The following is a 144,179-nucleotide window of genomic DNA, read 5'->3' as shown; positions in this document are numbered from 1 at the left end:
TCAAAAAGTCTTTAATTATGCAGATAAATAATAATATTGAATATTAAATTGTGATAAAAAATAATTATACTCTGTTTTTTTTCTCAGGTAAGATTTCGACAGACGATGACAGAAGAAAAGCAGATGACGTCCCATACCAATCTATTTATTTTGCTAAAAAAAGGTTCTAATAATTTTTAAGTTAACTATGGATGGGTTTAAACATAAATTCGTCATGCGTCGTCACTTGTTGTTTTTAACCAGTTTTATTGGTTTATTTCAAAAATGACAGATCGTATTTCAATTTTATTGGTTTGACGGAACGATAAACGACAAACGGACGTCGATGCGTATGAACTCGCCTTTAGATTTTTGACGTATGTCAAAGTCTTGCCAAATTATAGGTTATAATTTTGTGACAACTTTTGTCAAATACCCTGCGTTTTGGAAGATGATGCATTTTGATTTGTGTTATTACGAGTGTTTTGTGTCTTTTGAAATCAAGTGGAGGAAAAATCGAGTAAAAATTAACTCTAGAACCCAGAGCACAGGTTTTGGTTAATAGTCGCTGCCCAGGCAGAAAGTCTTATACAGATACACCAATAAAATTACTATCAATAAAGTTCGTATACCATCTCGTCGTAGATAAGTGCATCTCGAATATGGTAGAAGGACCATACTAAACACATACTAAAAACTGGAGTAGCTGTAAAATATCGACATCACACGATAGGTCAATAATGGATTTTAGTACTGCAGAAAAATAATGTCAAAAGGTACTGATTTAAAAAAATTAAGATTAAAGTTAATTAATCAACGTGAGGTATAATATTTGGTAAGTGTTATTATTAATAAAATAGTTTGTTTTATTTATGTTGTTTTATTTATTCCTCCGGAATATTACAAATTTGTATTTGTACATAAGATATATTGATAAATATAATCATAAATGCGGGAAGTTTCATAAAGCTTGAAAGTAAGAAATAGTTCTTTTTTATATTTTTTGGTATGTGGTGTCTTGTTTTTGTTTGTTTTGTATTAACACATACCGTTTTTTATTAAATAAAATAACTCGATTACATTTTTTCTGTTTTATACAGGTTTTCTCACAATATTTTGAAGTTACTTGTCAGTCAAATTTTAAATACATATATTAATTTCCTGCTATGAGTTCCAGTTGTACCAACTTATTTCTTTGTAAAATAAAATAAACTACTTTGAAATTAAAATGACAGACACATCTATCACTGTCAAGGATCTTCTCGTTGGACAGACTATAGGCACATAGGTCAACACAAAATCAAGGCCCGCTTCGACATAAAGATAAAAAACCTAATATTTCTCTCATTCTTAGAAATAGATACCCCTAACTTTATACCGTTGAAAAGGGTTAAACGTCAGCATTTTTTTAAGTTCATAGCCAACTGTGATTTCCATTTAAAAATTATATTTTTTATTATTTCTGACAAAAAGAGCAAGCATAAAAAAACTGACTACGCCACAGGATTGTACTTAAAAAAGTGCCATAAGAACGTTTTTACAGAATTTTATTATTCCACGAAATAAAAAAATTGATTAAAATATTCAAAAAGACCCCGTATCTGTGTTGGCAGTGAAAATATCAACAGGCGGTTTGTATCAATATCTAGTCGGGAAATAGGTTTTCTCTGTTAAAGCATATCAATTTCGACCACCCTGTACATTGTGTATTACGATTATCGCTTAAAATTGAAGGAAGAATTGAAATATGCAATAATATACAGGGGGTTTTATTTAAAAAATGAAACTTTGATGTGCCACGACTTTATGACCGACCCTGTATACATAAATTTATTACTCGCCAATAGATATTTAAAAACCCTATAATTTTTGTATTTAACTTTGTGCGGTACCTTGTATATTTTACCTAATAATCGGCCGTTTCCATACATAACAGCGACCCTGTATAAAAAGTATAAAGTAACAGACTATTCTGGTGTATCTGTATTTTATATGTGAAATTATATGGGGGGTCTGTCATCCACCGTCATTTTCAAGGCAACTGGACGCCCTTTTTTTTGCGATCATACGGTATTTTTGGAATGGTAATTTAATGAAAAATAAAATGAAGTAACTAAATATTTATTTTTAATTATACGGCTAAATTTTAGGGGGTTATTAAAAAATTTGGAAAAAAGTTTTTATAAAAAAATTAAAATTTGAAATGAAATAAATTAAAAATATCAAACTTAAACAACTCGGTTTATTTTGGACTTATTTGAAAAACGATAAAGAAAAATTTTTTGTTTCTTTTATCGAAATTTACAGCCCTGAAAATATTTGCACTTATTTAAGACTCTGTATAATTTGAGTTTGAGAATATATTTGAACCACCCTGTATGCTGACAGAAATACTTTTAAAATGTTCATTGTCCCCATACTTAAAACAAAAAAAAGAGAGTAAATAATATCTCAAACCAGAAAGCTGATATAGTGCTTTTTAAGAACGCTCGTTTTTTTACCTTGTATAAGTACCCGATTTTTTTTGAAGATACCGTATAATATGTACTAGAAGTTGAGAAAATCATTTTTTCGACGAAAAAAAAAATAAAAAAGTAATCTCCACCGTGACAGTGTGCGACACTGCCGTGACCAGGATTCGAACCTGGGTTACTACGGCCACAACGTAGGGTCCTAACCACTAGACGATCACGGCTATCGGAGACATGTGAGTGAAACCTTCGAGTTTCGTTGATATTGCAACGTAAGTTATGCCAGACAGGACCGTACCCAGTCATAATTTAGTTACGCTTATATAAAATAAGGTGTTAAAAAATGCAAAAAATATTTTTTCTTCATAAACATAAACAAATGGCTTCACAACATAGCGGATTTGCCATTTTATTGCAATAAAAATCGCAGTTTTAACTAAAGAAAACGCAAATTTAATTTCAAATTCGTCAAAGAAAACTCACAATTAAAATTATGAACAGGGTGGCGCACAGTGGAACGAGCTTATGGCAGCGGTTGGACATGAGGTTTTCTTCTCAACACTTTTAATCCAAAGGACAGAAAAAATGATTTTTATATACCGTAATAATGTATAAACAGAACAATTTTAAATTTTAATGAAAGAAGTGGTTGACTCATTACAAACCATCTACAGGGTGACCTAAAAATATAGTATGTTTTGGAAAAATCTTAGAATTTTTAAATGCTAATAAACTTTGCCAAACTGTCGTGAAATGTTTTAGTTTGGATTCTTTTAAAAAGAAATATCTTTAGATTTTACCACTGAAATCTAGGATTACTGATACCGTATTATAAAAATATGACGCATATATTTATGTGTATATGGTACACTGCTTATATTTTCCTATTTAATATAATTTTGCTAATATCTTCGGTTTGAAAGATATCAAGATGCGGTTTTCACTGACTTTTTAAGCTTTCATTACTCTTTACTGTCAGCTAAAATTACATATACCATCGCATTTAATTTTTTTGAAAAAACGCGCAATGTTTGTTAAATTGTAAGATAGCGCCCCCTAGCGTCTACGTTCAAAAGCTTACTATTTGTTTATATGGTATAATATAGAGTAAGAAACGCTCTTTTAAACGAGCCCCCATTAGTTGGATTCTGTCCATTCAGTCCGGAGTTATTAATATTTAAATAAAAACAGATCTAACCTTCCCCCACCACTTTTATTTTGGCAGGTAGGGGAAAATGGTTCTAACAAATAATATTCAGAATTTACTGAAGATTATGAAGCTATTCTTTATAGTACCACTTATCTAGGCAAAATTGTGTAAAAACTCCATTTTCTTATTTTTCTATAGCAGTTGCACCCTCTAGCGGCCATTCTACAAACTTGAAAATAATTTCCAGCAATTTCTCATAGCCTCTTTAGTTATGAATATTTTTTTCCGCAGGCCTCACGGCTAATACTTTCCGAGATATAGCCGAGAGCTATTCTTAGTGGGACACCCTGTACACTAACTTTATTATAAGCAAAGAATATAACAGTAAATCTACGCACTAGAATATTTTTAACACAAACAAAAAAGCTCAACGCTGCACTTTAACCCTTTTTCTTTTTCCAATAGTTTATAAGTTTTCCATATATTTGTAGCACCCTGTATCTGTTTTTGATTTAAGCGTCATTTTGTATTTATCCAATTAATAATTAAATATTAATAAATTTATAAGAAAATAAAGATAATTTGACTCTTGATAAAGATAATTTGATTTATTGGAATTGAAAAGGTTTTTGATTTTAGTATAGCATGTATTAGTAATATATTAAATGGAAATTTTTAGAGGGGGGCAAGCTGGGGCAAGATATTAAATTAGTTTCGTTATTAGAAAGGCTTAATCTACCTTGTGACATATATAAAGTATTGGCCAACTTTGGCAATTTTTTATTTTCTACATACATATTTTTTGGTACTAAATCTAGTATTTAGTAGCAAAAAAATGTTTATGTGTTACTTATATACAATAATGGTTCTCCCAAACTTTTGTGACTATATATATTTTTATTTTAAAGTGAAAACAATCGTTTGCACTAATATATGTATGGTTAAAAAATTATTAATGTCTTTGCCACTTTTTATAAAACTAGGTTGTTTCACAAGAAATGAATACCATAATTAAGTCAGTGTAATATCTTCATTTGAAACTTTTCAAACAGACATATAATTAAAAATATTTTTTTGAGTTGGATAAAATATAACGGTCTGGACTTTAAGTAATTAAAATCTTCTACCAAAATTATTTAATTTAAAATTTTATTTTTAAGTCAATGTCCAACATCTTATATTGTGTCTTTCCACCGTGTGGCGCCTCTCATACGCCTCGGAGGTGCCAAGGAGAACGACAGTAGATATGTAGGTTAATTCAGAGCACTTTTTAAAAATATAGAGATTTCTACAGGGTGTCCCCAAAAAAAGTTACATATCAAAGTTGTGTTTTTTGTAATGGAACACCCTACATATTCATTTATTTTCGGATTCTGGGAGAAAAATAAAGGTGAGTTTTATAAGAGAAGTATATGACTAAAATGTAAGGTTTTTGACATATTTAACATTTTCTAGAAATAAAGGACAATTTTTAAATTACAATAAAAGCTACCTAAATTGGAATTAACCCGGTATAACCTAATATGTAGTTAAACTAACTATTGTACATTAAATCAAATTAAAACTTGATCCAAAAAGTTATATAGGGTGAGACAAAATTAATATTGAATATTGGTCACTTTTAAAACCATGTTACTCTTTTATTTTAAATGAAACACCCAGTATATTATTCCGATATTCAATGGAGAATTCATGTCTCTTCAAAATAATATTAAGGTTGCCTACCCCTCAAACAAAGATTTTCCTAGATATTTTCATTTACATGATTTGAGCTGAGTAGATCTTTATTATTTGATAAAATCTAGATGGCTGTGATATGTCTAACGTTACTTCAATATAGCTGTATAATTAGTCCAACTTTAACAACTAATTATCATTTTGTGTCAGTTAAAACAAAAAAAAATTCTCAGAAATTTGCCGAAAATGCAAACTTATCCTACATCAGAGAGAATTGATATGATTCTATTAGTTGGTGAATGGAGACTGCTGATTAATCTAGTCTGTTTTTTTATGGGGATATGTTAAAGACAGTGTTTAAAAAATGATTGTCGACAACATGAGAAAAATTATTGTAGCTGCTTTTCGAGGTAGATCTCCAAATATGCCTTTTAAAATGAAAAGATCCTTTTGATTCTTTTGAAAGACAATCATTTTATGCAGTTAACGGGAAAGGAAGCATTTGATTTCATCTAGCTAATTTTTGTCACATAAATTATAGGTTTATATCTAGTTTTAATTGTGTAATAATTAAAATATGTTTTAAACGTGTATCTTTTTATTACCGTTGAGTATTTTACTCTACAATCTTTAATTTTTGTTAAATTAACAAAAGGTATATCACAGCCACCCCCCTAGATTTTTTCAAATAATAAAGATCTACTGACGCAAAATCATAAAAATTAAAATATCTAGGAAAATCTTTGTCTGAGGGGTAGGCAACCTTAATAATGTTTTGAAGATATATAAATTCCCCATTGAACACCGGAAAAATATACTGGGTGTTCCGTTTAAAATAAAGGAGTAACATGCTTTTAAAAGTGACTAATGTTCCATATTAATTTTGTCTCACCCTGTATAACTTTTCGAGTCAAATTTCAATTTGGTTTAACATACAATGGTTACTGTAATTAAATATCAGGCTATACAAGGTCCACTAAAATTTAGGTAGCTGTTATCGAAATTTAAAATTAACTCTTCATTTTCACAAAATGTGAAATATGTCAACATCCTTAGATTTTAGGTATATGCTTCTTTAATAAAACTCACCTTTATTTTTTTCCTAGAATTCGAAAATTAATTAATATATAGGGTGTTCCATTACAAAAAAACACAACTTTGAAGTGTAACTTTTTTTGGGGACACCCTGTATATTTTTATAAAATGCTTTCAGTTAACCTACATAAGCTGCCAAAATTTAATTTCGATATAAACTACCGTTCTCCTTGGAGCTTCCGCAGGCGCCACTTTGTACTTTGAAATTAAATTATGTACTTTGCATAAAGCCAATAATAAAATGAACAAAAAATATAAAATAAACACAGAGAAAATCATAGCAAACCAACAAAAATTCAAATATACCACAACATCACAACGTTCTTGTAAACTTACCAAATATATATCACAAAATTCATAGTAAAAGAAATCCTTGATACGCGCTGTGGCAACGTAGAAATCGTGCGATTCCAAAGCTCGATTAGTTGTCTCGATCAAATAACTTAATCGGCTAAGAATCCACTTGTCCATCAGTGGCAATCTGTCAAAATCGTCATCTTTTTCCAGAAATTTCTCGCCTTGACAGTCCGACACTTTATCGCACCATAATATAGCGAATTTTGTGGCCTGCCAGATTTTATTGCAAAACAGTTTATTCGTGTGGCATTCGCTGATTTCAAAATTGATAAAATGATCTAAAAATATGTACGGACATATGTATTAAATAGTACGTTCAAGAAAACATACCATATATAAAGAAGGAAGTTTATTTTAAGTTTTTTGAAATTTTGATTTTCGATATAAGTATGCATCACAAATATCTAGTTTTGAATCTCCCTGTATATAGCATATTTTAGTATAATTAGATTTGGAAAAGTACTCTTACTTCCATATACCGGGTGCGTCTCAAAAGTGGCTCACCCCCTATAACTTTTTTATTTTTTCAGATAAAAAAACGAGATTTGGTACGTTAGTATATAACATAAATTAGGATTGATTGACATATTCATTTGTTTTCTGTCACTTCCTGTTTCGCCGGAAATGACTACAACTTTTGATTTTTAAATGGCATTCCCGGTATTTTTTTACTTCATTCGATAGAAAATGACATTCTGAATAGAATGACATATCATATGCCAACTTTGACACTTTCACATATGGTTTATTTGAAATTATAACATGCGGTTCATAACGATAGTTTGACTCGAAATACCAAGTGTGTGGTATCAAATTATTCGTAAAAAAATGCTTTTTCCAAATATGCTAATGAGCCACCCTCGTTCCGTTTGAAAAAATTGAGATGTGATTAAAAATACAATTTGGGTATCTTTTAACCAGCCAGGACAAGACACGAATAACATTATACGATCAAATCTATTTTTCCAAGGCTCCTTGATTAAAAAATAGTGTTTTTTACACAGCCATGGCACTCTAGATTGAAATTTAAAATTCAATTTTGTTTTAAACAAAAATGTAAAAAGTTGACATATGATATGTCATTCTATTCAGAATGTCATTTTCTATCGAATGAAGTAAAAAAATACCGGGAATGCCATTTAAAAATTAAAAGTTGTAATCATTTCCGGCGAAACAGGACTGAAGTGACTGTGAAATGAATATGTCAATCAATCCTAATTTATGTCATATACTAACATACCAAATCTCGTTTTTTTATCTAAAAAAATAAAAAAGTTATAGGGGTAAGCCACTTTTGAGACGCACCCGGTATGGCGTAATTTCTTGGCCAAAGTGTATAAATAAATGTTCTAGAAAAAAAAATTGTAATTTTTACTTTTGATGTTGTGCGACAGTAGGGTAAATCTTAAAGCGTCTGCGCCGCATTTTGGTATGCCATTAGGAAACATTTTTCTTTGGCCTTGAAGAGCTATGTCAAATTCTGCCTGTGTCAATATTCCACTGGAGTAACTTTGTCCTAAATTACTTTTCAGTTCCTAGAATTCGTGAAAAACTTATTTGTTATTTTTTTCTTACGAAAAATGTAATGATCATTTTAATTCTAGAGCACAAAGTCTATATATACAGGGTGTTTCAAAACAAATGCGAAAAACTTTAGGGGGTGATTCCTTGTTCAAAATAAAGGGTAGTTTGCTTTATAAACGTTGGGTCAAAAGTCAACCATTATGGAGATACCGCGGTACAAAGATGGCGGAAAAATAATGTTTTTATTTTTTATCTTGAAAACGAAAAGAGATAGACTAATGAAATTTTATGGAAGCATTACTGTTATGAAAACACACTTTCAGGTATTTTTTTTTACTTTTTTAAAATGAGTGGAAGGGGTTGAAATAAACTACCCCTATCATTCTTGTTAACGAAATTTAAAGAAAAATCTTATCAAACACATGCAAATGCTTTAATTTGGATAGTTTAGTTTGTTTAGAAACTTTTTTACCTCTTGTGTTTTTTGATAAAACTCACCGATTGGAAATTAAAAAATAAAATGTAAAGCATTACCTGTCAGGACAAAACACATTTTTAGATTAAGAATCTAGTGATAATAACGATATACTCTGTTTTTTTTCTCAGGTAAGATTTCGACAGACGATGACAGAAGAAAAGCAGATGACGTTCCATACCAATCTATTTATTTTACTAAAAAAAGTTTCTAATAATTTTTAAGTTATCTATGGATGGGTTTAAATATAAATCCGTCATGCGTCGTGTCTTGTTGTTTTTAACCAGTTTTATTGGTTTATTTAAAAAATGACAGATCGTATTTCAATTTTATTGGTTTGACGGAACGATGAACGACAAACGGACGCCGATGCGTATGAACTCGCCTTTAGATTTTTGTCATTTTTGACGCTTGTGAAAGTCTTACCAAATTATAGGTTATAATTTTGTGTCAACTTTTGTTAAATACCCTGCGTTTTGGAAGATGATGCATTTTGATTCGTATTATTACGTGTGTTTTGTGTCTTTTGAAGTCAAGTGGAGGAAAAATCGACTGAAAATTAACTGTAGACCCAGAGCACAGTTTATGGTTAATATTCGCTGCCCAGGCAGAAAGTCTTATACACCAATGAAGTTGCCATCGATAAAGTTTGTATACCATTTTGTCGTGGATAAGTGCATCTCGTATATGGTAGAAGGATCAAACAAAACACATACTAAAAACTGGAGTAGCTGTAAAATATCGACATCACATGATAGGTAAATAATGGATTTTAGTACTGCAGAAAAATAATGTCAAAAGGTACTGGTTTAAAAAAATTAAGATTAAAGTTAATTAATCAACCTTTAAGGTATAAAATTTGGTAGGTGTTATTATTAATAAAATAATTTGTTTTATTTACCTATGTTGTTTTATTTATTCCTGTGGAATATTACAAATTTGTATTTGTACATAAGTTATATTGATAAATATAATCATAAATGCGGGTAGTTTCATAAAGCTTGAAAGTAAATAATATTCTTTTTTTATATTTTTGGTATGTAGTGTCTTGTTCTTGTTTATTTTGTATTAACACATACCGTTTTTATTAAATAAAATAACTCGATTACATTTTTTCAGTTTTATACACTTTTTTTCACAATATTTTGAAGTAATCACTTGTCATCTTGTCAATCAAATTTTAAATGATGTCCTGCTATGCGTTCCAGTTGTACCAACTTATTTCTTTGTAAAATAAAATAAACTACTTTGAAATTAAAACGACAGACACATCTATCACTGTCAAGGATCTTCTCGTTGGACAGACTATAATAATAATCATCTAGATAATAACGTATTGCAGTAGAGTAATGTCAAATAAAATAATATTAGGAACATCCTAAAAAGTAACAGCGGCCGACTAGATTTTTTCCTAAAAAAATTACAGCAGCCTACTAGATTCTTTATCAGAAAATGTTTTTTGTCCTGACATGTAATGCTTTACATTTTATTTTTTAATTTTAAATCGGTGAGTTTTATCAAAAAAATACAAGAGATAAAAAAGTTTCTAAACAAACTAAACTATCCAAATTAATTTTTTTGCATGTGTTTGATAAGATTTTTCTTTAAATTTCGTTAACAAGAATGATAGGGGTAGTTTATTTCAACTCCTTCCACTCATTTCAAAAAAGTGAAAAAATGACCAGAAAGTGTGTTTTCATAACAGTAATGCACATAACATATTAGTCTATCTCTTTTCGTTTTCAAGATAAAAAATAAAAAATTTATTTTTCCGCCGTCTTTGTACCGCAATATCTCCCTAATGGTTGAATTTTGACCCAACGTTTATGAAGCAAACTACCCTTTATTTTGAACAAGGAATCACCCCCTGAAGTTTTTCGCATTTGTTTTGAAACACCCTGTATAATATTTGTGTTCAATTGAGGGGTAATCGAAAACTGAACACCATATTTTTATGCTCTATTGAAGGTTAGTTAAAATCTGAACACAAACAGGATATCTCTCCAAGACTGAACTGAATAAAATATTTGTGTATAATTGATGGTTGACAAAAATTTGATTGGTGAAATGATGTCCAAAAATTGAACAAAATAACACGTTTGAAAAGAACTTTAGAACTTTTTTACCATATGGATACAGATTTTTTAGTTTCTTTCTCACCTGTAAGCTGGCTCCATTTATGACATCTTCGGGTGCAATGACGTTTCCTAAAGTTTTTGACATCTTTCGACCGTGGGCGTCACAAATAATGCCGTGAAGTAATATTTTATTAAATGGCAAGGTTCCTAGAAATTATTTTGTTGGTTATAATAAAACGATAAAATGACAAATTTAGAATAAATATACCAGTCAATTGAGTTCCTAACATAACCATTCTGGCCACCCAGAAAAATAATATATCGTGTCCCGTCTCCATCAAAGATATCGGGTAATGTTTTTTGAAGAATTCTTTCTGAAAATATGTAAACATTTTCAACTACATTTTTTATTCATTAAAGACATACATTTTCAAGCCAACCCAGCACAGCCAATGGCTGCAGACCTGATGAAAACCACGTATCCAAGACATCATCATCTTGTTCACAATCAATCTCCGTTTCAGGACAACTTAAAATTTTAGAAGTTTTTATTTTAGCTTCCTGTTCGTTTTTAGCTGCTACCCATATTTTTTCCCTAGATTCTGAACCCATTTTTGCACAGTGATAGGCTGGGATTCTATGTCCCCACCACAGCTGTCTTGATATACACCAGTCCCTATATGAAAGTTATTGTTGTAAAAAGTTTTGAAGAAATCGTGCATTTTTCGAAACTACCTAATATTTTCTAGCCAGTGAAACCACATTTTTTCGAAATTCTCGGGTTCTATTACCAAATTTCCTGATTTTACATCATTTAGCGCATTCTCTGCCATTGTTGAACATTTTACAAACCATTGGGGCTTGAGTAGAAACTCTATAACGTCTTTTGATCGACTAAAATTTCAAATTTAGTTGACTCGCCACAAGGTATGCAACCAACATTACTCTCAGTCCTAATTATTTTTCCCCTCTAACTCTTCGCTTAATTTAACCCTTAAACACTCATCAATAACATTCATAGGCCAATAAATTACTTAGCTTCTTATGTTCTACTTGTTCTTTCATGTTTTACGCTATCTGTACCAATAAATAAAACAGTCGATCGATGTCTAAACGAGGTTAAGTCACGTAAACGCAGTTTGTCTAAACATATTTGGTTAGCGTATGTTATGTCCACGGGTCCACAGTGACGAAAATTGATTTTGACAGTTTTGTTATTATAAGGTAGTCTTAATTTAAACTTAATAAAAATTTAGTACTTTCGTTCCAAATTGCAACATACAGGGACAACAAATAGTGACATCACATAGTTTGCTTCTGGGGTACAGACATTAGGACTCAACTTATTGTTGGTTGCATATTCAAAGACCTCACTTTAATAGGCGCTGCTGTCACAAAGTCATCATATTTCATCATCATATTCACCTATTTCAAACTTACCTACAAATGGGTATTTTCATATTGTGATCTTTTCGTCCTCTATACAATTGTCTGTTAGTAAGTTCGTCAATAATGACATCTCGTGCTTTAAAACGTTGCAAACCTTCAAATTCCTTACAGAGATCGTTTAAAGATCCCCTACTATCAATAATTTCCAAGGATTTTAACTTGTGACGTTTGCCCACTTCGAAATCTGTGTGATCGTGCGATGGAGTTATTTTGACAGCTCCTATCACAGAGAAAAATGTCAAATTAAAGCACTAAGGCTGTATTCCGTTGCAAAACCAGGCGAACCAGACCGGTAAACTGCGGTAATGAGCGGTTCCTGAAAAACATCGGTTTGATACGGAATGGTTCGGTAAAATACTGGAAACGTCAAATGTTGACGTTTTCTAAATTTCAATACCTTACCCTTATAAAATTTATCTTTTCTGCATTTTTAATGTACCTATTCTCTGCTTTTACGTTTACTTCTTCTTTACAATGGAGTTTAATATTGAAAAGTACTTTATTAATAAACTGTTAAACTCGTTAGACAGCTCAAGTGAAGATTTGCTGGTCCAATATTAAAACAGATCAATAACAAATAAACAAATCTAATCAATATTTATATTTTTATAGCTTACAAAACATTCACGATTACTTGTTGTCTTGTTTTTCATGTTTTCTTTAAATGTTCCTGACTTTAAGAAACAATGGCTGCATGATAAGTTCTATGGTCCTAAAAAGTCATTCTATTTAGTTAATGAAATTTATTTACCTTTACTTCCTACCTCCAATGCTTTTGGATCTAAATACAAAATATTATTACAAATTTTAGAAATTAAAAGAGAATTTCACTTGAACTTCCAATATTTGCTTGATTTCTGTCACATAAATGACATTGATTGACAAACAATACCAGAAAAACCAGCCTTCCCGCGCTGGTTAGTTTTGTGATAGTTATAACCGAATTTTTCAGGAACCGTGTTCCGTAATAAAAAAAACTTTCAGGAAACCGATAGAAACGGAACATAAAACCATAACTAAGGTAAGCAACGGAATACACCCTAAGTTATATAATGCATTAAATGAAAGGAGTAGAAACAATGAAAGGCAATATTGTATGGGCATTACATAAAAGAATATCGATATTTCAAAGTATCGATATTTTTGTACGTCCCTACCTGTTCCAAATTCTGGATCTACAAAATCATCGGCTATAACGGGTATAAACGTGTTTCTGAACGGGTGGTAAAGTTGTTTTCCGATAAATTTAGTATATCTGGAATCTGTTGGGTTTACGGCAACTGCAACATCGCCTACTATCGTTTCAGGTCTGGTAGTAGCCACAACAATTTCGTCTAAAACAATTAAAATACAAAATTGTATTATTAGAAACCATAAAGGGCTTATGGATATGTTTTAGGACTCTGTGTAATGTTAGTTGCATACTTTTTGGCGTTAGTACCAACAAAAAATAAATTTGATGCACTACAGACCTTCTGAATCTTTAATTTTATAAGCAAAGTAAGTGAGTTCTCCGAATTTTATCGGCTTATCATATCCAGGTACGTCAATATGAGTGGGTCCAGTGATCGACATGTAGTCTATCTCAATGTCAGATATGGCAGACTGAAGAATGCACGACCAGTTGACCAGGTGCCCCGCCCTGTATATCAGACCTTGTTCAAAAAGCCTTATAAACGTTTCCACTACCACTTCTGAACTGGTCTGGTCCATGGTGAACGATTTCTTTTCCCAGTTTAAGGTTACATTTAACATTTTCAATTGATCAACTAGAAAAAAGTACGGTTTAATCATATAAATGCATAGGGTGGTCCAGTTTTTATTAGCAGGACTTTACATTTCACAAAATGTTGTTTAGTTTCGAGTTATTAGGAATGTTTCAAATATATTGACTAGTCCCTGTATTTTAAGATACAGGGGCTGATCAAAATATTCCAGTTATTGACTAAAACAGAAATTATCGTAGAACGACGAGATTTGGAAGCAACGCTGCCAGATGAAATTTTACAAATTCCCTAAATCACTGCTTCAAATTTACCTAGATTTCCCTATTATATTATGATAAACAATCTCAAAGTAGTAAATAACGCATTATATTGTCAATAATATCAATAGTTAGAACAATAGTTCAACAGAAACAATTTTAAATATTATTATAACTAAAAAAAATAGTCTTAATTTTTTTTTCTGAAGATATTGTAGATAAAAAAAAGATATGCCAAATTTGGTAAAATTTTAAATGCAGTTATCGTTAAATTTTGTGTAAAAATATGTTTTCTAAAGTTTATTTACCATCAATATCCTTTTTCTACATTTTTCTTCTCTTCACAACCTTAATTTTCCCTAAATCTACCAAAAATTCCATAGAGCTGGCAACTAGGTCTTACCTTACCAGATTCCCCGGAAAGTCTATAGCGTTGCCAACTTAATTTTAGAGCTAAATTTGAATATTTCACATTACAGTATATTTATAATAAATGTTCTATTTTTAGCCATTAAATAATAGTATTATGATTATCGCAGCGTTTTTCTTTCCTTCACAACCTACATTTTCCCTAGATCTGGGAAAAAATCCCTAGACCTGACAATTATGTTTGGAACTTAGGTTTGGAACTTTGAATAAGAAGACTTAAGGAAGAAGCATATCAAAAATCTTAGGTACACCGCGATGGGCCTCAAATATGGCCGATTTAAATTCCGGTTTATCAGTGTCGTTCTAATTTTATTTAAAAAATGTAAAACTATGATGTAGGGTAGACGTGGGGTAGACTCAATAATTTGTTGTTTTATTTTACGTTGTGAATAAATGTTGGTAGTTATTAAAATTGTTATAAAAATATATAATTCTAATAAAAATAGATAAGTTATAATAAGTATTTATTACCACAAATATCCGATACGCTACTGAAGCAGGTAAGTCAAATTAACGTATCTAAATTCTTTGACATCTAATCTTTGACAAGTAATAAATAAAAGCTAAAATGCAAGAAAAATATATAATTTAGTTAATTTAAGTGAATTTCATAAATGATCGGTTTACTAAACGTATGTATATTATATAGTCACTTACTAGCGAAAAGTTGTTCCATTATTTCACTCAATTTTTGCCGAGATCTACCGCACGCTACACAACCAACTATTTTAGAGTCTTTTTCGATAAATCGCGATAGTGTCACTGTTAATTTAAGTGCTGCCACAATTTCCATCTAGATTTACTACCTTTATACAACTATCAGTAATAGAATAAATAATAAATAACATAAAATAAGCTCCGTAAAGACTGACAAATCCACAAAATTTCAAATCAAATTCAAATGTGTCAAATGAATCTTCAAACAGAACTGTCAAGGATCCCCACCCTAGAGTGCTTTTATGGCGCTTTTTCCGACCACCATGCATGAATACATGGATAGCATTATGCTCCTTCCTTAGTCTTCTTATTCAAAGGTTTGGAAGGACGATAAAAAATGTGTGACAGGACTAAAGCTTGATTTTCATGCATCCGTTATACGTTGGTACGTTGGTCCGACGGTGCTCTGATTGGTCATAACTGTATATTATGTATATTTCATTTAAACTATATCATTTTTAAAATACAAACCAAAAATCTGAGGAATAATTATGTTTTCCATGTATTCTACAACATATTTATTAATCCGTTATATCTAACTAGCGTGACGTCATAAATCTCGCCCGTAGGCTGATCTTTTAATAGAAGGCACTGATCCGATAAACGGAGGCATGAAAATGTAATAAATTTAAAAACTGCGTTATTTTCTAACCAATCAAAATCTTTAAATTCTACCAATAAAATTAATATCGTATCAACGTATCGTCGGACAACGGATGCACGAAAATCAAGCTTAAGTCGCGCAACTAATGTAAGTATAGACAAATAAAAAACAATTTACTTATTGTTGAAGATTTTTCTGACATCCATTTCCAAATCTCTTTTTGGAAATTCTCCCGGCCCAAATCGTGTCTGGACAGTTTTTTCTCTTTCCATATTTTCTTTTCAACCACAACTTGCGTTGCTATACCCGCGTGATCCAGACCAGGCACCCACAATGTCTCAATCCCCTTCATTTTATGCCTAATAACATAATATTTTAATAATAATTGTATATTATATTACTTCTATTAATAAATGTATTGTACCATCTTATTAAAACATCCTGTATAGAAGACGTGAGGGCATGCCCTAAATGTAAGGTTCCTGTAATATTCGGTGGAGGTAATATTAAAGTAAACGGTTTCTGATTTGATCGACATGGAGGGAAAAAATAATCCTCATTTATTTCATGGTTTACTTCTTCAGGTTTGTATCCTTCAGCTAGTTCTGAAAAAAATTAAAAAACTTGAATACGTCTCTGTCTTAGCCGAGTTCTCAACCACATCGATTAGGGCGCCATCTGTATTAGAAATGAAAAACTACAGGGTTTTGATTGTTTTTATTTTTCTACCTGAGTTTCCAGAGATTTGCTGTTGACTTAATTGCCTTTTAATCACTCGTAAGGACCTTACCAAATTGTTCTTTTTACCGCACAAGTTACAATATTTTGAGATGCCGTACATTTCATAAATCGAGCGAAATTTTTCACTCCGGATCCGTATTTCAGGTTATGTTACTGAGTATTATAGTTGTTTAATAGATGTCGCGAGATGCACTTAAGTCATGCTGTTGCCAAATGTAATGAAAATATTCTTTAAATTGTGTTGTTCCCTTAAAAACAATTTAAAAATTTAAAGTCAGTATTGCAGGAAAATGTTTTTAGAAGGTTTACTTTCCCTAGTAAATAAAATAACACTCAATCAAGTGTTAGATAATCCTAATATTTGATCTAAATTTTGTTTGGTATTTTGAAATGAAGAAGCAAAAAATAAAATTTGGCAACAATGCAATATTTTTAGTTAAAGAGATTTTTTGGTTATATGGTCATGGTGTAATTTTTTCGGAAATTTATCGAAATATGAGTGTTTACCGACGAATACTTTTCAAATTTTATGGAAACAGTTCCTTAATTAGTCAAAATACATTTAAAAATATAAATCATCATTTATGTTTGCTGCCCGTACGATCCATCAGCACAAGTTCAAAACCAAGGAGTTTGAAGGGCTTTTTCAAACTAGGATTAACCGGTGTCACGGTAGGTGCTTTAGTAGGAACTGGCTACACCATTCACCATCAAAATAAGCCTAGAGGCCATATAATTAACGAACAAACCTTTATTGAACCTGTCAAAGAGGTACCAAAAGTGGAACCAAGTCGAAAGGTAGTTTACTGTTTTGTTTATAGTTTAGGCGATCTAATTGTGTATTTTTAGGTGATATATCCAAACGATGATAGTGGGTTAAAGTTAACTTTGTATCAATATCAAACATGTCCTTTCTGTTGCAAAGTTAGGGCATTTTTGGATTATTATGGGATATCATATAACGTTGTAGAAGTTGATCCTGTTTTAAGACAGTCAATTAAATGGTCCGAGTATAAAAAGGTGCCTATTTTAATTGCTCAGACTGAGTCAGGATATCAGGTAACAAAGATACTAAATTTAAAAATAATATATTTAGTAAAGGTTTAATTTTTAGCCATTAAATGATAGCACTATGATTATCTCAGCACTGGCATCTTACTTAAAAGATTCTGACAAATCTCTGACAGAAATTGCAAAGTGCTTTCCATTCATATCGTTTTATGATGAGGATGGCTCAAAGAAGAATGAAATTATGAATAAATACTTTTTGATGTTGAGTAATGAACAAATATATCCCGATGAACAAATTTCAAAGTAAGTCTTCAAGCAAATAAAAAAATATAATTATAGTTAGTGTATTTATATTATAGGGATGAAAGAAAATGGAGAAAATGGGTAGATAATGTTTTGGTACATGTGCTGTCTCCAAACGTATACCGGACAATGGACGAATCATTACAGGCGTTTAACTGGTTTTCTGAAGTTGGAGAATGGGATAAAAATTTCCCGGCTTGGGAAAGGAACTTGATTGTTTATGTGGGAAGCTCGGCTATGTATTTAATAGGGAAGAAACTAAAGAAGAAATATAGATTAAAAGACGATGTTAGAGAAAGTTTGTATGATGAATGCTCGAAATGGGTAAGTACTTAAGTACAGAGAAAATTATATATTTTTTTCTATTGCTAATCTATTTTAGACTAAAGAATTACGGAAGAAAGGAACAACATTTCATGGCGGCGATCATCCAAATTTAGCAGATTTGGCGGTATATGGTGTTTTAAATAGTATCGAAGGATGTAGCGCTTTTAGAGATCTATTAAATAGATCTAATATCGGAACTTGGTATTCAGCTATGAAAGATGCGGTGTCCTCACACCGAGGTGCCAAGTATCTTTAAAATAAATCTTTTTGTACAGGTTTTCAAGAAAATGTGATATGTTTTATTCGACTGAATGCTCTGTATTGATGTATTTATTTATAGTGTAAGAAATATTCTTACATTTATCAGAACAAATAAATTTTGCCTTTTTATTGTTTTATGTCAAAGAAATTGTTATTAAAAAAGTTTGTAAATAAAATTTTAGTTATATATTAAACCAGTGTTTATTTTACTTCAGATATAATAATTTATTTTTATCACAACAGTATTTATTAACAAATTATTAATATTATTTACAACCTACAAAATAAATTAGCTTAAATATACTTATATAACATTTTAAATCTATACAGGGTGTTCGAAAAATGCACGGCCAAATTTCAGGAGCCGGTTTCTCATTAAAAAATTTGATAAAAAGATTCTATAAACATGGGTTCTCCTGAAATGCAAAGTTTTAAAGATACAGATTGTTAAAAATTTTAAAAAACATATTTTTTTGTTATTTCAAGAAAATTGACCGCAGAGTACCTATTTAAGATAATTACAAAAAAAAATACTTTTTCTAAAAAGTTTAACATCTTTTATTTTTAAAACCATAGATCATATAAACTTACGTGGATAAATCAACGCCATAAGTTCAGCATTAAAAAATATGTCTCAACATGAAGACATGCCATTTTCAAACCGTCTTTATTGCATTTATGAAACGTTCAATAGGTTTGTCTTTTCCGAGGACCTTACTTTACGCATGCTCATTAAAACAATGACTAGAAACTGTTTGGTGTGTGGAAGTTCTAATATAAAGGTCCCCGAATTATCTTTTCATAGACAAGTAAAGTATTCGGTTGTTCTTTTATTTATATTAAACTACTTACATGCATGCTTTCTGGTTAGATTTCCTAAGAATATTGATATTCGTACGGAGTGGCTAAATGTATTTTTATTTAATTTAATTTTTGTGACAGTAAACATTGAATTTATTCAAATATATACATTTTACAAATTAAATTTTTAAAATTAATGTTCAAATTTGGCGCGTGAACGATAGGTTCTCGAAAAGGATAGATAGAGTAGAAGCACCGCCTGTGCAACAAAAAAAGAAGAAAAATGTAGGTCGTTGATATGTTTGCGACAGTATTTACTTATCCGCGTAAGTATAATATATGATCTAGGTTTAAAACAACGCATTTTTTTTTTGTTGCGTATCTTTTTAATGGGAAATCACCCCCAGAAATTGACTCACCCTGTAAATAAATTAAGAGTATATGCAAGAGTCCCAGTTGTAATAAAATCAGAACAATTTAAATTCTGGCATAATAAATAATTCTTAAAATCTCAAAAAACCGTTGTAGATTTGCAGTTTCTGGACCCTTCTATGAGTACGTCGTTCAGTATCTCTGCGTAACTTGTCTGATCCAGTCCAAATAGTGCGCCACTCTGACGTACACTCCTGGTACTCCGGGCTGACCACACCCAATGCCCCAGCTGACCACGCCTACAATTTGCCAGGTACCTCCCCTCTCGCAGACCATGGGGCCACCTCCGTCACCTTTGCAGGCGTCTTTACCTTCTTCACCGCCTGCGCAGATGAATCCCGGGTGAAGTTTGAACTCGTAGCCTAGCCTGGTGCTTTGGAGCTGTCGCTGGCACTGGCCGAAGTTCACGATCGGTACGTCCACTTCCTTGAGGATGTTCTGATACTTGCCAAAGTCGCCGAAGGCGTCTTTGCCCCAACCGGTGGTCCAGCATCTGGATCCGGTGTAGTCGTCCTGGAATAGATGCATAAATAAGTACTAAATACAACTACAAAGTAACTTTTATAGATACCACACCTTATGGGAATATTTGTATTTCAAGAAAAGGTGCGTTCTTAAGAGTCTATTACGCATTACGCTGTACTGTTCGGGTCGCGCCCAGGGGTCGGGTAAAGCGGGTGTGTGGCCGAAGGAAATATATATTATATTTCAGAAATCTGCCTAAGGCTTACCTAGCCCGATCCTGGTCGTGTGAACTCACATCCAAAATTCACAATTTCCAAACACACGTGCTTTGATTAAGGCTTGATTATGTATGTATGTATGTAATTGTCTTTATTTCCCACAAAAATAAATACAAGAGAAGTAATGATATAATTATGGTTTGCAGAGCTCCAGCATTTGTCATGTTACAAAACCGTATAAATTATACAGGGTGTCCCAGAAATAAGTGCAAGTCTTTAAACTGGTAGTATAGTTCAACCCCAGAAAGACGCATATGAGTTTTTTTTCGCTAAAAAAAGTTTTGAAAATTCGGAATTTTTTAAAAAAAATTAAGTTAAAAAACATAATTTCCTGATAATATGGCAACATAGGTAGTAGACTAAATTTACAAGAAAGAAAATCCAGAAAATATCCAGTGGTTCTCAAAATTTTAGCAAAAAATATTTTTTTTTGGAAATTTTCAAACTAAAATAACTCCGTTATTTTGTACTTATTTGAAAAACGATAAAGAGAAAATATGTTTCTTTTATCAAGATCTCCCACCCCTTAAAATACTTGCACTTATTTCTGGGACACCCTGTATATTACTGCAATCACAAAACTTCAATCTATTTCCGTATTGTAATGGAATTTTAAATTATGTCTTTATTTTCGAGAAAATTTAGTCCAAACATAAGGAATATTTTGTTCATGTTTGACCATCAAAATCTTAAAAATAAAGAAGTTCTCTAAAAATGTGTTACAATAGTAGTAGTAGAGATATAATCTATGAATTTTACGGAATTTTAAATTATGTGTTTATTTTCGAGAAAATTTAGTCCAAACATAAGGAATATTTTGTTCATGTTTGACCATCAAAATCTTAAAAATAAAGAAGTTGTCTAAAAATGTGTTACAATAGCAGAAGTAGATAGTATAATCCTTTATCTTTAATTTTCTTCTTCATTTGTTAAAAATACCTAGCCAGGTTTACATAAAACGTTAAATGCCTAAAGCTTATTTTGCTACTTTTTCGGACTAGTGAAATATTAAGGGCAAAAATAGATGGCGATACCTTCGCATTAAGGGCATTTTATGAAATGCCAGAGATATAGAGATGTAGAGGACAACAGATATAGAGGTAGAGAGAATGAGCATGAACGGAAATTCTAAGACGGCCAAGAGAAAACGCTAGAAATTATTTTCAAGTTCGAAAAATGCCCGCACCTGCGATGGCCAATAAGAAAACGAGATCTTTCTCAAAAATATACAAGTGAATAGGTATATTTAATATTGCTAGTGTAATCAATAGCCTTGCGTAAACATCCTCTGATGCGTGTCAAATACTCGTCAGCGAGTAATGGCAGTATGTATGTAATATGTATGTTTGGACAGATCTTTAAACTCTGTGGCCACTGTTGTAATGTTGGTTGCATAACTAATAATCTTTACACACTTACTTGTGGATGTGGCAGGCATGCCGGTGAAATATGAGGATGTTTGGTCCAGTCTACTGGCGTGTTCATCCTGAGAATAGCGATATCGTTGTAGAGAGTTCCAGCGTAGAATTCTGGATGAACTGTCAACGCCGCAATGTCACGTTCAATGTAGGGGTAGAACTCTACGTCATGGTTGACATCCCATTCGCCAAGACGTACTCTCAAGTCAAAGTTTGTGTATCTAAAATAAAAAAGACACTATAGAAAAGTTTTTTTATTATAGGAGCTACAGATGCCCGATGCAGTATTGCCGGACCGTGTATACCTATTTTGCAATTCAAAAAATAATACAATTTTGGTTCACAGAAACAAGAATAGAGTCCATATTGTTTAAATTGGTATCACTTAAATGTTTGACACACTTACTGTTTGACACAATGTGCTGCAGTAATAATGTGCAACGGGTCGATCAGGGTACCACCGCATACGTAAACACTTTCTTTGGGGTCTTTTTTCAAGATGGCCACCTGCCATGGGTACTCGCCGAATTCAGAGTCTCCGTCCACGTACACTGGGTTCTTGATACGACCATTAATGCCCTGGGAATGCCTGGTACCGCACTGGTTCCTGTTGGCTGTTGGTGCGGACGGTCTGTAAGCCTGTCTACGACAGCACACGTGCCTTGGTCCGCAGGTTTGTGGCCTACCGTAGTAGGCTTGACGCTGAAAGAACAAATTTTTATAGAAGTGTCTAGCTTTACGGTCACTAACAAAATATCATGTATTTAATCAACATTAGATAAAGTGATTTCGGACAAAACGGTTGTTAAAAAACTTTATACTTCTATGCGGACCGTTACGTTTAAAATTACCCTAGAAATGATCAGCTGATTAATTCTACCCACCTCGTTAGGAGGGTTAGTAGGATCACAACATTTGGCAAAAATCGAGTTATTCGGATCACTTTCCGAACGCATTGACTCGTTTTGAGATCACTTTTCGAACGTCTGGATTAGTAATCCTCTTAATCCGATCAATCGGATCACAGTTTCCGAAAACCCCTAAAATAAAAAGCGGCATACAGTGTTGCCGGTTTTTACGTGTGTAGGGAAATGTGTGTTGAAAAAAATAAACTATTTTAAAGACTTTCATGTATACTACTGAAACGAAGATAATATATTCTAAGTTAAAGATAATTTATTACAGCTGTAGTAAAATGACTAATTGTGAAAAATAAAGTTCCAACCCTAGATGCAACATTATTATAAATGCCTACTTGTGCTGTTTGAAATTTTGAAGCAAAATCCGGCAATACTGCAAAGAAGAAATGTATCAACCCAACTTTTTTCTCTTTTTAATTCATTTGATTTTTCATTAAGTTGTCTCCATCACTGTCTTACACGTTAAAATCCAGACCATGCACTTTGGATATCCAGAATTGTATATATTACAGTAATAGACAGAAATAAAATAAAAAAACAATTAGGAACCGGTAAAATCCTACATTCACTGATTTGATGACACTACACCAGTGGAAATTCATGAAAGTTCAATTCGGAACCAATTTTTGCTGGTGAATGTTAGCATTCACTGGAGATTACTAGTGAATACTAGCTTTCATTTTACTTTGCTTTGCTTTTTAACTATTTTCGATATTTTAAAACCAAGATATCCTAAGCAATAATTATATTCGTAATTAAATAAAATAACATAGAAAATCACGAATTAAAAGGTTGAGACAAACACAATTATTACAACTCAACGTGCATTTTTGCATTCTGTAGCGGCTAGATCCTTTTTGAAGTAAAGTATAAAAACCAATCTTTTAATTTTGGTGTTTCTATTTTGTTATTGTTTTCTTATAACTTTAAGACGAGTGAATCTGCATAAATATGGATGAGATAAAATGTTAATTTCCCAGCCGTCTTTGACGCCGTTTTTTTCGAACGTTTGGTATTTAGGATTACCTTTTCATTTGTACTTCTACCTTCAGTAGTTTCATTTGTATCGTTTTTGTCCGTAACGTCTCGTCTTCTTCTGCTCGTTGGGAATTTTATTTGGTTCGCCTCTCCCCCAAAATTCAGGCTTTTACCCCCACGGTACTCATGCCTCCTTTGTTCATCCACCCCGTTATAATCTATGGCATTCGTATCCGAAGAATCAAAAGCGATTTTGTTCCCATACGAATCCTCCCCACTATTGTATTTTTGCCGGTACTGGTCAAACAAACTCGTTCCAAGAGAGTACGATACGTTATTTATAGCTCTCCCCGAAAAAGAGTCGTGAAAACCTCCCCCGTAATTCAAGGGATTATCGTAGAACCCCCCGAATTTCTCCGGGAAGAAATCTGGAGATGGAGGTGCAACAGGACTTTCAGGAAAATGTTCTGGAGGTCCATAAAACGTTGGATGCTCGGGGTGATGCTCGAAATGAGGCTTATCGTAGATTTCAGGCTCGTGAGGAAAGTAGTGAGGTGCGTGATGAAAATCTGGAGGACCTCCGTGATGGAACTCATCAGGGTGCTCTCTGTAAGGTCCCTCGTAACCTATGCTCGGATGAGGAGGCACGTGATGGTATGAAAAATGAGGAGGATACCCTTTATGCACGTGGAAGTGTTTGTGCTTATTCAAAACAACTCCTTTTTTATAAGAAATGAGATCTTCGAATTTGTGCACCAAATAACTGTTTGGAGTGACGTGTAAATTGACAAATGGTTTTATTTCTTTGTTACCGTAGTCATCTTTGGAAAACTGGACTGAAATAAGGGGATTGACTGAAACCAAACCCAAGTTAATGCCGGTATGGTCGACGGTGCCGTGGTGGGGGTAAATGCCTTGGGGGGAAAAGGGGTACCCACCGCCGCCTTGATTTGGCAGGCCGAAGGATAGACCGAAGGTCGGTTTAAGCTTCTTCATAAACTGGTCGTATTGGCCTTGAAATTGGCGCTGCAACAAGACAGCCCGTTTTAGTCCCGTGTCCTGTTGTTAATAATCGTTTTGTTCGAGGTTATAGTTCCGAACCAATTAAAAAAGTCATACGAAATTGAAATTGGGTATATATCTGTATAGTTCAATTTAATTAAGCAGTTGTATCATGTGATCGAAAATAAAACGACGTCAAAGACGGCTGGCGAATGAAGATGGTAGTTTCGGCGAGGTCAATCTCTAGGCGTCATTTAGTAAAAATTGACATGTTGACTTTTCGAAAATTAACAGTAATTATGGAGAGGTTAAAAAAGAATAGGGCGTGTTTCCAGAAAATCCACAAAAATCGATTTCTAAAAAAAATCCCGAATTTTAAACTATACCATTAAAAATATTTTTTAATGGTGTGAAAATAAAATACAACCTTCTTAATGCCAACTGGTAGCTGGTAGTAAGCGCCATTAAAAAAAATAAAGAGGAGTACGGACCAAGTAAATGACATCTAGGGCTTGACCGCGCCAAAATTACCATTAATTGTCATTCCCCAGCCGTATTTGACGCTTTTTTTTCGATCGTATTAATTTTTAAAGTAACAAATATTCGCAAATATTTTAGTATAGAAGTAGGTATCATCTATCATCAAAACAACCAGGTATTTGGATAGTTTGAAAGTGATAAACTAACCAAATGAAATCTTACAATGAGAGCATACCTGAGAGTGACAGTTACTATGTCATTTTAATTCATAGGCAAATTGTATTTTCTGTCATTTTTGAATGTTGTCTGTCGAAATTTTCCCTGATTCTTTGGACAGACTTTAAATATTTTAACAATAACACGTACGGGTTGTTTCTTAAAAAGGGTTCACCCCTATAACTTTTTTATTTTTTTAGATAAAAAAAAACGAGATTTGGTGTGATAGTATATGACCTAAATTAGGATTGATTGTGTAAAACTTGGAAAATAAGTTCGTCATAATAATGCTTTTAATAATTCACTATTCTAATAAACAATATGCATTCCTTCGGAAACTCTCTATTTATTTATTGGTAATGCTAAAACACTCTATTTGAAAGTCGATTAGAGAAAACAGTATGATTCATTGGCAAGCGATGTAAATATTTGTGATCAGGTAAAATTGTGATGTAAGAGGAGGCATAGCTCGGCAGGCGGCAGGTTAGTCAGTTGTTGATAGGCCGGCCGGCTGTGTAGTGTTGTGTTTTGTCACAGAGCTGACATTTGGAAGTAGCGAGTCTTTTGACTATGGGAGTTAAAAACCTCTTGTGACGTCGTTCCTTCGAGGATGGTCTTGAGAGTTTGAGGTCTCTTGCTTCTCGATTGACACCGCTAAGGTATATTGTGTGAGGACCCCAATTAGCCCCATCGATTGGGATGCGAATCTGTTTAGCGGCAGATTTGCGTCCGGGGAAGCCCCTATACTATTTCAGGTGACACTAGCTAGTTGTTGAAGATTATTAACCAATAGATCCGAGTAATATTTGAATTAGATGGAAGATATGGAATGTGATATATTGAATAGAATATCAGTGATGTCAGTGGCTAGGGGGCGGAGAGTCTTACTATTTAACTATCAATTTTATCCAGATCAGTAAATGTTTGTTTTGTTATTTTCATGTACAATGAGAGAGTGCTTGCCAATGACCAACTAAATGGATATTTGAGGTGAATTTGCATTGTGAGACCCGGTTGAGTAAGCCCCAAAAATAACGATTTTACAATTGACGTATTCAACTGTTTTCGGACACTTCCTGTTCTACCGGAAATGACTACAAACTACAACTTTTCATTTTTAAATGATACCCTCTGTTTTTTTTACTTTATTCGATAGAAAATGACACTCTGAATAGAATGACATATTATTGTGTCAACTTTTGACATTCTCGCTTAAAAATAAATCGTATTTGAAAATTTCAATCTAGAGTGCCATGGTTGTGTTAAAACACTAATTTTTAACCAAGGAGCCTTGGAAAAATAGATTTGATCATCTAATGTTTTTGCTGTCTTATCCTGGCCAGTTAAAAGATGCCCAAATCGTATTTTTTACGAATAATTTTTTACCACGTCAAATTGTCGTTATGAACCGCATGTTACAATTTCAAATAAACCATATGCCAAAATGTCAAAAGTTGACATATTATGATAGTGAAACAGGAAGTGACCGAAAACAATTGAATACGACAATCAACCCTGATTTATGTCATATACTAAAAATCTCGTTTTTTATCTGAAAAAAAAGGTGAAGGGGTGAACCACTTTTGAGAAACACCCGGTATTTTTTTCATCTGTTTTCTTCAGTATGGTTTGTCATTTCTATTGTCTGTCTTTTGGCTATCCTCTTTTTTCGAAATCTTTCCTGACTCGTTGGACAGATTATACATTAAAAAAGACTGTATTTTGATGACTTGATATACCACCTACTACCGTATACTCGAAAAAAAAAAGCGGTGTCCAATTGGCTGGAAAATGTCGATCGATGACAGATCCCATATAAATCTATACTTATGTATAAAATCCTTAAGTGACTGACATACTGATTAATCACGATCCTGCTCAAACCACTCAACGTAAGAAGCTCAATTTTGGCATACAGGTTGATTTTATGGTGTAGAAGTTCGATAAGAAGGAATTTTTCGAAATTCCAGTTCCAAGAGGGTGAAACCACCCCTCAAGTATTACAATATTTTTTATTTAAAAAACGGTTAAGTTTCCGAAAAAACGCTTAAACACGTATATTTTATTTTGTTTTTTACATATTCTAAGATTTTTTAAAAATGTATATAGGGTGTTTCGAAAAATCTGGTCATTGATTAATCACGATCCTGCTTAAAGCGCTTGACGTAGAAAGCTGATTTTTGGAAAACAGATTGACTTAAGGGTGTAGAGATTCGATAAGAAGGGATTTTTCGAAACTCGAATTCTAAGGGGGTGAAACTATCCCTCAAATAATAAAATATTTTTTATTTAAAAACCGGAGAGTTTTTCGGAAAAACTCTTAAACACGTATATTTTATTTTGTTGTTTTACATATTTTAAGATTCTTTATAAATTTATACAGGGTGTTTCATAAAATATGACCATTGAGTAATCACGATTCTGCTTAAACTGCTTGACGTTTAAAGCTGATTTTTGGCAAACGGATTGACTGTGGGGTGTAGAGGTTCGATAAGGAGGGGTTTCTAGAATCTCAAATTCCAAGAGGGTGAAAACGCCCCTCAAATATTACAATATTTGTTATTTAAAAAACGGTTAGTCTTTCGGGAAAACGCTTGGACAACCATAATTTATTTGTTTTTTTTACATATTTTGAAATTTTTTAAAAAATCATACAGGGTGTTTTAAAAAGTTGGGTAATTTCTAAACCACGATTCTGCTTAAACTGCTTGACGTAAAAAGCTTATTTTTGGCAAACGGATTTTTCGAAAGTCAAATTCCAACGAGATGAAACTACCCCTCAAATATTACCAAGTTATATAATAATATCGCCATATTGTTTTTTCTCATGCTGACATAAATGTGAGAAAATTTTATCCAGTTTGTATGTTAATGGAAATCCTTGCTTTGCTTTATCATCACCATTACAAATGATTAATTCGACGCGAACGAAGTCGCTGGTACACGCTAGTTTATATATAAAATGGCAGCGAACATCATTTCGTAGCTATCGTTGACGTCGTTTTTTTTTCGATTATACGGTGGTATTTCATTTAAAAGCATTAAATTTAAAACACCTACAGACAATTTGATTTTGCTGAATTATCAAATGGTTCATTATCAAAGATTTCTGATTTAAATTAATTCTGAACTGGTTCGGAACGAGTTCTTAAACAAAACTAGTTACTTTCTGATACCAAACTTTTTTGTTAAAACTCATCTTAGTTAATAGAAATTTGGAAGACTAGTTTTTTGTTAAGGGACTAGGGACTGTATCCTTTAATTCCTGGAAGTTTTTGGGTTAATTGTCAATTATATAGGAGGCGGTGGGTAATTATAAACTTTCCCATTAGTTATTGCAGTGTTTACAAGTCAATAACGAATTTCTGTACATAATGAAGCTACTGAAGTTTGTTCGTAAGCATTTTACTGTCGCACAAAATGAATATTTTGAATAGGTACGTACAATCTTTTGAAGTAAAGAGCTTGATTGGATCAAAATAACGTAATTTTTAATATAAGTAGAAGTATCATTTCAGTTCTAGCCACTGAATAAAAAAACTAAGGAGGGAGTCTAATATTATTGTTTATAAATATACAGGGTGGTACCTCTCATACGACGTAAAAGCTCCAAGGAGAACATGTTTAACATTTTTAAAAAATGAACAACAGTTTTTGAATTTTAATAAAAGCTACCTAAATTGGAATTTACCCGGTATAGTCTAATATGTAGTTAAAATAACTATTGTACTTTAAATTAAGTTAAAACTTGACCTAAAAAGTTATACGGGGTGAGGCAAAATTAATATTGAACATTGGTCACCTTTAAAGGTAACCTACTCTTTTATTTTAAACGAACCACCCAGTATATTATTAAGATATTCAATGGGGAATTCATGTCTCTCTGAAATAATATTACGGTTGCCAACATAGTTGTCAAATTAGTTCAACTTTAACAACTAGTAACGTTAAAACTATAAAAGTAGAGTTTAAAAAAATTCAAACAACATTAATTTATCAGACTAGACATATTAACTGTTTGTCCGAGTTACTTTTATCCATATTTGATGTTATATTATCTCTGTAGTTACTTATTAGTCCAATTAGTTTTAGTTAATTGTTTTAGTGTATTATTTTTGATTTGTGAAGTGAGGTGTAATATAGTTATGGTACTTACCCCTTCGATATTGTGATCTTTTTCTTCTTTTTCTTCTGTATTTTTTTCTAATGGTGCTTCTCTTTTGGATATCTTCTTTTCTTCTTCACTAGTATCTTCAGTGGCATTGCTAGTAGCTTCTTTGGGTACTCTTATCTAGAACACAGAAGTTTTATGGTATAGAAAGAATATATTTTATAGCTATTATGTTATCATTTTAATTTACAACTAAATTGAATTTTCTGTCATTTTTTGGATGTCCACTGTCGAAATCTTTCCCGACTCGTTGGACACAACTTATTTTATCTTTATGAAACACTTACAACAGTCATGTTGCCATTTCCATCAGTGATAACTCTGGTTTCTTCGTTATCCGCCACAGCTTCGATGTCAGTCTTGAGGTTTCTAGGATCCAGAGCCAGGAACAAGTCGTCTTTTCTACCGATGACGTCATGGGTGGGACACTGGTCGTACGGTACGCAGACGCAATCGTAGTTTTCAGCTCTGCAAATGAAATTTCAATTAACTAAAAAACTAATGCTAAAAATACTTTGTAATTGTGATATAAGAATAACCGTTGACGGTAAATTATAAAATTACACCGTGTGATTTAAAACTGGTTAAATTTATGAATAAAACAATAATATTTTGCTACTGTACCTGGCTGATTCGACACCCAAATATTTATCTGCATAATTCGACTGTAGATAGTTGCTGTTTCCCGAGTTCACGTTCAGTTCTTTCTTGTAAAGTCCGTTATCGTAGTAGTTCGACCCTGTTCCAAAGGAGGAAGAAGATCCAAATGAACCCAGACCTCCGGAAGATCCAAAAGAGGGTCCAGAACCGTAATTTTCGGTAATGGGCTTGACAGCACTGCTGAAACCTGACGAGGATCCGTAATTTGCCAAAGTTTGTCCTCCGTACGATGCTGAGCTAAGTCCACCGATAGTTGGACCGAAACTGGATCCACTGGATCCCAGTGGAAGACTGCCTGTTCCAGTTGGAATGAACCCGTTGGTGTTCAAGGCGGATGAGCTTGACGAGAAGGCGCTTGCTTGGTTGAGAGAGTTCAGTGATGTTGAAACGGCGGCTGCTGCTACAGGAATCGGGTTAACTACAACTGCAAGTCAAGAAGAATATTTGCTGATCATCAATAGTGAAAAAAAGTGATAGATTCTTCCAGAGCTGCAAGCTCACAGAAAACTTAAGTCTGTTTTTGATTTAAGGGTGTATTAAGCTTAAATCATTTGAACTTTATGTTGAATTTGACTTATGACTTAAAAAGCAACACAGAAAGTTGCAAAGCACTTAAATAATTCCACTCATATGTAGAGTGGACCCTAGACTATAAATTATTGTGATATTTTGTCTAATTACCAGTAGGAGCTTTGTTGAGTCCGTCGGCGTTGTGATGATAGTGATGATGCACGTGCTCAACCTGACCCTTGTTGCCAGAGTTGGCCAGACCTCCTTGAGCATTAACGGTAATTTCAACTCTTTTATCTTTGTGCGAGCTAGCACTGGCATGTGCTATTGAGTCAAACTGGTACGGTGCACCTGATAGAGAACCGGTACTTCCTGGTTTGTTGAAGTAGTCCAAACTGGGAGGCTTGTCCAAAAATTCACCTTCTGCAAGAATTTCTCCATCTGAAATAATAATAATACTATCTATACCAAATAAACTTTTAGTTACACGCCTATGAGGTTTTTTCGCGAACAATTTTTTTTGAAAATTCCACACCTGTAATTTTTAACCAATCAAAACGTGTTTTTTTGACAAATCACCATGGCAACGGATAAATTTTAGTAAATTTTTTTTTCTTGTGGGCACCCAACAGCGGATTATACTGGAAATTTTTTGACGTTTATAATGACAGAATATCTTTTTGAGAGTTTGGTTTTTATTTCTTTACATGATAATGTTGATACATTTCAATTACAAAGCTGAGATGAAAGTTTGTAAGCTACTTCCATACGCTTGACTTCGATTTCCTAGTATTCGCGGGTGTCAACTGCTTAATCTCCCGGCGAATATTTTCTTTGCTTTCATGACCGAAGCGAAACATTTTTTTTAAGCCGTGCCGCTTGACAGCTTCAAAATTGAAAATAGTTTTTAGGTTTGGGTGTCACTTAGTTGTCATAGTAACTAAATAATCAATTCGACCAAAAATCAAAAAATACTTTTTAATTATTTGATTTTCAAACACAATTTGGTGTGGAATTTTCTTACCACACGAGGTCAAATTAAATCCCGACATTTTTTCTCGCTCATGAATATTTTTAGAAAATTATAATATAATTTTCAAAATATTCATGAGCTCGAAAACATTTCCGGAAATAATTTGACCTCTAGTGGTATTACTAGTACAAATTCGATATTTTTTGAAAATTTTTTTGGAATTTTTTTTTAGTTTTTAGTTAAAAATCATAATTTCTTGATAATATGGCAACATAGGTATTAGATTAAATTTACAAGAAAGAAAATCCAGAAAAGATCCAGTGGTTCTCAAAATTTTAGCAAAAAATCGTTTTTTTTTGTAAATTTTCAAAGTAAAATAATTTCGTTGTTTTGGACCTATTTGAAAAACGATAAAGAGAAAATATGTTTCTTTTATCGAGATCCTCCACCCTTTCAAATAATTGCACTTATTTCTAGGACACCCTGTAGGTCCGAACTCTATTCCGGAAACTTTGGCAGCATATTTTGCAGATAAAAATAAAAAAAAAAAATCTTATAAATGTATGTCCTAAAATGCTTAGTTTCGGAAATACAGGGTGTATAAGTTTCATTTTTATTTCGATTTTTTTCAAATTATTTCTGAAGTAACGTTAATATTTGGATGAAAATGGAGGTCTGGGAGTTTGGATTGGTTTGGTTCAATTTCCTCGACATGAGAAATTTGATTCATCGCATGTTCTTCGCATGTCAATATGACTCCTACTTGTAGAGGGCGCCACATACTTAACTTTTTCACTGGTTTGAAGAGTAATAACTTCTCGTCCGTACCTGTATAAAACTACTTAGTGAAAAAATATACATTTCCGTGATTTTTTACGTAAAAAATGTTTAAATAGAAAAGCAAAATAAAGTAAAAATAAAACTTTTTCATAAAAATGAAACTTCTACACCCTGTATCTCCGAAACTAAGCATTTTAGGGCATATATTTATACAAACTTTTTTACTTATTTTGATCTGCAGAATATGTTGGAGAAGTTTCCGAAATACAGTTCGGACCACCCTGTATAATGTAAATTTCCCGCTGGCGATTTAGGCAGTAGCTCTGTTGTAAAAAATGCCTAGTTGCCATATTTATTTACTGATATTTTGATTAGCTTTGGCAGTTAAGTTTTGTATTACGAGTTTTTGGTTGAAGTGAATTGTGTTGTGATATTTTAGCTTAAAATGTTGTATTGGCAGACCTTGCAGTCGAAAATTGTTCTTTTTAGAACATCTTGTAATGCGAAGTGTACAAGATACCGAAGCAGCTTAACAGCCGTTGCAAAAAACGAGATTAACTGAATAACTTATTAGATTTAATAAAATTCATTTTTTTATTACTTCTAATCAATTATTTGATGTTTCCTTACCCGCTAAAAATGGAGGTTTATTCACAGGACCTCCAATGCCACCATAGTATGGAGGTTTGCTGCCTCCCAAATTGTTAACACCAGGTACAGGTCCATAACCTCTTCTAGGAGGTTTATTCACCGAAAATCCAGGAGGGGGGTACTTGCCTCCAGGGTACTGTCCCAAACCTTGTGGCGGAGGACCAAATTTCGTACCATGAGGAATACCAACTGGTTTAGGTGGACCATACCCTCCTTTGACACCCTTGACTGGAATGGTGGGGATAGGACGACCTACAGGGTTGATGGCGACTGGCTGGGCGTAGATGAGTTCTTCCGGCGTGATGTAGGGTCTTTTACCTTCGATTTCCTCGTCGCATTGCACGAGGCCCAGGTAACATAACCTGTCTTTGATGATGTTCCTGGCTTCGCCTTCATCACCTTTTTGGAGCACTTCCTGGACGTTTGGGTCGCTGTAGACCTCGTCGTAGCCTTGGAGGGCTCGACCTTGTCTAGTGGACACTAGAATGTCCTCGATAACCTATAATAATATACAGAGTGATTAATAAGCTTCGAAAAAAATGTTCTGCTGTGCAAGCTTACACATGCTTGCTAAGTTTCAAACTTTAAGCCCACGGTCACACAGAAAGCGTTTTTAGCGTTTTGCGTTTTTTGCGTTTTTAGCGCTTGCTTTTTGCGATTTTACCGTTTTAAGCGCTTTTTTCAATTTGTGTCTATTAAAAACACGCAAAAGACGCGGCAGGTCTGCAGTTTCTATCAAGATGTCAATTAGTAACGTCTCAAGCTCGTGGATTCCGGGCCCGTCCAACAATCAATCCTGTGAGAAAGGGATACGCGAGATCGGCGCCGTTAGCGTTGAAGAGACGAAGATAAAAGATGCTGGGATTGAATTGTGGACGGGCCGGGTCATATATTCGGAGACAAACACAATCTACTGCTAGTGCCAGTGGTGTGTGTAAAAATAATAATTATTATTTGCCATTTATTTTACGAATTTTAATTTATATGTGTATAGTTTTTTTATGTTGTAGTGTTGTGGTTAGTAGTACTTGTTATAATAATTATAATATAATAAATAATTATAATTATAATTATAATTATATAATAGAATAGTAAATATTTATAGTTGCTAATGCAATTTTAGGACATGATTTATGAAACATTTTGGGGTGAAACTTCTTTACGCGCGCTGGGAGTAAAAATTCAAGGCTGTGACATACGAGCTAGTGAGACGGCTCTGACACCCGTGCTCGTTATAACGAAACGTGTTAACGGCTTAGAAATACGTAGTGACGCGACGTGTATTTGTGAGTAGTCCACGTGTTTATCAAAAATATTGATATTTTAATACAAATTTTGTAAAAGTGAATCAAATTATTACGTATAAAAAAAACATTTGTTACACGTAAAAAACAATTTTTATTATTTTACGCGAATAAAACTGTTACACGTAAAAAACTATTTTTACGCGTATAAAACTATTTGTTATTGGCAGAAAACTATACTATTTTTTACGCATATAGATCTATTTGTTACGTGTAAAAATCTATTTGTTACACGTAAAATACTAATTTTTACGCGTCAAAAACTTAATGTTTCTGTTAGAAAACCTTTCTTACGCAAAAAAAAATATTTTTTACGTGTAAAAAACTATTTGCTACACGTAAAAAACTATTTGTTACACGCAAAAAACTAAATTTTACGCGTCAAAAACTTATTGTTTCTGGTAAAAAAACTTTTTACTAAAAAAAAATTTTTTTACGTGAAAAAAACTATTTGTTACACGTAAAAAAATATTTTTTTACGCTTATTGTTTATGGTAAAAAACCTTTTGTTACGCAAAAAAAATATTTTTTACGTGTAAAAAACTATTGGTTACATGGAAACAACTATTTTTACGTGTCAAAAACTATTTGTTTCTGTTAAAAAACCTTATTTACGCAGAAAAAAACACTTTTTACGCATAAAAAACTATTTTTACGCGTAAGAAAATATTCCTTTAATTTATTACTTTTTCAAAATTTCAAACTACACTTTTTCAAACATTTCCTTCAAATTAGTTAGATAATACCCTAAAATCAAAAAAGATGCATACTATTTAATTTATTTTTATTGTATTATTAAATATAACATCCGCCTATGACGGGATCTCATCTTAGAAAACGCTAAAGACGCTACAGAAAACAAACTGATTTGTTTTCATTTGCGTTTTTTGCGAGACACGCCGAACGCTACACGCTTTTGGTGTGGCCGCTCCTATATAATCCTGTTATTTTGTTTTAGTCGCTAAAGACGCTTCACGCTAAAAACACAAAAAACGCTTTCTGTGTGGTCGTGAGCTTGTCTTTGCTATTTAAAAGATATCTTACTAAACGTTGTCTTTATCTAATTACTACCACTAGTTTTGACGTTCTACAAACGAACTTGTTGGGTTAATTCTAAAATCTACAGGGTTGTTCACCACATACGACACGGAGTATTGTAGCTAATCTATGAGATTTTTACAAATTGTAAGTTTGGGGTTCGTTGAAGGACTAATAGAGCTACAATTTAAAAATATTTTTACAAGATACAGAGTGTCCCAAATAAATAAAAAATATCAAAGTTGTATTTTTTTAAATGGAACACCCTGTATATTATTACATTTTTAGTTTCTACGATTAAAATAGAGGTTTATTATACTTAAACCTCACCGTTTTTGAAATATTTTCAATTTTGTGAAATTGCAGTAAAAATTTTAAAGCTTCATTTCTCCAAGGGTATCAATGTTTTTAATACTAAATATTTAATGAAGTTTATTTATTGATCAGTTATTGTGTTGCAATAATAAAAATAATATTACCTTATACAGAGTGTCTAAAAATTTATTTTAAATAACTATTAGCTTCAAACGGCAATAACTTCTTTAATTTAAATGGAATGCCCTGTATATTTTAGGATCGAATAAGCAAGATCTACTTTTCTGAGACTGCGAAGATTTCTTACAGATAGGAACTTGAACTTCGGCCTTAGATACAGAATGGTGAAGTGCTATGTCTGGTCCGTTTTATTATATGGTGTGGAAGCATGGACACTGAAGGTAGCAACAATAAACCGAATTGAAGCCTTCGAAATGTGGACCCTACGACGAATGCTAAAAGTGCTCTGGGTCGACCGCGTGAGTAATGAAGACATTCTCAGAAGAGCTGGTCTAGAAGAACGTGAACTCTTCGAAATCATCAAGAAGAGGAAAATATAGCCTATTTGGGACACATACTACGTGGAGAACGCTATACTTATATAACGTAAAATAGAGGGGGGCGAAAGGGGAATAGGCCGAAGGAAGCTATCCTGGCTGAGAAATATTCGTCATTGGACAGGCATACAGGACTTCCAAGCACTCCAAGTCGCTGCAGTTAATAGAACCATCTGATGAGGAAGAAAAAGACGAACGACTACGCAGGAATCTGCACGGCACTTTAAGAAGAAGTCGAGAGACACGATCGCGGTTAATGTTGACATCAACCATGGCTGGGAAACTTAAATGGAAATGACAGTTCATTAAAAATAGTTTTTCCTCCAAGATGCAGAGGCGCAAAATATTAAAACTGTCAATCAACAATGCAAATGTCCAAGTCTGACAATAATAAAATTTGATTTTTAACTGACACGAGACACTCAGAGACGCTTTTGTTGTGATCAGTTGTGATTTTATAGTTTGATTTCGTTTTGATATGTCGAATTATTGTAAAATTAAATTCCTTCAGATTTTTTGGCAGTATTCTGTTTTAGGCAATGTTTTTTTAAAAATGGTAGGACAATTTGTGTTTTGTATAGACTCTAGTTATTTTTTATCATGGAGTTTAATTGTTGTACACCGGGTTTCCGAAGGATACAATGGTAAGTAAATAAAATATATCTACTTACAGTTATAGATTTTTTTAATTAGCACTGCTAATAAATGCTACTTGCTGAACAGTTATTTATTTTTTTACGGTGCATGTAAGGAATTAAGGACGCGCGTTGCGTTATATTAGCATGATCAGCAGATGATTAAATCTGATTTAATTTGTTTTTATTATTTGAGGTCTCAAACGGAAACAAACTGGGAATCTTGCCTACACCAAAATTATATAGCCGTTTCCAATTCACTTCAAAGGGAGGAAAATTATGTAAAACTGCCTGCTATTTGCTGAAAACCGCCAAAGATTAAATTATAACTGTAAGAACTTAATATATACTATTACGTCTTTTTAATATTTTTTTAATTAATATCCGATATATAAGAACACTTTGTATGCTTTTAATTAAGTTGATTTATCGTTTATACCATGTTCGACCTAATTAAAAGCACATAAAGTATTCTTACATGTATGTTTAAATTTATTTTAAATTAATTAAAACAACCCTCCTTCCCTGCACCCCTCTCTTCCCTTAGTATTTCTTCCTCCGACTACCAGAGGTGCCCTTGTATAATAAAATTGAAATGTATTATAAGTTGCCTATCTATTTAATATTGTAAGTCTTTTATCTATGACAACAACCTTTTAAGGAAAGGACTTATCTATTTGTTACATGATCTAAGGTGTAGTTAACTAATTAAGATATTTTACGGTGAATTCAGGTACCTTTTCTGCATCAGTGCTGTTCAGTTGACTGCTTTGTTGTACATTCACGCTTTCTGCTGGTGTTAAGTCGATGGATTCGTCTGTAAGAGGCTGGTTGTTTTTGTTTTGATCGTTCCATGACCATGATCTTTCTTGTGCTGATGTGGTACAGGCGTAAAATAATAATATGACCCAGGGGGCTAAGACAGTCTTCATTATTCTGTAACGAAAAAACAAAAAAAGAATAAATTTGATAAAATAGACTATACAGGGTCTTAAATATGCACATATTTAGGGGTGGTATATTTCGATCCCATGAACATGTCTATGAGACATTTGCGTAAAAAAAAGTTGAACATTTTGTAATTAAAAAAAAGATTTTTCTTAATTTGTAGTTAAAAAATATCTTGATAATACGGTAACATTGGAAGTATATAAATTTAAAGGAATGAAAATACAGAAAAAAATCTACTGTTTCTGAAAATTTAAAGACAAAATCTTTGTGCATTTATTTAAGATCATCCTCTATTTATTTAGTAATAGTATTTATTTAGGAAAAATAGGCTTAGTTTCTAATTTCTTCAATGAAACATAGGTTATAAAATGTATAAAATTTTAAGAGAAAGTTATGGTAGTATTGATATCTATTTAATACCCTATAATTTAAAAAAAAGCGGTGCCAAGTTTGCTTGAAAATAACATCCGATAAGATTTACCATATAATTTTACATATAAAATGACAGCGATGTTCATTTCCAAGCTTACTTTGACGACGTTTTTTTTTCGATCGTATGGTATTTGTATGAACACAAAGGGGAAAATAGATTTGACTAGTATGCCATTGCCTGGAAAATTAAATGGTGAAATTTTGATAAAATAATTTAGTACACACTAAAAACACGGTATGTCGCTAGTGGTAGGAAAAATAATTTTTAGAGGTTACTAGTTTATTTGGTTGTCTGTGATATGCATATAAAGGGTGTTTCCTAATTAATCTAAAAAATAAAAAATCGTTAGAAAACGGATTAAGGCGGGCTCTTAATAAGTATATTTATTTTTTTCTCGACAACCGTTTGATGAGCAAGAAAAACTCAAAAGATCAATCTTGGTGAAAAAGGATGGCCAGTCAAGAAAAATATATTTTCTTTAAAAAAGCAGTGGTGTACCATTTATGTTAAGCAAAAAAAATCGATTTTTTTTAAAATTTTTAACAGTCTGTAGATCAGAAAGGAAGTACTCGTAGACCCAATAGTTATATAAAAATTGTTTAAAGAACACATGAGGAATCACAACACAATTTTTTTAGACTAATTAGAAAATACCCTGTATATTGTCAACTTGCCAATGATTGCTGATAAATCAAAAAATACCTTTTCAGTGAATTGTGTCATTGAAATAAGCCCGATTTTCGCAGGAAAAACTTTGATTTTTATTGAATTTGGGCCTGCGTCTGCAAGTACTAGTGATGGGCAAAACTGTTATTTTTAGATAACAGTTGAAACTGTTATAGTTATTTATAAAAAACAGCTTAAAATAACAGCTTAAAAATAACAGGTTTCTTTATTTTATTGCTAAATATCTGAAAGAATATGAGGCGGTCACCGCCAGGCGTATTAACGCAGTTGCAACAATGACATGCTCGGTGGTAGTATTTCCAGGGTGTCATAACATTTCTAAATATCGATTGTTATCTAAAATACGTCTCTAAAAACGGGGTTGTTTACAAATAAGCGCTGTTTACAAATTGCGATATAAAAAAGCAAAAATACCGCCACTGTCTATATCTATAAATTCCGATCTACCTACGCCTCCTCTTCTAACATACAAACTGGATAAAATTTTCTCACATTTGCCAAAAATATGCTTTTAAACGTCGAGAAGTTTAAGCAGAATCGTAGTTAATCAATTACTCAACTTTTGGAACACCCTGTATTATTTTTTAAAAAATTTCAAAATATATAAAAACAAAATAAATTATACGTGTCCAATCATTTTCCCGAAAGACTAACCGTTTTTTAAATAATAAATATTGTAATATTTGAGGGGCGTTTTCACCCTCTTGGAATTTGAGATTTGAGAAACCCCTCCTTATCGCACCTCTACACCCCACAGTCAATCCGTTTACCAAAAATCAGCTTTAAACGTCAAGCAGTTTAAGCAGAATAGTGATTACTCAGTGGTCATATTTCATGAAACACGCTGTATATATTTTGTAAAAATCTCAAAATATGTAAAACAACAAAATAAAATATACGTGTTTAAGAGTTTTTCGAAAACTCACCAGTTTTTAAATAAAAATATTCTAATATTTGAGGGTGGTTTCACCCCTTAGAATTTGAGTTTCGAAAAATCCCTTCTTATCGCACCTCTACACCTAAAGTCAATCCGTTTTCCAAAAATCAGCTTTTTACGTCAAGGGCTTTAAGCAGGATCGTGATTAATCAATGACCAGATTTTTTTCAAAACACCCTGTATACATTTTAAAAATCTTAAAATATTATTCTGAAAATTTTTTAGAATAAATAAATACTTAAATATTGAAACTTAATAACAAAGTATTTGAAACATACAGCGCCATAATATCTCGACCTCCGCCCGTTATGCTCGTAACAGGTTGAAAAACAATATGTATCTAAAACAACTGACGCGTTATTCTCCAACCTGTTTCAAACCTCCGATTATCTCGAACGCCGTTCTGTTATGCTCGTAACAGGTAAAAAAACAACATAGCTAAAACAACTGATGCGTTATTCTCCAACCCGTTGCGAGCCTCCATCGACAATCGATCGATGCAGCAGCGCTCATTTCCCACTCCTGTTATCTCGACAGCCAGGCGTTATGCCCGCAACTGTTTCAAAAAAGCTGCTTCTTTTATATCCTATTATTTTTAAGCTGTTGTCAGCCCAACACGACGCGCCGCGCCGTAGCGCATACCCCACTCCGTTGTCCGTTGTATCTCGCCGCCTGTATCGATGGTTGTCGAAATAATAGGTTTTCCATCCATACTAGTTGGTTTTTGGAATTGTTTCGAGCAGCATCGAATTTCGTGGCGGTGCAGAGCGCCGACTTCGTTTCACGAACACTCGATCTCTGCGTGTCGTTATTTTATATCTGTTATTTTTTAAAAGCAGTAACGGTTGCGTTATGTTATTTCTAAATAATTGTTATAAAATAACAGATAGTTAAATAACAACCCATCACTAGCAAGTACCGGTTTGTTATTTAATTTTCTATCTATCAAAATTTTAAATATCATAGTCAGAAATAGTTTTATTATTTATTAACTGTAAAAATGGTGTTTTCTTGTTGTGTTGCATCTTGCAAAGAAACTAACGAAACTGCAAAAATGCACGTGTTTCCAAAAGACGATAAGGTATGTATCTTAGATAAAAGAAAAATATATGGTATGTATTCGTTGTTTGATTTTTTTTTTCATTCACTTTAAAATCTATAAATCTCGGTCTATTCATTAGACAGCCAGTCGACTTAGTTCGACTTACGTTGACTTACGATCATTTACATGAAACTCTGTAAAATAAATAAAAAAATAAACTGTAAAATATATATATTCTTATGTTTTATTAAAGTTACCCTGATATACTAATATATCAGTGTAACTTTAAAAATAAATCCTTTGATTTCAAATATAAACATAAAAAACATTTACAGCAGAAAAGGCGAAGGCGCTGGGTAAAACGTAGTCTCTACTTAAAACACGGAGGGGCACTTTAACCCAAAATTTTACTATTAAGTTTCATATCTATCTTATCTTAATAGTAGATTATTTTCTTTTATCTATGCTAGGATGCTAAGTTTGACAGTTTTGTTTGACGTTTCAAAGGTAACTGGCGGTAAGTGCCCTTAAAAAATAAAAAAGAGGGCCCAGTAATTTACGTCTAGGCCTTGACCTTCCCAAAATTTTCATTGATTGTCATTCCCCAGCCGTCTTTGACGCCTTTTTTTTTCTTCGTATGGTATAATCAATCGATAATTGTATTACATAAAAATCGAGTGTCCACATAATCTAAAATAAGGACCTCGAGCTATAGAATAACAAAGTACGTGCTTATACCATGGTATGACATCATCAAAACCAAGGAATCGCGTCTTCTTCGCGAATATTGATGTGTAGAAAGCATCACGATTGGAAGAAAGTGAGAGTAAGACTCAAGGTTAACGTGCTACTTTTTCGTGGCAATTATTTCCTCTCATAATAATAATACGCCTACGCCAATGACCAAAACAAAAATGAATAGGATTAATGAAACAACAGGGCGTCAAATTTGAAAAGTTTTCATGAGCGATTTTCACCAATTTCACTTTTTTCGCGTTTGTTTGCTTAAAACGGACATTTTGGTGGGCGACTGGTTGTGACCGGATCAGCTATTGCAAAATTTAATATTGAATGTATACTTTTCAGTTTACGATCATTCACAATATCTAAAAAATACAATTAAAATACAAAAATACAATTAATCTTAATATCTCTATCCATAGAGAAACCCTAATATTTAGCTTATAAAACAATACACTTTTGATTTCTTACTTTTTTAAACTCTCACTTCAACATTTTTAAAAATCTTATTATTTAGCTATAATAATCTCGCCTCGAATATCGTGAATCACCCTGTATATCTATTCTATTATTTAATCATGAAACATTTACATAAGATTTGCTATGTTTATATTCACTGTGAAATACATGTTATAATCACATTAAATGATAGAAATTTGAGGTGCTAATTGTGATAATTATTATATAAAAACCATAGTGGGTGAATATATTTTCTTTTCTTTCAGAAAACAGGCAATAAATTGCATATACATGTTGAAATTTCAATTTTCCAATCTATATAACTTGTAATTAAATTTCAACCAAAAGAAATGGTGTTTTTAGTTGATATTTCAGATAAAATTACTTTCACTCTAACCCAGTATCGTCCTTTCTTTCTTGTTTTGCTTCAGTTATTTACATACAATGGAAAATTGTATCTTAGATAAAAATAATAAGTGTGTAAATTATTTTATTTTACCTTTTACGTTTACTTGTGAAGCGTATACGAAAAATTACATATTGACGGACTTGGACTACAACTTATTGACAACTGTAAATACCTTTTCTTTATAAGCTTTATTAAAGTTGGAAATTGTTTCCAAAGAAAAATGCTGTGAAACCTCCATTCATTTTATATCTATTTAGTATCATTTTGCTTCCACTTTTTTTCTACGGTAACATAATTTTGAATTCATTGAATTTAATTGACAAACATTGCTGAATGACGGACCATTTGATGGACAAATCTCGGGGACGGACATCATACCGGCATAATGACTGATCAAAAAAAAATTGTTTTTCAAAAAACTTCATGCATTTTTCATAAAAATGTTTGCTTGTTATAGATTGTTGAAAATTAAAAAGAAAACATGAAAATATATATGGTTGAATTTATTCTAAAAAGTCCTAAAAATCAAGACGTGTTTCTATTGTAATATCAAGTAATACAATTTCGATATCATTCTTTGATAGATGGTTATTATTAATTTTGATTAAAGTCATATTTTTTGCCGTTGTTAAAGTATCACATTTTCTGATAACTACTATCTCCATTTCCGTAGCATTGAACTAAATACATGTACTGATTTCTTTCGAAAATCGACAACTATGAAACTATGAACCCTTCCCGGACACAAACGGTACATTGTGAAACAGGAAATTGTAGAGAGAAACAAGCCCTATAACATAGGATACAACATTTTAACGAACAGTGCTTTCCATAAAATCAATAAAATGAAAAATATACGAAATTATATACATATACTGATTTCTTTCGAAAATCGAAAACTATGAAACTATGAACCCTTCCCGGACACAAACAGTACATTGTGAGACAGGAAATTGTAGAGAGAAACAAGCCCTATAACATAGGATACAACATTTTAATGAACAGTGCTTTCCATAAAATCAATAAAATGAAAAATATACGAAATAATATACATGTACTGATTTCTTTCGAAAATCGACAACTATGAAACTGTGATCCCGTCCCGGACACAAACGGTACATTGTGAAACAGGAAATTGTAGAGAGAAACAAGCCCTATAACATAGGATACAACATTTTAATGAACAGTACTTTCCATAAAATCAACAAAATAAAAAATATACGAAATAATATACATGTACTGATTTCTTTCAAAAATCGACAACTATGAAACTATGAACCCTTCCCGGACACAAACGGTACATTGTGAAACAGGAAATTGTAGAGAGAAACAAGCCCTATAACATAGGATACAACATTTTAATGAACAGTGCTTACCATAAAATCAATAAAATGAAAAATATACGAAATAATATACATGTACTGATTTCTTTCGAAAATCGACAACTATGAAACTATTAACCCTTCCCGGACACAAACGGTACATTGTGAAAGAGGAAATTGTAGAGAGAAACAAGCCCTATAACATAGGATACAACATTTTAATGAACAGTGCTTTCCATAAAATCAATAAAATGAAAAATATACGAAATAATATACATGTACTGATTTCTTTCGAAAATCAAAAACTATGAAACTATGAACCCTTCCCGGACACAAACAGTACATTGTGAAACAGGAAATTGCAGAGAGAAACAAGCCCTATAACATAGGATACAACATTTTAATGAACATTGTTTTCTATAAAATCAAAAATTATTATTTAGAATTATTTTTTAGAAGAAATTCAAATATAATTTTCATGTTTTTTTTTAAATTTTTCTCTAAAACGGTATGGAAATTTAGAAAAGTATAAACGGGATTAACCATTTTAGAACAAGCTGTTTTTTATGAAGATGCGTTCTTTTTCCAGGAACATACTGTGTATTATTTGATTTGCTTTTTTTTCTTATTTGGTTTTGCCAGTATCAAACTAATAGACCTCCGTTTTCATTTAAATCAAATAATTTGCTTTTTTATTTTAGTTAGTTATAGTATAGTTAATTAAAAAAAAGTTAAATAACTTAATAAGTTGATTCTGATAACTGTATAATTGAGTATGATAATATAGTATTGCATGACTTACATGTAAAACTCTAATTTATTTTCATAAAAAATCAAAATAAACTCGCACACGAAAAACACTCTACTGCCAAATTCCTCTCTCTAACTTTCGTTAATATACCAACCCCACGCTTATTTCAGTCACTTTCTTTAAGAAGGATGGATTCAAGTACAGCTCAAGAGTTTAGTCATCATTTCTGTAACTGACTATGTCGAGCATATACAGCACCATACAGTTCTCTAAGGATTATATCGGTATTTATAGCAATTTTTTCGATTTATTTTGTACAGGTTGTTCCATTTTCGTGTGCTTTACAGGGTTTTTCATTTATGGCTCACTGTAGTACTTTTTTTATGAAACTAAAGCTACACACAGATTTATTCCAGCCTCAATCAGTTCCTGAAATACAAGGCGAATTTGGAACTGTTACATTTTTCAACTTCTCTCATATCTCGGTTATCTTATAACTTATCCAAAAGTTGAAAACCCATAGAGTTTTTTGCGTAGAATTCAGTGGCGTTCACAAGGACGGACAGGACAAGTCTTAGTAATTGGGTTTCCGGTTTTACCCTTTGAGTACGGAACCCTAAAAACTCTGACCAAGGTACGAAACAGAAGTTAACGCCACCTAGGTTATACCGTGCTGGCAATTGTTACTTTTGGGTCGGCATTTACATGTGTGCAAGTAAATCGCATAGGGATCTTATTAAGTCGGAGTGAGAGAAATGCGACCGACCGACGCGACGTGCGACGGTGTGCTGTTGCGGCGTTGCCGATACGCCTTTCCTTATCAAGTAAAGTTAAATCACGAACGCAAATCGATTATTTTTAAAAGACTTTTTTTTCAAGAGACAACTAGATAAAATTATTAGACATGTTTCTGAGCATCTGAAATGGAATTATAAGGATATCGTTAGGGTGTCATTTTTTTATAACGAGAAAACGTCAGTAATCGCGATTATTTAAAAACTCGACTTTTTAACACATAACAGGCCATAACTCAAGAACCACTTTAGATATTGAAACTTTCTTTTATTTTCAAGATCGGATATTTTACAATATGTTTACATAAGAAAAATTCGATAAGGTTAGTTTTTCCATTCAACAATTGTAAACAATCCATCCATTTACTTTTAGAGCATAGCAATTTTCAGCAATCGTGTAATTTTTTTATTGATAAAGATTTTCACATACTGTCTACAAAGAAAATACAGCAGAAATATTAACAAAGTTCTTGAAAAAACTACAATCTATTATTTCTAATAGATTTCGAGATATCGATTTTTGAATTCAGAGTTCTAATAGCGCGACCACTATCGAACACCCACTCAGTTCCATTTATTTTTACCAAAAATGCAAGTGTTTCTAGCTTGCACTTAAAAAAATTCAAGCTATAGGGAAAATTACAACGACTCGTTAATAAATAAACAAATTAAGTATCACGAGACGTAATTAAATCGTGAAGCTGAACGCATGACGTACACCTTTCCCTAGAACATTAAGTATTGACAGAGGTATTGATTGGGTCGACCGGTCAACTGCTACAAATCTGCTATATCCCCTTCCACGTCTCTTAGCGATGTGCACAGTTTCTCGGTTTATTTGATACGTTTGGCAACGTGTTTACTGTCCTCTCTTTGTTCAGTACATTATAAACGCATTGTACTAAGAAGAGTACATACGGAAATCTCGACCCAAGACTAACCTTTGCCAGCCCTTAGAATAACTACCATTACAGAAAAGGTAATTGGAAAAAATAGCAAAATATAGCCAAAAAATCTTTAAGCAATGTGCATCTAATTGCCTAACAAGGTGACGTCACACTTCAAGTTTCGGGACCTTCTTAATCTAGGCGGTATTGGTACAGTATAAATCTCCCAAAAAATGTATCAATGCCCAAAAATGTTTAATTTTCTGAAAATGTCTGTTTTTCACACTATTTCAAATACTGATAAACTTAGGCGTCTCAAAAGTGGCTCACCCCCTATAACTTTTTTATTTTTTCAGATAAAACAACGAGATTTGGTATGTTAGTATATGACATAAATTGGGATTGATTGACGTATTCAATTGTTTTCGGTCACTTCCGGTTTCACCGGAAATGACTACAACTTTTGATTTTTAAATGGAACCCTCGGTATGTTTTTACTTTATTCGATAGAAAATGACACTCTGAATCCAATGACATATCATATGTCAATTTTTGACATAGTCACTCAAAAACAAATTCTATTTTAAATTTCAATCTAGATTGCCATGGCTGTGTTAAAAACATTAATTTTTATTCAAGGAGCCTTGGAAAAATAGATTTGATCGTCTAATATTTTTAGTGTCTTATCCTGGCCGGTTAAAAGATGCCCAAATCGTATTTTTAATCATATCTCAATTATTTCAAATGGAACGATGGTGGCTCATTAGCATATTTAGAAAAAGCATTTTTTACGAATAATTTGATACCACATAGTTGGCACATATTTGGTATTTTGAGTTAAATTGTCATTATAAACCGCATGTTACAATTTCAAATAAACCATATGTCAAAATGTCAAAAGTTGACAGATGATATGTCATTCGATTCAGAGTGTCATTTTCTATCGAATAAAGTAAAAAAATACCGAGGGTGCCATTTAAAAATCAAACGTTGTAGTAATTTCCGGTGAAACCGGAAGTGACCGAAAACAATTGAATAGGTCAATCAATCCCAATTTATGTCATATACTAACATACCAAATATCGTTGTTTTATCTGAAAAAATAAAAAAGTTACAGGGGTGAGCCGCTTTTGAGACGCTCCCGGTATATTTTACAGAAATTGTGTTAACAAATACATGTAGAATGCAAATCCAAATTTTTCTTAAAAAATTCTATTTTCGCGAAAAAAAGCTCATAGAGGTGTTTCTGGGGTCGAAATATACTACCCTTAAAAGTATTTGCACTTTTTTAAGACTCACCCTGTATAGCTAGTTTTATTTAAAATGATGAAATTTGCGTAAAATTTTTTTGGCATGATTGTTCTTCTTTTATCGTGTGCTACTTACTATAATATTTATATCATAACTTAGAATAACTTACCAAAAAGAATTAAAACAATTTATTAACAAACACAAACTGCACTAACTACTTTATGAATAAATAAATAAAATTATATTACTTATTTATATCTTAGTGCCAAAATCGGCAAAACAATACTGAGTACTCCCGCTTTCGGCGCCGTACTTTATATAATAAACATTTAGTAGTACCGAGTGTTTGGCTTGAGAGGGGTGCCGGATTTTTGAGAATCAGTGCATGCCAAGCGGATCTGAGAAGAAATTATGTAATTCTGCATCGACTGGTGGGTTTTTTGAATGAAATTTGATCACCGTTGGTAGGAGTAATAGTACTACGGTTGTGTGGCAATGAACTAGTTTTTTTATTTATTTTGGTATTGTTGATTTTATTATTTCTTTTTCCGTCAGTTTTAAGGCTTGCTTCGCGAAAAAATCTGAAAATGTATTTTTCAAAAACTTTTTTCATTTTTTTTTAATTTTGACTAGTAATACCACTAGAGGTCAAATTATTTCCTGAAATTTTCTCGAGCTTATGAAGATTTTGAAAATTATTCCGAGTCGAAGACGAATGATAATTTTCTAAAAAAATTCATGAGCAAGAAAAATGCCCGGATTTAATTTGACCTCGTGTGGTATTCAGTAAGAAAATTCCACACTAAATTGTGTTTGAAAATCAAATAATTAAAATGTATTTTTCGATTTTTGGTCGAATTGATTATTTAGTTACTATGATAACTAAGTGACACCCAAACCTAAAAACTATTTCAGTTTCGAAACTGTCAAGCGGCATCATAGCGGCACGGCTTAAAAAAATGTTTCGCTTCGGTGAGGAAAGCAAAGAAAATATTCGCCAGGAGATTAAGCAGTTGACACCCGCGAATACTAGGAAATCGAAGTCAAGCGTATGGAAGCAGTTTACAAATTTTCATCTCAGCTTTGTAATTGAAATGTATCAAAATTATCATGTAAACAAATAAAAATCAGACTCTCAAAAAGATATTCTGTCATTATAAACGTCAAAAAATTTCCAGTATAATTCGCTGTTGGGTGCCCACAAGGAAAAAAATTTCACTAAAATTTATCCGTTGCCATGGTGATTTCTCAAAAAACACGTTTTGATTGGTTACAAATTACAGGTGCGGAATTTTCAGTTTAATTAATTTGTAGGGGTTAGTTAATTGGGGGGGGGTTAGCTTAGGTTAGTAGGGGTAAATCAATAATTTTTCCAATCAGCTCGATATAGTGATGATGTTGCCAGTATTACTCATCAAACAATATTACTGTTATATTATTCAATAGGCCATATAAGCAGACATAACATATACAATTTTATATTCTAATTCGTTATAATAAAAATATTATTATTTTACCCGGTGCGTCTCCTATAACTTTGGCACAAGTGGCACATCCCTATAACTTTTTATTTTTTTAGATAAAAAAAACTAAATTTGGTGTGTTAGTATATGACATAAATTAGGATTGATTGACGTATTCAATTGTTTTTGGTCACTTCCTGTTTCACCGGAAATGACTACAACTTTTGATTTTTAAATGACACCCTTGGTATCGTTTTACTTTATTCGATAGAAAATGACACTCTTAATAGAATGACATATCAAATGTCAACTTTTATATTTTCGCATATGGTTTATTTGAAATTGTAACATGCGGTTCATAATGATAATTTTACTCGAAATACGAAGTGTGTGGTACCAAATTATTCGTAAAAAATGCATTTTTTAAATATGCTAATAGGCCACCCTTGTTCCATTTGAAAAAATTGAGATATGATTAAAATACGATTTGGGCATCTTTAACCTGCCAGGACAAGACACGAAAAACATTAGACGATCAAAAAATATATTTTTCCAAGGCTCCTTGACAGTGGCGTAGCATTGAAAGGGCCCTGTATTACGAATTTCGCAGCGGGCCCCTGAGATAGAACCATGGGGGGGGGGGTAAATAAAATAAAAAAACTTACTTACTTACAGAAATAAAATAAACATGCTTCAATAGAACACAAATTTATGTTCAATACAATTTATTTATAATCAATATAATTAATAATTACATACAAAATTACATTCGCACCAATATCGCAAATCGCAACTCCTAAAAATTCAAACTTACAGATAGAAATCACGGTCCCAGTTTACAAAATCACAATCGCAACAAAATCGCAAATCACAATAAAATCACAAATCGCAGCTATAGTTGCCTAAATTGAAACTCGCAAAGAGAAGAAATCACAATCGCAGTTTCTTATGACAGCCAATCGCAGATTGCGATTGCGATTTCAAAATCGCTGCGATTGAATCGCAGTTTGCGATTTCTTGCCCATCTCTACATTTTAGTAATAATAAAAGGGTCCAAAAATTAGTGAAATTTCTGTTTTTAACAACGCAGTGTTTTATAAATAAAAAAATACGTAATTTTCCAAAAAAATAAAATAAATAATTTTCCATCATTGTATAACTCCATGAAACTTTGAACATTTAAAAATCAAAAATCTGAAATTAAAACTCAAAACGCGAGTTCTTCGAAAATTGCCGAAATTTGTTCGTCCAATCTAGGTCTAGACGCGTTCAACGAAGTGTTTGGGTTTTTTGATGAAGTAATATCAACAACAACAATAATAATATATCTGCATAAGTAATGTCAGAGGTACGAAAAATACTCGGAAACCTTTTTTTGACCTAATAAAAAGTTCTTAAAAGATGATTTTGCTGATACTCTATCTATAACATGTTTAAAATCTTTTTAAATATGACATTTAATATATTTAATAGTTATTTTTTATACAAGACGATAATGCAATTTTATCGTCATGTATAAAACAATATTTTTTTCCATAGCGAGTTACGTTTTAAAAAATGTTCAGAAACTATTATTTCAAGGAATTTATTACGAATAGAAAAAATATTGTGCGTTGGTTTCTATGGGTTTCTATGTAGTTTGACAAATAAATAAAGCTGTCCCTTTAGTTGTCAGTTTTGAGCTAATATTTTTTAATTCTCTTTCGTGTCGATTGCTGATTGAATTGGAGCCAGAAATGGCTCAAAACGAAATAAGTAAATTACCAACAGATATACAGGCTGAGGCGACAAACGCCATATCCAAACTACATCCATTTAAATCCCGAATAACTTATGAAAAGGAATACAAACATTTTCAAAAATGGAACCAATTAAAAAACGTGCGAGAAGAAATAAAGTTTTTAACCTATCCTCGTTGTTAAAGTATATATCATTTTTCATTAATTTCTTAGATGTGCTCTGTCAAAATGTCAAAATTATGCCACGGCCACCTTTTCACATTTGTATAAACACGACTTCTTTTAATTTTCGCTTTTTCCAATGAGTTTTCTTGTGGATAACTTAGGCCTCTCTTTGGGTATGTTTTTATGCTTCTTCTAAAGAAGTTTCACCTCTCCAACATACAACTGCACTCTTTTTCTTGTTTTGATGATGCTATTATTGTTAAGCCACTTCTTATATAAGAGCTAGCAACGTTTTCGAGAAAGTTTTTTAAGACGTCTGGCTCTTTGATATATATTTTACTATGCTCTCTGGAACAGCATGTGGCTCGTCTGGCTGCCGATACCCGTTGCGTTCACTACTGCGCATCGGAAGAAGATTAATTTAGGCCTATAAATTCTAGTATTGAATATAAATCGGACATGTCTCCATAGCGCAGTGCATAGAGTTTCCGACGACGAACCGATGATTCAGAGTTCGAATCCGGGTCAGGTCAAAGACTTTTTTATTTTATTTTCGTTTATATTCTGTTAGTAAAGTATTAAATAATTCTGGTAATTAAAGAAAAACAAATATTTAATACTTTACTATCTGAATATAAACGAAAATAAAATAAAAAAGTCTTTGTCCTGACCCAGACTCGAACTCTGAATCATCGGTTCGTGGTCGGAAACTCTACGCACTGCGCTATGGAGACATGTTCGATTCATATTCAATACTAGAATTTGAAGGACTAATAAAAATATAGGATTTTCTTTCAATGCGCAGTAGGGAACGCAACGTTTACCGGCAGCCAGACGGGCCGCATGCTGTTCTAGAGAGCATAGTAAAAGATACAGTGGTGGCCAAAAGTATGGAAACTTTTTACTTTTTAAAATATCACAGAAAATATTGCTATGCTTAAACTATCAGGAATATAAATGAACAGCTTATCAGCAAATAAAAGTATTCCAAAAATTACACAGCGAAAAAAATCTGTTTAGCAGTTTTTGTAGGAGAACAATAGATTTCTTGTGGCCAAAAGTATGGAAACCATAAATAAATACATTAAAATTATTTAGTTTAAGCTGATAAACGGTACGATTTGCTTCAGATAAATATAAACATCATGCCCAAGTCTAAATATTTCTCTACGGATTTAAAAAATAAAATAGTTGAATTATACAAGAGCAGTTATAAACAAATTCAAATAAGTAAAAATTTAAACATTTTAAAAGGCACCGTTTCGAAAATAATTCGTAAATTTAATAAAACAGGGAACGTTTCAACAGCTTTTAAGTCAGGAAGACCAAGAAAGTTGTGCAACAGGACAATGAAAGTAATGAAGAGAATATCAATGGGAGATCCAAGAAACATCCACAGTAATTTCTCGAGAAATGGGTGAAATATATATATATATATATAAATGGGAAAAAATATCGGTGTCTGCACGCACGGTGAGAAGAAGGTTGGATGACATGGGACTTTTTGGAAGAGTTGCGGTGAAGAAACCACTAATATCAAAGAAAAATAGGATGGCCCGCTTTAAATTTGCTCAAGATCATCTCACCTGGTCTTATCAGAAATGGAATACTGTACTGTTTAGCGACGAAAGCAAGTTTCAACTGTTTGGTAGTGACGGGAGACGTTATGTCCGAAGACCAAAAGGTAAACGGTACAGCCATAAGTACCAGATGCCCACAGTAAAACATGGTGGTGGGAGTATAATGGTATGGGGGTGTTTTTCTCGCTCAGGTGTTGGTCCTCTTGTTAAAATTGATGGGATAATGGACCGTTTTTTGTACAAAGACATATTGGAGAATAATATGCTGCCTCATGCTGATGAAGAAATGCCACTCAGATGGTTGTTCCAGCAAGACAATGATCCCAAGCACAAATCTCGGTTTGTTCAAAATTGGTTAAATGAACATAATCTTCCACTAATGGATTGGCCCTCACAGTCTCCGGATCTTAACCCCATAGAAAATTTATGGGACCATTTGGATAGCAAAATTCGAAGCCATTCTATTTCAAATAAAAATGAATTATGGGAAGTGCTAAAAACTGAATGGGCGGCCATTTCCAGTAAAGATTGTACGAGATTGATCGATTCGATGCCACGAAGATGTAGAGAAGTAATTAATTCAAAGGGATATTCCACTAAATATTAGTAATTTTTATATTATCTTGAATTTTAATAAACATTCTTCTTAAGTTTCCATACTTTTGACCAAGAAAATATTCATAATTTTTTATATATTTTTTGATAGCTGTAATTTTTTATTTAAATGTATTAGGTTTTGTAGGAAATTATTTGTAGGTCACGATTATATAAGTCGTTTTTTTTCATATTTTAATTTCTCAGCATAAATAACAAATTAAAAAAGTTTCCATACTTTTGGACACCACTGTATATCAAAGAGCCAGACGTCTTAAAATACTTGTTTTACCGACGTTGCTAGCTCTCGTACTATAGAGAACGCAACGTTTACCGGCAGCCAGACGGGCCGCATGCTGTTCTAGAGAGCATAGTAAAAGATATATCAAAGAGCCAGACGTCTTAAAATACTTGTTTTTCCGATGTTGCTAGCTCTCGTACTATTATAGAGTATCTAGGACTACTCTATAAGAAGTGTCTTAAAAACAGTTTTAATGTTATAATTTTGCTATTTGTCTGATCTCTTCTGATATTCCTTTTGGGTAAATATGAAATGAAAGAGAAAGTTAGGGCCCAGAATTGGTCTGTGCATGCTTTTTCTAAACACTCTTCAAATTCTTACTTATAAGCAAATTTTAGAATTTTTATTTATTTATATTTCTACATAATTTTAATTCAGGATGTTTTATAGATATGTATTTATTTATTAAATTATTTATTCATTTTTTTTGTATACGATTAATACTAAATTTTAGACGTGCCTGCTTAATATTGATACTGCCATTGCACATTGCCCAACTGCAGTCTGTAACACGCTTCACTTAGTTATTGTCATGGTCAATTAGGGATTCCCCAGCAATATACCTTTACATAATAATTTAATACTATACCTTATGCAACTTTCTTCGTCGGCGTGTGTGGTTAGTTTAATAAATAATCTGTACGGGTATGCTTATATACTGTATACAGGGTGAGTCAAATATTTTCAGTGCTGGGAAATCTCGATAAATGAAATGTCCAAAATAGCCAAAATATTTTACTTTGAATATTTGAAAAAAAATTGCCAATATATTTTAAGAATCACTGGATTTTAAAATTTTAAAAAGTGAAGTGTTTTGGAGTATTTTAGCGAATTTAGTGTTTTATTTTGCTGTTGTAACACCAAAAGTTCCAACCCTCAACTGTAATAACAGACGACAATTTTTAATGACATTTATTTATCGAATTTTAACTACAAAACAGGGCCTCCCTATTTGTTTGAATTATTTGAAGCCGTCATTTAGATAAATCGCGATTTTGTAACGATAAAATAGTGAATTATCAACCATCAAGTCAGATTTTAAAGAAAAATGATTCAGGAAGATCTTTCGCAAGTACTTAGGCCTACAACATCCTGAGCAATAATAAACTGGCCATTGTATGAGAAGATCATCCGCTACATTACTGGAAATGCAGGAGTGAACATGACAACGTTAAAAAGACACGGAGGATGGCAATCTGCAACGGTTGCGGAAGGATATATCGAAGAGTCCACCAACAATAAAATAGAGATTGCGAAAAAGATTCAAGGTATAGTCTAAAAAATGAATAACTTTGAATTTTGACCGTTATTTTTTACCAACATGGCAAATATAAAATCCCTCTATCAAAAAAGTTACTGATATTCTTTAAAATGAGTGCCTGAACGAATCAAATAGGTGACTCTTTTTACTTTCGTGAAATAGAAAAGGAAAATAATAAAACAAGTGACAGTTCTTCCCTTCTTGCAAAAATCAACGCAAAATGTCATAATTGACAAAAGTAAAATGTCATCAGCCTTTGACATTTCTAAATATCAGACCAATGCCGTCTCTAATAGAACAGCCTCGGAGCGAGATTTATGACGTCACGCTAGTTAGGTACCACGGATTAATAAATAATATGTGTTGTGTCATATGAAAAAAATAGTGTCGAATATAATTCAAAAAATTACATATACGAGGTATAATTATGTTTTCCGTGTATTCTACAACATAATTAATCCGTAGTATCTAACTAGCGTGACGTCACAAATTTCGCTCTGAGGCTGTTCTATTAGAGACGGCATTGCATCAGCATGGCGGCAAGTTGCTAACCTAATAAAATTTACACTAGAAAAGCCCGCGGGAACTGTCAAATTCAAAGTTATTCGTTTCACAGACTATAGTGTAATTGTTCCAGAACGAGCCGTTGTAATGACAGAGCCTATTTCAAGCAGTGAAGGGACAGCATCTGGAGGCATACAAGGCTTTACAATTTCTGAATCTGCAAAAAAAATAATTCTCATTTAATGTTAATGTTGAGTTAATGGTGAGTATTTTCTGTATAAGTAGTTGCTATTCGATAAATAGGTTTTATACGAATTATGCTCTCTGGCGCCATTGAATAACAGGCGTATAGTGCAAGCAAGAGTCGATCGAAAGCCGTGTTACCTCACCGGTGTTCTAAACAAAGACGTAATCTTGTCTTTAGCATTTCGACCACTTTCTCCCGGATCCGGGTCCGGTTCGCAGCCGTTGAACTTTCGGTAGAGGCAAGATGCAGTTTCTTCCATGGGCTTGGGACCATTTTTTTTTTCGGTGCATGATTTTCGATGCTGCTGTCGATCTTATTGTGTTGCTCGTCGCAAATTGACAGGAAATTGAGGAATGAATAAATATATCGATCATTTTATTTTATCGATATCGAAAAATACATCTACCGGATGGTGCATCGTCGTTGGAAATATAGACAATCCCATGCAAATTTTAAACTGTCCAAATATTGGCTCCGCTGTTAATTTTACAAGTCGATTTTAACTAATTTAAGAAAAATATACCGGGTAAAATTGTGTAGGCTTTCACGGCCGGTATTATGACTAATAACGGTGTTGCATCGTCGAGCGGGACATAGGAAATCCCATGTAAATGTTAATGGGGTCAATTATTGGTTTCCCTAATTATTTTAGAGAATAATTCTATTTAGGTTTATTGAAGAGCACTAAAACCCACATTCAAATGAATAATTTTAGATATTTTTGATTAGCCTGTTTACGAGTTATTGCCGATGTCTTTTTAAATATTTCTCCTTTCTTATTGCCCTGTATTTACTTATGAACACCAGTCAAGGTAAAAGATAACTGTCAAATGAAGTTGTCATTTCAGAAATTTATCTATTTAGTGTTTTATTATTATTATTAAAGACTCATACCTACATCGAAAATATTAGCCACGAATTACACTATCGAAGAAAAAGTATTGATGATTAAATGGTATTATCAAGGAAATAGTTATCAAAAGGTGTCGGACATGTTTGCTGCTCTGTATCCGAATAGACCGATACCTGGAAAATCTACAATCGCAAGGAATATCCAGAGATTTGAGACCAAAGGTACCCTAATAAATAACTGCAGATGTGAAGCAAGGCAGGAACAAAGAGAAAATGCAAGAAATGATACCGACTTGGAAGTTTTATTGTGCGTGGAAGAGAACGATGGAAAGATCAGTACAAGGAAACTTGAGGATGAAATAGGAATAGATCACACTACAGCGTTTCGAATTTTGAAACGACATAAATACTATCCGTTCAAATATGAAAAGCACCAAGAGCTACGAGATGGGGACGAAATACGGCGGCAGGCGTTTTGTTTTGATATGATGGAAAGAGCAAACACGGATAGGGAATTTTAAAAAAACATATGTTTTACTGACGAATGCACGTTTGCCTTAAATAATGAACCCAATGTTCAAAATTATCGATATTGGAACAAAGAAAACCAACACAGGTTTGTCGAAACAAGGACGCAATATCTACAGAAAGTAAATGTTTGGGCAGGGATATTCGGACACAATATTATCGGGCCATTATTTCTTATGGAGTTTGCTGGTGGTCGTATTATGATGTGCAACGAAAGTTATTTTAATTTCCCTTTATTCATACATTATTACATTACTGTACTACTAGGGAAAATACGAACAAAAAATAAAACTATCTACTTAATTAAAATCTTAAGCATCTTGTTTTTACAGACTTAAGTTTGTTTAATAACTTATCATAATCGATTAATTGTGCTTTTTCCGATTCGATACTAAGTAATGATAAGTTGTTTGTCCTTCCCTCAGTCATTGAACATCTTTGGAAATTCAAAATTTTATTTAACCTGCTAAACGATCTTTCTGCTCCAGCGCTATTAGAGGGTATGGTGAAAACTATTTTTAACAAAACAGTGAGAGCAGGATATGAGGCATCTAAATGATTTGTTATAATAAAAGGAAGAATTTCTTCTGTCAAGCTTAATCACGTGACTAAAAGTTTATTTGGTATGAACTGTATTTTTAAATTAAAACTGAACAGTTAACAAATGCAAAACCAGGGAAATGTCAACAAACCTCAAGCCAAGGAAAAAAAGTCCTCATTGTTGTTGAAGTACATTCAGAAGAAGTCTGGCTAAAACACTTAATGGGGAATTTTGGCTAAAACACTTAATTTGTATTAAAAACGAATGACCTTCACCATGTCTTCTCGACGAGCCAAGAAACAGAAGCCCTCATTGTCAGTACGCTGTGCGCTCGGGTCCTTGAATGAAAGTGAAATTGTTTAATTTATTGCTTGTACAGCTATGTATTTAGTTGATTGTTACGCATTCAATAGACTTGTTATTTTTAGCAGACTCCTGAGCCAGCGTGAGTCACCTTTAGAAAACTATTTCGCATTATTTTTTATTGTGTTTTGCATATTGAGCCACTTTCTTTGAAAAAAAGTGATGCTATTCATTGATGTAACTCAATATCATTGAAATAGAGGAATAATTATATTAACCAAATAACAATTTACTTTATTCTATGGACTATACATCGATTGGATAATTTAAAATACACACACCGGAAAAGTCTAGGGATATTACAATTTTATCCAGCCATCGTTAGTAATTTTATTATTTGCATTTCTGATATAATAAAATTAAAATAAACAAATAGTTTACAGGACAGTATTGGAAATAAAAATGCGAAATTTACCGAATTTTTCAAATTTACCTTGATTTTTATTGAACTCAAAAAAATACACACATTTTTTTTTATTCTAAACTGTGAATTAAAAAAAAAGATAAAACCATTTTTACTTAATAAAGGGTATGGCTTCCTCTACTGTTCATTACAGCCCTACATCGTCTCTCCATGCTCCTGATCAGGTTGTCGATCTCTTCTTGAGGTACAGCCTGCCACGCTGCATTCACGGCCCGAACCAGATCCCTACGAGTTTCACGAGGCATACCCATTCTCAAAATTCTTCTTTGGACCGCGTCCCATACGTGCTCGATGGGGTTGAGGTCAGGAGATTGTGCCGGCCAGGGTAAGATGTTTAATTGATGAGCATTGATAAACTCACTTACCACTCTGGCTGTATGATGCCGTGCATTGTCATGCATGAGAATGAAGTTTCTCCCAAAATCATTGGCATATGGTAACACGACAGGCTCAAGAATTAAATCACGATATGAGATTCCTGTTAGAAACCTTTAAAGAAAAACGAGATCGGTTTTTCGGCCTAACTGGACTCCTCCCCAGACCATAACTGTTCCACCTTGATAAGGATGCACTTCCTGAACATGATACAACCGAATAAGATTTCCCGGTTCTCTCCATACCCTAAGCCTTCTCGAATCCGGATGAATTCCAAAGCGTGACTCATCCGTGAAGAGAACATTGGCCCATTGTTCATTCGACCACTGAACATGGTCTTGAGCCCACAAATATCGTACCTTTCGATTTCCTCTCGTTAAGGGTTGAGCTCTCCAGGGGCGTCTGCTTCTTAAGTTGACCTCTCTTAATCTATTGCGAACAGTGTCAGGACTAATGGTTACATTATGTGTTTCCTGGAGAATTAAACTAAGCTCTGGTGCTATAAGAGTCGGTCGGCGTCGAGCATTTAATTGTAAAAAATGATCTTGCTGAGGGGCAGTAATGCGATGTCGCCCTGTGTGCCTTTCAGCAACATCACCACTTTCACGGTAGCGTGCACTTAATCGCGATATTACACTTTGCGTTGTATTTAATGCTCTAGCTACGTCGATTTGGCGCATTCTAGCTTCGAGCATACCCATGGCCCTTAGCATTTCGTCTCTGTTAAGATGTCTACGCTCCATAATGTCGTTTAATACTAAACATAGTTATTTGAATGAATTCTGGCCAATTATCATAAAAACATAGCCAGTACAGGTTAAATTCGAACAATTGATGCTAGTGCTTTTTATACATTTGACAAAAAATGCACAAACACTTCTGCAAATATTCCAAATTTAGAAATAACTAGTGTGACTACTTCGTTTCAATCGAAGTAGAAAGAATCGGCCTACAAATATGTGGTTGTTTATTCAAAACATTTATTTTTAACTTTAATAAAATGATATCCCTAGATATTTCCGGTGTGTGTAGATATGTACAGGGTGGTGCCTCTCATACGCTGCGGAAGCTCCAAGGAGAACGGTAGTTTATATCGAAAGGAAATTTTGGCAGCATATTTTGGTTAACTGAAAGCATTTTATATAAATATATAGAATTATACAGGGTGTCCCCAAAAAAAGTTACACATCAAAGTTGTGTTTTTTGCGAGGTTTTTTTCTAATGGAGCACCCTATATAGTAATTGTTTTTGGATTCTAGAAAAAAATAAAGGTCTCTAAGGGGTTTTATTAAAGAAGCATTTACCTAAAATCTAAAAATCTTGACATATTTCACATTTTGCGAAAATAAATAGTAAATTTTAAATTCTCGATAACAGTTACCTAAATTTTAGTTGATCTTGTTTAGCCTGAAATTTAATTACAGTAACCATTGTATGTTAAACCAAATTGAAATTTGACCCGAAAAGTTATACAGGATGAGACAAAATTAATATGGAACATTAGTACTAACATACCAAATCTCGTTTTTTTATCTGAAAAAATAAAAAAAGTTATAGAGGAGAGCCACTTTTGAAAAACACACGGTAAAAATAAAATCTTTTATTCTGATAAAGACTATTCTACTACAATAAACATTTTTAATTATTTGTTTTTATAGAAATAAGTCTATGGCGAATCCTCCACGTGCTGAGTTAACTTGTGATGCTAAAAAATTAACTCTTTTATGTATTGCAAAAAATTATACAGGGTCGCTTTTATGTATAGAAACTGTCGATTATTAGGTAAAATATAGGAGGTACCGCAAAAAGTTAAATATAAAAGTTATAGGATTTATAAATATCTATTAGGGAGTAATAAATTTAAGTATACAGGATCGGTCATAAAGTCGTGGCACATCAAAGTTTCATTTTTTTAAATGGAACCCCCTGTATATTATGGCATATTTCGGTTCTTCCTTCAATTCTAAGCAAAAATTACAATACACACAATGTACCTACCGCATACCAACCGTTTCTGAATTATTGATTTTTGAATATATCACTTAAACAATTTGATTTAATTAATTTCGATATGTTCAGTTTCATTTAACGATGCCATTTTGCCGAAACTGTGATACTTAATAATATTTGACATTAGTTCTCAAGTTAGCATTTATAGATGTATAAAATGAGAGTATAGCAAGTCTGGAAATTACAAAATTTTCGTTTAACATTTCAATTCTTCAATTTATGTACATTGTAAATTACGATTATTGTTTAAAATTGAAGGAAGAATTGAATTTAGAATAATATACAGGGGGTTTCATTTAAAAAAAGTTTGATGTGACACAACTTTATGACCGACCCTGTATACTTAAATTCACTGGTAGCTAATAGGAATTTGAAAACCCATTACAACTAGTAGTGGGAACTATCGAATGAATACTATCGAAACATTCGATAGTTGCAATTCATTCGAATAATTCGATAGCTAGTAAAAAACATTCGTTGAAAACTATTCGAATAAAAATTATCGAATAGATGCGTCATCTGCCTTGAAATATTGTATTCTAGTAATTCGGCAGCAAAAACCATTCATTTATAAAATTCATTCATTTATGAAAATCATTTATTCGTCAGGATCGATTATAATAAAATATTAACTGGATTTTAGTTGTCGCTCGGCGACGTAGGTTTCTTTCCGAGAAACCCGACAGCGGTCGGTGGCAATGCTATGAAAGAAGCCGGCATCTTTGATTTTTTGCGGAGTCATATAAAGATAAGGACTAAGTGCTAGTATTTACACAGAAAATACATTATGAAGGGCGCTGTTGCCATATATTGGTATTAGTTGATATTAGCAAAGAATATTATTGTTTGGCTTTAGTTAGTTAGGGATAGTATGTCTATATATTTTGCATTTTTTTATTAATATTCTGTTGTTACACTGCAATAATACTTGTTATTTTGGATGTAGGAAAATGATTTTTAATGTTTTTAAGCAAAGACTGCTTTAATAAAAATAATAGTAATAATTTGTTAACAGTAATAATTTGTTATACCTATTAACAACAAAATTTAAAATAATTTAATATAAAAATATTTTTACGTAGTAGCAAAATATAAACAACAAATTAGATGTCAAAATTATTTATATTAGATCCTATTTAAAAATAATATAGTCTTTAAATTTTTTGGCAACGTTGGTTTATTAAATAATAATAATTACAGAACTAATTTGTTATATTAACAACAAACTTTAAAATCATGAAATATAAACATTTATTAATTTTCTAAGCATGCAGTGTAATGGAAAAAATTAGAAATCAAAATTATTTATATTAGGTACTTTATATTACTATTTAAAAATAATATTTATTTTTACTGGCATTTACTTTAAAAAATAGAAATATTTCTTCGCAAAAAACTACATGTAAGAGAATTAGCATAAACAAAATACAAACATCGTTAACTTTTTTTTTAAATTGGCACGTGTAAAACTTTCAATTTAATTTTCACACCCCATAGTTTGAGTTCGATAACCCCCCCCCCATTTACTTAACCACATTACTTAAATATATATGATTATTAAGTTCAACTAATTCATATTATTAAAACATCTAAAATACAAATATGTATTTTTAAAATTAATTCTAAGTTCATCTCATCTCTCTTAAAAATTGCTACTTCTCAAAATTTCCCATTAAAAAATAGACCATATATACCATATAAAATAAAATAATTGAAAGATCGGGCTACGGAAAATCACACAAATTTTCGGAAAAATTTTGACACCCGCACACGCACACAATCCTCAATTAAAAAAACTACTACTCTAGTATTTTAAATATTTTAATAAACGCAAAAATAGCACAGTATCTATAAGGTGAAGTTATAAAAATTTGGAAGAACTAGTAATGCACTGACGTACACAAAAATCAAACGAATACTAAATTTCATTTATCAAAAGCATTCGATAGTCGTGGCTCAACGATAACCATTTAGTTGCACGGCGAGGTTGTCACATATGCTTTAGTATACAAATGAATGAATGATTTTATTCGAATAAAACCATTCGATAGTTGAAATCATTCATTCAGTAACCATTCGATAGTCTAATTCATTCGATAGTTCCCATCGCTAATTACAACAGTATCACAGTTTCGGCAGAATGGCATCACGAAATCAAACCAAACACATCGAAATTAATTAAATTGAATTGTTTAAGTGATATTTTCAAAAGTCAATAACTCGGAAACGGTTGCTTTGAGGTACATTGTGTGTATTTCGATTTTTGCTTAGAATTGAAGGAAGAATTGAAATATGTAATAATATACAGGGGGTTCTATTTAAAAAAATGAAACTTTGATGTACCATGACTTTATGAACGACCCTGTATACTTAAATTTATTACTCGCTAATAGATATTTAAAAATCCTATAACTTTTGTATGCAACTTTTTGCGGTACTTCCTATATTTTACCTAATAATCGACCGTTTCCATACATAAAAGCGACCCTGTATACGGAATCTTTAGTTGAAGTACCTTCCAGAAGACTCTCATTTCTTGCACGTCTTCTCTCTTCCTTACCCAATATCCCTTCATGAAGGACTGAATTTTAAGGGCGGCATGGTTGGTGTTCCAGACCAAGGAGAAGGGATAATAGGGACGGGGTCTGCAATAACAGTTAATTTATTTATTTATTGCTGAATTAATATAAGCTTATACCGGGTCGGACGGGACATAGGAAATCCCATGTAAATTTTAATGGGGTCAATTATTGGCTTCCCTAATTATTTTAGAGAATAATTCTATTTAGGTTTATTGAAGAGCACTAAAACCCACATTCAAAGAATACTTTTAGATATTTTTGATTAGCTCGTTTATGAGTTATCGCCGATTTCTTTTTAAATATTTCTCCTTTCTTATGGCCCTGTATTTACTTATGAGCACCAGTCAAGGTAAAAGATAACTGTCAAATGAAGTTGTCATTTCAGAAATTTACCTATTTAGTGCTTTATTAGTATTGAAAACTCATTCCTACATCGATTTATAAATACAAATTAACATGAATTAAAGTAAAATAAAGTAATCAATTACAAGGTTAATTATAGTATTATTACAATATTCAATAACTTATTAATTTAGGTACTATTAAATTGTTAGAACTTTAGGATTTAAGAAGATGTTCAAATATTCCCCCATCGACTGCTAGACAATAACCCAGGCGATCATAAAATTCTCTTCTTACATTCGCTAGTTGGTAAACTGAAATTCTATTGCATTCGTCAGAAATATCGGCATTTTTTAACTCGTCTAGATTTGGGTATTTTTTATCCTTGTATATCCTGTTTTTTAAATGGCCCCAGAGAAAGAAATCATTTGGCAAAATATCAGGAGACCTTGCTGGCCAATTTACTGTATGATTTAGGCCAATAACGTTTCCGTTAAAACTATTGCCTAAATATTCCCGAACAACCAGGGTACAATGTGCCGGGCGGCCATCCATTTGGTACCAAACTTCCTGATTTTCCCTAGCGGCATCATGTAAAGCAGGTAAAATATGATTTTCGAGTAGTTCCAAATAATATTCTGCATTTTTTTAAATTTCGCGTAAGAAATAATGGCCCGATAATATTGTGTCCGAATATCCCTGCCCAAACATTTACTTTCTGTGGATATTGTGTCCTTGTTTCGACAAACCTGTGTTGGTTTTCTTTGTTCCAATATCGATAATTTTGAACATTGGGTTCATTATTTAAGGTAAACGTGCATTCGTCAGTGAAACATATCTTTTTTAAAAATTCCCTATCCGTGTTTGCTCTTTCCATCATATAAAAAAAAACGCCTGCCGCCGTATTTCGTCCCCATCTCGTAGCTCTTGATGCTTTTCATATTTGAAGGAATAGTATTTATGTCGTTTCAAAATTCGAAACGTAGTGTGATCTATTCCTATTTCATCCTCAAGTTTTCTTGTGCTGATCTTTCCATCGTTCTCTTCCACGCACAATAAAACTTCCAAGTCGGTATCATTTCTTGTATCTTCTCTTTGTTCCTGCCTTGCTTCACATCTGCAGTTATTTATTAGGGTACCTGTGGTCTCAAATCTCTGGATATTCCTTGCGATTGTAAATTTTCCAGGTATCGGTCTATTCGGATACAGAGCAGCAAACATGTCCGACACCTTTTGATAACTATTTCCTTGATAATACCATTTAATCATCAATACTTTTTCTTCGGTAGTGTAATTCATGGCTAATATTTTCGATGTAGGTATGAGTTTTTAATAATAATAATAAAGCACTAAATAGAATAATTTCTGAAATGACAACTTCATTTGACAGTTATCTTTTACCTTGACTGGCGCTCATAAGTAAATACAGGGCCATAAGAAAGGAGAAATATTTAAAAAGAAATCGGGCGATAACTCGTAAACGGGCTAATCAAAAATATCTAAAGTTATTCTTTTGAATGTGGGTTTTAGTGCTCTTCAATAAACCTAAATAGAATTATTCTCTAAAATAATTAGGGAAGCCAATAATTGACCCCATTAAAATTTACATGGGATTTTCTATTTCCCGCTCGATGATGCAACACTTGGTATATGGTAATCGCAAAACAATTTCCGATGCACGTGATCAACTTTGAGTGACAAACGATGGCGACAGCGCTGCCAGATTGTGAGGAATTTATGAAATGAATCTTAATTTAAACTTGACAAACAACATATTTATTATATTTTTTTTTAAAAAGTTTTACGTTTTATTTTTAATTTAATAACTAGTATTATAGTGATTAATTGATTTATTTGTTTTATAGCTTATTTTACTTATTACATAATGGCAAAAACTAGTCCATTACGAAGATTATTATAAGCGTTATTATGGGTTATTTATTTATTGATGTACATCTTATACAACACCATAAGTGGTAATACCAGGTAAGAGGGTGCTATTAATGTAGAAACTAATCACAGCATTTAATAAAAACTAACTTGGAAGGTGGTATAATGTGCTTATCAATCAAACTTATTTTTCTGACTGCAATCAAGGGTAATAAAGGACCTGTATTGTCACGTTACCGTTCAAAATAGTTAAAAAAAAACAGGGAAGCTACAAGTTTAAATGCTTCGACATGTTTTCAACTACAAAACTCGAAAATTTAGTTCTTAAAAGAACTGTTTGTGCTCAAAAGTGCATTTTTTAAAAAAAGACTATGAAAATAGGCAAAAAACGAGAATCACTAACAAATATTCAACAACACGATATTATACAAAATAATTACTGACACTAGGATAATTGTCAAATAATAAAGGACAACATTGCTGAACACGGCGCAATGTGGCCTACATAGCAATAATAAAATTCGGTTTAAACTAATTAATAGCTTTAATCTAAAATCTAAATAAAATGTCTGTTACAATCATTTGCTCTATAAAGTAAAATAAAGAGCTGCTCGGTATCTTAAATTATACAACAAATTTAAACATTTTTGCCAAAATTTTATTTAGTCAGGTTTGTAGACTTTAGTGTCAATGTCGATATGATTGATGACGTGGATAGGAAAATGTTTTGCGATTACAATATGTTGATATGAAAAATAAATCTTATTTTTTCTAGAGGAATCTTCCCGCGAGAGATGGCACATGTTTTTTGAAACACTCTGTATAAACTTACGATTTCTCTAATATTTCCTTAACCCAATCCATGTCAAATATGTATTGGGGATTTTGCTGCCTCTCGGGGTATTTTGAATTGGAATTGTATAAATATTCACATATGAAATCTATTCCATTAAATGCAGTCTTCGGATGCTTTAAACAAGTAAAAATTACTATTGTACTTTTAAATATATATTTCATATCAATTAAACTTTTAGTTAAGTAATCCAGGGCGCGATTTTTAAATTCATTGTTGCCAGCTATGAACATATTCGGCGCCGCGATGACTAACTGGAATTTAAATTTCGCGCTGGGGATTCAGGTGGTAGCTCTGCTGTAAAAAGTGTCAAGTTGCTGCATTTATTTATTTATTTCCTGACATTGTCATTCGTTTTGACAATTTAGTTTTGTATTACGAGTTTTTGGTTTAAATAAATAGTGTTGTGATTTTTGTTTGTTATCTGTGGTTGTGATACTTTAAGCTTGAACATGTTTACTAGCAGACCCTGAGTGCGCCGAGACAACGACCATTCGTGCCATGAACCTTGGTACGTCTGATGTCGAGGATGGAGAGCTGGCCTCTGTGGAGCCGTCTCAGATACTTGCTTTTCTTAAAGCCCTGAGACTGTATGATGAGTTATAACTCGTTATAACTCAAGAAATGGGGAACACACAATAGATCTATAAGGTCGCGGTGATTAACTCCCCTCCTAAACATTCTACATTCTACAAGGAGGGGTTTCTCGAATCTCAAATTCCAAGAGGGTAAAAACGTCCCTCAAATATTACATTATTTGTTATTTAAAAAACGGTTAGTCTTTCGGGAAAACGCTTGGAGGAGCATAATTTATTTTGTTTTTTTACATATTTTGAATTTTTTTAAAAAATCATACAGGGTGTTCCAAAAAGTTGGGTAATTGATTAAACACAAACGGTCTGGAAAGTCAAATTCCAACGAGATGAAACTACCCCTCAAATATTACCAAGTTATATAATAATATCGCCATATTGTTTTTTCCAGGGATGGAAAAAATCATAATTTTTTTAAAAAAATCAAAAAAATCAGATTTATTTGATTTAAATCAGATTTTTTTTATTTAAATCAGATTTTTTTAGTACAAAAAATATATTATTAAACAAAAAAAATATTAAGTGTCAAATTCAAAGAGCGTACAAATTGTTGCTCGATTGCTGTTTATATTATTTGCAATGTTTGAAATTGATTAAAAATGATTTGTAATGTTTTAAAAAAATTGTATGTATGTTCTATTAGGAGTAAAAATGTACTTTTTGTGCTTCCTTGTAACGTCAGAATAGCTTTACGATGGTCCTTCAAAGGTACATTTGTTATGTTAAATTAAACAAGTTATTGCAGTTTAAAGCTAGTAATTATTTAAAATAAAATTTTAGACACTCTGTATAAGGTACTATAATTTTTATTATTGCAACAAAATATCTGATCAATAAATAGACTTCAGTAAATAGTTAGTATTAAAAACTTTGATACCCTTGGAGAAATGAAGCCGTAAAATTTTGACTGCAATTTCACAAGATTGAAAATATTTCAAAAACGGTAAGGTTTAAGTGTAACAAACCTTAATCAAATTTACCCTTATTTTAATCGTAGAAACTAAAAATGTAATAATATACAGGGTGTTCCATTTAAAAAAATAAACCTTTGATATTTTTTATTTATTTGGGACACTCTGTATCTTGTAAAAATATTTTTAAATTGTAGCTCTAAGGGTCCTTCAATGAACCCAGAACTTACAATTTGTAAAAATCTAATCGTTTAGCTACAATGCTCCGTGTCGTATGTGGTGAACAATCCTGTATAACAATTATGTATAAAAAATATAAAACAATATTCATAAAATCACAATTTGTCAAACTATCTGGATTTTTCTGGTTATAAGTTGTATAAAAAGATATTTAAAGAAAGAAATTACATAAAAACTATCCTCTTCTTTTACTCTTTCTAACATAGCTATTAAAGCAGTGTTTAAAGATGGAAATATCTTCTCATTTAAGTAAGCGATAGCAGGCACTAAAAATAAAATAATGTTATTCTGAAACATCCAAAGTCTGTGCAGCAAGGAAAGTAACGATTTTGAGAGAATACATCTACAAAACTGACAGAAAATTATATTAACCACAAACTAAATTAAAATAGAGTTGTCTGTGTATTAACCCTTAACGGCTACACTGAATATAATTTTCTTTTAATCGCTACAGAGACACGACCAAGCAGACAAAACAGCGACAAGACAGAAACATTCATGTTTTAAGACAAAGTTGCGACAAATTCTAGGACATTTTTGTCTCATTTTTGTTTTGTTACCAAATTCGGAGACTTTGGTAACAAACGGTTTCGTCTCGAGTCGGTAAAGTTCAAAGAGTCTCTGTTTTGTCGTGTATTTTACAACAAGTTGTCGGCGCAGTGTGGATGTCGTGTGTTGCCAAAAGTAGGAAACCAATGAAATCACACAAAGTTAGTACTGTGGTGTGCTGGTACTGCTAATATATGACATTAGTCAAAAACAAACCTCGTTTTTTTTATCTGAAAAAATAAAAAAGTTATATGGGTGAGCCACTTTTGAGACACACCCGGTATAGTATACGAGAGAAATTAAAACAAAAACATTTGGGGTTTCTTTTTGCAACATGGGATGGCGAGTCTGCTGGCAACATTAGTAGGCTGCTAGTAATATATTTTTAATTTCTTTCTGGTGGAAAGGTCACATGATAAATAAAACTGATTCGCATACACAGGGTTGTTCACCACATACGACACGGCGTATTGTAGCTAAACGATTAAATTTTTACAAATTGTAAGTTTTGGGTTCGTTGAAGGACTATTAGAGCTACAATTTAAAAATATTTTTACAAGTTACAGAGTGTCCCAAATAAATAAAAAATATGAAAGTTGATTTTTTTTAAATGGAACACCCTGTATATTATTACATTTTTAGTTTCTACGATTAAAATAAAGGTAAATTTGATTAAGGTTTATTACACCTTAAACCTTACCGTTTTTGAAATATTTTCAATTTTGTGAAATTGCAGCATAAATTTTAAGGCTTCATTTCTCCGAAGGTATCAAACTATTTAATACTAAATATTTACTGAAGTTTATTGATCAGTTATTGTGTTGCAATAATAAAAATTTTACTACCTTATACAGAGTGTCTAAATATTTATTTTAAATAATTATTAGCTTTAAACGGCAATAACTTGTTTAATTTAAATGGAACACCCTGTATATTTTATGAGAATCAGATGCACAATTTAATTGTCTATCAAATTATATTATACCTATCTCTTCAAGTTTCCGTAGAAAATGCATTTTCTTGTAATTTAGAACTCATTTATCAATATACCCATGGAATACTGACATTTTAGATTATTTTTAAACATGTACCAAATTTTTAAAGAGTACAGATACTAATATTGTCAACATAGTTCGTTTATTTCATTAAAAAATTGCTCCAAATACTAAAAAACTGAATTATTTATGTGTATTAGTTTGTTATGTGTATTTAGTGACAGTGTGGTAAAAAAACTAACACCTTAAAAATGGCATTTCATTTTTTGACAAATGCTTATTTATAACAACAGAGACGTTCATTTTCATAACTTAATATTATATTGATTTCTGATAACGAACACAATTAAGTATGTGATTAATTAGTATTTGGGCGAAAATACTGGTGGTATATTTAATTAATGGTATACTCTTTTATAAAGATTTAAATAGTTTTCTTTTTGCATACAAATGGGCTAGTAATATCATCGTTTAACTAAAAACGATAATATTACTAGCCTGTGCATTTTGTACATTTGTTGTTTTAAAAACAATCTAAAATGTCAATATTTCATGGGTATATTGATAAATCAGGTCTAAATTATAAGAAAATGCATTTTCTACGAAAACTTGAAGGGATAGGTAAAAAGTGGTATAATACAATTTGATAGACAATTAAATTGTGCATCTGATTCTCCAAAAAATACAGGGTATTCCATTTAAATTAAGCAACTTATTGCCGTTTAAAGCTAGTAATTATTTAAAATAAATTTTTAAACACTCTGTATAAGGTAGTATAATTTTTATTATTGCAACACAATAACTGATCAATAAATAAACTTCAGTAAATATTTAGTATTAAAAATTTTGATACCCTCGGAGAAATGAAGCCTTAAAATTTATACTGCAATTTCACAAAATTGAAAATATTTCAAAAACGGTAAGTTTTAAGTGTAATAAACCTTAATGAGATTTACCTTTATTTTAATCGTAGAAACTAAAAAAATCAATAATATACAGGGTGTTCCATTTAAAAAAATACAACTTCGATATTTTTTATTTATTTGGGTCACTCTGTATCTTGTAAAAATATTTTTAAATTGTAGCTCTAATAGTCCTTCAACGAACCCAAAACTTACAATTTGTAAAAATCTAATCGTTTAGCTACAATACTTCGTGTCGTATGTGGTGAACAACCCTGTATATACTGAACTTTGTTGTAGTTTTGTCCTCGCGGTATAGGCCCTTTGTCTCAAATTTGTCTTGTCGCAGGTTTGTCTTGTTTTTGTCTCAAAATCGTGTTCACTTTCTGTCGCCTTGCTCTAGACCCGGCATTATTACCATTTTTTTTCGAAAAATAATTGATACATTACGTGAATCTAAAGTGATTTGGTTCTCTTCTCTCCTTTTATTGCTTAAATAATTGTCCAGTTCTTCTCTATTTTTGGAAGATTCTTCCAGAATTTCACTCCATGATGTTTTTTTCGGTGTTTCGTTATACAGAGAAGTAACTCTTTCAGGACTACCGATTCCGGATTCCTGAGATTGTATATTTTTTTCGCTCCTGCCCGATGACGGACTTAGAGTTGACATTTTGATAAAATTTTTGACATTTGTGAGCTATTGTTTGTCAATTAAACAGAGGTACTGTTTAATTGACGCGGGATAATATACCATTTTTTTCCAGACAAGAAATTTGAACAAATATCCGGAAAATCTAACAGTAAAAATGACTTGACTTTTTGTATATTTTAATTGATACAATGTCACATATCTACTATACCGACATTGTTCAAAAGTATTGGTATATCATCATCATCATCATTTTCAGCTTATTCAACCATTTCCAGTTATGGTGTAGCCTCCCTCACATATTTAGATACTCTCTTTGTAATTCGGCCCATTGTTGTCTATTGTTGGCTATGCAGCCCCAAGTTATCCCCATAAAATAATAAATACAAGAAGAAGTGTCAAGTCAATGTTAAATTATGGAAACAGCGTGGCTGCCTGGGTAACTAATTTTCAGATATGGCGGCTGGGACATTTGACATGACATAGACATGACAATTTCAATTTTATGAAATTTATTTCCGTTTCCGGTTTTTAATGGCGGGCTGTTCTGCCTGGGTAGAACCGCGCCACAACTGTTTCCAATTTTCCGGTTTACTGTCACCCCCCAAGTTATCCCTGCTAATTTCTTAATAGCATAATCTCATCTCAGGTTTGGTCTTCTTCTAGGTCTCTTAATTCCCCGTGGGTACCATGCTGTAATTTTTATGGTCCATCTGTTGTCCGTTATTAAACAAAGGTTTAAAGTATGCATTGCCCAACTCTGGTAGCGCTTTGGAGGAAATCGTCGTTGGTGTTGAAACTGCTATTCAGCACTTGCCCGAGGCTTCTAAAGTATTTACAAGAGAGGCTTGTAGAAATCAGTTATCGAAAAATATCCTTTCAAGTAATTCATTAAAATCTAACAAAGAGCACAATATTGTCAAGAGTTTGCGTAACAAAGATTGTTTCTATCTAAAAGCTGATAAGGGAAATAAGGTTGTTATATTAGATAAAAAAGACTATTATGATAAGGTTAACAACTTAATCGATAATGGCCCCTACATAAATTTGAAAAAGAATCCCTTGTCTAAGATGGTAGCAGACGTTAAAAAAACTCTAAAAGAATGTAACACCCTTATTGATCTTTCTTTAAAGAGGAAATTGCAAGTATCCAATCCCTCATTACCAAAATTGTATGCTTTGCCAAAAATTCATAAGCCGGACAAGTCTATGCGCCCAATTGTTTCGGCTGTAGGTTCTCCGACTTATAATTTGGCAAAATGGTTATCAAGGGAGTTCGAAAATTTACCTGATCATGAACCTTCTTTCTCAGTTAAAAATAATATTGAATTCATTAACAAAATTAAAGATATAACATTGCATGAAGGTGAAATTTTGGTCTCCTTTGATGTATCTTCGTTGTTCCCAAGTGCTCCAATTCCACATACTTTAGGCTATTTGAAGGAATTACTGAACGCAAATGGTCTCGACAACAAAACTGTGATTGAATATATTGAGCTTACATCGTTATGTATGAAACAAAACTGTTTTCAATTTAATAACAACTTTTTTGAACAGCGGGAAGGTACAGCAATGGGTAATCCATTGTCTCCATTTTTGGCTAATTTATTCATGAGCAGGTTTGAAGTGGAAGCTAAGAATCAGTTTAAGTATTTTCCAAGAGTATGGGTTAGGTATGTGGATGATATTTTTGTTGTTTTTGACACACATTGAGACACCATAGATAATTTTATTTCTAAGTTAAATAATCGTTTTCCTTCCATTAAATTTACGCATGAAATTGAGAACAACGACAGATTACCATTTCTAGATGTATTAGTTATTAGAAATACTAATAATTGCGTGGAATTTGATATCTATAGGAAAAATACCACACGCTGATATATTCCTAATGAATCACATCATAGTGTTGAACATAAAATGGCTAGTTTAAATTTCTTAGTTCATAGATTACTTAGTTTCCCACTTTCCAACGAAAGAAATGAAATAGAAAGAGATTACATTAGGAATGTAGCTGAGTGTAATGGATATTCTCCTTCACTAGTTGATAAATTAATTAGAAAACGTAGGTATAGCTTAATGATTTCCTGAAAATTCGACTTTTCAAGTGGAGGAAGATACGTCTAAATATTTTTCGATACCGTTTGATAGAGAGTTATCCTGTGGTCTAAAAGTAATTTTTAAGAATGTCAATTATAAACTTGTGTATAGTGCTAATAATAAATTACAACAATTATTAGGCAATACAAAGGATAAAACACCTCCACTGGAAAGGTCGGGTATTTATGAAATTTCTTGTAAAGATTGTAATCAGAAATATGTTGGGCAAACTAGAAGATCAATATTAACTAGATTTAAAGAACATTTAGCTCAGATAAGATATGGTAGACCGGATAAATCTTGCGTTGCCGAACATATTGTTGATAATGAACATTGTATAGATCTTAATAATTTAAAATTAATTAAACAAGTCTCAAATTACAGGCAATTAGATGCATATGAAAGCATCAGAATTAATAAATGTAAAGATAGTATGAACAGAGTCAACGGTCCAATTCCTTCAAGTTCTTTGTTCCTACTACTCTAGTGGCGGAAATCTAACTGTTACGCTCAGTTGGCTCTGACTCGGTTGGCTAGATTTTGCCACGCCCACTCGGTGCCCACTGAGCGAGTATATAAACGCTCAACTTGTAGATTGTACTTTGGTTTATAATCATCTGCTGATGATGCTAACATGGTTAGCGAAACGTGCGTCCAGTGTAAAAGTAAAAGTGTTTTGGTGTATTGTGGTGATTTAGTGTAACACCAAAGGTTCCAACCCTCAACTGTAATCACTATGATATAAAATTTATTATTATTATAATGTACATTATTAATACTATTGTTTGTTCGAAATGGCATTAAGGCCCAATTTGCAACAATGATTTAAATTTTTCTTAAAGATAATGAGCTTAGAATGAGCTGTATTTATATTTACTTTAATATTCACCTTAAATGAGGGAATTTGACTGATACAATTTTTTGAATTTGAATTGTTTTTAATGATACTAACAATTTTAGTTTAACTAACAATTTTAATAAAATTTATTAATATTAATAGAAATCCAAGAGATTTGAAACCTCTTTTAGCGATTTATAACATTCTCAAATGAATTACAGGTGCCCTTATTTTCTATGAAAATCACACAGCTTTTTTCATAGTCGCTGCAGTTGCTATAGCTATAAAAAACTAATTTTTTAAGGTGTGAAAATTGCGACACACGCTAAATGGACTTGATTTTTCGTATGTGTCGAAGTCTGTGGACCTTTTTGTATGCCTCGATAACATATTGGTGCAGATTATATTCACCCAAACAAATAATAACCCAAACTATACATTGATGCGGATTGTCTATGAACTCTTTCTGAAGGTCACAGAAACCTGAACGCGTAATTCGGTGTTCTTTCGCATCTGTTGTACAGTGGTTCCCAGATAGGTCATTACTTGGAAATATTAATTTCAAAATGTTTGCATGAAACTGTTGATAGTACTTTTCTTATATTCCCCTGTAAACGATACATAATAAATAACAAAATAAAGTAAGCCTAGTGTAGCGCTTTTTTTATTAGAAATGTCACATTTTTGCTATTGGTATCAAGCTGACATAAATAGTTTTCAGATACCGCCAATTAATTACTTATTTTATTAAAATTGATAAAAGCTGTTGCCTTTTCTGTAATGGGCGTTCGAAAAGAAGGTAAAAAGAACTGTTTTTTTTGCACTTAATTAAACCTAAGTAATATTAGTTGATGGCAATTTATTTTAAGGCAACAAAAATTGTATTTTTACATTTTTGCTTGTCACTCTTTAAATCTTTTAACTACTTTACCTTTCAAATCCTCTTAAACGGCATGATAATACTTGTTGCTTAAAGTATATTGCATATAAATTAATTGCCATTGGCTGCCGCGAATTGCCGCCGGAACTTATACCGGGTGGTTAAAGATTGACTTTTTGTCTTAAAATAAAAGTAACTTATTTTTTCCTCTTCGTGTCAATTTATTTCGTGGACACACTGTATATCAATTGACAATAAAATTGTATTTATAAAATGAAACAACTCTCTTTTATTTTTTCAATATTTAAAATAAATTTGACCTCTTCAATATGAAAAAACATGTACATATGTGCAAACATAATCTGTATACCTTTCCGAATAGTTAGAACTTAAACTGCAAATCACACGAACTGGGCCCAATTTTTTTAATACGTATTACATTAAGTTTTTATATACATTTATTTAGCATTTGTTATCAATTTCTATTAAAAAAGGTGCAGTCAAGCTATATCAGTACAAATCTTGGTAAAAGGGAAATTAAAACAACTTTCGTTGCACGTTATCAATGACACCATGCATCGTCTTAAGGTGTACGCGCACTGAACCGGTACCAGTCCGGCGAGAAACGGCGAAGGCGGTGACTCGACTATCGTGGATAGGTAGAGGTAGGAATCTGGCCTCTACAGGCCGAAATGTTTTAGTGGACGCCGGCGCCGTCTATATGTACGATAGTCGCAGTCGCTTTTGCTGGTCGGTCCGATCCGATGCAGTGCGCGCGGAGCCTTATGGAGTTTACTGGTGGTCGTATTATGATGTGCAACCAAAACTTATTTTAATTTCGCTATACATTTGGTAGTGCATTTTTGAACACCCTGTATGTATATATGTTTTGAGAGTGTGTGTGGTATTTTTTGAAGAAAGAAATTTGAATTGTCAATCATTTACTAAAAAATTAAGAATTATTGAGGCTTCATCATTTTTACTAACTTACTTTTTTATTAAAATACTCTATGTATATTAACAGAATAGTCTAAATAAATACAGACAATCAAATACAAAATAAACATTATAGCTGATCAAATAACATTTAAATAAAATTAGAACAAACTTACATATACTAAATAAATTACTATTAATATACTTATTTTAGTTCCACCCATATCCTTAAACTAAAACTACGTCACATTATATATTAATATTAAAGAATAAAAAATTTTACAAAAGAAAATATTTCGTAAAATTTCTTTTTACCCGAAAACGTTTCCCCGATAAGCTTACTTAACAAATAATATTTACAAAAAAATACTTACTAAAAGTTCAATAAATAAATTAAATAATTTATAAATAAATAAAGGTAAAAATAAATAAATATATTTGGTTTCGGACGAGAATTGAGTCCTTTGGCAAGATTAACTAGAAGAAAAATTAGAAATATGTACATTAAATGATGATATTATGAAAAAAAAAAGATGGAATAAAACATTATAATCAAAAATGTGTTTACGAGTTATTTGATGTAGAATAAAAAAATCATAACACTGATCTACAAAATTAGTTTGGTTTGTGGTTGGTTCTTATAGTCTTTTACTTCTATACAGGGTGGTCCGAACTGTATTCCGGAAACTTCGGCAGCATATTCTGCAGATAAAAATAAGTACAAAAGTTCGTATAAATGTATGTCCTAAAATGCTTAGTTTCGGAGATACAGGGTGTATAAGTTTCATTTTTATTACGATTTTTTTCCAAATAATTTCTGAAGTAACGTCAATATTCGGATAAAAATTGGTGTCTGGGAGTTTTTTGACATGATAAATTTGATTTTGACGCCAATATGACTCCTATTTGTAGGAGGGCGCCACCTACACGTGTTTTAACTGTTTTGAAGAGTGAAAAAATATACATTTTCTTGATTTTTTACGTAAAAAATGTCTTTTGGTAAAAATCACTACGAGCAACCGTTCTTAAGATATTTAGTAAAAACATGTCATTATTGACAAAAAATAAAAATGTTGAGTAGATAGTTATTTGACTGAAATTATAAATTTGGGAAATGTTTATTTTTTAAATTAATCATAAATGTTTCTTCGAAAAAATGATGATAAAACTGTTTCTGTTGATCTCTTGGCACAAAAACATTTCAAATTTATGATTTTAGTTTAATAACTATTTAGTCAACATGTTTAATTTACGTCAATGATGACAGGTATTGATAATTTCGATTCCAAATATCTCGAGAACCATTACTGGTAGCGATTTTCACTAAGAGACCTTTTTTATGTAAAAAATGTCGTAAATGTATATTCTTTTACTCAGTAGTTTTATACAGATCCGGACAAAAAGTTACCACTCTTCAAACCAGTTGATGGTTTTGAACCTTCAAAATATGTAGGTGGCGCCCTCTACAAGTAGGAGTCATATTGACATCAAAATCAATTTTCTCGCATCAAAAAAACTTCCAGATGCCAATTTTCATCCAAGTATTGACGTTACTTCAGAAATTAATTGGAAAAAATCGAAATAAAAATGAAACTTCTACACCCTGTATCTCCGAAACTAAGCATTTTAGGACGGCCATTTATACGAACTTTTTTATTTATTTTTATCTGCAGAATATGCTGCTGAAGTTTCCGGAATACAGTTTGGAATACCTTGCATAAATAACTACCAAGAAGAAGCTTTTATGAAAATAATCCTGAATGCAATGACATGAATACAGTTCAACATTTTTGGTAAAATCAAACTGGAAATATCCAAACAGTTTGTTTACATTTTGCTTGTATATGTTGAGTCAAAACAAATCAATGTATATGTTTTGTTAGGAAAATTAAAATAACTTTGGTTGCACATCATAATACGACCACCAGCAAACTCCATAAGACGACGCATGGTGTCATTGATGACGTGTAACGAAAGTTGTTTTAATTTTCCTTTATATATTATATTCACTAAATAAAAATAGTCTTTTCATTGCGTTGTAGGTCTGCCTGTGTAGCAACTTTCGCTGTAATGCCTGCTCTCCCTAACAAAATCATCCACGTTCTTCCCTGATTCGTTGGTTTCCATGAGTGCTGAATGCAGCTTAGTAGCCAGCCAGCACATAATGAAGGCTGCCATGAACAGTAGACATCCCAAAATGGCAGCAACGACCTTTAAATCAAAGACAGTTTAAAAAAAAATGTGTCTAAAATAAATTTTAAAATTTTTAGTATGTCATCGGTGTGCCACAAAACTCTGTCGAGTAATTATGAGTATGCCCGAAAAAAAAACGGCGACCAGTTGCCTTGGAAATAAACATCGATGACATTATTCATATAAGTTTACATATACCGGGTGCGTCTCAAAAGTGGCTCACCCCCTATAACTTTTTTATTTTTTCAGATAATAAATCGAGATTTGGTATGTTAGTATATGACAGAAATTAGGATTGATTGGCGATTTCAATTGTTTTTGGTCGTTTCCTCTTTCACCGGAAATGACTATAACTTTTGATTTTTAAATGGCACCCTCAGTATTTTTTTACTTTATTCGATAGAAAATGACATTCTGAATAGAATGACATATCATATGTCAACTTTTGACATTCTCGCTTAATAAAAAAATGTATTTTAAAATTCAATCTAGAGTGCCATGGCTATGTTAAAAACAATAATTCTTCATCAAGGAGCCATGGAAAAATAGATTTGATCGTCTAATGTTTTTAGTGTCTTGTCCTGGCCAGTTAGAAAATGCTCAAATCGTATTTTTAATCATATCTCAATTTTTCCAAATGGAACGGGGTGGCTCATTAGCATATTTGGAAAAAGCATTTTTTTACGAATAATTTGATACCACATAATTGGTATCTTGAGTCAAATTTTCGTTACGAACCGTAAGAAATTTCAAATAAACCATATGCGAAAATGTCAAAGGTTGACATATGATATGTCATTCTATTCAGAGTGTCATTTTGTATCGAATAAAGTAAAAAAATTCCGGGGGTGTCATTTAAAAATCTAAAGTTGTAGTCATTTCCGGTGAAACCGGAAGTGACCGAAAACAATTGAATACGTCAATCAATCCTAATTTATGTCATATACTAACATACCAAATCTCGTTTTTTTAACTAAAAAAATAAAAAAAGTTATAGGGGTGAACCACTTTTGAGATTCATCCGGTAGAATGACAGCCTTCTTTATTTTATAGCTATCTCTCACGGCGGTTTTTTTCGATCTTTTTGTATTTTTCTCGTATCTAATTTATTTATTAAGACATAAAAATACTCTATACAGGGTGTTCCTCTAAAGTGGCTCACCCCTGCAACCTTTTTATTTTTTCAGATAAATAAACGAGATTTGGTACGTTAGTATATGACATAAATCAGTATTGATTGACGTATTCAATTGTTTTCGGTTACTTCCTGTTCACCCGGTGTAATAGATATTTACCAGAAATGTGCTGCAACTGCTCTCCATGGATGACGCTCTCTGGAAAAATTCTCCAGGCATCAGAACTGTGTATTCCAAATTTCCCTGGATCTTGGCAAAGTGTATACTGTCATTGAATTTGGATAAGGCGTTGCCTAAATTGTCCTGTTCGGTGATTTGTGTAACTTCTGCTGTTTCACGACGTTTTCTAAAAAGGGTATAGCCGGATTAATATGGGAAATCTGCCCCGGGCAATGACTAAAGAATATAAGGATATGTAACGCCCCTATACGGGCTGCAGCAGAATTTGTGACCTTTTTTTTTGTTTTGGTGGCAAACAATGAGTCATCATTTGGTCACCAGCGACAATTTTAGCGATTTTTAATAGTTTGTGTGTAGTAAACTTTGTATAAACTTTATTACAATGGTGATTAGTTGTTCAGCTTTCAAGTGTAAAAGCAGCAGCGATAAGAAAGAGCCAGGAGTTACGTTTCATAGGTAAATAAACAGTCCACTCCAACTTTTTAGCGTTTTCTTATCTTCTTCTTCTTATTCATTTTTAAGATCTCACGATCTGTTAATTTTGATGGGTCCTCTGTAACAGTTTTTGGGAGGTGGACTGCCAGCTGTCCTTCCATCTCTTAGGTGGTCTTCCAGGGTCTCTTTTCCCTGTTGGTTTCCCTTCTAATGCAATTCGTGGCAGTCTTCTCTCATCCATTCTTCTCACGTGGGCGTACCAACCTCTTTTTCTTTGTCTGCCCCACCTTACTATGTCTTGAACCTCACATTGTTCCCTGATGTCGGTGTTCTTAATTCGGTCTCTTCTTGTTTTTCCCATTATTGTCCTGAGCGTTTTCATCTCGGCTACTCGTAGCATGCTCTTCGTTTTGTTGGTTTCCTCTCTGGTTTCTATTCCGTATGTCATGATTGGTCTGATACAAGTCTTGTATATCTTTACCTTGCTATCCCATCTCATGTATTCGTTCGCCCATATTGTTTGCCTTAAGCAGCCCGACATGGCAGTCGCTTTGTTGATCTGGCTTCTTAAGTCCTTCGCTGGATCATGGTGGCTCGACAGATCCATACCCAGGTATTTGAATTGTGAGACTTGCTCGATGATTTTGTCCTGAACTACCAACTTACATCTCACGGGGTCTTTAGCAAAGGTTATGCTTTTCGTTTTTCTGTAGATATGGTCATATTCATCGCTTGACTGACCTGGTAGAATCTGTGAAGCTGTTTCTGCAGGTCGTCCTCCGTTTCCGCGAAAATGGCTGCGTCATCGGCGTAGCATACCATGCTGATTCTTTTCTGTCCCATTCGGTATCCTATATTTAGTGATGATACTTCCTCTATAATTCTGTCCATTAAGAGATTGAACAGAAATGGGCTAAGGCTGTCACCTTGTCTGATGCCTCTTGGTGTCGGTATCTCTTCCGTATAAGTGTCTCCTGCCTTTACTCTAGACCTTTTTTTTTGTTTTGGTGGCAAACAATGAGTCATCATTTGGTCACCAGCGACAATTTTAGCGATTTTTAATAGTTTGTGTGTAGTAAACTTTGTATAAACTTTATTACAATGGTGATTAGTTGTTCAGCTTTCAAGTGTAAAAGCAGCAGCGATAAGAAAGAGAGTTACGTTTCATAGGTAAATAAACAGTCCACTCCAACTTTTTAGCGTTTTCTTATCGAATTCGATAATTATTCTTCAATTTCAATTAACATCTATATGTACTTGATATGTGCTATACGTCGATACTAGTTTTATACCTTTTGTTAACATTTTAATACGTTTTTTTCGTAATTAATTCGGATGATACACCATAGGCGTAGTCAAAACAATTATCAAAAAATATAAATATTGCTTCAAACAGCTAGGTTAAGAAAAATATGTGCCACGGCTCTGTTTGGTGACATCGCGTCGTCACAATTTGCTCACGGGTGTTATTTGTCCTTGGATTCTTTAGTCATTGGCCCCGGGGCTTTTTTGACTCGCACTCAGGTGATCCATTTGGTGTCGAATCAAAATAATTCACCTAAATTTTTAGCTCCTTAACTCAAACGGTTTTCGAGATTTTCAAAAAACCTCGTTTTCAATTTTATTTTTATTTTTATAGTAAAATTCAAAATTAATTAATGATGATTTTTTTTCTAATTCTTAGAAGTCTATGATATGATAAAATAATATGATTTTTTTAACCTTTGTGAAATATGTTACTCAAAATCGTCAGAAAACGTCTTTTATACTCCGTTACACTCAGGAATTTTTTAGAATTTTTTGAAGTGGTGGAACGATATGAAAAAAAAAATTTAAAACTCATTGTTTTTTCTAAAAATGAAAATGATGTTTCCCTTTAAAAGCGTCCAATTTGGCCCACCCTGTACCTGTCTATAACTTATTGACTACTGTAAATACCCTTTCTACATGAGTATTGGCCCTCGGAAGACAAACAAAATTCAATAATGTTGTTGCATGTGAAAGAAAGAAATATCTTCCAAAGGAAAAATAATGAATAACCTTCATTTATTTTATATCTATTTAGCTTTACCTCCGTTTTCCATGACCGGAAGGCTCGAACAGATCCAGACAGAAGTCTGGCTGGCAATCCAGGGCTTCCATGCAGGCCTTTATTTGTGAATGGATCCACAACGTCGACCGTTCCTTCATCGTGCTCAGAAGAAACGCCTCAAAGTCCAGGAACACTTCGTTGTGCCGATCCCTGTATCTTGCGGGTTGGTGTGGAATAATTGTGGCAAAATCTCTATTTCTACATCTGAAAAGTTTACTTCATTAATAAAAAATATATTTATTGTAAAACTGAAATATAAAATGCAGGTCCGTAATTAAAAAAATTAAGTTGGCCTCTGCTGCATCTCACAAATTACCAGCTAATTTGAAAATCTAAAAATACTAACAGATAGCCCTAATAAAGTGGACATGAAAACGTTTTTTGATTTTCTAAAAAGTAACGACAGGAGTTTAACCATCTTCGTATCTATTACGGTTACAGAGATACCAATGCTCGTACCTCGAATTTGTAGCACCCTGTATAAGCGATACCAATTAAACTTTTAGTTACGTAATCGAGGGCGCCATTTTTAAATTCACTGTTGCCAACGATGGCATATTCGGCGCCGGGCTGATTAACTGGAATTTAAATTTCCTGCTGGGGATTCGGGTGGTAGCTCTGCGGTAAAAAATGTCAAGCTGTCAGTTTTATTTAGTTTTTTTCCTGACATTGTCAGGAAACACAATGTACCGTTTGTGTCCAGGAAGAGTTCATAGTTTCATAGTTGTCGATTTTCGAAAGAAATCAGTACATGCATATTATTTCGTATATTTTTCATTTTATTGATTTTATGGAAAGCACTGTTCATTAAAATGTTGTATCCTATGTTATAGGGCTTGTTTCTCTCTACAATTTTCTGTCTCACAATGTACCGTTTGTGTCCAGGAAGAGTTCATAGTTTCATAGTTGTCGATTTTCGAAAGAAATCTGAGTACATGCATATTTTTCGTATATTTTTCATTATATTGATTTTATGGAAACCACTGTTCGGTTAAAATGTTGTATCCTATGTTATAGGACTTGTTTCTCTGACAATTTTCTGTCTCACAATGTACCGTTTGTGTCCAGGAAAAGTTCATAGTTTCATAGTTGTCGATTTTCGAAAGAAATCAGTACATGCATATTATTTCGTATATTTTTCATTTTATTGATTTTATGGAAATCACTGTTCATTAAAATGTTGTATCCTATGTTATAGGGCTTGTTTCTCTCTACAATTTTCTGTCTCACAATGTACCGTTTGTGTCCAGGAAGAGTTCATAGTTTCATAGTTGTCGATTTTCGAAGAAATCAGTACATGCATATTATTTCGTATATTTTTTCATTTTATTGATTTTATGGAAAGCACTGTTCATTAAAATGTTGTATCCTATGTTATAGGGCTTGTTTCTCTCTACAATTTTCTGTCTCACAATGTACCGTTTGTGTCCAGGAAGAGTTCATAGTTTCATAGTTGTCGATTTTCGAAAGAAATCAGTACATGCATATTATTTCGTATATTTTTCATTTTATTGATTTTATGGAAAGCACTGTTCATTAAAATGTTGTATCCTATGTTATAGGGCTTGTTTCTCTCTACAATTTTCTGTCTCACAATGTACCGTTTGTGTCCAGGAAGAGTTCATAGTTTCATAGTTGTCGATTTTCGAAAGAAATCAGTACATGCATATTATTTCGTATATTTTCATTTATTGATTTTATGGAAAGCACTGTTCATTAAAATGTTGTATCCTATGTTATAAGACTTGTTTCTCTCTACAATTTTCTGTCTCACAATGTACCGTTTGTGTCCAGGAAAAGTTCATAGTTTCATAGTTGTCGATTTTCGAAAGAAATCAGTACATGCATATTATTTCGTATATTTTTCATTTCATTGATTTTATGGAAAGCACTGTTCATGGGCGAAGTTAGGTCGTTGGATCTGGGGGGGCTAAAGCCCCAATTATGAAAACTTATTATTACAAAACTGAAGCAGCGGAAGGTTGCCGTCAATCTCAAAAAAATTTTGGGGTACCACACCCCAATTAGGCTACATTTTCTCATAAAGAGTATAAAAACTTTATTAAAAAGGTATTTGGACCCCCAATCCTGTTCTAGGGTAAAATAAATAGATAATAATATAATATACTTTAAAAATGTTTTCGAATCTGCCAGAAAGCACTCTGAATCACCTAACAACTTTAATAAACATGTCGTTCCAAAATGGTATTTTTCCAAAATGTCTTAAGACGGCAATAATCATTCCACTGCACAAAGGAGGAGACAAAAATGAAGCTTCTAACTATCGCCCAATTGCACTCCTTCCAACGCTATCTAAGATCATAGAAAGGTTGGTTAAAAGCAGGCTGGTATCTTTTCTGTTTAAGTACAAAATACTTACTGAATATCAATTTGGATTTCTAAGCAACAAGTCCACAAATGACGCTATGTTTTCCCTCCTTAATAAAAAGTTTACTCCAGCCTAAACAACCATCATTCTACAGCAACAATTTTCTGTGATTTTTCTAAGGCGTTCGATTTTGTAAATCATAAGATCCTAATTAATAAACTTCAGCACTATGGGTTCAGGGATCATCTCTCGAATGGTTTAAGTCGTATCTGAGCAACAGAAGTCAACTTGTGAGGGTGGATACCACGTTGTCTTCTAGCAAGCCAATAGAATGTGGAGTACCACAAGGCTCAGTACTAGGCCCTATTTTGTTTCTTCTTTTTATTAACGACATTGCTAACATAAACATCAGTGGCAAAATATGTCTTTTGCGGACGACACTAGCTTCACTTGGAGCAACAAGGACATCATGGCACTTCATAGGATTATATCAAATGACTTAATCACCATTAAATCTTGGTGCGATTCAGACCTCCTGAGTCTCAACATTTCTAAAACTAAGGCTTTGTCGTATAAAAACTCGCTGCAGCCTTTTGTACTTGACAACACCACCATTGACGTCGTAAAATCCGTAAAATTCTTAGGGCTTGTTGTGGACAATTCTCTGAAATGGGACATACATATCGAAGCTTTGTCGAAAAAATTGAGCTCTGCCTGTTTTGCATTAAGGTCTGTTTCTAAGGAGCTTAACTTGTCAGTGGCTAGAACTTGTTATTACGCATGCACTTTTGAGTCGCATCTCAGGTATGCCCTTCCATTCTGGGGTACGTGTTGTGCGGCTCAGATTTGACCGCATTTTCAAGCTCCAGAAGAGAGCTGTTCGATATTCACTGGGACTAAACAGCAGAGCTCATTGCCGGGGCTTTTTAGAGAATTAAAATATTGACTCTTCCTTCCTTATTTATATTTGAATCCGTTTGCCTAATACGTAAACATGTATCAGCTTCTCAAGAAGGCCATCTCACACTTATCCACTCAGGAACGCGGAGCAAGATCTTTATCTACCTACCCCACGCTCAGAGTTAGTTAAAAGTTCAATATTATACAACTCAGAAAAAATGCACAATCACCTGCCATTTGAAATCAAATCCATAACATCATTTTTTCATTTCGCAAAGCATTGAACTCTTATTTACTAGACAAGGCTTTCTACGCCGTAAATGAATTATATTTGAATTGAAAATCGAATTTGATCTTGAAAACACTGGTCTAATGTTTGCTATTGCTATATTTACTAATGACATCGAAATTAATTTATTTAATGATTGATATTTTGCTATAAACTGGCTAAATATTTTTGAATATTATTTTAATTTTTTTTGTTCTTTCACATTGTAAACATTTATATATGTTTATTTTAACAATAAGATTGACAATATTATTTGTATAATGTTTTGTATTATCTTTTGTTTGTTTGTTTGTGTACCTTGTTTTTTTTTACTTTGTTTGTTAGTTTACCTTTGTCCACAAATTGAAAAATTTTTTGACAATAAAGGCATTTATTTATTTATTTATTTATAATTAAAATATAATTTTCTTGTCTGTATATGGTATGCTGTTTCTTGTTGTATAATAACTAAATTACTTTTTATTTTTACATAATTATTTATAAATTTCGAATAGTTTTTTTAAGTTAACGCAAAAAGATATAAATATTGTTTAAAAATCCGATAGGCATGACACATAAAATTTTACATTTAAGAAAAAATGTTTTACCAGTGCTGTTCCGATTTTTAAATACAAAAGGTGGCAACCCTGTTTGTAGCTCTCTTTATCGGTATAATTCCCGTTAAGCCTGGTTGCCAATTTCGCTTCAATTTCGCATTCGCTACTGAGTTGAAACTAAAAATTAAACAATTTTTACAGATCAAATCAGAAAAGTATTTTTTAATTTTCGTTTTGTCTGAGTACCAATAATGTTCAATTATTTGTTGTGTAGGCTAGTTCGGTCTGGGGGGAGGGCTAATTCAGGAACTGGAAGGGCTTAGCCCCCCCAAGCCCCCCCCCCTAACTTCGCCATGGCACTGTTCATTAAAATGTTGTATCCTATGTTATAGGGCTTGTTTCTCTCTACAATTTTCTGTCTCACAACGTACCGTTTGTGTCCAGGAAGAGCTCATATTTTCATAGTTGTCGATTTTCGAAAGAAATCAGTACATGCATGTTATTTCGTATATTTTTAAAAGTACTTTTTACATGTCAGGAGAAAAAACATTTTCTGATAAAGAATCTAGTGGGCTGCTGTAATTTTTTTAGGAAAAAATCTAGTCGGCCGCTGTGACTTTTTAGGATGTTCCTAATATTATTTTATTTGACATTACTGCAATACGTTATTATCTAGATGATTATTATTATCGTTATTATCACTAGATTCTTAATCTTAAAATGTTTTTTGTCCTTACATGTAATGCTTTACATTTTATTTTTTAATTTTAAATCGGTGAGTTTTATCAAAAAAACACAAGAGATAAAAAAGTTTACAAACAAACTGAACTATCCAAATTAATTTTTTTGCATGTGTTTGATAAGATTTTTCTTTAAATTTCGTTAACAAGAATGAGAGGGGTAGTTTATTTCAACCCCTTCCACTCATTTTAAAAAAGTGAAAAAATTACCAGAAAGTGTGTTTTCGTAACAGTAATGCTTCCATAAAATTTCATTAGTCTATCTCTTTTCGTTTTCAAGATAAAAAATAAAAACATTATTTTTCCGCCATCTTTGTACCGCGATATCTCCCTAATGGTTCACTTTTGACCCAACGTTTATGAAGCAAACTATAAACTACCCTTTATTTGAACAAGGAATCACCCCCTGAAGTTTTTCGCATTTGTTTTGAAACACTCTGTATACAGGGTTGTTCACCACATACGACACGGAGTATTGTAGCTAAACGATTAGATTTTTATAAATTGTAAGTTTTGGGTTCGTTGAAGGATTATTAGAGCTACAATCTAAAAATATTTTTACAAGATACAGAGTGTCCCAAATAAATAAAAAATATCAAAGTTGTATTTTTTTAAATAGAACACCCTGTATATTATTGCATTTTTAGTTTCTACGATTAAAATAAAGGTAAATTTGATTAAGGTTTATTACACTTAAACCTTACCGTTTTTGACATATTTTTAATTTTGCGAAATTGCAGTATAAATTTTAAGGCTTCATTTCTCCGAGGATATCAAAGTTTTTAATACTAAATATTTACTGAAGTTTATTTATTGATCAGTTATTGTGTTTCAATAATAAAAATTATACTACCTTATACAGAGTGTCTAAAAATTTATTTTAAATAATTACTAGCTCTAAACGGCAATAACTTATTTACTTTAAATAGAACACCCTGTATATTTTATGAGAATCAGATGCACAATTCCATTGTCTATCAAATTGTATTATACCTATTCTTTCAAGTTTTCGTAGAAAATGCATTTTCTTATAATTTAGACCTCATTTATCAATATACCCATGGAATATTGACATTTTAGATTGTTTTTAAAACAACAAATTACTAGCCCATTTGTATGCAAAAAGAAAACTATTTAAATCTTTATAAAAGAGTATACCATTAATTAAATATACAACCAGTATTTCCGCCCAAATACTAATTAACTACATACTTAATTGTGTTCGTTAATAAATTATTCTAAACAAATGTGGATTTGAATCAGAAATCAATATAATAATAAGTTATGAAAATGAACGTCTCTGTTGTTATAAATAAGCATTTGTCAAAAAATTAAATATCATTTTTAAGGTGTTACTTTTTACCCCACTGTCTAATACACATACATAATTCAGTTTTTTAGTATTTGGAGCAATTATTATTAATCAACGCAAACAGACAATTAATGTAATTTGAATACTGGAATCATATTAATTGGTCCTCTTTAACAAATATTTAAACAGTTTTTTTATTTTTTAATGAAATGAACGAATTATATCGACAATATTAGTATTTGTACTCTTTAAAAATTCGGTACATCTTTAAAAATAATCTAAAATGTCAGTATTCCATGGGTATATTGATAAATGAGTTCTAAATTACAAGAAAATGCATTTTCTACAGAAGCAAAAGAAGATAAAGTAAAAAACGGTATAACACGATTTGATAGACAATTAAATTGGCGCACCTGATTCTCATAAAATACAAGGTGTTCAAACTAAATGAAACAAGTTATTGCCGTTTAAGACCAATAATTATTTAAAATAAACACAGACACTGCATTAAAGTAATAAAGTTTTATTATTGCAGCACACAACAACCAATAAATAAACTTCGATATTTAGTATAAAACTTTGATACCTAAGGTGGCTTAATACTGCAATTTCAAAAGTGAAAATATTTCAAAAAGGTAAGGACCCCAAAGTGTAATAATTAATCAAGACACGCTTTAAACATAGAAACTAAAATGTAATAATATATAGAGTTTCCATTTAAAAAAATACAACTTTGATATTTTTTATTTATTTGGGACACTCTGTATCTTGTAAAAATATTTTTAAATTGTAGCTCTAATAGTCCTTCAACGAACCCAAAACTTACAATTTGTAAAAATCTTGTCGTTTAGCTACAATACTCCGTGTCGTATGTGGTGAACAACCCTGTATACTTAATGTAAACAATGTGTGCCACAAAAAATAATAATTAAAAAATTAAGATGCGGTTCATGCGTCACACACATGAATTTCTGCAACAAGATTAAAAAATAATTTGTTATATCTCCGTCAACGTGACCCACAATTATCCATGTAACTAGGGCTTGAAATGACGTAATTTTTCCTTCTGCTAAAATCGTTTTTAATTTCGAGGAAATAAGTACGTATTTGTGTGCCCTGGGAACTGTAATAGCAATTATTTACCATGGAAAATTGAGATTATACCATCATGTCCTCGATGGTCGATGAGCAACATTTTACAAGAGAAATTACAGGCTTTAGGCTGATGCTAATTGATAACATTGTATGAATTTCTATAAGCTTTAAACGGCGAAGATAAAGCATTAAAATTAATAATCATAAGGATGTTGACGGGAAATTTAGGTATATTATTAAGTTTGGCACATTAACAGTAATAATAACAGTCAAAGAGAATAAATCACGAAAGCTTTCCTCGCTTGAATATTTGATAACGCGTATGATTATACCATCGGATAAAAAGACTATAAAAGGAAGAAGTATACAGGATAGCGCCTCTCATACGCCGCACAGTGCTTCGTCCCATGGACAAAAATCGAAAAAAAAAGTTAAAATTTACTAATATCTGAATATGTAATTTTATACTTATAGCAATGTTCAACCATCCTGTATATTATTTTTCATAAACAGCGTTTTTTGTTAGCAAATATTTTCACTAAAAATAAATTTTGCGATCATTATCTTATCAGTGAAAAGAATAACATTCATAGTAGCTCTGTATATTATGGAGTTAAAAGGTACGTACTTAATTGAAAGCCACTATGGACATTGTTAAACAAGGTATGTACTTTAAATTTATTTCTAAACAAGTTCGTGATTGTTTAGTTTTTATTTATTTTTTAAGATGATTCTTAAATGGGTATAAAAATGTTACGTTTTCAAACTTCAAAAAGGCATTAAAAAAAACATATCAAAACATATCGTATTTATTTCACTGCGCAGCGCGGCGCTGGGAAGAAGAATTTTTCCAGCTGCAGAAGGGACTGCACCACTATAGCGCGCTTTTGAAACGCGGCAACGCTGTTAGTTATAGTCTGTAGTTTAGTTTTTTAAAGCAATGAGTTCAAGTACGGACGAAAGCGTATTTTTTGTGCTCTTCTAACAGAGGAAGAGGAAGAGGGGGTGAGAAAAGTTTGGACTCATACGATTAACAAAAAAAAAGAAAAGAAGTTTGGAGAATTTTACCATCTTTTTCCAGATTTAATAAAAAGACAAAATCATTTTTTTCAGTATTACAAAATATAAAGGAAACATTTTACGCACTCCTCAATTGAGGGTTTAGAAGAAAAAAACACCGGGTATATCTACTCATCATATTTTTTCAGAAGAGACAAATTACTAATATTTTTTGATAATTCTTATTTATTCTGATGTGTATATATTAGTTATGTGGTTAAAAAAACCTGATCTTTTTTACATATTTAGGTAATTAGAATTTAAAAATTGGAGGTTGTCACTTTTGTTAAAAGTGGAGATTGCCAGTTTTGCCTCTACATCCCTCAATTATATTAAATCTTTGATAGAAAGGCATTTTCGTTCATCTGTCTCTAGTGAGGAAGACTAAAAAATATTAAATTCCTTTATGAAAATCGATTTGCCTAATTTACCTTTAAAAATACAATTCTGCCATTGATACATATCACTAGTTCCTAGTCAAAAGCCAACTGAAAAGACTCGAATGCAAAATTATTTCCCTTGTGAGTACGCACACTGCAACGCGCCGAAACGCGGGAGACGGAAAAAAGTTGCTAGAGAAGTCTTCCGACTTCTTGACGGAAATCCCGCGGCGCGCTTCTGCGCTGCGCGCTCTAATGTGCGTTGGTCCATTTAAATACATGGCAAGCAGACAAAAGAAACTCCCACATGGCGCCGCGGTCTAGTGGGCGACAACCTTAATACTTTTCAGATGGAGTAAAATTGATAAGCAATGCCGATCTGGTTAATACTTGGCTTGATCATAAGGACAACAACTCAAAATTATTTGTATTTCAAATAATGTGTTCTTTATATTCATGAACCTTCCAGTCAAATGAGACACCACTTGTGCCTGAAAAAGCCCATTATGTTGGAGCGAAACGTCGCATAAAAAAAGTTTCCATCTTTCAATTTATTATAAAACACTATACCCAAGAAAAGGAAAAAATAATATATGGATATGGTCTGTTAAAGAGATAACTATTAACATCCGAACCCCTCATACCAACAAAAAGAACAGTAACAACGAAAAAGTAACATATTAGAAAATGATGTACAGAAATATCGTATATGTGAGGATACTTCATCTACCTGTGATTTAGATACTATAAATTTGGAAGATTCTGTCAGCAGTAATTCTTTGAATCAGAGTAGTTACGATCTATGCATTTTGTTGTCCTAAAGTAAATTTATAGTATCTTAAGTTTTTCTTTAAATAAATATAACATTAATGTTTCTTTTTCATTAAAGAAAAACATTTTTATCTTATATTAGGCTTATATCGGTAGGAATGATGTTCTTTTTGTTGCTGTTATTTCAATTCTTTTTTATCACAGGGATTTATTTAATACTTACACCGTTTTCGTACTATTATTTCCTTAGATGGAACACAGATCCAACATTTTTATTATTTATAAGATTTTTTTTCATAAACGTGGGACTAAGAACATCATCATTTAGTACAATAAGAGTACTCATCATTTGTGTCAAATAAACCTAGTTTGAATAAATTGCCTACAATAAAAGAGAAGTTTTGCATTTTTGTCCTCTAGAGCCATATGTTCGAAGCACTGTGCGCCGCGAAGGCTCCAAGAAGAACCACAGTTTGTATTGAAATGAAATTCTGTTAGCGTATGTAGGTTAATCCAGAGCGTTTTTTAAAAATATAGAGAGTTGCCCCTGTATATTAAAAAATCCCCAATTTAATGTCCCCAAAAAAAGTAAGGTATCAATTTTGGGGTTTTTGTAATGGAACACCCTATATATTAATTGATTTTCGGATTGTGGGAGAAAAATAAAGGTGAGTTTTATAAGTATATGACTAAAATGTAAGGTTTTTGACATATTTAACTTTTTCGAGAAATAAAGAACAATTTTTAAATTACAATAAAAGCTACCTAAATTGGAATTTACCCGGTATAGCCTAATATATAGTTAAATTAACTATCGTACTTTAAATCAAATTAAAATGTGATCCAAAAAGATATACAGGGTGAGACAAAATTAATAATGAACATTGGTCACCTTTAAAAACATGTTACTCTTTTATTTTAAATAGAACACCCAGTATATTATTCCGATATTCAATGAAGAATTCATGTCTCTTCAAAATACTTGAGAAAGATTGTTGAAAAGATTTTCCATGATATTTCCATTTACATGATTTGATCTGAGTAGATCTTTATTATTTGATAAAATCTAGGTGGCTGTGATATGGTCTGACGTTACTTCAACATAGCTGTCTAATTAGTCCAACTTTAACAACTAGTTATCATTTTGTGTCAGGTAAAACAAAAAAAAAATCTCCGAAATTTGCCGAAAATGCAAACTTATCTTATTTTATAGTGAATTGATATGATTCTATTAGTTGGTGAATCCAGTGTGCGTTCACCGCAGAATACTTAACTGCTACTGATTTTATCTAGTCTGGTTATTTTATGGGGATTTTTTTTTTGAGTTTTTTTTTTGGGATTTTTATAGTCTGGTTATTTTATGGTTTATACGTTATTTTTTGGGGATACGGATATGTTATGGGGATACTCGTTTACAAAACTCGATCAACTATTGTCGACAACATGGGAGAATTTATTGTAGCTGCTTTTTGAGATAGAACTCAACAAATATGCCTTTTAAAATGAAAAAACCTTTTTGAAAAGACAATCATTTTATGCAGTTAACAGGAAAGGAAGCATTTTGAGTATTTTATTTCATCTAGCTATTTTTTGTCACATAATTATAGGTTTATATCTAGTTTTAATTCTGTAATAATTTTAAAATATGTTTTAAACGTGTATCTTTTTATTACCGTTAAGTATTTTACTCTATAATCTTTAATTTTTGTTAAATTAACAAAAGGTGTATCACAGCCACTCCTAGATTTTTTCAAATAATAAAGATCTACTGACGCAAAATCACAAAAATTAAAATACCTAGGAAAACCTTTGTCTGAGGGGTAGGCAACCTTAATAATATTTGAAGATATATAAATTCCCCATTGAACACCGAATATACTTGGTGTCCCTTTTAAAATAAAGGAGTAACTTGCTTTTAAAAGTGACTAATATTCCATATTAATTTTGTCTCACCCTGTATAACTTTTCGGGTCAAATTTCAATTTGGTTTAACATACAATGGTTACTGTAATTGAATATCAGGGTGTACAAGGTCAACTAAAATTTAGGTAGCTATTATCGAAATTTAAAATTTACTCTCCATTTTCATAAAATGTGAAATAATGTCATAATCCTTAGATTTTAGGTATATGCTTCTTTAATAAAACTGTAGTGTAGAAGAATCCTTTTTAGAATGAGTGGGAGGGGGGTTAATCACTTCGACCTTACAGATCCATGGTGTCTCCCTTTCTTGAATCATAACTCATTATACAGTCCCAGGGCTTTGACAAAAGCCAGTATCTGGGACGGTTTTATAGAGGGTAGTTCTCCATCTCCAATATCAGTCGTACCAAAGTTCATGGCACGAATGGTTGTCGTCTCGGCGCACTCAGTGATGAGGTGTACTGGTGTTTCACCATCTTCCCCACAGAATCTGCATTCGCCGTTTCTTCTTAGTTTCAATCTACTGAGGTGTTCATTGAGGAGACAGTGTCCTGTTAAAAACCCCGTGACAATCCGAAGATTGTTCTTACTCAGACCCAGGAAGATCTGTGATTTTTTCTTGATCATAAGCCCTCAGAAACTTCTTCGAGTGTCTTAGACCATTGCAAGATTTCCATTCCAGGTTGCGGAATGGAATCTTCCAAGTTCTTGAGTTCCGCCTTGAGTTGATTGATACTGAGTTGATCGCCTTTAACGCTGCCTGACTATCAGATAAGATGGTTATTTTGTTTCCGATAGTTCCTATCTAAGATAAATGCGTAGATTTATGCCTGTAGGATAGTAGGGTAAGTGCCCATTGGTTCGGAGTAATTAGCTGTCGGCCCAAACACTCCTGATCCCTGTTCCCGTATTGGTTTTGGAAGCATCAGTATACCAAGTTATGGTATGGTCTTTTAACTGCTGGGCAAGCGTTTCGCTCTTCCAATCCTTCTTATTGCTCAATACTACATTGACATGTTTGTCAAAGAAGTTGTACGTTCTTGGCATATCGTCCACTGAGAGTTGCAGGAGTGGTATTTCCTTTTGAGGGTGTTCCAAGCCCCTGATCTGACAATTCTCCCAGTACTAATTCCGTTAGTGACCATTCTAATCATTGTCGCATTGGCATATCTACCAATGACAATGTGCAGTGGTGTTAGAACTAGAATGACCTCCATTGCTGCTGTTGGACAGGTTCTCATGGCTCCTGTGATGCAAACACATGCTAGTCTCTTGACTTTGCATAGGTTTAGCCTTGCCGTCCGTTGCTCTAGTTTTGTGTACCAGGCAACTGCTCCATAAGTAATAATCATGGGTCTTACTATCATGGTATACATCCAGCGCAAAATGTTAGGGGAGCAGCCTACGCATCTATTTCTGGCCAGTCTTCTGCATATCATGAGAGCCTTTGTGGCTTTGCTGGTAGTGTTCTTAATATGCCTGTTCCAAATGAGTTTACTATCCAGGGTTATACCCAGATATTTAACTTCCTGTGATGGCAGTATTTCCTTTCCATCTAGTTGGATTCTTTTCAAGTTTTTCAGACTTCACTTTCTGGTAAATGGCACTATCGCGGTTTTGTCTGAGTTGATACACAGCCCGACAGTCCTGCACCATCTCTCAGTGATACGGAGTCGTCTTTGGATAATATCACACAGGGTGCCTTCATGTTTCCCCCGAGCGATCATGACTATGTCATCTGCATACCCAATGCAGTGTATTCCCGCTAGAGTTAATTCGTCTAGTAGTTCATCCACTACCAAGCTCCACAGCAAAGGGGAGGTTACTCCACCTTGTGGAGTTCCTTGCGTTGTTTTAACAGCTACAGTTTTGGTACCCATCTGAGCCTCTCGTGTTGACAGCATCTCCCAAAACCAGCGAATAATAGTTCTGTTCACCCCTCTTGTTTCTAGAGATCGCCTGACCACCTTATGTGGTATATTGTCAAACGCCCCCTCAATATCCAAGAAGGCACAAATTGCTGTTTCTTTGCTATCCAGACTTGTCTATATTAGCTCCGTTAATTGGTACAGAGCAGTTTCTGTGGATCTGCCCGTTCTATATGCATGCTGACTATCATGCAGTGGTTTAACCTTTATATGATTTTCTCCAATATGGTTGTCAACTACTTTCTTCAGCGTTTTTAGTATGAACGATGTTAGACTAATAGGCCTAGGACTAGGGATTTGTCCAGTCAGTTTTGCCTATTTTGGGTATGAAGATTGCTTTTGCTCTTCTCCATGTGGTTGGTATACATGCCATCGCTAGACTCTTCTTGTATGCTTAGTAGATGGTGACTGTAAGTGTAACTTTTTTTGGGGCACCCTGTAAAATTCTATATATTTTTATAAAATGCTTTCAGTTAACCTACATATGCTGCCAACATTTCATTTCGATATAAACTACCGTTCTCCTTAGAGCTTCCGCGGCGTATGAGAGGCGCCACCCTGTATATGTTACGGTTAAAGTCCGATGTCCGGTTAATGTCGACATTAACAGGTTAATGTTTGGGTTTGGTTATGTTTTTGGTTGTTTTGTTTTTGTTATCAATGGAAGCTTCGCCGTTGGCGCTGCTTGGTTTTATATGAGATTTTACAAAATAAAAATGGTAGACGTGTGCGCATTTAGGGATATTATTACTAAAAAAAATAATAATCTTTGAGCATCAAGGCAAATTAAAATTCTATTGAAATAAGTACAAGAGAATTCGTGATCCGTTTTAGTACCATTTTTAGTACCTAGCTAGCGTCTACATGGTAATTATGTCTATTCAAAAGGCCGTATTGAATATGGTTCAGTGAGATTGCGGCATATTCGCTAGGAACCGTTTTGTTTTTAATGCTTCACAAACCGAAAAAATTGACTCGTGCGTAGTCTGGAACCTTGTCATCATGTAGGTACTACCGTTATGACGTTACAAGGACATTTGGGTGGCATATATATTTTTTTTGTACTTAGCTAAGAGCGATTCTTATAATGGAGGCCATCAACTAAGACCGCAAGTGTCTTTTGTGTCTATCTTTGAATAATTTGATGTAAAGTAATTTAAGGTTAATTAACGTCTTCTTTTTGCTGCTAAGGCTAGTCTGGACGGGGTCTACTTTGTTTACGCGGAATCCGAACCGCTCTCCTCGGCCATATCATTGTCAATGGACTTACTGACTTGGCGGGTGTCTAAATCGAGACTCTTATGAGACCTCGAACCGGTATGAATCAGCAGTGTATGTCAATATATTTTACACTCTTGCCATGAAACAACAGCACGACAGAGTTTCCAGACAGTCACCAGTCCATCCACTTGCATCGTCTAAAGTAGAGGTAGGAATTCTAGTTCCTTGGGAGGAACTAGTTCTTTAGTTCTAGTTCCTCCAGAGGAATAGTTCCTTGAAAAAGGTCTTTAGTTCACAATAGTTCCCGACTAACATTGACATCCCCCTTGCTTGCTAATGCGTTTCGTTGTCAGTCAGAACTATTCACAGTAGGATCTGTATAATTTTTATAATGCATGGAGATATAACGAGATGTGTAATTGTGTATATTAAAAACATATAGGTAAGTTTTATTGCAGATAAAAAAAATAAAAAAAACTCAAATCAGAATTTAAAAAACTATATCACAACTCAATTGGAGCAAATATTACAAAAAATTTACGAAAAATTGCATTTTTCCTCATTTCAAGCTTTTTGTGTTTGTCTAAAAGTTCAGAATATCTACTTCGTTTTATAAGAAAATTTCTTAATTTTAGGGACCTAAAGTGAAACATTCCCATAAAATATTTAAAAAACAAACTAAAAATCAAAAACAGTATCCACGACAAATTTCTGTGGTAATTACGCCGGCTGTGGCAATAGACAAGGCCGAATCCATCGTCGTCGCCTTGTATTATATCTCGGATCTGCCAACTGAATAGATTACCGTGAACTAGTCTTGTAATTAATTCCTCTATGTCCGGATCCCATAACATATGGCATACGGCTGGCACTCCCCACTGCTGCCTAGCATCAATCGCGCTGGCTGATCCACACGTAAACTACTCTTTTATTTAGTTCCTCTAGTTCCTTTAGGTCCGGATCTGATAATATACGGCATACGGCTGGCACTCCTCACTCCTGCCTAGCATCGATCGCGCTGATGCGCTGGCCCGATCCGTTCGTACGTAAACTAGTCTTTTATTTAGTTTAGTTAGTCTATGGTTTGGTTCATAGACAAACAGAAAAATTAAAAGACTGCTAGAAGACATACGACGCGCAGGCAAATGTTCCTGTAGCGCATCGACGCAAGTGCCGAAATACGTCCATCTAGCTATCTGTGTTTCGACCAAATACGTTTAAAATAAAGTATACGGAGGGTGCCGCTTAAATTCCTGTCCCGATATTGAAGGATGGCTATAGAATTTCAATGCATTTCCTACATAAGTCTATCTTTGGTTTGTAGGAGGTTTGACTAAACAAGGATGAACCTATGTCTTAAACATTCGACTCAATTTTCTGTCCTCCTTCAATACTGGGACGTAAATCCTCTCATTGCTCTTATGGGGAGGCCGTCGTATATTTTATTTAAACGTATTTGGTTTCGACACTAGTCCGTTAGTCTTCCGACCTCCAGCGTTGCCAATTTGTGGGGAATTTCCCAAATTTTGGGGAATCCGGAGCCGATTGGGAATTTTGTGGGGATTAGCAATAGGCGGCGAAAATAAGGGGAGTTTCAACATTTTATTGCTGATTGAAAATGGCGTAAAATTTTTAGCTTTAAAAACGGAGCGGGACGGTATGTCTTTCCCAACTTAAAAATTATAATCTGCTTTTTACTTGTGCTTCCCTTTGCAAATGCTTCAGTTGAAAGAAAATTTAGTGACCTCAAATTATAAAAACTTGCCTGTATGAAGCTTATAAATAATTACTGTATGGGTAAGAAATAAATAGAAACAAAAAAAATGAGTTTTTTCTAAATATTATATAAAATAAATTATAATTAGGAAACATATTTGTCAGGGAATAAAAGATAATAAAAGCAATATTTTTGTATATCGTTGGTAAACTTGAGAAAGTGACTCAAGAATCGATTTGTGAAATGTTTTATTTACGTGCATTTTTTTACATATGGACTTGAACAAGTGTAATATCACAATATGGAAATTTTTGTACAAAAAATAGAGTTGCTCAATTTTTTATTTAATAAATCCTCGCGATTACAAGCTTCCTAACCATGTCTTCGATCTATGGATTACATTTAGTTTAATAACATAATTATATATTATATTTCTATAAAAATACTTTTCAGGATCCTTTGGAAAAGAGTGAAAATATTATGTTTGATCGAAGAATGGCGACCTATTTTGCAGTCTTTATAAGCACACATTGCCACCGTCTTTTTCCTGCTGCTGGTGTCCTGTTCAGCATTCATGTTTGACAATAATTACCAATTAATTGTCGAAGAATAAGACCTATTTTTGCAGTCTTTATAAGCACACACATTTGCCACCATCTCGTCTTTTCCTGCTGCTGGTGTCCTGTTCAGCATTCATATTTGACAATAATTACCAATTAGTACGCAATAAAAACGATACTAAAATTAAACCTTAAAAGCTCTCAAAACGATAATATATCGAAAATCTCTGAAAACACACTTTAAAAGGCAAAAATGCAGAAAACAACTAATCAGATTTGAGCATGTTTATGTACAATTAGCACAGCTGATTAGCGTCCTAAAATCATAGGTTAGAATAAATAAAATACGCCGTTGTCAGATTTTTCAGATTTTATCTGTTTTATCTTTGAAATCGATCAACTTAAGTCATTCTGTTTCTTTTGATATTATCAGTACATTGCGAAAAAGAACCTAAACCAAGCTAAACTAAAAAGTTTACATTTCCGTATTAACATACGTTACTTATATCCTTCTTATAATATTAATTCATTTTCAGAAAATCTTGTTTATTTTTCAAAGAAATATACTTGGCAACAGACAAATTGGGAATTGACGGGACCTTTAAATTTTAATATATCACCGCGTCTCTCTCGCGAAATTCGACTTCTTTGTTCACTGTCGTCTCTTGTCTTATCTACTCTTTGGTATTGTATCACCTGTTTTTATGTAATAGTACTTTTTTTAGTTCTATGATCTGATATGTTATGATTTGTGTCTGAATGTTTGTTTAACAATGTTATACCAAAGAGGTTATACTAAATATCAATTTGCATAGCCTAACTTTTTATGAATAAACTTTGTAGATTTTTCAGATTATTTAATTCCTTTTGTTTCCGTTTGCCTGTTATTTTTAAGATATATTGTGATTGTTTCAGATAATATGTTTTAAAAATAAAATTGCCATAACGAATAAAAATAATATATCAATTTACATAGCCCTAACTTTTTATGAATAAACTTTGTAGATTTTCAGATTATTTAATTCCTTTTTGTTTCCGTTTGTAATTTTATTTTTAAGACTATTATGTGATTGTTTCAGATATGTTTTAAAAATAAAATTACCAAATAACGAATAAAATAATTAAAATAAAAAGTGTATTTTCAATTCGACCCCCGCACCCTTTGGCTAACCTGTAAATGTCAGCTTTGTGAGAGAGATGGCGCTACGAAAATGGAACCCCGATTTTATTACAAAGGAACTTGGGCTTCTTTTTCGTTAAAGCCATATTCTAATGGTTAGTCTATGGTTTTGGTTTCTCTAGGTCCTGATCCGATAGCGTACGGCTGGCACTCCCACTCCTGCCTACCATCGGGCTAGGCGCGCTAGCCACAGGGTTGCCACAAAGAAAATTTTGGATATAGACTGGAAGGCTTGACCATAAAAATGTGGCAGCATTGTGTAGCCACCCATGACCAATAATAGTAAACTATCTAATAAGACTAAGAAAAAGACGATACGTTCATCAAATTTTAAAACGTGGTGGTAAAAACAGATAGGTCCTGCTTCCACTCGTTTGTAACGTCACTCTGTTCATTTCCATTTCATTTTCTCTCATGCCAGCAAATATTGCAATGACAAACTGCAAAATTCATGTCGCTAGAAACTAACGATTTTATGGACAGTCAAATGAATTCTACAAATTTAGTCTGTATCGCTGTAAACAAAAATTCAAGGACTGTTTTAATCGGCCAAATTCATCCATAGAAACTACAATCGCCCCCACTGATATCGTTTTCCCATAAAGGAAAATTAGAATTAAGAGTGTTTCATTCAAAATATGGAAATAAATGGGACCGATTAAAAAGTCTGTATAAAAACTGTAAACAATTCAGGACTGTTTAATCAGCCCAGAATTTGTCCATAGAAACTGCAGTCCTTGCTGATATGAGAGGAGTAGAAATAGGGGTGAATGAATATTATTCACGTATGCCAACGAGAGCAAGAGAAGTCAAGCTGACCTGAACTACAGTGACGTAATTGAGGCAGGGGTATTTGGCCCAAGTACGTGTTATGTATTATTTAAAAGAATTAAAGCAATCCTGTTTATATCCTTTAATATCATGATAATATAAAATTTGAGTAGGTATCTCCATTTATTTCACTGTTTTTGGTTAAGGGCACTCTTAGTTTTAATTGCCTTAAAAATAATAAGTATAATAATAATTTAAATCTCCCGCTCTTTCATAGTTCGTTCCTGTAGCCAACTAGAGGGCGCCAAAAGCGCAATCTTCCAACATTTTACCACGCGATTTACCACTCTCTAAAACTCTAAACTATTAACTTTCTCTATGGTTTGGTTCCTCTAGGTCCTGATCCGGTAGCGTACGGCTCATTACGGCTGGCACTCCCCACTCCTGCCTACCATCGGGCTACGCGCGCTAGCCGACCCGTCGCCGTCGCGTATTACTCTATATCGGTCACAGTCTCGATCCCGGAATAGGTCCTGAGGAACTAGTTCTTTGAGAAACCACGTAAAAAACCACACAACTAGTTCCTTTCATACCGGGGTCGGAATAGTTCATTGGAACTAGTTCGTTCACGAACTACACACCTCTAGTCTAAAGTTGCTTCGCGTCACTTCAGTGATCTATCGGGAACCGGTGTTTCGACTTATAGAATGTTCAGCCATCGTTCAACGTCACGTCATATACTGTCGAACTCTCTCAATCACTTGACAACCAGATGAAAGAGATAGTTTTTAGTAATTGTCATTGTCATTTGATTTGGGGTTATAATTTTATTGACGGACAACGATCAATGTCAAAATTGAAAATCGATTATAGCTGTCAAACAAAATTGAATTTTTTTATTTTAAAAATACCTTAAAGATTTAACCAAAACGAACAAGAGTTCATTGCTAAGCTTATAAATTATTTTTCTCGAGAAAGAGACGCTGGCTGGTAGAACACTCTTGCCCGTGGACGCCGTATATGAAGCAAGTTCAATGCAAAGGTGTAATATTCCTATCTAAAATACAAATTGATAGCGTTGTTAAATAATAATATGCGAGTTGCTGATGGTTCAGAAATAGAAATTTCAACAGTCCAAAGGATTGGAACTAAAGGCATTGTAACTGATGAAGAGTTCAAGAAAAAAATAATAAATGCTGAAAAAAAAAGCGGAACTTGCTCAATCAATAATATAGGAACGTACTTAAAATTTTCTAAACAATATGAACTGATCTCAGACACACCCTGAAACTCATATTTTACATGTAATGATGACGTAACGTTGAACGATGGCTGAACAGTCTTTAGCTGGGCTGTTGCCCTTTTATAAATGAGCCTGAGCAGTGCAAACTCATTTATAAATTCATTAATTTTACATAAACGTCTGTCATGACACTTATCGTGAAAAATCCCTATTCTTATAAATTATTATTTTAAATAGAATTTAAAGCTTTATTCAAGTGCCAATATGAATAGCGTTTCATAGAAGTGAAAATAACGTTTGGTACCCGCATTCTATTACTTACTCTGATACCTAAATTGATCGAGTTCTTTCAGTTTATCAAGAATATACAGGACGGTCTACGAAAAAAAAAACGAGTGCCATTGTAAAATGCTTTTTTATGAAAACTAAATACTATTTAAAAGGGGTTGAATGGTTGGTAACACTACTTACCCATCTTTAACTAAAGCTACACTGCCAGACATGTGTGGATCGTCAGGATCGGGAGAAACAGTGACTTCCATGAGTTTGACGTATTTCCAAGCTGAATCTGGGTTAATTCTGGCTCTTAGTTGAAGTTTGGTACCTACAAAATAACGTAACCTACAATACTATACTCTATTTTTTTTCTCAGGTAAGATTTCGACAGACGATGCAGCTTGACAGTATTATCCAAATCTTTGGAATTTTACGTGGATATGTACAATATTTACCGGTCAATACTGTTGAAGGTCGGTTTTACAACTTTGTCCACTGTATTCATACCAATACCATATGATCGCAAAAAAAATGGCGTCCAGTTGGCTGGGAAATGACGATCGATGACATTTCCCATATAAATTTACATATAAAATTTTTTTTCGCCGTTTTTTTTTTCGATCATACGGTACTTACCAATAGGTACTGCTTGATCAACTGGTAGTTCGTTACTTGACGTGGCGTTACTTATTCTAGACGCTGGAGCCTCTTTATATAGAGCCACTTCGTATTCCAGTCGTCCCGGTGTCTCTTCCACTACTCCAGATACTCTAGCTCCATGAGGACTGAAAATAAAATCATATATTTATCGTAGAACATGTAATTGTTTAATTAATTACTTTAATTACATTAATTAACTATATTAATTGAGCGTCCGGATTGCACAACGACCTTAGCGCGTGGCCGCGGGCAGCCCAGTAGGCAAGCGAGACAGCGACGCGCCGATTTAACAAAATAAATAATTTTAAACCTGCCGTCATTTCGTTAATAATTATCGTAGCGTGTTGATTTTTGCATAGAAATACTCATGAGTCTTTAGCGCTTCCGACAAGCCTAAATAACTGGATTATTTGTTATATTTTCGATTTGTTTACATTCTTCTTCTTAAAGTGCCTATCCTCTTTGGATGTTGGCTATCACATTGATCCATATTACTTTGTTCACTGCCGTTCTGAACAAAGCTGTTGACGTCAATCCGGTCCATGTTCGTAGATTTCGCAGCCACGATATTCGTCTGCGTCCCGCTGATCTTCTGCCTTCTATTTTCCCTTTGCAGTATGAGTTGAGTAGGCGGTATTTCTCATTCCGGCATGATGTGTCAAGTATTCTAGTTTTCTTCGTTTGACATTTACCAGAAACTCCAACTCCTTGTTGATGCGATGTAGTACAGTCTCATTTGACACCCGATGCAACCCACGAAATCCTAAGCATGCGCCGATAGCACCACATCTCAAATGCCTCCACGCACGCTTGCATCCACGCCTCTGCTCCATATAGAAGGGTTGAGAGCACGTAGCATCTCAGGATTCTGATTCTAGTGCGGACGTTGAGGGACAGGTTGCATAGTATATTTCTGCATTTTGTTAAATGTCCCTCTCGCGATTTCGATTCGGTGTTTTATTTCAGCGAGAGTGGTCCCAGCAAATCTTTAGTCAGGGTGCAGCCCAGGTATGCAACTGTCTCGGCCGCTGGAGAACGATGTTGTTAGCAGTGAACTGAATGTTGTTGATGTAGTTCTTGCTAATGATCAACGTTTGAGTCTTCTTATGCAGTTCATCTTCATTCCTGTATCTGCTGCATGTATTCGCCACGATCTATAAGCCTTTTGGAGACCTTCAGCGGTATCGGCGAACAGAACGGTATCATCTGCGTATCTCAAATTGTTTACTATTTCTCCGTTTATTACCAGCCCATCCTCTGTGCCATCCAGTGCCTCTCTAAATAGATGTTCCGCAGAGGCGAGAATATACAGCCCTGTCGCACTCCCCTCCTTACACTAAACTCTTCTGAAGTTTCGTTCTCGATTCGAACCACGGCCTTTGTTGACGATAAAGTTTTGCTACTATCCCTATCGTCTATTCCTTGATTCCTGTAAAATCGAGATGAGTTTGTCATGCTGGACTCTATCAAAGGCCTTTTCGAGTCTATGAAGCACGCAAAGACATCTACATTGACGTCGCGTGCTCGTTGGATTAGGGACTTGTATTGAAAACAGAGCCTCCCTGGTGCCCAATCCCTTTCTGAAGCCGAACTGAGTTTCACCTACGTTTTCATCGAGCTTTCTATATATACGTGTTTGATGATATTAAGGAGGATTTTTAGGACGTGGCTCATCAGACTGATTATCCTGTGATCAGAGCATTTGGTCGCTTTTTGCCTTCTTGGGGAAGCGGTATAAATGTTGATAGCAGCCAGTCGTTTGGGATTGGACCACCTGTATAAATATTGTTAAATAGGGTGGTCAGTAGTTGAACTTGTTCCGAGTCCAGCAGTTTAAGAACTTCTCCGTGTATCTGATCCGGTCCGGAAGTCTTGTTGTTTTTCAGACGTTTGATAGCTGCTTCCACTTCTTTCTGTGTAATGGTCGGCCCTATATTGCCAGTTCCTGCAGTTATATCGTCGCTATTTTCGTTTCCGAAGAGCTCCTCCATGTACTGCCTCCTCTTGTTTACATTACCCGAGCATATTATAACTTTGAAATAAAAATCTCTGTTATAAATTTTAAAACTGACACATATGAATACTATCATTTAATTAGTTATACATTTAGTTACAACATATTCAAAATTTAGGTCTATCGGTTTATGCTAGCAGTAATAACGAGTATAAATAAAAAAATGGTCAGTACAACGCTCGCCGTTTTTAGCGCACGTTCAGCTTTGGTTTTAGTTTTAGCGCTATTTTTACAGAAAATAAATTCTGAACTTTGATCAAATGACAAGAACATTATCATTGCCGATTTCTCCTGGTTATAATGTAGTTCTTTTTTCAAAATATTGCATTGTTTAAAATATATTAAGTATATTAGTCTTTTTTTACTTACAAACTCCCTGCAAAACCCGCAGCCTTGTTTTCTATGATCGTGGGTTCGGGTGGTTTGCACATTATAATCAGTTCTTGATCTGACTGCATCACTACTCCTGGGAATTGGGGAAACCATACCCTGACATGGACAAATCCCTGAAATTATTAAAAATTAACATATTTTTGGTAATAGATATTTACGTTACAAGTAGGTTTTCCATACAAGTGTTTGAAAATTAGGGATAAGTGAATTCTGAAATCCGGACAAAATCTGGAATTCGTCAGATATTAAATTATCTAACGAAGAATACCTAGTGGTGATTTTTGTTGTCTGTCATTAATTAACAGATAAATTGTATTTTCTGTCATTGTTTTGATGTCAGATATTGCTCCCTGAGTCATTGGACAGACGGGCAAACTTTATTTTAAAGGAGAAATTAAAGGCAATTGTGGAAAAGTGTTAGGGTACTAAGATTTTTACTTAAAAGTGTTAGTCTTAGTAGACTTTTACTTTATATATTAGAAACGACATCAGAAGTGGGATTATCTTTTTTTCATAAAAGAGGAAACTTTGAGCATTTCATAAGTTACTACACACTTTCGTTTTAGCATTATTAAATGCTTAATTTTATTGGCAAAATTACATATGGCATATATTATATTTTAACTATAAATAGTTTAAAAAAAAAAATTTTTTTAGCCTTTATTAAAAAAATATTAAAAATACAAGAAATACTGAAATCAAAACTACATAATAATAAAAGGTATTTACTCTAGTGGGTCCGAACTTAATTTTGCTACAAATATCGTAATCTTAAATCATACAGGGTGTTCAAAATTCTATGCCAAACTTTCTAATATAAAATAGATTTTCTTCTTTTTTTTTAAACGAAACAACTGTGTGTTACTTTATTATTAAAAAAACGAACACTCTTTGTATTTAAAGTATTTCAGAATTTTTAAGGGTTTTGCGAATATTAGTGGCATTATATTACATATGGGGTTTTCAACAGTAATTTTTTATCAAAGCCACTCAATGATTTTTGTCTGGTATTTTACCGTTGAAAGAGCCATATGTAATAAAACCGCTAATATAGAATATAAAAAAAATGTTTATTTTTTAATTCTCCAACTAACAAAGAATAATATACAGGGTGTTCCTGTTAAAAAAACGAAGAAAAACTATTTTATATTTTAAAAAGTTTGGCATGCAATTTTGAACACAATGTATGGTTAAAGATTACGATATTTGTAGTAAAGTAAGTACAGACCCACTACAGTAAATACTTAATACAGTTTTGATTTCAGGACATTTCTGGTATTTTTAATATTTTTTTTTTAAAAAAGGCTGATTTTTTTTCTTATATATTAATATCTTTGAAACTATCAACCTATATTTAATAATATTTTAGGATTATGCAAAGTGATCAAAAAGGAAGCTAAAAATGCAATAATATACAGGGTGCTCCGTTTAAAAAAAAATTATCCCGATCCACTCATACTTTTTTGGGCCACCCTGTAGAAATTAAAATATTTTTCTGAAATACATTATCGATGTATTTTATAAATCTCTCCGCCTTGTCTGCATTCTTTGTCTTGCATCTTTTAATATTCTGTATGGTCTCGTGCCCCATATTTCGCCCATATGGCGTTGCAAATTCTAAATTCAAACGAAAAACCATCAATAGAACGAGTTTAGAATCCCATTAAAATAACAGAGAGTAGATGAAGGAAAAAAGAATGCGCGAAAACGGTAAAAAGTTGTCGATACCTTTTTCAGAATTATACATCGTACTGAAGAAAATTCACCTATGGTACTCTCTTTCAATCTCTAAAGTACGTCTGCTGATCTGACAAGTTAGAAGGGCATATATGTTATACATTATACATATCAATGTAACCGTCACAAAGATCTAGCCGATACTCCGATTTCAATGAAATTTGGGGTGCCTATGTTTCGCTAGAATGTAGAATGTAGAATGTAGAATGTTTAGGAGGGGAGTTGATCACCGCAACCTTATACATCTACTGTGTGTTCCCCTTTCTTGAGTTATAACGAGTTATAACTCATCATACAGTCTCAGGGCTTTAAGAAAAGCCAGTATCTGAGACGGCTCCACAGAGGCCAGCTCTCCATCCTCGACATCAGACGTACCAAGGTTCATGGCACGAATGGTCGTCGTCTCGGCACACTCAGTGATAAGGTGTTCTGGTGTTTCCCCATTTTCCCCACAAAATCTGCATTCGCCGTTGTTTCTCAGTTTCATCTTACTGAGGTGTTCGTTGAGGAGACAGTGTCCTGTTAGAAACCCCGTGACAATCCAAAGATTGTTTTTACTTAAATCAAGGAAAACTTTTGATTTTTCTCGGTCATAAGTTCTAAGGAACTTTTTCGAGTGTCCTTAGACCGTTGGAGGACACCCATTCCAAGTTACGGATGGAGTCTTCCAGATTCTTCAGTTCCGCTTCAGTTGGTTCCCGTTCGGAAAACAGAACGGTTCTGGTCCAGTTAGTGGAGTGTTCGCTCCTTTTCTAGCTAGATCATTTGCTTTTTCATTGCCTTCTATCCCTTAGTGAGCAGGCACCCAGAGTAGGAGGACTTTATTTTCTTTGCCTAATTTGTTGAGCTTCTCCAGGCATTCTTTGACCAACTTCGAATTGATGGTTACTGAGTTGATCGCGTTAAGTGTGTTTTGCTAAGCGCTTTAACATTTGACTATTCCAGAAATCAAGAAAAAGTACGGGAAGGGTGAAAACTGCCACCATCCCTACATAAATTTAAGTAGAAATATTTCTCAACTCCACCGACCACTAATTTTTTCGTAGAATGGTTTTCCTAGTATTTACTACACAGGGTGATCCGAACTGTATTCCAGAAACTTCTGCAGCATATTCTGAAGATAAAAATGAGAAAAAAGTTCGTATAAATGTATGTCCTAAAATGCTTAATTTTTGAAGTTTTATTTTTATTTCGATTTTTTCCAAATAATTTCTGTCATATACATTTAGGAGTTTCCGGAATACAGTTCGGACCACCCTGTATTTTTCGCCTCTTGTAAAAAAGAGACCTAGACCTTAGAAAAGCCGACCTACAAAATATACAGTGAGTCCAATATTCCATGGACATAGAACAACTATAAATATTTTTTGAATAAAACTAATAAAACTAAACTATAGTTTCTCTGCTATACTTCTATACAAAAGTGCTTCGTTTGTCCGTTAGAGGGCACCAGTCAAAAATATATTCGAACGTTAATTAATTTAAAATTTATGAAGCTTAAGCTTCATTCAGAACCACGCAATGTGGAATAAATTAGTGGTTTCAATTAGCGCAGAAGTTTGTTTTACCTTTAATGTTAAATGCTCTGGTTAAATGTAAGCATTCAGAACGTCAATTAGTAGAAAAAGTTATCAAACTTTTGACTTTTTCACTAACTATACTTCAAAATTTGCGAGAGCTATGTCATTTTGGCCTTTGATTATCTTACGTCAAGAGAAATTGTGGTTATAAATCAAAAGTTGATTGTTTTATTTGTAAGCTAATAGTGGAGTGCTTAAGCCCTTATGAGATATACTCTGTTTTTTTTTACAGGTAAGATTTCGACAGACGATGACAGAAGAAAAGCAGATGACGTCCCATACCAATCTATTTATTTTACTAAAAAAGTTTCTGATAATTTTAAGTTATCTATGGACACACACAAATATAAATCCGTCATACGTCGTGTCTTGTTGTTTTTAACCAGTTTTATTGGTTTATTTAAAAATGACAGATCGTATTTCAATTTATTGGTTTGACGGAACGATGAACGACAAACGGACGCCGATGCGTATGAACTCGCCTTTAGATTTTGTCATTTTTGACGCTTGTCAAAGTCTTGCCAAATTATAGGTTATAATTTTACCTTCAACTTTTGTTAAATACCCTGCGGTTTTGGAAGATAATGCATTTTGATTCGTATTATTACGTGTGTTTTGTGTGTTTGAAGTCAAGTGGAGGAAAAATCGAGTGAAAATTAACTGTAGACCCAGAGCACAGTTTATGATTAATATTCGCTGCCGATCGACTTATTGTAAGTTTATCGCTAAGAAACTGCCGTTTGTCAGCTTTTTAAATTGATAATGAATTGTACCTAAGAACCGTACATATTAACTAAGGGACTACAAGAAGAAGATTAAATGAAGCAAATCTTATGTCAAGAAGGCCTGTTTCGGGACCAGAACTTACTAGATATGGTAGAAGGATCAAACTAAACACATACTAAAAATGGAGCAGCTGTAAAATATCGACATCACACGATAGGTAAATAATGGATTTGTACTGCAGAAAATAATGTCAAAAGGTACTGGTTTAAAAAATTAAGATTAAAGTTAATTAATCAACCTTTAAGGTTAAAATTTGCTAGGTGTTATTATTAATAAAATAGTTTGTTTTATTTACCTATGTTGTTTTATTTATTCCTGTGGAATATTACAAATTTGTATTTGTACATAAGTTATATTGATAAATATAATAATAAGTCAAATGCGGGTAGTTTCATAAAGCTTAAAAGTAAATAATAGTTCTTTTTTATATTTTTTTGGTATGTAGTGTCTTGTTCTTGTTTGTTTTATATTAACACATACCGTTTTTTATTAAATAAAATAACTCGATAACATTTTTTCAGTTTTATACAGTTTTTTCACAATATTTTGAAGTAATCACTTGTCATCTTGTCAATCAAATTTTAAATAATTCCTGCTACCGTTCCAGTTGTACCAACTTATTTCTTTGTAAAATAAAATAAACTACTTTGAAATTAAAATCAAGACACATCTATCACTGTCAAGGATCTTCTCGTTGGACAGACTATACAAACCTCGGAATTCATTTACTGAAACGAACCTTTTTTTTAAAAGAATTTTGCATTGTATTAATATAAGATATATTACAAAGTTTATCTAATTAAATTTGTTGTGTTCACTTTACTATTTAAATAAACACACACATATAGAAATGCATACATACAAGATGGCTCCGTTTTTCTTACAAAGGTCTGTATCAGGATTCCTATTTGAGATTTTCACTCCAAACCTTTTACAAAATATATGTTTAATGGTAGTTCACATTTCAAAATATTTTTATAGATATACAGAATGAGTCAAATATATATCATTTATTTATTCGAGTTTAGTGAATTTTGCTATAAAATTCTGGTTCCAAAAAATACCTTAATACCATACGAAAATATACTAAAATAAAAAATTAAAAGCAACGAAAAAAAATGTTTTATCTATAAAACTTCTAATCGAGACGATCGACTTATTGTAAGTTTATCGCTAGATAAACTGCCGTTTGTCAGCTTTTTAAATTGATAATGAATTGCACTTAAGAACCGTACAATATTAACTAATGGACTACAAGAAGAAGACGGAGGAAGAAAAATCTTATGTCAAGAAGGCCTGTTTCGGGACCAGAACTTACTAGATGTGTAGACTAGGCCCCAAAGCAAAGGCATGGTCTTAATGTAAAAATTACGAAAAATGTTAGTGCCTTCTTTAAAACCGAATATGTCCATACGAAATAAAGCTAATGAGATGAACCAAAAAACAAACCATCGAGAAAGGATGTATCTAGATGATAAAATAATTTTTAAATTTCTTGCTGTTTTAACGTATTTCACAGGGTGTTTCAAACTTCCATCAAAAATATCAACATTTTGTTTTCCCTCGTTATAATTAACAGATGGGGAGTTTATATTTTTAATTTAGAAAAAGATACTAAGAAGTCAAATAATTTTAAATCACACTGCTTAAAAAACTCATTCATCAAAATCGGTCCATTAAAATAAAATATATTAACCTTTAAAATACATCAAAGTTTAAGATGCCCATTTTTCGTGCCGGTGAATGTATTTCAAAAACTATACATTTTAGTCATATAACTTTCTAATGAAACAAACCTTTAGTTTTTTACTAGAATCCAAAAATCAATTAATATATAGGGTGTTTCATTACAAAAAACATAACTTTGATGTGTAACTTTTTTTGGGGACACTCTGTAGAACTCTACATAATTTTATAAAATACTTTAAATTGACTTACATAAGCTCAGAAAATTTCACTTCAATATAAACTTTTGTTCTCTTCGCCACCCTGTATAATTCGATTTCAATCAAAATTTCAATGATTAGAATATAAGCAGAATAGGTGCATAATATGCATTAGATTTATTTATTTCAATAAATTTACTTAGAAAAAGAATTAAAAAATCAAAATATTAAGAAGGAAATAATTAAGAATTTACGAAAATTACTAAAATAAAAAATTAAAAGCAACGAAAAAAAATGTTTACCATTTTAGTATTTTATCTATAAAACACAATACAGAAGGTTTCACTTTAATACATTCACACCATAGATTCACACCACGGGGATGTCACTTGTATGGGAAAACAGGCAACAGTCAAATTTAAACGTGCCAGGACCAACGACAAAGAAAGCAACATTTGCCAGGCATTGGCTTTCTTTGTCACTCACATTGCTTAAATCATGATACCGCGGCCATTTTGTCAACAAAGAAGCTGGCCGGCTGTCCTGGCAAGTGATTTAAAACAATTTTGCTTTTTACAATATTAAATTACCATTTGGATGTATTTAATGCGATTATTCAATTAACTGGTAAGTCAGAAATTACACACAAATACTTTATTCGTAAATACAACTAAGATGTAAACGTAGTTTTGTATTTTTAGATTTCAACTTTTGCAAAGACCCGCCGATAGAACTTGCCTGGCAGCGTACCTGTTTAACTAAACGTATTATTTCCTGATAATAATATCAAAACACGTAAGTACCTCTATAATTTATGATGACAAATGATTTTGATTATGTTTTATGTTATTTAAATACTTTCTAACCTCAAATAATAGTAAGATCCTTGTTTATATCGCACAGCCCGTTCAAAACTGTATTGTCTTCAAAAAATGTTTACAAAACAAACAATTATTACAAAAACAATGTCCTTTTAATCTGATTTATACCTCAGAAGGATGCCAGTAAAATTTTATTAAATCAACATTATATTATTTGGCCATTAATATCCAAAAAGGAGCATATTGCCTTAACTTAAATTTTCTTTTACTTCTCTTGACAATGTTCTCTATATTCTCTATTTTGAGTTAGTAAACTTTTGAACGGGATGTGCGATATATAAAATACATAATATATCCAAGGGTATGATCTGATAAAAGTATTTTTTGATGCATTTTTTGGTTGTTTATGTTTTATTCAGCTTATATTTATTTGGTATAACAGTTTTTTTTGCCTTTGGAATGGCATGCATTGAGGCTAGATAGTGTTTCATTAGATCATTAAAGGAATTTAAATTAGCATATATTTTTTGTGATATTAGTGTGTTATCATGATACAGGTAGTTGTATCATAGTGCCTTATGCATGTTATTTACCTATTATATACTTATGTATTATCAGTAAATAGATGATAACATACTACTAAAATGTATAGTATGTTTATCTTTCAATTTACTAGTTATTTGCAAAATGTATTTTGAACAAATTTAAGTCATTAATTGATCATCTTTCTTTTTCAGGTTCCGGATATTCTTTTTCATTGTTAAAAAAATATATATATTTCAATATTATTGTAATATAAATCGCAGCTCTAAAAAATAAATGATATTGTTTACTAATGTGTAATTTATTTACTGTGAATTTTCTCTGAAAATAATAAGTCTTTAATAATATCATTGATTTGCTGTGTAAAGTTAATAGACATATTTTTTAATACATTAAATTATATTAAAGTAATAAAAAATATGTTTATTAAGTTTAAACAGTAAGTCAGTGATAGTTTTAAAAATATTTTTTTTTAAAATTTCCTCTCTTTTAAGCCCCGCCCCTCCAATTCCCCTCAATTTGGCTAGTACTGCCAGGCGACACCAGGTGGCGTCTGTTTCCATTTTTTAACATGAAGTTAGCATTTCTTTAATGTACCTATTCTCTGATTCACACTAATTGAATTCCGAGGTAAAAGTCTCTGGGCACTCCACTATAAATATTAGCTTTCTCCATGGATACAACAACAGGCTAACGCAAGCTGTTGATAGGATATTTTATTAATTTTAATTGTGTTTTTTAGACATTGTGAATGATCGTAAACAAAAAGTATAAAGTGTAATTGAAACCACTAATTTATTCCACTAATTGCGAGGTTCTGAATGAGGCTTTATTGTCAAATATCATTTGTGATACTGACATATAATTAACAAAGAATATTGTATTATATTTTATTTATAATAAAAGTGAAAATAATAAAGTGTTTACTTACGTTTCTTTTAAGTACTCCACATTTTCCAAAATCGCTTATCTTCAAGTTGTACAACAAGCCAGTGGGATCTGTCAGATCTTGCCTAATTTGACAGGCTAGATCGGTGTCAGGATCGACCGATCTGTCATCTGCGAAAAGCGGATGTCCTTTGAAGCCTTCCGGTTTTCTTAACTTCGCCATGATGTAGTCCTTGGTACTTCCTAAATTGCTGACAGCGAATGAGCATTGTATCTCGGTAACTAGCAAAGTAAAAGTAAAAACAACGTTTTAAAAACAAGCTTTTTCTAACATATATTTCTGGAAATTCACTACCTAGGAGGAGTAGGTTCGTTTGTGATGGGTAAATAAAAAAAAATACTACCGTATGATCGAGGAAAAACGGCGTCAGCGATGGCTATGAAATGAAGATCGCTGTCATTTTATATGGGAAATATCAACGATCGTCTTTGCCCAGCCAACTGGACGCCATTTTTTTCGATCATACGGTATTATAGATACATAAATATGTATACAGGGTTCGGCAATAGTGCTTCGGGCATCTGTAGCTCTTAGAATAAATATCTTGAGAATTTTGTTTAAATGCAAACCTAAAGTATGTACTAGGATGTATTTCAGGAAAATATTTTAACTTCTACAGGGTAACTCAAAAAAGTGTGAGTGGATCGGGGTGATTTTTGTTTAAATGGAACACCCTGTATATATTGCATTTTAGGCTTCCTTTTAGATCACTTTACATAATCCTCAGAGATTCGATAGTTTCAGAGATATTGATAAATAAATAAAAATATGTATTTTCAACCTTTTTTTTTAAATTATTAGAAATACAATAACTGTCTAGAAATCAAACTGTATTAGGTATTTATTTTAGATGGTCTATACTTACTTCGCTATAAATATCGTAATTTTAAACCATACAGGGTGTTTAAGATTCTACGACAAACTTTCTAAAATATATTTTTTTTGTTTTTTTTTTAAATCGAACAAACACCCTGTATATTACTCTTTTATTAGTTGGAAAAATGAACATTTTTAATATTTAAAGTACTTTAAATTTTTAATGGTTTCGTAGATACACGCAATATTATTTCATATAGCTCTTTCAACAGTAAAATACCAGAGAAAAATCATTGGGTGGCTTTCATAAAAAATTACTGTGGAAAATGCCACATGAAATATAGAACCGCATATATTTGCGAAACCGTTAAAAATATTGAAATATTCTAAATATAAAAATGTTCGTTTTTTAATTCTCTATCTATTGAAAAAATAATATACAGGGTGTTCCAATGAAAAAAAAATGAAGAAAAATTATTTTATGTTTTAGAAAGTTTGACGTAGAATTGTGAACATCCTGTATGATTCAAGATTACGATATTTATAGCAAAGTAAGTAAGTTTTGTTTTCAGGACAGTTCTTGTATTTTTAATAACTTTTTTAAGAAGGCCTGTAAAAAATATATTTTTTATTTATTTATTATAATATTATACAGATGCCCGACGTACTTTTGCCGGACCCTGTATAAAATAATTCTGATCGTATTTAGCACGCTGTAGACTGTACCGGTAGATTCGAAATGATAAGAGTATTATGTTTATTTGAAGAATAAGTGTAGTGAATTGGAAATTTACAATATAAAGGAAGTCAATTTATTAAAGAGGCGTAGCTATGAGTACCGTAAGTACTATATAGTTGACACGTCGATAAAGGTCATAAGCATCATTAGTTTAGTCGTTTAGTGCATTTACAATGCGCGAACAGGGTCAGAAAAGTCCGTAAAGCAATTTACATAAATGGCTTTTTTTGACTCGGTTTTAGTATTCATACCTATCTTTAATAATATATCGTTTTTACAGAGTTCGTTTGAGGTAACATTCTTCGATGTTTTATTGATCTGTACCTACTTTTTTTTATGTATCTGCCTACCGGGTGCGTCTCAAAAGTGGTTCACCCCTATAACTTTTTTGTTTTTTTAGGTAAAAAAACGAGATTTGGCATTTTAGTATATGACATAAATTAGGATTTATTGACGTATTCAATTGTTTTAGGTCACTTCCTGTTTCACCGGAAATGACTACAACTTTTGATTTTTAAATGGCACCCTCAGTATTTTTTTACTGTATTCGACAGAAAATGACACTCTGAATAGAATAACATATCACATGTGACATTTGACATTTTCGCGTATGGTTTATTTAAAATTATAACTTGCGGTTCTTAACGAAAATTTGACTCGAAATACCAAGTGTGTGGTATCAAATTATTCGTAAAAAATGCTTTTTCCAAATATGATAATGAGCCATCCTCGTTCCATTTGAAAAAAATGAGATATGATTAAAAATACGATTTGAGCATTTTCTAACAGGCCAGGACAAGTCACTAAAAAATTAGACGATCCAATCTATTTTTCCAAGACTCCTTGATTAAGAATTAGCGTTTTTAACATAGCCATGGCACTCTAGATTGAAATTTAAAATACAATTTTTTATTTAGTGAGAATGTCACAAGTTGACATATGATATGTCATTCTATTCAGAATGACATTTTCTATCGAATAAAGCAAAAATATACCGAGGTTGCCATTTAAAAATCAAAAGTTTGAGTCATTTCCGGTGAAACAGGAAGTGCCCAAAAACAATTGAATACGTCAATCAATCCTAATTTATGTCATATACTAAAATACCAAGTATCGCTTTTTTAAAAAGGTGAGCCACTTTTGAGACGCACCAAGACACTGTAATTTTAGTATGAATTTTGACCAATCAGCATATAACATCGTCATCAAATGCCATTACATTAAATAACCCACGATCAATTCTTGATACTCATCATCATTTACCAATAAATAATACTCGTATCTGACCCATTTTTTTAAACTAATTGTTCATCGACTATAAATAACCTAACTGTAAAAACTATAACTGCCAAAATTTTACATTACATACCTTCATAATCCTGGGCATCTATTGTTGTCTGAAACAATAAGAAAAAATAGTATTAATTACTGTTGAACAATAGGATTGACCGAAAAAAAATGCCGATGTGAATGATAAGGTTACAGAATGCAAGCAATGTCTCTTAGACCGTTCTTCAATTAAGGAAAACAATTTATAAAGTGCATTAACTTGTCAGTTGTCGTTATTGTGATGTTCCATTGGCTCTCACCGTAATTCAAACCGTATATTTTTATGTAATTTGAGTGGAAGAATTGAGTAAGAATTTAAATTATTTTGAGTGTTGTTCAATGTATTAGTTATACCATGCATCTGATCGAAAAAAAGGCGTCAAAGACAGCTAGGGAATGACAATCAATGATAATTTTAGCGTGGTCAAGCCCTAGAAGATGTCGAATTCTATGTGACGGAGAATATCGGTTTTTCGAGCAATTATTGTTGGAACAACAAAAAGAGACGAACCTCCAGGTTTTTTCAAGGAATGAACCCGGAACAAAGACATAGTACTGTTTGACCAGCGGAAATGAAGCTACGGAAGGAATGCGAGAAAAAAAAATCGATATTGCCACGTTTATCTATAAAATTGCAAAATTGCCAGATATGAACTATAAATTTAATATATTTTTATTATATATAATGTGTTTAGTATATATTCTGACGTATATTACTAAGGAATTTTAACGTAGATCATATTGTTCGATATGTTTTATTTAATAACTTATTTCTTTCATTCTGTATAATCTGCTTATTATGAAAGTTGAAGATTTTTCAACGATATCATTGGCAAACCGGCATCGCCGCGCATGGCTGCCTATTCATCGAACATGATTGGCGAGAGTACGTCACAGGATTTGTTAACACGCGGTTGCCATGGCTTTTACGCCTTTCCTATTCGCTTGCTTTATCCCCAACTTCAGGGTCTCTTCTGAAAAGAGTAGGAATATTGAATACTATTGAAATATCCAGTGGCGGTGCCATTTTTTTGATCATTATTACTTTATTTCATTATTTTATACCGGTCATCCTAAACTTTATTCCTATATTTTTCGTATATTTGATAGTTAAGTTGTGTTTTATTGTTTTGTTATCTTGTTATAATGTTTTTCGTTCGTAGTTTTTAATTATTAATATCAAGTTTGATCGTATATTTGTGTTTTAAAATGAATAAATTTGTTAAGGGTAAGACGCTACATAGTCAGACAAGAAAAATAATAGCTAATTTATATAGGTAAGTTAATAATAACGTGGATGAAATCTCATTTGGTTTATTTCCTTGTGTTCATAATAGGGTTTGCGATGAAGAAGCTACAGAGAGTTCGCTTAAGTTGCCGCTTAAGCGTAAACTTGAGCGGATATTTCTTTATACCGGAGTTAGCGTATCGGCTATAAAAAAATTCACACAGAAGACAAAAAAAGACTGAAAACTAACCCCGATAAAATGAAATCTAGCTCTGGAAAGAAACGACCACGTGAGACTGCTGTCGAAAAGCTCGACGACTTTTTCGAAGTGGTCAGGAATTTGATAAATAGATTTTATCTCGAATTCAAACTCGTCCCCACAATTAGAAAGCTTTTGCAAAAATTGCAAGAAGAATCGAATTTTCCTTTTGCAGGGAAACGCTTAGGGGGTTATTAAAATCAAATGAATTTTTTGGCGTAAATGTCAAAATAACATATAAATATTAATGGAGCGGCCCATTATATTGCAGAGAGAGATATAAATATATACGCGAAATTCGAAAATATAGCCAAGTATTATCTATTTGGATGAAACATATGGGTAGACAATGACCTAACCTTTAAAAAGTGCTGGCGGAGCGATACCATATCTGGTGTAATAGACAATATTGGATCTACTGGTGAGTAAAATTATGTTTTGTTTGCGCTTCCAAAGTTAACTATTTTCAAGATTTTTTTTTGCTGGAAATAGTTATATCTAAATTAATCTAAAATTATGTATTATACAAAAAAAATATAGTTAGTACAGATATATAAATAAATATACCTCAAGACTCAGTCTTGATTATCTGCTGATGGCAGACATGGTTAGCGAAACGTGCGTCCAGTGTAAAATTAAAAGTGTTTTGGTGTATTGTACTGATTTAGTGTTTTATTTTGCTGTGTAACATCAAAGGTTCCAACCCCCAGCTGTAATTATTTCTTCTATTATATTAACAACACAATAATAAAATGATTCAAAATATTTAAGGGAGCTTTAATAAAAGCTTTTAGTGTTTATCTGCTAACTCAACAGTAACGATTCAAACAGCATAAAGTTTTTTGAAAAAAATTATTAATCTGAGTATTATATTTTTAGGATACACATTATTTTCATATAACACCGTACGCCCATGCCTATTTTATGAATGAAATTGGGCGTGTTTTGTTTACAACTGCGTTCCCCTGCCGATACCCCGTAGCTACAGATCCGTTGGTCACACTATAGACATTATTTATGAAATGTCAAATTTGACACCAAGACAAGTCGCGCAACTATGTTCGTTAAAAATTAGATATTTTTAAACAAAAATCATGATCGTGAACGTAAAAAATTATAATCAACACAAAATAAGAACAACAAAATTGCTATTTCATATTTTATTTTAAAACCTTACAACTATACATGGTGGTCCGAACTGTATTCCGGAAACTGTATTTCGGCGGAATATTCTGCAGATAAAAATAAGCAAAAAAAATGCTTAGTTTCGGAGATACAGGGTGTAGAAGTTTCATTTTTATTTCGATTTTTTCCAAATAATCTCTGAAGTAACGTCAATATTTGGATGAAAATTAGTGTCTGGGAGTTTTTTAACATGAAATATTTGACTTATGACTCCTATTTGAATAGGGCGCCACCTACATGTGTTTTAACTGTTTTGAAGAGTAATAACTTTTCGTCCGTACCTGTATAAAACTACTGAGTGAAAACATGGAAAATTATTATCACCATTACAATTACAAATGATTAATTCGACGCGAACGAAGTGGCGGGTACACGCTAGTTATTGATAAAACCGCAGATCAAACTTCCATTTTATACGCTAGTCTTTACTCCGTCTTATCTGACAGATAAAACCTTATGTCTAGACGGTACTTTAGTCGCAAGTATTCTTTTGTCGCAAAATCTATTTGTTTATAACAGTTTTAAAAAAAGTCTTTTTAATTTTTTTAATCCTCCAAAAAATGAATAAAATACATTATTACTAAATAATCTTCATTAAATTCTAACAAAAAGCTCCTACATTATAATTATAACGCTCACACAGCTTTATTAATTCATTAAATTAACCATTTAACAAGCGATTTATTGCTCACCGTGTACACACAGGTACAAAATCATTAATCTTAACAAACGTCTCATTAACGCTTTGGTAAATGAGCACTTTCTTGTTGATTTTATTCGATGCGATAGAGTGAGCGAGATACCAAAGAACTAACCCGGTTGCATATTATGTCGGAACATAAACAAAACAAGTAGACGGTGTAGTACTTCGGTACTATCATGGCGACCTCTTTATACTTTTACCTTCGAGTCGTCTTTTTGTACCACATATCCGCTTAAAGAGTAAAATAAGTATGTAATTCAATTGCTGTAGATTAAAGTCTCTTAATCTTTCTCAAGAATTTCAAAATTTGAATTAATGACTTTCTATCCTTGAACTTAGTTCAAAACATTGGTATTTCGCGACTGAAACTGAGACATAATTAATGACTAATCTTATCCTACAAGAAAAATATACCTAAATAGAATTGCCGAGTTCAGAGTTTACTTGATCTCCTTATATAAGAGTCTATTTCACTACAGCGGCGTGTCTTATAGGGGGCCAGGGGGGGGGGACGCCCCCTCCGCCCCTATGCGCTTAGCGCCTCTGGCGCCCTTTGGAAAAAAAATAGAAAAACTAAATTTAACACAAAAACAAAGGGTGCCCTACCATGCCCTTAGCTCTTCAAGATAAAAAAATGACGTATATATTTCTCACATTTCATTTTTGTTTTTTAATGTTTACTTATATTTAATAATTTAAATCTCTAATGAAATAGGCGTACACGTACGAAAGTTTTCATATGGGTTTGAAACTACGCCACCGCTAGACCATTGTCGATAAATAAAAATACAATGGCTAGACATAACGTTGCGCCGGCGCCGCCAAAGAAGAAGACGAAATCAGTCGCGATGGAAATAAATTCGGGGAATCACCGACCGAAATATAATCGATTATAATGAAGTGATGAATAAAATTAATATATTGTCCAATCACTTGCAAAAGGTTAATATCAACTTATGTACAGCTGCTCATATGATTACTGCGGTAACTAAAGATCTCAAATCATTAGAAAGTGAAAAATATTTTGAAAATTTTAAAAAACAGGCTACTATTTTGGCAAATAAATGCAATACGTCAACATCATTTTCCATAAAAAGACAAAGAAGAATAAAAAAAATCATGATGAAATCCAGAATGATTACCTACATCAAAATTCTGAAGATAATTTCAAGATATCAGTGTTTTATGGTACTTTAGACATTTTAACTGATACTCTGGAGAATCGGTTTGAAGAAGGTTTGAAGACTTCCTCAATAAATGCCAAAAAAATAATTATTGTTTATTGGATATGGACGTCAATGATGACAATTTAAAATGTCTTATGGATCTACAGATATTGTACCAAGCGGATGTTAAACCTTTTTGCAGTTTATTAGAAGTAATTAATGCAGATGACAACACACTTGCACCTGACGAATATTTATCATTTTTAATTTCCAATGACCTAGAGTCTTCATATCCATCTTTATGTGCATTACTGAGGCTTTGTACACTATAGCTACCAACAGTGCCGGTGCAGAATGATCTTTCAGTAGATTAGGAAGAATTAATATAATTACTAGAGGTGTACCAGCACACAAGATAGAACCAATTATTTATCACTTCTCAGTATTGAAGCAGACACAGCCCAGGATCTAAATATAGATGAAATGATTGATTGTTTTAAATCGGTTGAAACAAGACGCTTACATCTTTGAAATAACTGTTTTGTATACTAACTTTTTTAATAAACAAATTTATAATTAAAAAAATAAGTTTTCATGTAGTGTAATTTATTTGATCCTTTATTGATCATTGCGCCCCTTAAGGTCTTCGCCCCCTCCGCCCTTTAATCCACGACACGCTACTGTTTGACTAGTCCGAAAAAGTAGCAAAATAAACGTTCGGCATTTAACGTTTTATGTAAAACTGGCTAGGTATTTTTACCACAAATGAAGAAGGATTAAAGATAAAGGATTATACTATATCCGTTTTGTAGCACATTTTTAGAGAACTTCTTTATTTTTAAGATTTTGATGGTCAAACATCTACAAGTTTCCGTTGGTCGGATGATAACAAAATGGTTTGTTTTTTTAACATGTGCACGTCCGAGCGTTCGAATTTTTATATCTCTGGGCCCAATACATTCACGAAAAATTTGAATATTTTTGAATACCAGGTTTATTTTTATTTTAGATATATTAATGTTGCTGGAAACATTGTAAAATATTCAAAAAATTTGACCGGTTGCTGTTTTAATTCACCAAATATTTTACATATTCATTTTCTTCTGTTCATAAGTAGTTATTTTAAAATTAAATCCTCAGACAGCATCAAAGTAGTGGCGTCCGTTTTGACCATAGACTTAAAATAAAATATAGACTGAGCATCTCATTCATAAATAGCTGGAACATGCGGTCAGACAATGTCTTGTTATTGTTGTGTTATTGTTTTAGGTTATAACGAGTGCGACACGAGCGATAGATAGGTTGTCTCTGTCGTAACGGTCGTTCCCTGACGACTCTGCCGAGAAACACAACACTGTCTTTCGTTTCTCAAGTACATCTGAACTCTCCGTATCATAGCCGGGTAATTTTTTTATTTTAATGAAGCTATAATTAAATTAAAATATATCCCATTTAAACTTTTTATATTTTATTAAGATTTAGGACAGGTTTTTAAATAAAAGTTTAGAAAAACAATTTAGAGTCCAAAAGGATAAAAATAATAAAATACACGTTATAGAAGAAATTTTATAATCGAAATTACGTAATTTTTGCAATTAATAATAAATTATTAATTTTAGTCAAACATTTACAACCCTAATATTAATCAAAACAGGATCTATTCCACAGATATAATAGAATCGGCGACAGGGAGAGAGAAAAAAATATGATTGTTGTAATTTTTTCTGGTTAAGTGATGTCTTATTATGTAAATTAGAGAAAACATAAATCTGTTCCATTAAAGCAAGGAAGGTGATTGGAAGTGGATAAAATAAAAACTACATTTATTTAACTCGGTACTGTCTTTTTATTATACCGGGTGCGTCCCAAAAGTGGCCCATCCCCATAATTTTTTTATATTTTTAAAAATAAAAAACAAGATTTAGTATGTTAGTATATGAAATAAATTAGGATTGATTGACGCATTCAATTGTTTTTGGTCACTTCCTGTTTCACCGGAAATGACTATAACTTTTAATTTTTAAACGGCACCCTCGGTATATTTCTACTTTATTCGATAGAAAATGACACATATTTTATCGAATAAAGTAGCAATATACCGAGGGTGCCTTTAAAAATCAAAAGATGTAATCATTTCGGTGAAAAAGGAAGAGGCCAAAAACAATTGAATACGTCAATAAATCCTAATTTATGTCATATACCTACTAACATACAAATCTGTTTTTTTTATCTGAAAAAAAAAAGTTATAGGGGTGAGCCACTTTTGAGACGACCCGGTATATTAAAAAATATTGTTTCATAATGTAATATCATTTTAAAATTCTTGTATGTTATTTTAGATTCTGAAGATAATTTTAGAATAAACCGGAATATATTTTTAATAAAAACATTATTAATTATTAACAGGGTTATAATTATGATTTTGCTACAATGTAAGTAAGTAAATAATGTAATGTAAGACAAAAATTCAGATTTTACATTTTACTAAAATATTATCTAAATAAGCGCCTTTCTACAACAACGCCACTGACTCCCAATGGGTAAATTGAGAGTTGCCTACCGGTCGAAAGTCGTTTCAAGACTTAAATGGATTATTTAAGTCCAATTTCTTGCAAATTTGGCACTGGCGAACCATATTTTATAGTTCTTGAACAGAAAATGTCAATAAAATAAACACTTAAGGACTAGAAGCTAAGAAAATGCATTAAAACAGCCGGGGACATAGTGGCAACAAAGCTTTACCGCACACGTGCGACGCGTACTACAAGGTAATAAATGAATGAATAGGCCCCTCGCCTCTAATCGGTGTTGTCATATTGTAAAGAACTTATTCTTTTTAAACAGTATCCGACTTATAATTTAGTAGTATAAGGACTATTTAATACATCTATGGAATATTAAAACCTACTCTATTAAACTGTAGTATTAATATCTCAATATATGTGTGTAACAAGAAAAAAAATATTGATAATATTAAAGACGTGACAACATAGGCTGGATGAGGAAGGCTCGGTCGACTGTACCCAGAAGTAAACATGTATACAAAAAATATTGTTTGACCGCGTTGAGATGTAAATAGTGTAGTCTATATTTTATTTTAAGTCTATGGTTTTGACAAACTCGACACACAGGACACCATGAACGCGCATCTATAGTAACCACTAAAATAAAATAGTCGTGCGAGTAAATTCCGTCAGAGCTCGCACGTTTAAAAAAACGCACGGACCCGCGTCCAATGTAACCGCGGGCTTAAGCGGGCTACTCACACGCCTGTCGCAGGGGCAATTTAGGGTTGTGTTCCTTAATTGCCTCCTTAATTGTGATGTGTGTAAGCAATGCAAGGGCAATTTCCTAAATCGTCTCCTAGGCAGGGCGGCAAGGGCTTTTGACCATCCTAGCTCCCTAAATCGGATCTTGCAGCCCTGCTGTGTAGCGCCGTGATTGGGCCAATTTCTTGTTTTTTGGGGGTGATATGATAGTACTGAATTTTAAATCCTCATAGGTTTATCCGGTAACCAAAAATCGTAAAGTAGCAGTTAAACGTTCTCGACCAATTATGGTCTTCCGCATTAATGCATCTTGTTTTTCTATAAATGGTGTCACCATACCAAGGATCTCTTCAAAGGAATCTATATCCATTCTCAAGAAGTTTCTAAAATCATCGGCCAATTATCGCATAACGTTCATGTGGCGCAATTCTTCTCTTTTCTGCAGCCAGTTCTTCAACCTGTATCTTCTTTTTCTTTTTTTCTTTGGTAGGACCACAGATAGAGCTAGCCCTATACCAACTTTTTGGGGTTATGACAATATTGGCGCCATATTTCCTTTTATTTTTGTAGCGACGTACAAAAGTGGTCGATGCACACTGAACCACGACCCAACTCACAACACCGAACAGAAAATATCCAGGCATGTGTGTACCCAAGCAGCATTTGGACGTCGGGACAACGTTGTGTCACGCGACCAAACGTCGGGGCGCAACGTCGGCACAACCTCGTACCAACCCTAGTCTGCACTAGTTTGGAGAATAATTTTTGGGTCCAAACGACATTGGATACCGACGCACATTGGCTAGCAGCCTAATTTAGTACAAACTGCAACGTTGTTTAAAATCCTAATTCACAGAAATACAAAACTATAATAATATGGCGTCTAAGTCGCGTTTTATCCTAAATTGGGATAATTATAGTAAAACTATTATTTTTATGATTTAGTTAGAGACATATGCCAGATGGCAGTAAAGGAAAACAAAACAAAAGTATTTAAGTGTGGAGGATGTTTGAAGATCATAATTATTGAAACACTTTAACCGACTCTCTGTAACTCGTTACCCAAGGCAAAACAGTTAAACGCAAACAACTTTATTGATAAATGTATTGTTTCTACTTTGAAAAATACTAATGGGCCTTAAAATTAGTTTAAAAAATTTCTTGAATTTTCTTTTAGTAAAATGAGAATAATTTATTCGCAGTCGAAAAAATTGTTTCCGCGTGTTGTTTAGGGTCAAATATTTCAAGTTAATGTATTCAAAAAGCAGGAATTGCTATTTTAGGAAGGAAACATTTTCTTATTCAACAACATGGCGGCTTTCACTTTGTTGTTTTGGAGATTAAGATGGAGTAGTTCGAGTAGTCGCATACTTGACTAATAAAGTCGCAGTTCAGCCTTAACAGGTAGTATACTAGTCGCAAGATTGCCTAATTTAGTCATCCTAGAGTCTAGCTTGTGCCGCCCTCTATATTCTAAATAAACGAGGGAGTGGGTAAAGTATCGGTAATATGTCGATGTATATTTAAATTTAGTTTTATAGGTACCTTTCTTATGTCCCATTTTAATTAAGTTTTTTTATAAAAACAAAAACAGCACTGAACTGTCTGACTGAACAGAACAATGAAGTGAAAATTTAAGATTTAAGGTTATGGTTCAATACACTTGCAAAAAGGTAGTGGTTCGACGTCCTACCAACGTAAGAATAAGGAAATCTAAACAACGTTGGAATTAGTAAAACAGACGACGTTTGCATAACGTTGAAATCGGTCCTGAAAGTGACGTCGGAAAACTCTTTATTACGCAATATTGTAACTACATTGTCCGAATCACCTAAAGTCACTTAAGCAAAAAATGTTACAAGACAACGTTTATTCGACGTCGCAGAAGCTTTTACTTTGTTGTAGTACTAGTTCAACGTCGGCACAACGTTACAACAACGTTTACATTTACTTTAATACCCAAGGTACGGAGCTAACTATTTTTGTAACTAATCCAACGTTGTGTTTAGTAAACATATGGTCGCAAGTCGTGAAAATACTACTTGGGTAGAAAAGTTTCCTAGATTGCTCCGACTGCCCTGCACCCTAGATTGCCCCTGCGGCAGGCGTGTGAGTAGCCTGCTTTAGGCAGATTTCCCCTGAAATATAATATAATATATTTCCTTCTGCCACACACCCGCTTTTACCCGACCCCTGAGAACGACCCGAAAAGTACAGTGTAATAGACTCTTAAGTTTCATGATATTTATAATTTACTTTTTAACAATCGAATTCTTTCCCATTTACTTTATCTAGTTGTAGCAGTCGTTCCTCTCGAAACTTAAAACTTTTAAACGGCGGGAAATGTAGATCTGGGTCGCCATTTTTAAGCCTGCTAGCACGCGTTTCTATACGGACAACAATTTCTCCCCGGCACCCATTTTTTATGTCAAATTGGAATGCCAGTTGACGGCGGACGGTCAAGTAAGTGGGTGCCACTCGAATCTGGAACGATTAGAATTATAGACGCGGGTACTTATAAGTTAGTATACTATCCACTGCAGAGTAAAGTCCATTATCTCAGTTGTTTCGAGGTTTACAAAAAAATGTTAAATATAAATATTATAGGGAAGTTTAAGATACACATTTTAAAATTATTATGGGGTATACAGGGTGCTTCAAAAAAGTGTGGCGGATATAACATATGTTTTTTTAAATAAAACAACCTCTTTTTTATTTTATTTTTAGATTCTGCGTAAAATTCCATAACTTTTATATATATATATATAATGTTATATACCTAAAATCAATAGTTTTTGTAATATTTAAATTTATTTAAACAAAAGTTAAATTGCAGTGTGGTAAAAAATTGCCAGTGGTACCATTGTTTCTGAAGTTGGAATACCAAAATTTAGTATGAGAGTTTTATAGAGATGAAAAATAAGATATATGTAAAGATATTTTAGTTAAATACTACAGGGTGTTCAAAATATATTTATGAATTTCAACTACTTAAAATTAAAAAATCTCAATTTTTTTAAAGGGTACACCCTATATATTTTCATTTTTTCTGATAGATTTTGCAAAGCTCTTCAACTCTTATTAAGTATGTCATATACCTATTTTTAATAGTTTGCGATTTATTCCAATTTTTTCTATTTTTACCTGTATCTTTAATACAATTACGCTATATCATAGTTGCCATGACAAAAAGTAATAATTATCAAAATTTCATGTCTTTTAAGCAAGTTAAGAACAACCAAACCAAAACAAAATTTGAATTTTAGTTTAATTTGTCGTAATAAGTATAAATGGTAGAAATAATTACAGATTTTCCTGAAATTAATTAGTCAATGTGACTGATACACATGAAAAAAAAACAAGAACAAACATCTTTTTTGGTTTAGTACTATATATTATATTATATGGTATTTTGCTAAGTACTATAAGAATAGATGCAGATTATCTAGAAAGCATCTTCAGTGTGTAATGGGACGGTTTTGCGGCAGTAGTAATATTGGCTTTACGAAATGAATTATAAACCAGAATTACTACAAAAAAACAAACTTTACTGTAAGTAGAAGAAAATTTCTATATCAGTACTCTTCAACAATTAGGTAATCTAGTATTACCCTAATCTGTGGCTATTCGCCCCGACGGAAAATCCAAGTGTCATTTTTTATAATATAGAAATACACTAAGAAATTCACAACTGCGATTTTAGTTTATTTGAGTAAAGTTTATTAAAAATATTAAATCAACTAATGCTAACAATTGTAACTAATTATTAAGCTACTTGTTAAACATAAGTAATAAATAGTTTTGTTTTGTCATGGTAACTATGATTTTATAGCGTAATTGTATTAAAAATATGGGTAAAAATAGAAAAAATTGCAATAAATCGCAAACTATTAAAAATAGGTATATGACATACTTAATAAAAATTGAAGAGTTTTGCAAAATCTATCAGAAAAAATTATAATATATAGGGTGTCCCATGTAAAAAATTTGAGATTTTATAATTTTAAGTAGTTGAAATTAATAAATATATTTTGAACACCCTGTATCATTTAACTAAAATGTATTTACATATATCTTTTATTTCATCTCTATAAAAGTCTCCTACCAAATTTTGGTATTCCAACTTTAGAAACAATGGCACCACTGACAATTTTCCACCACACTGCAATTTAACATTTGTTTAAACAAATTGAAATATTACAAAAACTATTAATTTTAGGTATATAACATTATATATAAAAAAGTTATGGAATTTTGCGCAGAATCTAAAAATAAAACAAAAATAGGGTCTTGCATTTAAAAAAACATATGTTATATCAGCCACAATTTTTTGAAGCACCTTGTATACTTTATAATAATTTTAAAATGTGTATCTTAACCTTCCCTATAACTTTCATATTTTTTTTTTGTAAACCTCGAAACAACTGAGATAATGGACTTTACTCTATCGTTGACTCACCCTGTACAATGCTGTCAGATAAGTCTGCTCTCGCTAGTAAAAAAATGTAGATTTTTTCATTATTATTGTGGTATAACATATCAGAGAAAAACTTCATATGAATGTATGTCCTAAACATAATTTCTCAGATACAGGGTGGTAAATTTTTCTAAAAAAATTTTTTTCATAATAACTCTGATTTTGTTACAGATATATTTATGAAACTTTATACGCGTCTTCTACGCATCAAAATACCTTTTTTTTGGTGTGCAAAGAATTTTATTATTATTTCAACCAGTGCCGTCCATACGGGTTTTACATTGAATATTTTTGGAGAAAAAGGTGGTACACCACTGACTTCTCTTAAAATAAAAATTATTTTCAAAAGCTCCGTTCATTCGGTTTATTTGAGGATCAAATTGCTGAAAATATGTTGCGGTGACTGTTATGTGGAAACCATTTCTGCATCGGCTGGAAGGAAATTAAGAAATGAAACAATTTTGTTTGTATATCAAAATAAGCATTTTGATGCATGGAAGACGTGTATACCATCAGATATATTTTGAGAAAAAAATTAGAAAATTTTACCACCCATCTAAAAAGTTAAGATGTTTAGGATCATCTTCTTAATGTCATTAAGGAACACCCTGTATAGTAAATAAATAAAAAATATATATTTTTCAGCCTTTCTTAAAAAAAATATTAAAAATACAAGAACTCTTCTGAAATGAAAACTATATTTATATTATACAGGGTGGCGCCTCTCATACGCCGCGGAGGCTCCAAGGAGAACGACAGTTTGTATTGAAATGAAATTTTGTGAGCATATATAGGTTAATTCAGGGCACTTTTTAAAAATATAGAGAGTTCTACAGGGTGCCCCAAAAAAAGTTACATATCAAAGTTGTGTTTTTTGTAATGGAACACCTTATATATTAATTGATTTTCGGATTCTAGGAGAAAAATAAAGGTGAGTTTTATAAGAGAAGTATATGACTAAAATGTAAGGTTTTTGACATATTTAACATTTTCTACAAATAAAGAACAACTTTTAAATTACAATAAAAGCTACCTAAATTGGAATTTACCCGGTGTTATAATATGTAGTTAAACTAACTATTCTACTTTAAATCAAATTAAAACTTGATCCAAAAAGTTATACAGGGTGAGACAAAATTAATATTGAACATTGGTCACCTTTAAAAGCATGTTACTCTCTTATTTTAAATGGTATTAACACTCAGTATATTATTCCGATATTTAATTGAGAATTCCTGTCTCTTCAAAATACTATTAAGGTTGCCTACCCCTCAAACAAAGATTTTCCTAGATATTTTCATTTACATGATTTGATCTGAGTAGATCTTTATTATTTGATAAAACCTAGGTGGCTGTGATATGTCTGACGTTACTTCAACATAGCTGTCTAATTAGTTCAACTTTAATAACTAGTTATAATTTTTTGTCAGTTAAAACAAAAAAAAATCTCAGGAATTTGCCAAAAATGCACATTTATCCTACATCAGAGAGAATTGATATGATTCTATTAGTTGGTGAATGCAGTGTGCATTAATAAATAGTTAAATGCTCCTGATTTTATCTAGTCTGGTTTTTTTATGGGGATATGTTAAAGACAGTGTTTAAAAAACTCGACCAACTAGTGTCGACAGCATGAGATAAATTATTGTAGCTGCCTTTTCAGGTAGAACTCCACATAATGCCTTTTAAAATGAAAAGATCCTTTTGAAAAGACAATCATTTTATGCAGTTAACAGGAAAGGAAGCATTTTGAGCATTTGATTTCATCCAGCAAATTTTTGTCGCATAATTATAGGTTTATATCTAGTTTCAATTCTGTAATAATTAAAATATGTTTTAAACGTGTATTTTTTTATTACCCTTCAGTATTTTACTCCACAATCTTTAATTTTTGTTAAATTAATAAAAGGTATATCACACAGCCACCTAGATTTTTTCAAATAATAAAGATTTACTGACGCAAAATCATAAAAATTAAAATATCTGGGAAAATCTTTGTCTGAGGGGTAGGCAACCTTAATAATATTTTGAAGATATATAAATTCCCCATTGAACACCGGAAAAATATACTGGGTGTTCCATTTAAAATAAAGGAGTAACTTGCTTTTAAAAGTACTAATGTTCCATATTAATTTTGTCTCACCCTGTATAACTTTTCGGGTTAAATTTCAATTTGGTTTAACATACAATGGTTCCTGTAATTAAATATCAGGTTATACAAGGTCAACTAAAATTTAGGTAGCTGTTATCGAAATTTAAAATTTACTCTTTATTTTCACAAAATGTGAAATATGTCAAAATCCTTAGATTTTAGGTATATGCTTCTTTAATAAAACTCACCTTTATTTTTTTCCTAGAATCCGAAAATCAATTAATATATAGGGTGTTCCATTAGAAAAAACACAACTTTGATGTGTAACTTTTTTTGGGGACACCCTGTATAAATCTATATATTTTTATAAAATGCTTTCAGTTAACCTACATAAGCTGCCAACATTTCATTTCGATATAAACTACCGTTCTCCTTGGAGCTTCCGCGGCGTATGAGAGGCGCCACCCTGTATTATAGGTATTTACTATAAACTATATTAGGTATGTACTTACTTTGCTATAAATATGGTAATCGTAAATCATACAGGATATTCAAAATTCTACGCCAAACTTTCTAAAATATAAAATATTTTTTTTTGTTTTATTTTAATGGAACAACCGATATATTATTTAAAAAATATTTTTTCTTGTATTTAGAATATTTCAAAATTTTTAACGGTTTCGCAGATATTTGCAGCTTTATATTTCATTATTTCGATTTAAGAATTTAGTCAGAGAGTATGGCACAGGGGCGCATCTAGAGATTGAGTCTGGAAGGGGTAGTGTGAATATTCAAAAAAGTACTAAATTTGAATTAAATTTTTGCTGTTTCTCTCTACAATTTTCGGTTTCACAATGTACCGTTTGTGTCCGGGAAGGGTTCATAGTTTCATAGTTGTCAATTTTCGAAAGAAATCAGTACATGTATATTATTTCGTATATCTTTCATTTTATTGATTTTATGGAAAGCACTGTTCATTAAAATATTGTATCCGGTTATAGGGAGTATGGCACAAACTCATTTCCACTAATATTATAGCTGATTTAACATCCGCAACCTAGTTTGCTCTTATTTTATTATGCAGTTAAATATTCTATTATGATTCTATTCGACATTCACGTCATATGGTGCGAAAATGCCGTACCTACATAAAAACAAACAGTTATGATAGCCATCAGCTAAAATCTTTAATTTTAATAATATACAAGATTTGATGGTTATTTTAAGCGGGTATTACAACCATTTGTTTGTAATTTACAAACCAAAATAGTTACTTGCCATACCATTAAATAAAATTAGCACAGTAACACAATATTTTAATCAGACTCAAAGTCATTTTAATTAACTTACAATGTTATGTTTTTGTTCCCATTTAGATGTCTTAAAGATTTACTATGTCATTTCCATAAAATTTGTAGTTTTAAATTATAATTAATTTGTTTTACTCTTGTTCATTTTAATAAAAATAAATTATTATACTTGTTTTTTGGTATTTAAAGATATCTATAAATAATGTTGAACATAAATTGGTGTCATTTTTTTACAAATTGCATTTAACACTTGTTTCCAACAGATGCTACAACAGATGAAGCAGATTTAGCGATTTGTGATGCATATTCGGTAGGAGAAGTAATACCGTATGATAAAAAAGCTTTATGATAATCTACAGGGTGAGGATTCTGTTGTACCTTATATATCTATTGTGTCGCCCCTTCTTGAGTTATAAGCTTGTCGGCTCATAGTTCAAATCTTATGGATCCTTGCTGGCTACGATTCATTGTGACCTGATTCAATTCTCACAATTCTTTTTTACAGCTCATCATTAAAATCTTATGGATCCGTGGTGACCACGATTCATTGTGATCCGATTCAATTCTCACGATTCTTTTTTACGGCTCATCGTTCAAATCTTATGGATCCGTGGTGACCACGATTCATTGTGATCCGATTCAATTCTCACGATTCTTTTTTACGGCTCATCGTTCAAATCTTATGGATCCGTGCTGACCACGATTCATTGTGATCCGATTCAATTCTCACGATTCTTTTTTACGGCTCATCGTTCAAATCTTATGGATCCGTGCTGACCACAATTCATTGTGATCCGATTCAATTCTCACGATTCTTTTTTACGGCTCATCGTTCAAATCTTATGGATCCGTGCTGACCACAATTCATTGTGATCCGATTTAATTCTCACGATTCTTTTTTACGGCTCATCGTTCAAATCTTATGGATCCGTGCTGACCACAATTCATTGTGATCCGATTCAATTCTCACGATTCTTTTTTACGGCTCATCGTTCAAATCTTATGGATCCGTGCTGACCACAATTCATTGTGATCCGATTCAATTCTCACGATTCTTTTTTACGGCTCATCGTTCAAATCTTATGGATCCGTGCTGACCACGATTCATTGTGATCCGATTCAATTCTCACGATTCTTTTTTACGGCTTATCGTTAAAATCTTATGGATCCGTGCTGACCACGATTCATTGTGATCCGATTCAATTCTCACGATTCTTTTTTACGGCTCATCGTTCAAATCTTATGGATCCGTGCTGACCACGATTCATTGTGATCCGATTCAATTCTCACGATTCTTTTTTACGACTCATCGTTCAAATCTTATGGATCCGTGCTGACCACAATTCATTGTGATCCGATTTAATTCTCACGATTCTTTTTTACGGCTTATCGTTCAAATCTTATGGATCCGTGCTGACCACGATTCATTGTGATCCGATTCAATTCTCACGATTCTTTTTTACGGCTCATCGTTCAAATCTTATGGATCCGTGCTGACCACGATTCATTGTGATCCGATTCAATTCTCACGATTCTTTTTTACGGCACATCGTTCAAATCTTATAGATCCGTGCTGACCACAATTCATTGTGCTCCGATTCAATTCTCAAGATTCTTTTTTACGGCTTATCGTTAAAATCTTATGGATCCGTGCTGACCACGATTCATTGTGATCCGATTCAATTCTCACTATTCTTTTTTACGGTTCATCGTTAAAATCTTATGGATCCGTGCTGACCACGATTCATTGTGATCCGATTCAATTCTCACGATTCTTTTTTACGGCTCATCGTTCAAATCTTATGGATCCGTGCTGACCACAATTCATCGTGATCCGATTCAATTCTCACGATTTTTTTTACGGCTCATCGTTCAAATTTTATGGATCCCTGCTGGCTACGATTCATTGTGACCCGATTCAATTCTCACGATTCTTTTTAATGGCTCATCGTTCAAATCTTATATACAGGCTGGATTATATTTATGTCTTTATTTCTATGACAAATATAATTTTAGATATCGATTTTATATAAATTAAAAAAAAACAGAATTGCTATTTAGAAAAAAAACGTCGAAGACGTCATATCTCAAATTTGGTATAAAATAAAAAATAAATTTTCTTGCACCAATAAGAGCGAAATTTAAAATACTAATAACTTTGACTCACTAAATCTATTTCAACTTAGAGAATCACCCTGTATACTATCAAACAATAATTAAGTTAATAACAAAATCAGAATTTTTTGTTTATTTATAGTAAAAACGCGAGAACGTTACGCTGAATATGAAAAATATTATTTATAATTTTTAATTAAATTTAAAATTCTACCTTTTATAACGGATACTTCTTTTTCCTATACACATTCTACTTATTATTCCAATAAAAAAGTTTACACTTTTCCTGGTTTTAATATAAGTACTAATTAATTATCTCAATATACGTATTTAAAAAAAAAACTACGGAAGAGGAAATTTTTAATTGTTATTGAAAAAACAATTATTGCAGTTTAAAATTGTTTCTCCTAGATATATTATACCCCTAGGTCATATATACTTACGTGGATAAATCAACGCCATAAGTTTATCATTAAAAATATGTCTCCAACATCACGACATGCCATTTTCAAACCTTCTTTATTGCACTTATGAAACGTTCAATAGGTTTGTGTTTCTCGAGGACCTTACTTTGCGCATGCGCCTTAAAAGTGGCACGTATTTCCAAAATAATCACAATTTTATACGGTTTAGAAAGAACAAATTATACATTGTTATGGAAACCAACTTTTCAGTGTCATCATATTGTCATAATCTTATTTCCATTGTGTAACAACGCTTGTTTTTACGTTTTTTATTTTAATAATTGTATTAATATCTCTTTTATCGACCGCAAGTGTGTTCAGTGAGAAGTTAATTTTAAGTTTGTGCAACTATATTTCTATTTTTTTTCGTTGGACTTTCTAAATACTCGTAAAAATGACTAGAAAGTGTTTAGTGTGTGAAAGTTCTAATATAAAGGTCCCCGAACTATCTTTTCATAGGCAAGTAAAGTATTCAGTTGTTCTTAAAACCAAACCACATGCATACCTTATGGTTAGATTTCTTAAGAATATTGATATTTTGATATTATTTTTTATATAATTTTATTTTTGTGACACTAAACATTCAATTTATTGTTCAAATATAGGTATTTTACAAATTAAATTTTTAAAATTAATGTTCAAATTTGGCGCGCGGATGATAGGTCCTCGACAAGGATAGGTAGAACAGAAGCACCGCGTGTTAGAGGTGGGAATTCTAGTTCCTTGGGAGGAACTAGTTCCGTAGTTCTAGTTCCCCAAGAGGAATAGTTCCTTGAACTAGGTCTTTAGTTCACAATAGTTCCCGATATAGTCAAGATATATAGTTCTCTATCTATATCCTGGAGGGAGATTACCCGTTGGACATCATAAACCCTCGTTGAGGTAAAGTTCAGATTTGATTAGTCCTTCTTTATTACCTTTATTAACTCCTACACGTTGTGCTAGTCCTTGTTCTATAATTGAGGCTCTTTTCTAAGACAACCAATGTTATTTAGGGTTTTTTTATGTTCACCTTTTGAAGTCCTACACCTGGCCGGCATCCGTACGTCTGCTGACATCCGTGGGCTCCAGTGACAGTACACCGAGCTGCTGTGCACCGCCGTAGCCACCCTGTAGCTATACACCGTAGCTGAGCCGGAGGAACTTCCGAGTTGTTTCAATATTGTACATCGATTAGAGTAAAGCTGGATTTATAAACTCGGGAGTTGAGGTTCAGTTGAGGTTCAGTTGCCGTTCAAAATGTTCAACACTATGAAATGAACGCGCGCATTTATAAAGTCAGTTGGTCGAGAAGTTGGCAGTTCGTTTTACGTTCAGCGGAGTTCAAAGATGGTCAATGTTTATGTCGGCAGTTGCGGGCAGTTGGCGACCGCTGGCGACGTTCGGCGACAAGCCAATGAATAAGCGCCTGTCGATCACGTGAAGCACAGTACGCCGATGCATTGGAAAATGACACTTATTGTTGTTTCATTATTTATAAACTTTAATGTAATGTTTATATTTTGCGTAATCGTGGATTACTGTGTTTGAACTTTGACAAATACCAAAAGTATTTTTAAATCGAAAGAAAAACGTTCAAAATTTTCACAATTCCAAACCTAACCTACAACGGAAACTGACAGTTTATAAATGCAAAAATATTGAACCTCAACTGCCGCGAACATCCAACTGCAACTGAACCTCAACTGAACGCCAACTTCCGAATTTATAAATCCAGCTTAAGACTGTTTAGATTTAGATTTGCTTTATGTAAACCACCCTGTTTGTATCTAGTATTAAGTTAGATAAGGGGGTTTGACGTCATAGGTTTAGTACTTATTGATTTAAATTTCATTTAACTTTACATTTCATTTAACTTCAATTTCATTTCTTTAAATATAAACTTTTTGATATTTTAATAAATTGCTTAAATATTTTTAGTAGTATTATTTGCAGTCTAGTCTCATAGTTAAGTTAGAGTCACTTAAGTACAAATAGTTATAGAATATTTGAAGTTCATGATAGTTGCACTCAACAGTTCGAGGTTAGTGTTGAAGTCTACTTAATAGTTACATCTTTATTGCCGAGTTCATAGAGTACAATCTCGTGGCGCTCTTTTAATAATATCTTTAAACCCCGACCACCCGACTGTTAAAATTAAAAAGCTAGTGGCCTCTATGCAACTCATTCAGATTAAGTAAACTTTGTGTTTTATTGAACTTCGAATAAGAAAGGGCGTGGCATCAAGAACTTTTCTTTTTTTTCGCAGACCAGTAAAATGTGTAATAAATTATTAAAAATATACAGAATATGTTTAAATACCAGTGTTATAGAACTAATGTTTTAACATAAAGCAGTTTTTTTCAATGAACTCCTTAAGTAGTATGAGGAAACTGATTAAAGGAAGACAATTAAAAATTAATTAAAAGCAAATAGGTGCATGAGCCTATCACAACGGCATAATGAATTTCACGTCGTTTCCTGTACAAAAGCACGCGCAAAAACATATATACTTTTATAATGATAACAGTTCTAACTGAACTATGTAAATTGACAGAGTCTCAGTTATAATAACTTATTGGCCATATGGCAGTGAACCATTTACGAGATTTTAAGTTGATTTTTGCAATCGAAAGTCTATTAATGTCTTCTTCTATTCCACAGTGATATTTGTTTTATTTTGTGTAACTTAATTGCTCTGTTTGCGGTGCCGATTCAAGATGTTCTGATTAGGGATGTGCGAAAATATCGAATATCGATGTTAAATATGGATGATTTTTGGAGATCCTATTCTTTAGTTATCTTTTTAATGGTTCTTTAAATGATTTTTTTTCCATATTAAAATTGCCTTATATCTATCAAAAATAGTAGATAAAATAGTACTTAAATGATAAATGATACTTTAACAGCGAGGATAGGTTAAAAACTTTATTACTTCTCGCACGTTTTTTAATTGTTTCCATTTTTGAAAATTTTTGTATTCCTTTTCATCAGTTATTCGGGATTTAACTGGAAGTAGTTTGGATATGGCGTTTGTCGCCTCAACCTGAATATCTGTTGGTAATTTACTTATTTCGTTTTGAGCCATTTCTGGCTCCAATTCAATTAGCAATCTACACGAAAGAGAATTAAAAAATATTGACTCAAAACTGACAACTAAAGAGACAGCTTTATTTATTTGTCAAATTACATAGAAACCAACGCCAACCCAGCACAATATTTTTTCTACTCATAATAAATTCCTTGAAATAATAATTTCTGAATATTTTTTAAAACGTAACTCGCTATGGAAAAATATTGTTTTATACACGACGATATAATTGCATTATCGTCTCATTTCCATCGCTCGTGAATTAATCTTTTCGGTCCACGATAAAATACCATTTTATCGACTTGTATAAAAAAACAACTATTAATAAATGATTTATTTGCATAATATTTTTTAAATAAAATGTATTCAACTATTGTATTTAATTTTTTTCAAGATATTTAGTTGCTTAAGCATCAAATCAACCATTAATCCTAAAATTTTCTCTAACACAATAATGTCAACTATAAAATGAGTAAATTAAACAATTACAAATTCATATAAAAAAAAACATCGATATAGAAAATATCGATACTTTTTAAATAAATATATCAACATCCCTAGTTCTGTTTACTGTTCCGCGCACTATGTCCCGCTTTTTATGGCCAGATACAGTTTACTTTTACTGTTAAAGACATTTTTAGACGTAATTTAACAGTCCCGGTGACAATTCTTAATTACTCTCATAAGTTTATTTTTTCTTTTCCGTGCCGTATTCTCATAATTATTCTTCGTTTTTGAGTTTGTTTCAGTTAAAATCAAGAGGTTCGTTAGGGAAAACATAAAAAGTTGCGTTATAACTTGGCATGTACGTTTTGTAGCTAAAGCCGCCGTCTACACATAAAATTTTACCTGTCAGTTTTGTGCGTCAAATAAAAAAGCGTCTAGAAAACTGACTGTAGTTCTCGAGACGGTCGTCCATCTTATCCCCGTCTACATATCTTGTTTTACCTCTTAGGGAGAAGGGAGAATCAAAGACCTGTATCTGAGACGGTTTTTCAGAGGTTAGTTGTCCATCTCTGATATCAGTCGTACCAAAGTTTATAGCAGGAATGGCTGTCGTCTCGGCGCACTCAGTACTCAGTAATAAGGTGTTTCTCTCATCAAAAGTGTCTCATGTAATCAATGGACGCCTCCTAGTGTATGTCAATAGATTTTACAACAGCACGACAGAGTTTCCAGACGGTCACCCGTCCATCCACTCGCATCGTCTAACGTCGCTTAACTCCATTGACGGCGTCTTCTCTACGTAAATAGTGGCACTAACGCCATAGATAAATGAAACAAGTTTAGATTGTAAAGTGCCATAAGGACAATGTAAACACTATTTGGAGCTATTTTTGAAACGGTCGCGACCCAAATCTTTTGAAAATTTCGGAGATGTTCGGCTTTTTCCGGAATTATGTCGCCAAATATTGTTTATTCAAATTTATTATAATTTTCGTTTAATTTTATAAATAAAATACAGTGTGTTGTATACCGGGTGTTGCATCGTCGCGGTCGAGCGGGACATAGGAAATCCCATGTAAATTTTAATGGGGTCAATTATTGGCTTCCCTAATTATTTTAGAGAATAATTCTATTTAGGTTTATTGAAGAGCACTAAAACCCACATTCAAAAGAATAACTTTAGATATTTTTGATTAGCCCGTTTACGAGTTATCGCCGATTTCTTTTTAAATATTTCTCCTTTCTTATGGCCCTGTATTTACTTATGAGCACCAGTCAAGGTAAAAGATAACTGTCAAATGAAGTTGTCATTTCAGAAATTTATCTATTTAGTGCTTTATTATTATTATTAAAAACTCATACCTACATCGAAAATATTAGCCATGAATTACACTACCGAAGAAAAAGTATTGATGATTAAATGGTATTATCAAGGAAATAGTTATCAAAAGGTGTCGGACATGTTTGCTGCTCTGTATCCGAATAGACCGATACCTGGAAAATCTACAATCGCAAGGAATATCCAGAGATTTGAGACCAAAGGTACCCTAATAAATAACTGCAGATGTGAAGCAAGGCAGGAACAAAGAGAAGATGCAAGAAATGATACCGACTTGGAAGTTTTATTGTGCGTGGAAGAGAACGATGGAAAGATCAGCACAAGGAAACTTGAGGATGAAATAGGAATAGATCACACTACAGCGTTTCGAATTTTGAAACGACATAAATACTATTCCTTCAAATATGAAAAGCACCAAGAGCTACGAGATGGGGACGAAATACGGCGGCAGGCGTTTTGTTTTGATATGATGGAAAGAGCAAACACGGATAGGGAATTTTTAAAAAACATATGTTTCACTGACGAATGCACGTTTACCTTAAATAATGAACCCAATGTTCAAAATTATCGATATTGGAACAAAGAAAACCAACACAGGTTTGTCGAAACAAGGACGCAATATCCACAGAAAGTAAATGTTTGGGCAGGGATATTCGGACACAATATTATCGGGCCATTATTTCTTACGCGAAATTTAAATGCAGAATATTATTTGGAACTACTCGAAAATCATATTTTACCTGCTTTACATGATGCCGTTAGGGAAAATCAGGAAGTTTGGTACCAAATGGATGGCTGCCCGGCACATAGTACCCTGGCTGTTCGGGAATACTTAGACAATAGTTTTAACGGAAACGTTATTGGCCTAAATCATACAGTAAATTGGCTAGCAAGGTCTCTTGATATTTCGCCAAATGATTTCTTTCTCTGGGGCCATTTAAAAAACAGGATATACAAGGATAAAAAATACCCAAATCTAGACGAGTTAAAAAATGCTATTTCTGCCGAATGTAATAGAATTTCAGTTTACCAACTAGCGAATGTAAGAAGAGAATTTTATGATCGCCTGGGTTATTGTCTAGCAGTAGATGGAGGAATATTTGAACATCTTCTTAAATCCTAAAGTTCTAACAATTTAATAGTAGATACCTAAATTAAGAAGTTATTGAATATTGTAATAATACTATAATTAACCTTGTAATTGATTACTTTATTTTACTTTAATTCATATTAATGTGTATTTATAAATACATTTTTAAGATTTCCGATGTAGGAATGAGTTTTCAATAATAACAAAGCTCTAAATAGGTAAATTTCTGAAATGACAACTTCATTTGACAGTTATCTTTTACCTTGACTGGTGCTCATAAGTAAATACAGGGCCATAAAAAAAGAGAAATATTTAAAAATAAATCGGCGATAACTCGTAAACGAGCTAGTCAAAAATATCTAAAGTTATTCTTTTGAGTGTGGGTTTTAGTGTTCATGAAATTTAAATAGAATTATTCTCTAAAATAATTAGGGAAGCCAATAATTGACCCCATTAAAATTTACATGGGATTTCCTATGTCCCGTCCGACGATGCAACACCCGGTATAAGAAACTTTATTTTATATAAGAACATGTATGAAATACCTATGAAACATTGGAAACCGATGTTATGCCACGATTCACGATGGTTTTTGCAATTCACAGTTCACAACACAGTTTTTTAAGATTTTGCCACTTTTTCACTATTATCAAGGGTTTGAGTAAATAAAACTTAAATTAAACTCACAAGATAGCAATAATTACTTTGAGAATGGACAGTTTAAACACTTTTCGGTATTTTTTTCAATTAGGGCGGTTTAAATTTTGAAAGATTTTATAATTTTTGAAGATTCTGACTTTGACAAGAAAAAATCATTTCTGTTATAGTTTACGGTTGTTCTTAGCAACCGCTAAGGCAGCGCCAGATCGCGTACAACGCGCAACGGTCGCGACCAAAAACAATTATATATTTTGACGGGCTTCCCAATCTAAATTTATTTCCTTTTTCTATTACTGTCCTCCATTCACGCAGTTGTGCTTTGAACTGTTCAAGAACGCGATACTCTCACTCCATTCAATTGAGTCATAAAGTTCAGAACTGTTCCGCTCCCTGTGGAGGCACCAGGCTATCGCGCACAGCTCCTTTCAGAACCGTTTTCGAGTAGCCCAGGGCGTAAAGCTCTGGAACTTGAAATTCGCGAATGGAGGACAGCAAATGGCTAGCGCATAAACACTTATTATGACACTTTAACTGTCAAAGTTGTCAAAATAACTAGTTGCCATATCTCTCGCATATTTCTAATTAGTTTTTGTGTAAGTTGGTCACTTAACAGCATAGCTAATTATAAAGTTGAAGAGAAACAGACGTCGTAATATCGCGTTTTCTATGCAAGTATCGATTAGTTCCAGTTAAGCATCTTTAACGCTATACGCATATTATGTAAATTATTTAACGAGAAGGGTACCACTGTGCGCCATTCATTTAGAAAATTATGTCTCAATGGTCCAGTTGCTCTCCGAGTTTGCATGCACTGAATACATTTCAATGGCATTATCCGAGAATAAATTCTGAATAACTAAAAGTAGGTGTAGACAAAATTTTCAAAATAATCAGTTAGTCAGAGTACCATGGCTGTGTTAAAAACACTAACAACAACAACAAACAACGCTTTATTGTACAAAAAGCCAAAACGGCTTTATCGACAAAGCACTCACAAAACAAACAAAAGCACAAAAAAATACAAACAACAAAAAAAAACACAATACAGATAATACAATTCAAATAAATTTAAGTCATTAAAATAAAGTTATAAAATATTAAATACTTGACTTTTGACCAGTATGTGAGATGATCAAAATTTTAAAATTCAAAATTGTTCATAATTAAACATCAACAAAAAAGTCGTTTACCGTATATAGGGCTCTCTCCAGTAAGTATGATTTTAGAGCTTTGCGAAATGCGGGAAAGAATGAAAGCGACTTGATATTCAAAGGCAGATGATTGTACATTTTTTTGGCATTGTACAGTATTGAACCTTTAACTAGTTCTGTGCTCCGCATTCCTAAGTGGATAGTTATGAGATGGCCTTTCCGGAAGATATGTGCTTGCGGATTAAGCAAACGGATTCAAAAATGAATAAGGAAGGAAGAGTCAGTATTTTGAAATTTTTAAAGAAATTCTGGCAGTGAGTTCTACTGTTCAGTCCCAATAAATATCGAACTGCTCTCTTTTGAAGTCTGAAAATACGATCAAATTTTGTTGCGTAGCAAGTGCCCCAGAATGAAAGGGCATAACGAAGATGTGACTCAAAAAGGGCATAATAGGCTATTTTAGAGGTTGAGAAGTTAAGTTCCTTAGAAACTGATCTTAGCGCAAAACAGGCAGCTCTTAGTTTCTTTGATAGAGCTTCGATGTAAAAGTCCCATTTTAACGAGTTGTGTACAACAAGTCCTAAGAATTTCACAGAGTCCACAACGTCAATAGTGGTGTTATTAAGTACAAAAGGTTGTATAGTACTTTTATATGACAAAACTTTAGTTTTTGATAGGTTGAGGTATAGGAGATTAGAATCGCACCAAGATTTAATGGAGCGTAAGTCACTGGATATAGTATCATATGTGCCGTAACATCTGGGCCGCTCCAAGTGAAACTAGTATCGTCCGCAAAGAGGCACATTTTACCGCTAATGTCTAGATTTGCAATGTCGTTAATTTTTTATCAAGGAGCCTTGGAAAAATATAGGTAGTGTAGTTTAAAAAAACCTGTTAGGAAGAAACCTGTCGTTGAAAGTGAAGATTGCAAGATATCAGCTACCAACTTAATAATAGGTCTCTATTGAAATCAGTTAAAAATAGTAAACTTACCAGATATAAACACACAAACAGTACTATGTCCACTATTTTCCTTTTCGATATCATTATTACAATTTTATGTTATAGTCACTATAGTAAGTTACACTAAAAAGATACCAAAATTTTTAAAAAAAATCTGCAGTGTCTTTGGTACCGCACATATACGAACCAAAACAATAGACTAACGCGCGCCAAAACAAACGACGTCCGCCGGTGGCATGCCACGGTCAAGGTGGTTCTGAATGATGGTACTGGTCGATGGTGGGTTGCGCTACCGACTGAAGACTAGACGGGAAAGCCGGTACCGGCGGTGCTTTAACTCGGTTTCCGCGTTTTTCCACACAGACAGCTGATGATGGTAGTACCGATGTTGGTAGGTAGCTTTGGTGGTACCAATTCGCTTGGGCAGGAAGAACCTGGCGGCGTTACGGCCCGTTTAGCGCGCGCGAGAAGCCTTAGCGGGGTACTGTTACATTATGGGAACCATCGAGGTACTAGCTTGTTGAAAATGTGGATATTTTTATTGTTATATGTAAAAATTTATTGATTAAGGTGCCCGGTGGCGTA

At 32.7% G+C, this 144,179-nt stretch overlaps 5 protein-coding genes and 1 non-coding gene across 7 annotated transcripts in view; 1 reads left to right on the top strand and 5 right to left on the bottom strand.

The window, feature by feature from the left end:
• The window catches only part of LOC115889904 (valine--tRNA ligase-like), a 27,897-nt gene extending 10,865 nt beyond the window's left edge, over positions 1 to 17,032 (bottom strand). Inside the window, exons 1-12 of the mRNA XM_030909996.1 lie at positions 16,719 to 17,032; positions 16,414 to 16,594; positions 16,167 to 16,348; positions 13,728 to 14,024; positions 13,413 to 13,589; positions 12,247 to 12,475; positions 11,542 to 11,700; positions 11,233 to 11,482; positions 11,075 to 11,180; positions 10,889 to 11,013; positions 8,105 to 8,264; positions 6,709 to 7,007 (exon numbers count right to left, since the gene is read on the bottom strand). Coding sequence (XP_030765856.1) covers positions 6,709 to 7,007; positions 8,105 to 8,264; positions 10,889 to 11,013; positions 11,075 to 11,180; positions 11,233 to 11,482; positions 11,542 to 11,700; positions 12,247 to 12,475; positions 13,413 to 13,589; positions 13,728 to 14,024; positions 16,167 to 16,348; positions 16,414 to 16,594; positions 16,719 to 16,830 — 2,277 coding nt within the window. The 5' untranslated portion in view covers positions 16,831 to 17,032. The remainder of the gene's footprint in view (positions 1 to 6,708; positions 7,008 to 8,104; positions 8,265 to 10,888; positions 11,014 to 11,074; positions 11,181 to 11,232; positions 11,483 to 11,541; positions 11,701 to 12,246; positions 12,476 to 13,412; positions 13,590 to 13,727; positions 14,025 to 16,166; positions 16,349 to 16,413; positions 16,595 to 16,718) is intronic.
• Positions 2,603 to 2,674, bottom strand: Trnah-gug. The gene has a single exon. It is a non-coding gene; the product is annotated as a tRNA-His (tRNA).
• A 102-nt stretch (positions 17,033 to 17,134) lies between the features above and the next one.
• LOC115889905 (prostaglandin E synthase 2) lies at positions 17,135 to 18,821 on the top strand. Its single transcript, XM_030909997.1, has 5 exons — positions 17,135 to 17,528; positions 17,580 to 17,789; positions 17,845 to 18,044; positions 18,101 to 18,368; positions 18,427 to 18,821. Exons 1-5 carry the CDS (start codon positions 17,226 to 17,228, stop codon positions 18,625 to 18,627), a joined length of 1,182 nt encoding a protein of 393 aa, XP_030765857.1. The 5' UTR covers positions 17,135 to 17,225; the 3' UTR covers positions 18,628 to 18,821.
• Positions 18,822 to 19,668: 847 nt separating this feature from the next.
• On the bottom strand, positions 19,669 to 48,177 carry LOC115889919. Of its 2 annotated transcripts, none has more exons than XM_030910014.1 (10): positions 48,050 to 48,177; positions 37,954 to 38,152; positions 33,347 to 33,866; positions 31,135 to 31,404; positions 30,418 to 30,877; positions 30,081 to 30,261; positions 29,779 to 29,913; positions 22,433 to 22,728; positions 22,028 to 22,247; positions 19,669 to 20,378 (listed from the first exon to the last, which is right to left on the bottom strand). In XM_030910014.1, the coding sequence occupies exons 2-10, from the start codon at positions 38,146 to 38,148 to the stop codon at positions 19,998 to 20,000; spliced, it is 2,658 nt and encodes an 885-aa protein (XP_030765874.1). In that variant the 5' UTR covers positions 38,149 to 38,152; positions 48,050 to 48,177; the 3' UTR covers positions 19,669 to 19,997. The 2 variants fall into 2 exon arrangements, with proteins under 2 accessions (XP_030765874.1, XP_030765875.1); XM_030910015.1 differs by lacking the exon at positions 48,050 to 48,177 and adding an exon at positions 45,000 to 45,079.
• A 12,242-nt stretch (positions 48,178 to 60,419) lies between these two features.
• Positions 60,420 to 71,371, bottom strand: LOC115889974. The gene is made up of 5 exons (XM_030910071.1): positions 71,135 to 71,371; positions 68,407 to 68,504; positions 66,474 to 66,610; positions 63,343 to 63,472; positions 60,420 to 60,522 (listed from the first exon to the last, which is right to left on the bottom strand). Exons 1-5 carry the CDS (start codon positions 71,352 to 71,354, stop codon positions 60,484 to 60,486), a joined length of 624 nt encoding a protein of 207 aa, XP_030765931.1. The 5' UTR covers positions 71,355 to 71,371; the 3' UTR covers positions 60,420 to 60,483.
• A 6,413-nt stretch (positions 71,372 to 77,784) lies between these two features.
• LOC115889970 lies at positions 77,785 to 143,868 on the bottom strand. Its single transcript, XM_030910065.1, has 9 exons — positions 143,625 to 143,868; positions 116,647 to 116,674; positions 113,705 to 113,943; positions 105,397 to 105,533; positions 102,990 to 103,138; positions 102,549 to 102,681; positions 82,103 to 82,327; positions 79,576 to 79,762; positions 77,785 to 78,298 (listed from the first exon to the last, which is right to left on the bottom strand). Exons 1-9 carry the CDS (start codon positions 143,676 to 143,678, stop codon positions 78,116 to 78,118), a joined length of 1,335 nt encoding a protein of 444 aa, XP_030765925.1. The 5' UTR covers positions 143,679 to 143,868; the 3' UTR covers positions 77,785 to 78,115.
• Positions 143,869 to 144,179: the final 311 nt, after the last annotated feature.

This window comes from Sitophilus oryzae, unplaced genomic scaffold (genome assembly GCF_002938485.1).
Source record: "Sitophilus oryzae breed Bouriz unplaced genomic scaffold, Soryzae_2.0 scaffold_857_pilon_pilon, whole genome shotgun sequence".
Classification (NCBI taxonomy): domain Eukaryota; kingdom Metazoa; phylum Arthropoda; class Insecta; order Coleoptera; family Curculionidae; genus Sitophilus; species Sitophilus oryzae.
The sequence above is the reverse complement of the archived record's forward strand: the minus strand, read 5'-3'. Positions and strand labels throughout refer to the sequence as shown.

Coding starts and splice junctions, on each gene's coding strand:
- LOC115889905 (XM_030909997.1), top strand. CDS start 17,226: ATGAGTGTTTACCGACGAATACTTTTCAAATTTTATGGAAACAGTTCC. Junction 18,045..18,100: donor CCCGATGAACAAATTTCAAA/GTAAGTCTTCAA, acceptor TTTATATTATAG/GGATGAAAGAAAATGGAGAA. Junction 18,369..18,426: donor ATGATGAATGCTCGAAATGG/GTAAGTACTTAA, acceptor AATCTATTTTAG/ACTAAAGAATTACGGAAGAA.
- LOC115889974 (XM_030910071.1), bottom strand. CDS start 71,354: ATGTCAACTCTAAGTCCGTCATCGGGCAGGAGCGAAAAAAATATACAA. Junction 63,473..66,473: donor AAGGAAATATTAGAGAAATC/GTAAGTTTATAC, acceptor CTGTTATTGCAG/ACCCCGTCCCTATTATCCCT. Junction 60,523..63,342: donor AAATGAGAGTCTTCTGGAAG/GTACTTCAACTA, acceptor TTAATTTTTTAG/CATCACAAGTTAACTCAGCA.
- LOC115889919 (XM_030910014.1), bottom strand. CDS start 38,148: ATGAAGACTGTCTTAGCCCCCTGGGTCATATTATTATTTTACGCCTGT. Junction 33,867..37,953: donor ACAGCACTGATGCAGAAAAG/GTACCTGAATTC, acceptor ATATTATTATAG/GTTATCGAGGACATTCTAGT. Junction 30,262..30,417: donor TTGGGTGTCGAATCAGCCAG/GTACAGTAGCAA, acceptor TTTCATTTGCAG/AGCTGAAAACTACGATTGCG.
- LOC115889970 (XM_030910065.1), bottom strand. CDS start 143,678: ATGATATCGAAAAGGAAAATAGTGGACATAGTACTGTTTGTGTGTTTA. Junction 102,682..102,989: donor TGATCAAGCAGTACCTATTG/GTAAGTACCGTA, acceptor GTTATTTTGTAG/GTACCAAACTTCAACTAAGA. Junction 78,299..79,575: donor GCAGTTGCAGCACATTTCTG/GTAAATATCTAT, acceptor TTTGATTTAAAG/GTCGTTGCTGCCATTTTGGG.